Here is a 143,884-nt window from a genome sequence, read left to right as displayed (position 1 = left end):
AATCTTTGGTTGGTAAAGGCAAAGTTTTTCTGGTCATAAATCTGGAATAAACACTGTGTTTTGTTCAGGTACATTTCCAGATATTTAATGTATGTAAAAGGGCTTAGCACATTATGACTGAAGTATATTATCACCAATCCCATGCTGAGTTATGTTGCAGACATTTTTGGATTGATACAATTCGTTATGTATTTGGTGCCAAATGTAACCATTTCTGGTTACTCGGAAATTGATAGAAATGGTCAGAAAATCCCACCAAAATAGTACATTAAGACTCTAAGACCTAGAGAGAAAACTAGAGATTTCTGTCAAAATTGCAGTTGTTGGCAATTGGATTGGACTTTACAGCAGAAATAAACATGTTTACAGTTTCAAAAAACAGACTGTAAACATGACACATGACAACTGTACATAGGGTGAATTTCTTTTTTAACTCCCCCGTTAAAGTTATACATAATTAACAGCATGGCCACTTTGACTGACAGGTAGGTGTTGTTACAGTTGGCTTATTAGAGCACCCAGGTCCACTGATAATCCACGTCCGATATTGTGCAGATACTGTGCCGATACTGTGATACTGATGGCAAAAAGAACTAAAACTGTACAGGTTTATTTATTTATTTATTCATTTTTGTCATTTAGATATACATAGATAGGTACTTTCATTGGTTATTGTCCCATGCTTTCCGAGAACCCAAAAGCACCCAGTCCTTCACACATACACTTGTACAGTCATTAGCCCAGCACAAATGGAACAGTGCTTCTCTCTAGTTCATTTTCTCTCTCCTTTGCTCACATTTTAAATTGGTGCACTCTCTCTTACTGCCTCCCTCCTACTCTCTCTCTCTTACTGCCTCACACACACACACACACACACACACACACACACACAGAGGCACACCCTCGCAACGGCCCACAGCAGTTGCAGTGCTCCCTGGTGTGGACAGCTCCATCCATTGTGTGTGAATAATGTCCAAGGTCACTGTGTACTCAGAGGGTGATCATAAAAACCATACTGCTGCTAACCACAGGCCCAACCACTGAATTAGACAGATGCTGGGCGAGACAGGAGAGAAGAAAAAAGAGGTAAGGAGGAGGTCACTGCTGTGTGTGTGTGTGTGTGTGTGTGTGTGTGTGTGTGTGTGTGCCAGGCGGTGAGAGAAAGTGGAGAAATGGGAAGACGGAGGTGCTGGGGAGGAGGAGGGGGGTGGGGAGAGGAAAGAGGGGAATAGGTGAGTAGGGGTGGAGAGGGACAGGAGTGGGTGAGGCTGAGGTATAAAGGAATTCACAGCTGTCTCCGTCTCTGATCAGACAGATCACAGAGGGGGACAGCAGACCCTTGCGCTCCCTTCGTCACTCCTAATTTCACTCTCGCTGGCTGCTGGCCATCTTGAGTGAACTTGCGTGTCTGATTCTGTCATGGGCCACATCTGGGGACAAAATCTGGCCTTCACACCAGCTTAGCAGGGACGTCTTGTCAAACCAAAGACATGATGTGTGTCCCAAACTTCATTTCATTGAATTTCACTGTGCACAATGTAAGATGACATCTGTCTTAATTGGGGTTGCATTTAAGGTCAGGCTAAGCTCTCTGGGGATGAGTGGAAGTCACTGCGATGTTTGCCAAACTGTGTGTGTATCGTCTCAGTGGACACTAATGCAGATTCTGGTAACAGAGTAGTTCTAGTTTTCACATCCACATTATCCGTCTTAGATCGCCTTTTAAAGCTCTACATTCAAACAATTAACTAACCTGAAAACTGTTACTCCTCCAAAACAAAATTGTGCATTACAGCTATCATCCAGTAAAGAGTGGGGTTGAATGGATAGCCCACTTTGGCAGACAAACACTAATAACTCCTATGGGCCTCAGCAGGCTAAAATTCTGATTTTTCACTTCGGATAGCCACAGAACATTTTGTTTCTGTTGTCAGGCGACTGTATGAGTATAATATGTTAAAGGGAGAAACTCGACATTCTGGGAAATAAGCTTTTTGGTTGCTTTGCTTGTTGAGTTAGACATGAAGATCGTTACCACTCACATGTCTGTGCAGTAAATATAGGGCTCAAGCATGTGATCAGCAAAGGACACACAGCATCAGCATCTGTGTACACAACAGACATGACACGCAACAGCCTACAATGTATGTAGCAGCTAGTTTGATAGACGTTTTTTAACATGGGCTATACAATATGAATGACATAAAAGTACTAAGTATACACATTATTTGTATATAATACAGGGCAACATCCGTAGGATCAGTCTGCACTGCCTGGAAAAAGCACGCCTAGGTCCTCCACCATTGCCTGCAGCCCGTCTGACAAAGTACTTAACCCCTATGCCTCTCCCTGGGGTGGTGAGCCAAAAGGGCAGTGGCTCCATGGTGTTTCTTCTGGCTATGCCTAGGCGAGCAGAATGGACCACTGGATCATGCAGCATCAGCTATGGTCAAGAGCTTTGGGTACTGACCAAAACAATGAGATCGCCAATACAAGCAGCTGAAATGAATTGCTGGGTGCAGACTTTCGAAGTAGGGTGCGGAGCTTAGACATCTGGAGGGAGCTCAAAATAGAGCCATTGCTCCTTTGCGTCAAAAGGAGCCAGCTGAGGGAGTTTGGGCATCTGATCAGGATGCCTCCTGGGATCTCCCAGGAGGAGCTGGGATATGTTGCTGGGGAGAGAGACGTATGAAACGCCCTGTTTAACCTGCTGCCATCACGACCCGACCCCGGATAAGCAGAAGAAAATGAAATGGAAAATGGAATTATACAGCGAGCAATGAGACTGTGTTAGGTAAACAAACAAAACAAAAGAAAGTCACAGGCACCAGTTCATGTTAATATTTTAGCTTTAGATGTGTTAAAATTACATAAGCGTTACCATAGCAACCACACCAGACAGACTCAAATGGACTTGCGTCAGATCTCGATAGAATTTGCACAGAATATATTATATCGTGTTTATATGAACCTGTCACACTAAGTCAGCTGCTTACCTTCTTAACAGGTCAGTAGATCTGTCTCCTGGTGAAGGGGTGTCAGTGATGGGTCTCAGGTTGGGTCTCTGCCAGCTGGCAAGGATGCGCACAAACATACAGGCCTGCTTTTTACTCCCAGTGTGCACTGAGACATTCTGCGACCTTGGTAAGAGCAGCAAAATGTAGCTCTTACAAGAACACACACATACATACACACATACATACTGACAGCTGGTCAAAATGGCAGAGTTTTCTATGGAGGAAAGAGAGCATCAATCCATCACTTTGTGTTTCATCGATACTAGAAATACAACTGTAGCAAGAAACTCACTATCCTCATTCATTTTTCATGATACTACAGATTGCATCCAAGCTACAAAACAAACCTGAAAAGCAGGCAGTTAGCATGGTTGCTATGGAGACAATCTTGTCTAGTAGCATTGATGTAAACAGGCAGGTTTCAGAGCATTGCACACTGTTGCAAGTTTCAGCTCTCACCGTGAATCGTTGGTCTGAACTGAGCTTTAGAGGCGCTGTTAGGTGTTAGGAGTCAAGCTGCTGGCTGTAGCCTTATATTCACCACACACGAGTTGTAACAATCTTGTCTAACTCAGCACGAAACCCATTTCCCAAATTTTCTAACTTTTTCTTTTAACCAAGACAAGTAGTCATTTACTATTATTTGTTTTTTTTTACATTGTTGAGACGCACTGAAAAGGCAATACCAACACCAAAATTGCATTGCAAAACAGAATATTTGTGGTCCAATTTTTTTTAGGCTTTCAAATCTGTCTCAAATCAGCAAAATTATGCTGCTGACTTAATGGTCTCTGAGAAGAAAAGGCTGGAACAAAAAGCAAAACACTCAACGCACAGCTAAAAAGGCAAAACACAGTGCATCCAATCTGAAGTTCACACCTGCAGTCATTCAGTTTGAGAAACTGAAAACAAAACTGAAAATAAAGGGAACAGGCTCCTACAGGCAGTTTATGCTCTATATATTCCCTTTTTTACACCAAACCATAGCTTTTCATCCATAATGGACCTACTGTGAGAATCCTTGAAAAGAGAAAAATCTTTGTGTGTTGGCACAAAAGTTGATTCTAGACCTTGGAAATAATAGTTAGTGAGCAGACCTTGAGGTAAAAGGACCAGTGTGTAGGATTTAGTGGCATCTAGCTGTGTTGTTGAGTGCAGCCCCCTCACCTAACTCAATTCTTCCTAGCATGAGGGAGAAAAAAGGCTTTGTCAAGAGCCGGTGAATATAAAAGGGGTGATAGACCCACAGGTAATTATCACACAACTTTGCAGCTCATCTCCACATAGCTTTATAATGTCTTCCAGCTCACTGGTTTTTCGGCCTGCAGCTTTACTGCTGTCGTTCACTCTTACTGCCCTCACAGTGTCATTTTTGTCTGCAACAGCTGTTTTCACCTTAAAATCTCTGAAAAATCCACTTTGCACTACTTTCTCAGGACCAACCAGCTGTCAGCTAGCAAGTAACCGGTGAACATAGTGCAGCATTTAGCAGCAGAAGCTGTTTGGATATCTGAAAAACACTAGTGTCATGTTGGTTTCCATATTATGTGGCCAAAAAAAACAATTATTGCAGGTTTTAGGATGTTGGAGGTTTGAGGAACGTTGACTATGTTGGAAGATAGTTGATGCTTACTTTCAACATGACTCTGTAACCAGGTTTTTACTTCCATAGCTATTCCCATTATACATTCAGTGTTATTCCACATGGAGCGGGTCATCAACTCGGCGTGTGCCCTAAAACACAAATTTATACAGATTTTTGGAGTCACATGTTTTGTGCCACTGCATATTTTCACACAGGCAACGAGCCCACACAGCAACATGATTCAGTGGTAAACCGTGTTCCGGATGTGAAGTTTGTGTCAAAACAGAGAGTGTGAAGAATGCGAAATAATTAAAAGTTCAGTACATTTATTTGAGTTATTTTATTAAGTGAAGTCAAAGTGGAATTTCCAAAAGATTGCAGTTTCTTAATTGGCCACTTGAAGCTGGCTACAGAATATGTCAGTCTCCAATATTAAAACGCCAACCTTCACAGCAGAAATAAATGTTTACAGCCTGATAACAGTTTTGCTCCCAATAGACCATTCGTGACAACTTTCATACTACAGCTTTTATAAAACTCACCTGTTCAAATTATATTAAGGCTCAAAGTTATTCATATTCAAGATTGCTGCTTTGATTGACAGGTGGGTGCCATTACAGGTGGCTTGTTTAAGACGCCATTCATCCCACCTCAGCTCCACTCACACTCCATGTCTTTTCATAGTTTTAGATTGACTGCGACCTTCACAACGGCTCTTCAGAAACCTGTGGTCTCAGACCGTCCATGTCTTATACAGTCTATGCTATGACCCACTGTTTTATACTGCGAAGATATCTCTCAGCACTGTACATGTAACCAACAACAGCTTATCATCATGCCACATTCACTGGCCTTCAAAATGACAACCGAGAGTTGGGCTCCGATGATCAGTCCTATTCATGTGTATGCCAAAACGTCTGTGACAATCATACATCAGCACTTTTCGAAGTGCTCCATTTTTCCGTAATCACCATAAAGCGAGCAGGGTTTTCAGATTCACAGACTCCGGAGAGCGTTTCACAAAAGCTCTTTTGTAGTTTTGGAGAAGAAGAACTGCAGCTTAGTTTGGATGGATGAGCATAATAGAGAGAAACAGATGCCTATTGAAATGTATGAGCGTTATGCGCATTGTGTGTGCGTGTTTCATTTCACAATTTTTACTTATTTTGTTTGAAATAAATCTACATACATATATTTGGTTGGCTGTTTTTTATGTCACCTTTATTTTATTTATTTTTGGGGGGAAGTGACAGTGTGTGTGTGAGTGATTGTGCGTGAGTGTGAATGTGTGTGTGTGTCCTGCATCCCTTCAGTTTCACAGGCACCTACATAATTAGTGTGTTCTTGGTAATGTAGTCTAATGGCTTCACAGGAACACTCTGAAATGCTGATGAACATCTGTTTGGCAGAAAACTCAGCACACACTGTCTCTCCCTCTCTTGCTCCTCTCTCGCTCCATTCCCAAACAGAATCGCACACTTCAGTCTGCCGTCCAATCAACTGTGTGTATTTAAAGAATGTAAATGCTGCGTACCTAAAAGAATGACTCCAGCCCCCCAAAAAAACTTAAACACCTGTAATTACAGAAATATCTTTGCATAGCGTTCTGCTTCACGTAGAGGCGATAATTAGCATTTTAGACAGTTCTGTGACACACACACACACACACACACACACACCACACACACACACACACCACACAAAATGCTTCCAGTTGTTTATCTCTGCAGTGAAGACCAAAAGAGCCGACGCGGTTATACCCTGTTCTTTTTCCTTTTTAGTACGCCCAAAAACACACACAAATAAACCAACCTGCTGAATTTATAACAGGTCAGTGACAACGTGGAGTACCATTTAGATGAGAGCAGGTGGCTTGTTAGTGTGTGTGCGTTTCTGTGTGTGTGCTCTTGTTAGGGCTCTACACTTTGCTGCCCCTACCAAGGTCACAGAATGTCTCAGTGCACCCTGGGAGAAAAAAAGCAGGCTTGAATGTGTGTGTGTGTGTGTGTGTGTGTGTGTGTGTGTGTGTGTGTGCGCACACCCTCACCAACTGGCAGAGACCCAACCTGCTATCAGTGTCGCCCCCTCTCCTGGAGACTAGTTAAGAAGGTAAGCAGAGAATGTGACTCCTTCTCTCACTCTTACCTCTTCTCCTCCTTCTCCTCCACCACCACCTCCTCCTCCTCCTCTCTTCTTGTCTTCCTGTCTCTCTCAAATGTCAGAGGGAAACAGGAGTGAAAAGTGTGCGTGTCAGCTCTGCATGTTTGCATTCTGCTGCAATCAGCCAATGTCATGTCAAAAATCCAACAGTATGTAACCTGAGGCGTAGCTTCAGAGGCACCAAAACATACATTTACTGTGATTTTCCTTCACTACTCTCAGATTGTGGGGCGGCCAGATAAAGGGACGATTGGATGGAGTGATGAAGGGGAAGAGAGATGCCAAGAGAGGGAATCGTGTGACTACGGTGACTCAAAAAAGCTCTCTAATTGGGCACAAGAGGCCCCACAAGTTTGGTGATGGAACACTTCAAAAACACTTTTCTAATATAAACACATCCAGGAGAGCCACAGATAATTACACACGATTGCAAACACACACGCACACTTACAAATGCAAAGCAGAGAGGGATATGATGGAGTCATAAACTTGGATATAATGAATTCTGTCAGAAACACACAAATCAGCACACACGGGCCTTTTAACAAAGTTAAAAAGCAAAGCAGGGAGACGGAGGGTTTGTGTCTTCCAGTGACACGTGTAAACTTCCGAGCACACACACACACACACACACACACACATACGAGCTTAATATAATAGGAGTCCCTCAGATCTCAAAGCAGTTGCATTATTTAACAGCAGGACTAGGATAGCCTGCAGTGTGTGTATGTGTGTGACTCTCCTTTTCCAGCTATAAATACACCTGGATCTGAGAATCCCCCTGGTCTCTCCGTGTTTTCCTCCATCTCGTCTCTCTGTCTCTCTCCATCTGCACAGGAACTGTTGTACTCTACAGTGATTCATCTATCATCTTAAATATTTCCCGACTTCCATCTAAATGGTATCTGGCATGAAAGCAAAATTCAGTATTATAGGGTATTATAGGGAGGGGAAAGCCTTGTGTCACTGCCTGCTGCCATCAAAGTGAAACGTATGGTTTTCTCACGCAAGGAATGTGTGATTTCACCTTGGATGTCTGAAATGTTGTTATCTTAGCACTGTGAATTATCAAGCTTGTGTCTTTAAGAGGCAATACTGTGAACGTCATGAACAAAGACTGCAAAATGAACTGTCACACCCACAGTGTGATATCACTGCCACAGTGTCACGGCCAGAGAATGCAGGTGGCAGGAACAGGACCCAAATGCAGACAAAAGAAGCAAACAGGATTACTTTGATGATTTATTCACAAAAATGAGGCTAAAGGCTCAGAGAATTATGGTGCAGGTGAGGGTCAACACCAAGAAGGCAGTCTGAAAAGCCAAACAAATGTAGAGGTACACGGTAGGCAATAAATCCAAGTAAATCCAGAGCAGCTAGCAGGACTGAAACTGGTATGAGGCACATGGCAACTTAGACAAACTGGCAGACGAACGGCAGATCTCAGCCAGTATGTCTATGAGTGGCTGATGATGGTGCAGGTGGGGAGATCAGTGGGGAAGCTCAGGTGAGAGGACTGAGGTTATTGCAGGGCAGATGGGAGTGACACAATCTGGAATGAGAAGAGAAAAGTCTGGTGGACAGGTAGAGAATAACACTCAAGAAGAAAGTGGAGATGTGGTGAACGAGAAGCAGAATGAGCAGGAATGTCATACCTGAGGTGCGCATCGAGACACACGGGTGAATTTCTATGTGAACCAGTAATTCTTTTGCCAAAGTGAATTGTGATTCGCCCTGACACCTCCTAATTTAAGACATTAACACCATTTTATTTCTGAACATGACTCACAAGCTGTTCACATGTATAAACGTTGTCTTCTTTCTCACAAACCTGAAGGTTGCATTATTTAATTAAGCACGTCATTTACACATTTAGGTCTAATTGGACAGTTGTTTCCTCTTGCTATATACTGGTGCAACAAAGTGGTTTATTTCCTGAGTAATGTGTTTCCACACATTGGAAACAATTTAGCGGCAAGTTGCATCAGAACTAAATTCTCAGCTGCTAACAGCTGTGTTTCCTGAGGGAATCCAAGCAAGTGCCATGTGTTGTCTCCTGTTTTTTACTCCCACACATCACAAGTTTGCATACAGTTGAACCTTCTTTAACTTCTTCAGGTCGACTTGAGAGTCTTGAGTTGGGGGGACACGAGCCATGAGGCTGTTTGATGGATCAGATCAATTTCAGATCAGTTTCACTGCTGAAGGCACACCACGAAAAGTTACTCACCAGAAATGATTAGGATTCATCCTCTGGCCACCATGGATATCTCTCCGTGGCAACCCAACCAATAGTCAAGAAATTTCACTAAAAAAGCACTGGAGGAAAAGTCAGGGGATCACTAACGTCAGTCGACTTCATCATCTGAGAAGCATGAATGCATCATACAATATTTCATAATAATCCCTTCAATATTTTGAATATTTCCTCTATATACCTTTTTCCTTTATTCCCCATTGAATATGAATTATCATCAAAAGATACTCAAGCAGCTTCTCTTGCCAGTGGAAGATACTACAACTTAATTATACTATAATTATAGTAACCTACTGATGTCGATACTCTACTGAGTACAATACTGTTTAGTAAATATTTTTCAAATGAATTTGGATAAGCACTCTTCTCTATGATGGCAGGTCAACTACAGTTTGATTGGAGTACAGTCATCTTCAAACAAAATAGAGGGGAGTTGGTCATTAATGTCGAAGGTCTCACAGTTGTTTGAGGTTTTGAGGGGTTTAATGGGGAAACGTAGTTGACAAGCCATTTCTCTCCACTGTTAAAAGTAAAAAGATTGCGATACATATCCTTGAATTATTTTATTAATTACATGATTTCACACATTCAGTGAGGACACAAGCCCCAGAATGAGTCTTGGAGAGAGTCACTGTGAAGGTTTCCTAACCCTAACTGGCCTTTTTTTTCTGAACATTTCCATCTGCCAGTCACTTACCCACTTGCCATTTAGGCATCTGCCCAGTCTCGCCAGCAGTTGGCCTCCCGCTCCTCAGTCCTCAATTACCCTCTTAAGGCACCAGGAGGCTATACTTCATCAGAACTGCTTGCCGGATGGTCAAACAGCTTCAGAAACCCCTTCCCCAACACTCAGGACCACTTCACACAGTGATTGGCCAGGTGTATCAGGTGAGAAAGTAAGCAGAGCTTGAACTTCTCTCAAGCTCTCTTTTTCCATTCCATTCCTGTCACTTTTTCTGTTTACAACCGAGTGAAACACTGTGAATGCCTTCCAGGAGAGACATTCTGAGAAAATGTGTCGCTATCCCCAAATGATTATTGCATCCACCCACTTTCTATGACAGTCAGCTTTTCACACTGCCTTTTGAGTATAGCCACTCGGAATAACTATAAACACTTTTGCCTTCCGACATGGTTGGACAACATGTTGGATGAACTAGTATAACCCAAACCTTAGTATGTACAGCCAAATTCCACAAAATTGTACAACCATTCCAGCCATCACCTGTTTTCTGCCTGGCAGAAAAATGCAGACAGAGGTCAAAAGACCAAACAGGCAGTTCCCTTTAGACTTTAGACTCAGATCTGACTGCTTACCTGTTGGGGACCTTTGTTAGCCTCTTCAATTCAGTCAACCTCGAGAGCAATATAGTATTTTCTCTATCCATTTGTTTTATTTTAGACTGAAAGATTTAAAAAGGAAATGAACATAGTTCACTAACTGCTAAACGTTGGACTCTCAGAAACTTCAGGGAGTGACAGATGGGCTGCTTTTCCGAGATATGGACTCCAGCAGGTAAAGTTTAACTTTTTTCTTATTACTCCTGTTACCTGTAATTTCATAGAATTATGTTTAAAGTCTGTCAGTTTTGGTCCTTGCTTCTGCTGGATATCGGAGCTCCTCTGCCTGTTACCAAGAATGAGCCAAGACACCCAGAACTACCACTCAGAACTCAGAGGTGAGACATGGAGCCTAATTAACTTCTGGCTGAGCAATCTTCACAGAAACCATTCAGTATTGTGCATTATTTTGATACCAGACCATTTCATCTACAGATCACCAACCCTGTCTCCTAAAGATAATGTCTATTTAATGCTCATTTATTTAACCAAATACAGATTGAGGGAAACCTAATCTATAGAGGAGTTGTAGTGGATAGTACTAGTACAAAAAAATCATACTTTAATCCTGAAGACATACTACGAAGCAAGAGAGCTTTGGTTAAGGTTAGGGAAAGACTGTGACTTTAGTTAAATTTAAGTGAAGTAAAGATGGGCTGTCTTGGTGTACATCATCAGCAAAGGGCAGAGATGCAGTCCAAAAGCCACTAAACTGGATACGCCTGGAAGAAATTTGTGACAAAGCATAGCCTGTCAGCTGATTGGACCACAGCTTCAGCAAATCACTCTGGGTTCTTTGTCAACTAAGTACATGAAAATGAAACTAAATGGGCACATTGCGGCTACAGTCTACCCCTCATCAGATAGAAATGTCCTGCAGGATAATGTGTCATGAAGCACGCATCATCTCTAAATGGTTCCGGGAACACGACAGTTACTTCATTTTACTCTCCTAACCTGCACAGTTTTCAGACCATAACCAAATGTATATGATTTTTGAAACAAGGTGAAATGGGATGCTCACGGTGGGTTTTAAAAATCATCAAAATGAGACACTGTATGACTAACGGCAGTTACCAGCATCTTGTTGAATCTTTGCCTAGAAAGATTTCAGGCTGTTCTCGAAGGAAAAAAGGAGATGTACTGGGCATCAACATGATGTACCTGCTGAAATGGACATTGAGTGCACATGAATCGATGCTGATGGTACTGCTGAACATGATTCTCAAGTTGCAACATCCTTAAATCACCTCTTTCACAGTCGTACAAGTACAACCAGATTCACTGAGACAAAGGCCATCAGAACAAAATGCATTTAAGGAACTTGCTCGTATTGATTTTTGTTTTACTAGTAAAAAAATAAATAAAAGCACTCCCGAAGGTGGACCTATGGTCAAATCATTACATCCACTTTTATAGAAAACACGAAACACATGCACAAACACGTACGCATTTTCAGACTGAAAACATTGTTGCACTTACCGTAGATGAGCAGCGCACAGGTCCGGGGATTAATCAGATAACAAAACAGAAGACAAAAGCAAGTGAGGGGGAAGGAAAAGAAAAAAACAGAAATGACACAACATTCGAGAACAGGCCGTTTGATTGGGGAGCACAAATGCACTTAAGCTGTACAATCTTACAATCCAGCAGTGGAAAAAAAAAGAAAGCGATTAAGAAGAAAGAGGAAAGGGAAGGAGTTTCTCAGTTTATCTTTTTCTTATTTCATCTTTTGCACAGAGAGCGGCAGAGAGCAGATACGTGGTTGGATGTTCCACATAAATCTAATTTATTTTGCTGTCTCCTGCCACTAATTTGCCAAAGGAAGGATTCTTGTCAAAAGAGTGAGACGTGAAGCTCTTGCTCTGACATGAGCAACTGATGGCATTCACTTTTTGAGTCCAGCTATAAAAATAAGTGGGCCCACAGCAAGTCTGAGCTAATTGAGAGGAGGAAAACACATTGTATGTTTGTGTTTGAGCCATTTGAGAGCACCTAATTTGTACACTAATTCTAGATAGATTTCGAAATTCAGGCAAGTTATAGTTCTGAATAATGAGGAGTGTGTTTGTTGCATCTAGACACTCTGCTTCTTTCAGACCCAAGCTTGCAGTCTGTAGATAAGCACTTGATCTGAAAATCCCAAATTCCCTTAGTTTTCTTTCTTAGTTTATCTACCTCACCCTCCCATTATTGTTGTCTTACTCATCTAGCTAAAGGGTTAGTTGGATTTTTCTCGTGTTTAAAAGCTCATTCACCATTGCAGCTGTCTTGCATGAGCAGACAGACAAATGTGGGGGAGCAACAATAAAACATCAGCATCAAATAATAAAAAATAAAATGAAAAAAGTCAGAAAAGCTTTGCCCTTCTTGTCACATTTCTCATGTCTGTCTCTTTCTCTCGCTTTTCTTCGCTTCCAACTCTGACTCACTGAAATTTCAGTAGTTACAGGCTGCTTTTCACGGTGTCTGTAAAAAAAAAAAAAAAAAGAAGCAGCCTCTTTCCTTGCATATTTTTTCATGGGGAAAAAAAGATTCTTTGAGTTGTCTTCATATAGTCATAAATATCATATTTGTTCTCAGTTTAATAAGAACAGATCCAAAAGGTGAAAAATGTTTTTCTATTTATCTTGGATCTTATCTGTGGAGGCTCTTGCCAAGAGTTAGAATATTGATACTATTCTTATATCTGTCTGTCAAATATGTAGCCAGGAGGTTAATCTAACTAGATTTAAGATGACTAGCCTGGCTCAAGGTAAAAAAAAAAAAAAGCATTATGTTGCATTATATCACGGGCATGTGCAGTGACACTAGCTATTTACCCCTGCCTCCAGTCTTAACACTATGCCAAGCTATCCGGCTCCAGGTTTCAGCTTCATACTGATTTGAGAATGATATTGATCTTCTAATATAACTCCCAAATAGAAAGCAAATAAGCTCAAACTAAACTGCGAAATTCTAGATGTCGGTTCATACTTAAGTGCAAACTGAAAATATGCACATGTTTATTATATTTTATATCAGGACAGCTTAAAGTGCATTATCACATTTATACCATGGTCACAAGTTTTAATGGACACTTTCTGTGGATGTTGTCTCCAGAGTCAAAGTGTGTGTCTCTTTCAGGTTACTGGTTCCCAAACTGCCAAAATATCTAATGGGTAACCGGATAACATCAAGCAAGCTTTCATCTTGTCTGCACCTACACAGACATATAGGCTGCATGTATATGATCTGAATATTGCATCCACCCCACAGAGAGCCTGTGTTTTTTCCCAGTGCAGTTTGTTTGTTAGCAGACCCCCTTTGGAGTCTGGGTCACTGTGCTCTATTACTGCGCAGTATGCATGAAGTCAAACAAACACTCTGGCAATAGCCAAAGTGAACAGTAGCTCAGCACCCTGCTGCCATTTAAGGCACAGTATGTGGTCTGCGCTGTGTGTGTATATGTTTGATGGGATTGGGATAATGGAGGTTAGCACACAACATTTCCAGTAACTTGATGAGGTTGACAAACGTGTGTGTTTTTTAGTGTAACATATTGTGTAATATTGCGCCTGTGACTTTAAGAGCACGTCGGATGTTATGTGTGTGTAGGAGTGTGTGTTCCTGTGCATATTTGTACACATTGCAGATGTGCTGCGGCCAATGATTCATTGTCCTTCTGCAGCCGACTATCAGACTCTGTCCGCCAGCTCCATTGTGTCCCAATAACACCCTTGTCTCCTGCTGATAATTATCTGCACGGCTGCTCTCCTCTACTCTGCTCTCCTCGCGTCTGAATGGGAAAGACAAAGAGCAAGTTTGTAAAAGAGCCTGAAAACTTAGTTAGGGAGCGAGGAGGGGGAAAGAGACAGTGACAGTCGGCGAGGTGGGGTGGGGGCGTTCTGGGGGAGGGGCAGGCGGTGGAGCAGACAGACGAAAGGAGAGGAAGGAGAAATGACGATGATGAGTGTGGATAGGCAGGGAGAATTGAATCTTTTAATCTCCCAAAGTGGGAAGAAAGCGACCTGAGGCATTTGTGATTGGATTTCCTTTAAGTCCACAAGTAGGTCAATAGAGCTAGCATTGCTCATTAGCAAAGAGGGAGGGCGAAGGAAAAGTTTTGTGTCGATACAGTGAGCATCATTCATTTGCCCTTTCCTCAGAAGAGGCGGAGGAGATGGAGCAGAGGGAGTGTTATGAGAAAGTTGGCTATGTGGCTTTTTGTTGACTGTCTGAAAAGGGTGGAGGAGAGTTTGGAGCTGGCGGCATATATAATGAAGTAGAGAAGACTTGCAAAAGGGCATTCACACTAAATATCAACCATGTGTCTTGTCAAAGAAATAAAGATTTCTCGCTGTTGAAACTGAGAGGCCTTATCAAGCCAAATGAAAATTATCTGAGGTCACTTCCAGCCAAACAGAAAATAAATAAATAAAAACAAACGCCAACATCCGTAAAGTCTCATATTTATCAACCCTTGAAATGGCTGCCACCTACATTGTGGTGTGAATGAAAGCATTAGCCACCAATTTTGGCATTTGGCTGAATAATAAACAAGTGCTAAAAGCAGGGGGTAATTCTTCCAGCCGATTTCTTTCTGCACAATTACATCTTGCTCTTAAAGCACAATTAGCAATATGGTGCCAAAGGCAACTGGCGAGAGGATAGAGCGAGGTGGCAGAGCAATGGAGGGGCAATAAAAGGAAACAAAAAGGTTAAGCTGAGTGGAGCACAGTTTGTATGGAAATGTCAGGATGTGAACATGAACATTTATTGTGCTTGGGTGGGTTGTTTTGCAAATTGCAACGCCTTTATCCTACCGTCATTCTAAAATTGTTCAAATTAGCAGTTTAGCTTAAATTGAGGGTTAAAAAAAACACACTCTATATTACAATACACCTTTAATTAAAAATACACCTCACAATGAGAAATATGGCTTTCACACATGAATAACTGGAACTAATACAAGACTGGCAAATCCAGTGTTTTCTTTCCAAAAGTGAAACAGAACTATTGCCTATTGGAGTGAGGCCTAAAAGTGCCCTATCACATTGCATGCTGAGTATTTGATCTGGCATTGTTTTTGGCTTCTTGCCGGGAGTTAGATGAGAACATCGAAACCACTCCCACGATCATCCATTAAGTACAAAGCCAGGGCCAGTAGGCCATTAGCTTAGCTTAGCATATAAACTTAAAGCAGGGATAAAAAGCCAGTCTGGCTCTATCCAAAGGCACCTCTAAATTTTACTACTACACAGTATATATGATTTGTTTAATCCATATGCAAACAGGCCAGCTTCATGCTAAGCTACGCTAATCACCCTCTGGCTCCAGCGTCATACTTGATGTGTAAGCATTAGAGTGGTATTATTCCTCTCGCATAGCTCTCAGCAAGATAGCAAATGTCAGAATTGCTCCTTTTTGTCTCAACCAGATGGCAGGCTGCCAGAGTGCCAGTGTTACACCATAGGGAACTAAAGATGAAGTAAACAAACTTGCGTTGCAGCTACATGTCATGAGCAAACAGTGTGTTGTCCATGGTACTGAAGAGTTTAGGAACACACCAGCATCTAACCGGACCCAAGCGACATTTGCATAGTACGTTTACATGCTGTTTAATGCACTGCAGCTGAACAGCTAATTAGACGTCTAGCCTGCAAAATGATGTTAGTGGTGCACTTTTCCCCAGCAAACGTTTGTTTGGTCGCTCGTTCTACAAGCGAAGGTGCAGGACAAGACATGTTCATGTCGTGTTAGTTAGATAAGGAGGAGACTTTAGTAGGAAAGTCAATGCGGGTTGTTGTTCAGAGTTTGTAGCCCGTGTTGCTGTGTGGATCAGTGCGACCGCCTGCTCTGCCTGTGACAGAACGTTCTGACGTTACTGCTCTATGTAACATTTGATTGGCTGTACCTAATTAAGATTTCCATCTATGTAGATGGGTACAAGAACGAAGAATCGAATTCATGTACAGCAATGGGTTGCCATCATGAAACCAATAAATATAAATATCTCCCTCTTGGTTTTTCTGATTTTTTTTTTTTTTTTACCTCGAAGGACAACAGAGGACAAGTGATTTCTGCAGCAGATATATGCTGCAGCAGACTTAAAAAGGCAATTTATTTTCAGTTGGACTTTAAAAAAGAGGAAACTCTGAGCAGCAGACTGCTGAGTATAACATGGAATTAATGCCTGTGGAAATGTAGGCTACAGGTAATTTCACCCCCCTGTGGTTTTTTACCTTTATAGGTCAACTCATACATATAAGTGAGCTGTAACCACCATGCTACAGACTGGACCAGCTAAAGTACAGTGCAGTACAGCTAGGTGGTTATGATTTTGTCGGAATGATTAATATTCCTGAAGCCCTGCTGTTATCGATTTAAAGGTCTAGTGTGTTAGATTTAGAGGAGTCTATTTACAGAATGTGGCAAAAATGGAATATAAAATGCATCCCTATGTTATAATCAGTCTATCTGAAAATATCATGTTTTTGTTACATTAGAATGAGTATTTTATATCTATCAGACACCACAGGTCCTCTTCCATGGTGTCTTGCACCACCATATATCAAAAAAGACAAGCTAAACACTGGCTAGATTTAACCTGTTTTGCAGCCATCATAGTTTCTCCTTCACACTAGGAACAGGAGGGCAAGTGGAGAGTGTTGCAATGCACAACTACACCACTAGATGTCACTAGATTCCACACACTGGACCTTTAAGGGTCTTATTTACATCTAGTTTGTATTAGACTGAAAAGACTGAAATTTAAGTAAATTTCAATTAATGCATGCTGTTCCATGAAATACATTTAAATTGTGGTGTTGTGAAAGAGACAGATGATGGATAGTACCCATTGGTGAATACATAATTTCATTTGGTCCTTTCTGGTTTTCTTTGGATGGTCTGGATTCCTCATCACATGCAACTTCTAAACTGCTGAATGTGTCTGTCTGTCTCTACAGGATGTGCCATCAACCGGTGCTTTTCTGCAATTTGCTCAGTGCGTTCTGGGATAGGCTCCAACCTCCAGCGTGCATTTACTTTTGAATTTAAGTTTAAAAGTTGTGTATATGTCTGCATACAAAGATTAGATGCATGGCCACTTTATTTATGTGAATATTTATCGTATTTTGTGAAGATTGCATGCAGACTTTTTGTATGAAAATGTTTGCATATATACCTATATTTAATTTGTTAAAGATTTAATGTTCTTTTATTATTCATACTGGCTGTATATCTACGGCAGAAGAGAACTGTATGTCTGCTGAGGGGAGTATGAACTATGGACTGCAGTCTTGCACTCTAATTTGTACTGAACTGAAATTGAAGTACAAAAAAAAGCAGGCCAATCAAGCACACCACACATCTCCACACACAAACAAATATCCATAAACCTGCCTGTGAATGTGTGTGCGCACACACACACACAAACACACACACACACACACACACAATGTACAAGGAGCTGATGCTGATGAAGCAGTGGCAGCCTTTCGGCTGAGACAGATGATGGATGGAAGGCGGTTGATGACTGTGTTGGGTGGCTGCTCACTCCCTTTCATTTTCCCACTCACCCCTCCCCATACAGTATCTCTCTCTTTGTCTCTCTCTTCTTCTTACTCCCCTCTCTTTCTCTTCTCCTTCCTCCCTTCACATCCAGGTCCAAATCAACCCCCACCCCTCTTTTCTCAGGTGTTGAATGATGGAGGGTGGATCTGTCCTGCCTCCACTCTTCCTCCCTGCCATTCAGGGTGTCAGCATCTCCCACATCCTCCACTGTTTGGACTGCAATTTATAGAGCCACTGTGGGACAGATGGGGGTGAGGAGGGAGAAGACGGAGACACAAACAGACATGCAGGGAGGTAGATAAAGAGGGAGAAAGAGATGGGAATCTAGAGAGAGATGGTGGGACAGATAGAGACAGTGAGAGAAAGAGTGAGTAAGCTATAGACAGCAGAAATGATGAGACCGAAGACACCCTAAAGCTCCACTTAGACCATATCAGTGATCAGCGACAACGGGGGAATTTGTCTGGCATCTGTACAACTCATACCCAAGATTCTCAGAGTTATTATTCTCTGGATTATCTCTGAAGCCACCTAAAAATGCTCCTCATGAGCACAAACCCAACCTCATAGCCTCATGAGAGACTTCGTGTCAAACAACACCGACGTTGTGGTCGCACCAGAAAGTGAGAACCGATTAAACTGTGTGAGATGGTTATTAGGATTAGCACAGAGCAATTAAATGTTAATGATATAATGAATAATGAGCCCCCACTCGTTCTCATTAGCAAACAGTTGTTAATTGTATACGAGGTCACTAGCTGCTGAAGCAGGGAGGGAACGATGGGATATTGGAAAAGAGGAAAGTAGTGCAGGAGGGAAACGCAAAATAGGTGCAGAATTACTACTTCATTATGATTTCGAAATTGAAACACATGATGCACACCACAGACCAAAGTCCAAAGTCAAACAGCACCTGCCTCAGTACACTTCCTGACATTTTGTGTAGACCCGGGAGCAGGTTAAAGAACTCTGCAGCTGTTCAGGGAGCACAAAACCTCTCTCATTTCCTGAAAACGCCCAGAAATCTGAGACAGCACCGATAACAAAAGTAGTCTTCTCAAAAACAGGATTTTAATAGAGGGTTAAGGCCTGTTTCTTAGAAGCATGTACTATTTTTTTGGTGAATAACCCACTTATATATTTATTTCTCTTTTTCTTTTTTTTCTTTTATAGTCCCGAGGAAGCGTTTTTTTCAGCATAACCAGAGCGCCCCCATGAGGCACTAAGCTGGAACCGTCGACTGTCCAGAGGGATGAGCATCACTTCGGGGACCTGGCGGGCAGTGCACTGGAGTAGATTAAGAGGGAAAATTATTTATAAATTTCCCTTCAATTATTTATTGAGCAATTCCTCCCAGTGTTTACTCAGGGGTTATTAAATATTATGCTGCTAAGCAACTTAAAAGACAGAATCATCAGAGGACATCCCGGGATACCGGCACTCACAGAACTCAGTGCTTCCAGAACCAACGTTCAGAATGCAATTAAAGAAGCGGCTGCTCAATCAATTTTCTCACCATTTCACTTTTTTCTTCCCTCTTTTCATTTGTTTCCCCCTTCTCTTCTTTTCTATTTGTGTTCAGCATTTGCAGTCTCTGACTAAACACAGAGTAGGGAACTGTGTGTGTGTGTGTGTGTGTGTGTGCGCGCAGACAGTCGTGTATGCGTGGCTGAGAGGTAATGGAATAACTGCGACTCAGCTAATCCGATCTGTCTCTCTTTCTCCATCTCCAGCCCCTGTCTCCCTCTCTCTATCGCACTCCCTCAGTACATTGAGGGACAGACCTCTGTCTGCTGGCTCGGAGACCTTCAATAGTTTGTCCAGATAGTGGCAGCAGGCTCAGCCAGGGAGAGGAAATGTAGCCTTGGATTTTGTCCTTCTTGGCTCCCACAACAAGCCACCTAATAGGTTTTGGTAAGAGGGAAAGAGAGAGAGAGAGACAGAGAGAGGTAGCAAGAGGGGAAGACTACCTTTAGGCAGACTGTAGCTGAACATTACGCTGCTAAAGCAGTCTAAATCATCCTGGCTGACACTGATAACACACATATGGACACGTGCACACGCAGAGTCATCCTACCGGTGTCTCCTACAAATAGCCACTCATGCAAACACAAACACAAACAGACACACACACACACACACACACACACGGTGAGAGAAAACAACAGAGAGAGAGAAAAATCACATCCAAATAACCACACTTTCATTGCACATGGAGAAAAGCTCACAGGGAAGTGGGTGTTTGACATTTCTTCAGCCCCTTTAACTGCTTGTTGGCCCTTGTAGGGATTCATTCCATCTGCTCTGATCCCTCGCAAGCAAGAAAAAGCTGTGTGTGTGTGTGTGTCCTTTTGCTTTAGGTGGCTCGCTTTACCAAGAGAGAAAAAAAGAAAACACAAACCATAGCTATCATCCCTCTCCACTCTCACCCACACTCACAGTCTGACGTGCCTCTCCTCCCTCACTTTGCTTTGCTATCGCACGTGTGTGTGTGTGTGTGTGTTTCTGTGTGCGTGCGCGCGTGTGTCTGTGTGTGTGTGTTTGGCCAGAGGGTAGAACACATCACAGAGCAGAAAAAAAAGACCAATAAGTTGGAAAAGAGGAAGCAAGAGGAGGCAGTCAGTGTAAAGAAAAATGTGTCATCTCCTTGATAGTTGTAAAAATCAGAGCAGATTAGTGTGTCTGTGTGTGTGTATATATATATGTCTGTGTGTGGTATCACACACCCGTGCACACACATGCACACACACACATGCACACACGCACGCGCACACACATCTCAATCAAAACTCAGTCAAGAGGGCGGTTGGTCTCACACTCATGGAGCAACACTGACCCCTACTGTACTGAATGTAGCCATATTTAAAATGCATTGAGTCAGTATCAGTGTGATGTTCATAATCACAGTGTTTCATAGCACGTCTGTGAGAGTCTAGACTGAAGGAATAATAGGTTTTCATATATAACAGAAGTCATTCGCTTGAAAGAAATCTGCAGTTTTCCGAGTTCCGTGTAAACAATTGAGGATAATCGGGTTGACAGGTGATGTTCTTGCAAGTGCATCACTGTGACTCAACAATAACAATTAGAGGGTTTTAATGAACAACTACAGGAATGTCAGTGATTATCTTTAAAGACAGCTCCTGCACTCCCCTGTCTTTTCTGTTCTCTTCAGTTTTGCTCTTCTTTCTCTCACCAGACTCTTAAAGGCCACATTTATCATGTTTGGTTTCAGTGGTATAAACTTTTAATGACCTCCGTCCCTGCTCTCTTCAAAAGTAATGATTGTTCAGGAGCGTGAGCTGGTATATTTCTCGCACAGCGCTCAAGGAGCACTGACGACATTTTCAAATGGCAGTTTGGGGATTCAGCTGCAGTCTATCGGCTGATTGAACCTCTAATGTCAGTGTGTTTTTGATTTGTCTGCGTGAGCCCGAGTTGGACGGGAAGACAGGTTCGTTAAAATGCCAATAAAAATGAGCGGTGGATGGGGCCAAACCTACTTAGAATCTTTCAGTTTGACTTATAAAGATCTGATAATGTTTTATCTTTTTCATGTTTACCACGGAGAGTGCTGTGCTTTACTTTACTGACTTGACTGATGCCCAGTTCATACAAATATTGAGCAGTATATTAACTATAAGTAGAAATATACCTAAATGAATTAAGGCAGAGAGGTGGGTGACTGTTTCAGCCCTGAGCAGTGCCTGCATTCACACTCTGACTTCTAAACCTATAAGACGAAAGCACAGAATGAAAGGGCGCACAGTAATAACTGGAAAGTACGAGGACGATGTTTAGAGAGATTTTCAATTTCGAGTTTCAAATTCAACCTGAAATAATAAAAGTCACAGAGCGATGTTCCCACATTGTCAGCAGATATTATGTCCTGTGGTAGAGCACAACTAGAGCTGTGACACCGACCTCAACTTGAGCCTGCTTGAACCACAAAAATCTTGAGCGTTCAGTTAAAGGTCAAAAGAATGGTGTCCGTATTCCGGGAAGTTTGCGTCAGATAAATAACTGTTAATTCAATTAAATAAAATGTTATTTATATAGCGCTATATCATAACAAAAGTTATCTCATGACACTTTTCATACAGAGCAGGTCTAGACCGCACTCTTTATAATATTATTTACAGAGACCCAACGATTCCACCATGAGCAAGCACTTGGTGACAGTGGCGAGGAAAAACTAACAGGCAGAAACCTCGGGCAGACCCAAGCTCATTGGTAGACAGTCATCCACCGTGACCGGTTGAGTTGAAGGTAGAGAGGGGCAGATAGATAAATAGAGAGAAATAGAGAGACACAGATGCACAGCAGCAGCAAATCATTAACTAACTATAAACTGTAATGGAGATATGGTAACAATAATGACAGTAATAATATATGTAGTGGATGTCATGCAGGACCACAGCAGCAGCCATGGGAGAGAGAGAGGTTTTTGTATTTATTATAAATGTAGTATTGCTAGTAATTTTTCACAAAAGTGTGCCATAACATACAATGTTATAAACTGTTGTCATATTATTTGAGTTCCTGTTTTACATCATTTTTAAGTGAACAAATTCTAGGACCACACAGGAAAACATTTTACCATGATTGTATGTGTATGATTATCAGTTTAGTTAGCACCCAAAGACATTAAAATAATGTTTCTGGATAGAACAGTTACAGGTTCAATAAAAAAACACTTGAGTGAGTGTGAAAATATGCAAAAATATACTGTATGCACACTCCATCACTCCACGAGCAAAAAAAAGAGAAAAAAAGGCAAGAATTAAACAGTAAATATATTCAAAAATCACTTGACGCTGTGTAAATGCAGACTTACAAGTAGAATTTTCAGCTTTCTTGACAAGGAGACAGAGAAAGTAGTTAAACAGAACAATAAAACTGCCACCTGATGACAGTGGCGACAGGAGCCGCTGTCTTTTGGGAGCGTGGGTGAGTGTGTGCCTACAGCTAAACGAGAGGAAATGACAAGTCAGAATGGCATTTTTCAATGTTCTGGATCGTCGTAGTGCTGCCGCTATCAGCTCAACATGAGTAATCCTGGCTGAAAATGTTGCACCACAGGAAGAGTGTCTGCTTCTAAAGCTCTGTGACAATAAATGTATTGAACAATGCATCGATCAGTCCCTTTTCCATTTTCATGTTGTTCTTTTGTCACATGTTGTCCACACTTTCTATTCTATAACTTTTGATCTTTCATGTTTTTCTCTCCTCATGTCTATATGCCACCTACCTGATATGGAATTATGCGAGAGCTTGACGCTGATCAATGCATTTGTTGGGTGATGTGGGTGGTGGATGCAGAGGGCGTAATGAAAGGGGAGGGGAAAGGTCACATAGGTGAGAGGAAGAAAATGGATTGTATAAAACAAAAGAGGTGGGGCTGCGCAAATGAAGACGGAGAGAAAAACAAGAGCGGGAGAGAGATCAAGAGATGGAAAATGAAGGGTGGACAACAGGATGAAAGCACAGCATGAAAAGAGAGAAGAAACAGACTCACAATTACAAAAGGCACTGACATAGCCAAGTTATATTAAGTTGAACAGCTATGAAATTGTCAAACACCAGCAACCAGACTGAGGCAGTTTTCAAAGCAACATGAGACAGTTAAGTTCCAAAGAGCAAAAGTAGTCAATGCCCAAACTGCCAGGGGATTGATTGGTGAAACTGCATAATAATTCAGTATTGAGGGGGAACTTGCTCGCCTTTTCACATGTGCAAATACTGTGTCCATGACAACATGAAGAAATTGCACCAGGAAAGCAGTACAATCAGTCACAAAATGACAGCCTTGCAACTGCAGAATTGATCCAGAACCTCTCAGGCCACCCTGTACCCTGAAAAGTTGGAATGTCTTGCAGAGCTGCAAGTGGAAAACTACTCATATCTACACCAAATGCAAAAAGATGCACAAAGATATATGATGTTTGTACTTGCATTAAATACCATGAACTTCGTCTTATGGTAAATCTAAATTATCACACTCGTCAAAGATTACTTCAGTTCTACACCTTCTAATTCAGACGGGTCCTGCATTATTCATATTTATCTTGTCACTGTCCTGACCTGACCTGTGACCAAATGTAGTTTACAAGAACTGCTTTGGCACCTCAGAAGTAGCAGAATAAGCTAAAAAAAAAAATGCAACAATGTCACTTCATATAGTTGTTATGACAAACATGTCAGCAAATTTGCTTTCAGTACATCCAGCTTACATGAAGCAACATCATTATTCATTTGGAGACATGTCTCAAAAATGTAAGTATCCTTTTAGCTCTGTTTTGGTTTCCACCAACTCCTGACAAATATAATGTCAGGCTCTTTATGCTACACTGTGTTCACTAGCTAGTTGCTTAATTCATCTGTGTGCTGTCTCGTGCTGAGCAGGTTGGGTACTGTGGGCTCATTAGAGCTTTGAGAACTCCACAGCTGGAAACAAAGTTGATAATAAATCTGTGGGCCAGAAAAAAAATTGCTAAAATATGCCAAAACTCTCTCTAGAGCTTAAGGGGACTGCAGAGTAAGGCACTAATTATCTGTAAGGTTAACGTTACGAGTGACACCTTCCACATTACACAGAGTCATTTCATCCACTCATAACTTACAAATATGAAATAGTACAGCTTTAAAAGCTAAAATATTGACAACAAATCACATAAAAAAACAACCAATGTGTTAGTTGTTCCAACACTTTGTGTTGTCCCAAGTATGTCTGTGGCCCTCTGCCTCACCCTGAAACCCCACCGGGCACGTGGTGGCTGTGACACTGTTTTGGTTCGTCCTCGACGTGACCCCACCGGGAGTGTTTCAGAAGAGGAGCGTTGGCCCGCCAGACTTTGTTTGCTTGCTCAGATTTGGTCACTTTCCTTGGTTTATGTGCTTTTAAATATACTTCTAGGCTAGGTGTTTTATTTTGAAAATCAATCAAATTCTCTATGCCTCCCTGTGTCCGACTTTCAGCCAGCTTGAGTTGGTCTGTGGAGATTGACATAGGCTGTGTCCGTCAAAAGTAGAAAAGTAAATAGTGCATTAGTTGGCGACCATTTTTTAAATTGCAATTAACACACACTCATGCATGATGTAGGTGGAATTGGATGAAGGAATACATCAGTCCAGCAGTGTGACTTGTTTAATAGTTTTCATATAACAATGGAGCTCTGTTGCACAAAGGAATAAGCTATACAAGGCTTTCGGATTTGTTGGCAACACGAAAACACAGAACACCCACAGCCTTATCCGACCTCCGTTTTCTAAATTCCTCAGTTAATTAAATCGTCCCACACTAATTCACACAAGAAAGCATGGGGTCAGTCGTATTCAAGCGCAGGTGTTCTGGTTAGTTTCTGGGTGTGTGTTTAGAGGAGAGTATATATTTATTGCATGAAGGTGATTTGATGTTTTTGCTCCAGGGCCCCAATAACATGCCAAACTGGCCATGTAGCCTATAATGTACAGACTTTATACAATGCTTTTTAATATAATCTAAATTTTACTTACTTTATTATATTGCCTTACACATTCAAGGACAAAATGAAATCACATTTCTACTGAGAGAAACAGTGAGTGCAGGCCCTTGTTAACAAGGATCTGGCCTGACCCTGTGCTGCTCTGGTGGTTCTCTAAGGAAAAGTGTGTAATAAATCAGACATGTAAGGCTCTAAAAATTACTGGGACAATACATTTTTAGTCATTATGTGAGTATTTAGGCTTCAAGGTTTCCTCTTGTAAGAAAAGTAGATTTTTCTGTCAGTTTGTATGTTCACTGCAGGTGCACTTACACACACACAGCAAGACAGGTTATGTGGATTCAGAAGCTTCTGCCAGACTTGAAGGACAAACAAGCGTCAAACTGTGAAACTGGCAGGGGAAAGAGTCCAGCACAGCTATTATTACACACAACACATACACACACACACAATGATGAAAGATTGTGCATGGATGTCCACTGACAATGACAGTGTGAACCCCACTGGTATGTTTGACTCTTGTTCTCTGTCTTTGTTCTGTTCTTTCATACACACACACACACACACACACACACACACACACACATGCAGAGAGAAAGACCAATAGAAATATCTTCCCTTTTTTTGCAAAGAATGCCCAATGTCAACTGGCTGCCCTCAATCCTGTTCACTGAGTTCACAGAGATGTGTTTATTTATGTCCAGTGACCGTCACTCAGAGTGTATTTTATAGTACCACAAGTTCTCCTGAATGGTACTAAATGATACCAGCTAAGAGTTTCCTCTTGAAACATATTCAGGGAGCTACTGAAAGCAATATTAACTAAATTTGAGGAGAATACTAAAGCTGAAAGAAATCACACATTTGACCTTGTTGCTCCTTGTGCAACCTAAACTATCCAAGGAACCTAGAGTCATATACACAATGGCACCCTTTTAGGTTTACTGCCTTGCTTGCAATCTTACATGATAGTAAAAATGTCCGCTTTAACCAAGGATAAATCTGAAGAGGAATTTTTTTAAAAAGCTGTTTTGGAAGCATCATTGCTGATCCAGTCCAATCAATATCTGTTTTAGAATGTGTTATATTGAGGATATTCTCACCACATTACCTTGCCATCAGACTGCCCTTTCCCTTGGCGCTACATTGTCTCATCCCAACTGTTCACAGTGTATTATGCCACAGATCTGACGGCACAGTGCAGTAAAAAAAAAAACATGTTTTTTTGTTGACCCTGTCCACAGCAGTGCTTTGCTCTTCTTCCGTGCCAGGATTTTTCTGCCGCCTCACCAAACTGGGAGCATGCTGACCGCCGTCTACTGTAGGTAACACACTGACAATGCATTACCTCATACAACCCCACTTCAAAAAAATCAAACTATCCCTTTAAGCCTTAGTAAAGTGTGACAGAGCAGATCAGGACACTGAGAGAAACAAGCTGAAAGCCCTGCATCAATTTCCACAAGGATCATTTCAGTTTTCTACAAGCTAAGATTTGAGATGTACAAAAAGTCTACATAGTGGCTTTAAATTAATCACAACATTAAAGAGGAATTCCAACAAATCTGTTCCCAGGTCTTAGGGAGGCACTGCTGCATATGAGAAAAAAAGGTTGTGTAAAGCCTTTTGCGGCTCCGGAGAGAGCTGCACAAAGTCTGATAAATTCCCTCAAGTGATGTCGGTCACGTCTGAAGACTGCAAGTTAGAAATTGTAAGAAAGAAGTGAGCTTTCCAGACCTCCGTAGCCCGCTCCTCAGATTTAGCCACTGGTAGCATCTCCGAGTGAACTGTCAGTGGTCAAGTTACATTACGGGTAATGTAGACGGCAAGTTTTGACAAGAAGAAAGAATACATGAAATGAAAAAGATGAAATCTCTAGTTTGGTGCATTAGATTTGATAAGTGTCGGAGAATGTGGTAGATAAGTTTAAGAGTATGACACTAAATTGGTATTATTTTCTTAAATACATAAAGAATATGTACACTTTCTTATTGTGTTCTGCAAAGCTTGTTCAGGAACGTAACAAAGAGGGACATTCACAAAGGAACAAAAAAATTTAAAAAGTTAAAAAAAATTTAAAGTTACAATTCAACCTATGCAAACTGTACTGGGATACGTCTCCAGTCAAGTAGAGGTGCTGCATTCTATGAAATTGTAGGTGCTATGTGTAACATAAACCGAGGCTGAATTAAACACAATAAACAAAACAAAACCAGAAAAGCATCAGCCTCTCAGAAGTGAGAGGAAGCCATCTTGAAATCACCTAGCTCGTGCAGGTAACAACAATCCCTCAATGAGGTGGTAGGGGCCAAACAATCAGGAAGACCTGTAAGAGGCAAGTCAGCTCAACACCACCTTTAAGGCTATGGCCACATTAGAGCAGTGTTTGTTAGCTCATTTGGTAGACCATCTGCCCCATCTACGAAGGCTCAGTCCTTGCTGCAGCAGCCCAGGGTTCAAATTCAATCTGTGGCCCTTTGCTGCATGTCATTCCCCCATCTCTCTCTCCACATTCTTGTCACTTCTTCAGCTGTTTCTGTCAAATAAAAATTAAAAAAAGCTTTAAAAAGGCCAAAATATCTTGCCTTCACTGACCTGTCACCACATCTGAAAAACAGTCCATGTTCATAGTATCTTACTAGTAACAAACAGTGTCGACTTCATAGCCACACTTTCATACACAATAAGTAGAAGGTGAAGCTCAAGGACTTAAACCCCCCTCTTAATGGATTTAGTGGACTTACAACAAATGGGAATAAAAGTCAGAATGAAGAACACATCAAAGTTCAATTTCTTCTGCCTGAGCTGCTTTTATGAAATATGAAGGTGTTATGAATAAGGCACACTACCCTTGCAACACTTGGCATAAATCTTCCACAGTGCACTCTGTGGCCTGTTAAGCACTGAATTTAATATACGAGTGATTTGAAACAGAAGAGAAAAGACGAAGTTACCTTTAAAGTATAGCTATCAGTTCATGTCGGAAGAGATATTATTCTCCAGTCAAGCACTGCTAATACTATTGATTGCCTCGTAAATTTAACAAACAGGGTGTAAAGAGGGGGGAATTCTGTGTGATATCAGGGATTTGAGACGGAAATGATCAAGACACTGTAATTCTTTGTCTTTTTATTGAAAGTGGCATTATTCTTTAACACCTTCTGCCTGCTTTCTTGTCTTGTCTGCCCTTATTTTCATTTTCCTGTGTCTCTCCCACCTCGGGGAGACGTTAACAGTCTCAGTAATGAAAGGCAGTGGCTAAAAACCACTAGACAGTGCTGAGGAGCACGTTACCATTTTAAACATATTAAAAAACAGTGGGAGATCTGAAGGCAAAGCCAAAGCAAGTCTTGATTTTCAAGTAAGACAGTGTGTGTCTAACAAGTAGGTCATTTAGGGACTGTACCAAAAAATTTTAGCAATTTTTTTTTGTTTTTTTTTTCTTACCCCATATTTCTGTTTAATTTCATGGTAAATTATATGAAATAAAAAGAGATCAAATATTTACTTAAAAGATGTGCAGTGGATATGGGGTGGGCCCTTTAGCCCAGAGCTGCTTATCTGGCAATGACTGCTTATGTAGCAGCTCAAAAATAGAGACTAACTGTATTTTTCCGGCATGTCATCCAAATAAAATGACGAAATACGTTGTTTGAAGCCCTTTAAAGGGACGCATAAACACATTTTCTGATCTGACGCCCCTGTTGGCCGGATGACATGACATAAAAACCACACATAACGACAAAGTTATGGTTAATGTTTGCTTGGCTTTAAACAAAAACCAAACAACTTGATTACGCTGAGAAAAGGTTCATGGTTTGGGTTACTCTAAGCACTGAGGTTAGGGAGATATTGCACTATGGGTTAGATTAATATTTTCTTCAAGACAGGGGTCCACACCCCAAATTTTTTCTTATACTCACTCGGTTGAGGTAGCAGGTAAAGATTCAATAGTTTATTAAGAGTCATGGCTGCAGCTGATGTTAACTCTTAACTCACCTTTTAGCCTCCTTTGCCACATGCCCTACCATATAGCTAATTTGTACAAGCTTTTATGAACATCTTTAAGTGTTTCATGACTGTCCGGCTCCATTAACTCACTTCGTATTATCTCTTCCAGTATGTTTTCTTTTTTTTTTTAAACCAGAACCAGCTTAAGACCAGCTAAGCTTATAATACATCATGCCAAATGAAAACCAAACAGACCTACTCAGACCCAAAACGCACGTAAAGAGCGTTATTCCTTATAATACCCGCCAACGTGTGGCTTATGATTCACTGCAGTGCTGAAAGAGAGAGACCCCGTATGAAGAACAAGGAATGGGTAGACTAAGGTGAGGAGGAAGTTTGCTTTTGTCATTAAAGTAATTAAACATCTTCAGAAGAAATGCTTACATCGGTGGTCCAGTTATAGAAAAAAACACAGATTCACGTGAGCTCAACAGAGACTGTAGGTCACAGGTTTGAACTCTTCAGTTCGAAACACACAGACACACGTCGGCTAACATACAGGAATATATATGCTGTGCACTCCCACACATTCAACTGTGAACCAGCCGGTTGGTTTCACAATCCCTTCACACAGCAACCCCTATCTATTATGCTCACTGCAGATTCAGCTAAGTAGGTATTTCAATTGCTCTTCATAGATAACTTCTCTTGTTATTGGGTTCAAACATCAAAAAAAGATACCATCTAGAACAGAAGCATTGCTTTAATCCACATCTTCTCTCTCTCACACACACACACACACACACACACACACACACAGCAAGAGAGAGATAGAAAGAGTTTAGCTTGAGCTAGCTTTTACCTCACCTTGAAAATAAGATTAAAATGTTATCAGTTGTACCACCTGCACAGTGCTGCTCTGACTCCAACTACAGATACATCACATTAAGCTTAATCCTGAACATGAGATATGTAACACACACTTACACACACACACATACACACACATTGACTAAAACAGCCTGTACAGACACTTGTAATTATGATGTGTAACTCTAATGGAATGGTTTTCTTTAAGAGTACTCCTCTATTCCATTAATACATTAGCATCCAGACAAGAGGACGTATATCATGTTAAAATCTCTGCCGTGGGCCTGATACTGCACAGTTAGGTGAAAGGCTGACACCCAGTGGTCGATTAAAGCGACACAATATTGCTCTGAAACTTGACAGCGATGCTTTTTTGGGGGAGGGGGCTTTTTGGTGAAAGCTGCAATTTAACGGACAATTATTTACAAGAGTGAAGACCAGAAACTCAGTCATCACTCATGATACATGAGTAAGTGCTCAGTGTAAGTGCTTCAAATTATACGCTTTGTGACCTACTGTGAATTCTAGAGTCACATGATCTGGGCTTGTGTTTACCAAAGAGAATTACACTTGAGTGCCCTGAAGAGTCAATTTAGAACTAAAGTTCTCTACCGAGTGTGAATAATAAGACATTTGTCAACTTGCAGCTGAAATGTATGCTCAGAGCAGGAGAGTGGCAATCAAGGGGACTGTTTTCTTTGCTTATGAAAGGATGTAAGTCATATTTTATAACATCAGTTTTAAAAATACAAATACCAGTATGTGATAGTGTGTGCACCCCAAGGCTGAGTCCTCACTGCAGCGGTCTGGGCCCTTTGCTGCAGGTCGTATCCCCACCCCACCCTGCCACCCCTCTCTCTTTCACTGATATCCTGTCTGTCGTCAGCTGTTGCCATGGAAAAATAAAGGCATAAAAATCTCACAAAAATATAAAACAAACAAATGATAAAAACAGAGAGCCAATCAGTGACAAGGATTTACTTGACATCTGTCCCAGTCTTTAAAAAAATAAATAAATCTGCAATTTCAATTTTTTTTAAAAATGTACTTTATTTTTTACCCTTAAAAAAAATAGCAGCAATTAACATGTCAACTTAAACAACAATCTAATATATTCTAATGTATAAATACATAAATAGGGATGAAATATTATGAAATTGGTGGAAACAGAAACAAAGACACCCAAAACAGCAATAAAAATAAAAACTGAAAATGTGACGTCCTATGAAATGCTCGATTTAAATGTAAATGATAAATGATAAAATTGCATTAATCCTCATTCACACTTCCACTGACATATTATAAGATGATGAAAAGGTGTGTGCTCGCCTGTTTTTTGCCCTGCAGCCATCTGAGATCTACTCTGGCTCACATTTCTCTTTTGAGCAGGTTGGTCACATGTACGATGAGCACTTCTGTGCTCACAGGCATGGTGCAATCAATAGAATGGAAGTATTCACAGAATAAATAGTTATTTATTTTTATCAAAAGTGACAACTGACCTTTATCTGTGTGCGATACATTTCACAACACACTGCTTCACTACTTCTGACCTTTAATAACACCTTTACAACACCTCTGTAAGTTACTAGATTAACCTTCCTGAAATGCACAGAATATTTTGGGACAATCACTTCAAGAGACGAGTACACAAGAAGCATTTTTGCAATGCATCACAGCGACTGTATCACATTGCAAAGGGAACACCGTAGCATCTAAAACAAACAAACACACACACCAAACTTGTCTTATTCTCGCTGGCTGTCCGTCATCATACATCCAGATGAATCCTCTGGTGGCGTTTCAGGTTACATTTCTGGGTGAAGCGCTTGCCGCAGGCCAAGCAGCAGTACGGTCGCTCTCCAGTGTGGACCCGACGGTGGGCCTTGAGGTTGCTGAGCTTGGTGAAGCTGCGACCACAGAGAGAGCAGCAGAAAGGGCGCTCGCCTGTGTGAGTCTGCAAGTGGGCCTTCAGGTTGCTGGGGTGGGGAAAGCACTTCCCGCACTGGCCACATCGCAGGAGGTGCCTGGGACCGGCATGAGAGTCTGGATGGGGTAAGGGGTTGCTGTGATGTGAGTTTGTAGACTGAAGCTGGGCTTTGATGCTGACCCATGGTTCACCAGTTCTGTCAAGTGCCGCAGCGTGTTTGTCACCTAAGTGAACTCGCTGGACTGAGAGAGGAGGCGGGGGAACAGCTTTAGACGTGGAGGGAGTTCTGTTGAGGGGATTTAAGTTCACATCCTGAGAGTGGGCTAAAGACAGAGCGGCGGTGGCGGTACTGTTCGAGAGCGTGTGGGATGGTTTCTTCATCGGTCGGTGGAGGTGCTGTATAGCGGCTTGCAATCTGAGACCTGTGGCTACTTTAGAATGCAGCTTCATGACCTCCTGCACAGTGGCTTTATGGGAAATGTGGTTCTGCTTGAGTGATTCTGAACTCACCCTGTGCTTTTTTACTGAACATGAGACAGCTGCCATCCCAGACTTTGTCATTTTCTTTTCCTTATGCTCGCTTTCCACGGACCCGTCAGAATCGACAATAATCTCCTGCTTGATAGTCACACCCAACGCCTCGCTGTTGTTCAGTCTCGCCGTAGGGGACGTCGAGGATGAAATCTGATCTCTCCCTGGGGGAGACAGAACATTAACATCTGCTGTGACAGAGTTGGCCAGCTCATGCTCTGTTTGCTGGAGAGAACCTCTAGCTTTGGCTGGATCACAGTCCTTTTCTGTTGCGAGTCTGTGACACTGTAGCAATCCAGCTGTTGTCAGGCCTGCCCAACTATTGTCCACCTCTAAAGATGGATCTGTAGCCATGTGCGTTTCCTCCTGCTCTTCAGAAAACACATACGCAGTAGAGATCTGGGGGTCTTGCCTAATGACGTTCCTCAATAATTCCTCACTGCTGTCTGCAGTCTGTTTTGGTCTGGCTTCAGTCATCTCAGTAGAGCTGTGTGATTCAGGCACTGCTTCTCCTAGAAAATAAATGGAAACAGGAGTTATATTAATGAGTATGACTACGCTTTTTTCAATTGACTGTTTACATGGCTAATTACTGGTCCGAAAAGGTAATATTCCATCCATGGAAAACTTTTTACAACTACAAAGATCTGTGTGAGACAATCATGAACTAATTATATTTATAGCAAAAGGTAAAAGCCGTGTATTTACAAAAAAGGACTCTTGATAAAGACAAAATTCTCTAGGTGTAATAGGGCTGCTCGATTATGGAAAAAAATCAATATCACGATTATTTTGGTCAATATTGAAATCACGATTATTCAAACGATGAATTTTGAGTTTCACAATGCATTTATTCAGCATTTGTCTCTCTCTCAAAAAACACTTTGTTATTGATTCTTTATGCAAAATATTCAAATTGAAAATATATTTTGGCTACAAATATGTACGTTACAGCTGTTTTGCAATGCATAAAGCATTAAATCAATAAAATAAATATACTTTATGGAGCATTAAATAAGGCATAGAAAAACATAAATGTATGATATCCAAAATAAATAATGGATCCAGCTGCTCTGCAAATTCTCTGTATTTATAGAACAAAATAAAAAATAATAATAAGCATTAATAAGCAATAAGCATCTTCTTGAAACCCTCACTCTCGACTGTATTAATGGGTTGCATATCTTTAGCTAAGAAATATCCCATGGCAGCTGTTAGGCCCCGTTTACACGTACACGGGTATTTTAAAAAACTGAGAAGTTTTAGGCAGCTGATGCGCCAAAAGTGCGACCAAGGTTTACCTTTCGCTATGATGATGATCATGGAAGCAAGCCGCCCATAGGCTTAGCGTAGTTATGATGGCGCTCGATGGCGTATTTATGCGGGTTGATGTAAACGAAAACTTTTTTGAAAACGATGCTATGTGCACGATGTTATTTTGGAAAACGGAGGGAAGGAAATATTCGTTTCTCAACATACCCGGCTATGTGTAAACGTAGCCTGATGTCTTGTGCCTCTCCGAACTTGTCGGATAAGGAGTCGCATTAAACAATGTGTCTGTGATCGATGACTGAGTTTGCGTTGACGTCTTGCTGATTGTGGCACTGGCTTTGTCTTTTTGTTTCTTTATTAATTCGTCGTGAGTGACTTTGTGCTTTTGTTTGAGATGGTTGAATACATTTGTAGTGTTACCAAGAGGAGCAGCTTTTACCTTGTAGCAAATCTTGCACATTCTCGTCGGATTCTTCTCATTCGCTTTCAATCTCACTCACTGTTTTTGAACACCAAACGACACACCTCCTCACTCTTCAGCTGCGTGAGGGAGTATGGGCTCTCCTGTTAGTCAGCAGGGCCACGTGAAATGGAATGTAATGCGCATGCATATCTCTCAGAAATTGTGCAATGAAAAGTGGAAAATAAATCGTTTAAACTCGATTATATGATTTCTGAGATCATTTGACAACAAAATCGAAATTGTGATCAAAATTCGATTAATTGCACAGCCCTAAGGTGTAACATATGTTGACACACATGTTCTCAAATTTATAACGTTCCTACAACCCAAATTTGCGGGGGAAAAAAAAGTGATGATTTGTGAAACACTGAAACCTGCACAAAAAGGAAATTGCACAAAGACAACTTAGGAAATGTTGAAACTGAGAAACTTCGAGGTTTCTGGAAAATGTTATCATGTTGGCATCAAATTCCTCATCCAATGGAGCACTACTGACATTTGTGTTATTTATTTTTGTTATTGACAATACGTCAGTATTTGAAATTAAGAATTAGAGTCACTGTAGAATGTTGAAATTACTGCACATACTGTCATTTTCTACATGTTTAGTTTTCCCTACTGTACCGATATGGAACTACAAACCACTGTTACATATCCAAACGGAGAAAGACATCCTGGAGACCTGATAGCTGAGTCTCATTCCCAGATTTTCAGATATCAACAAACAAAGTGATTTGGAGTGAGCCACATAACACAACAGGTGGCATTCGTGCTGGGAGTGGCACTCAATGATCTTGAAGCCACCAAGCCAAGTTTTGGTATTTGACCACCTGGGAACAAGACTCAACATTTAACTATAATTAATCCATTATGACTGATCCCTCCTTTAATATGCAATGAAAACAACAGACCCACTGCAGGTGACACAGTACAATACTCACCGTCAAGGGAACCACTCCACCCTCCCAAATGCACGGATGAACATGACGGCGTAATGACTTCTTCTTCTTCTTTTACACCCATTGCTGACAACACATCTTCTTCCGCTGCCTAAATGGAGCACAGAGAGCACATCAGAGGATTCGGTGAATGCTTTCATTTTTGTGTGTGCATAACGCCTCTCAGAATAACACCGATCTAACGTCATTGAGAGCACTTCTGCTTTGAGATAGTCTCGTGACCCACCAGGGATTCAGGGCTGCGAGCGGCTGTAGGATTGTCTGCTGACTGTGCCGTCTGTGGTATGACTTCCTGCTGGCTTCTCGTCCAACTTTCCATGGAGTCGCTCTCTATTTTCACGCCGCAGTCCCTCAAAATGTCTGAAAAACAACACAATATTGACGTAGAATAACAGAATACACTGTTTTTAATCCTGAACAATCATCTTTCTGTGTGTTCATACCATCCTGCTGCTCTTCGTGCCTTTCCTCTGCGGTGTCTCCGGACAGCTCCACATCATCCTTGGCACAGTCCGCACACTTTCCAGTCTTTCCTCCATCTTCCCCCTCGTTTTCACTTAATTTCCTTCGGGCCCACTGCAGCTGAATCCTCAGGGACTCCACCTCCTGGTTCCTGCGCTTCACCTCTTCCAAGAAACCGTCCTCGACCAACCTGGTGACCTCATACATGGCTGTCTTCACCACAGTCTCCATCACATCTGAGAGCTGTGTCTGGAAAGTCACAATGAGGGTGTCCAGGTCCGACATGATGAGACACACAGCGAAAATCTGTGTTGTTGTGAAGAATAAAAGCGAGAGAGAAGGACTCCTCTTCTGTTGTTGTTGTTGTTGCTGTTGTTGTTGTTGATGCTACCACAGGTTGTTCAGGTTATTTACCATTATTAAAGAACTCTCTCCACTTGTTGCCGTGGGCTTTTAGGTAACGAGACATAAATCAATTTTAAATGTTAAAAGGTTTGACTTACGATACCCAGCCAGCTATTTACAGGAAATGCCTTCGTGTCAGCGCGAACTGTCAGCTAAGCCAGCTAACGTGACGGTGACGTTCGTACACAGCGTCAACTCGTGAACAAATCGTAGCGTTACGCACTTATGATTCACATAAACCATAGTCGAGTCTGGCGTGTTGGTTCGTTCACGCTGGAGTTTGTGTAGTCCGTGACTAACATCTGTTTAGCACTAACCAGGTAACCGCGCTAGCCTCTGAACGCTCGCTGGTGCTTCTTGTTTTCGCTCGTGACGTCCTTCGCAACGCAGTACGGTGGCCTCACCCGAAGAACGAAACGCGTTTTTAAAAAGTGAAACCCACAGGCTGCTCTAAGCAGACAATAACTCACTAAAGCTCATGGGTTTGCGATTATACTACACATTATGTCTGTTGTGACCGCTTTCTTTTACAGAGTTTTATTGGGAGGAAGCAAAATAAAAGAGAGATTGTATTTTTTACCCACTTCAGATATATAACATGCATGTGATTTATACAGAGTTTATTCTCTATCATTTCTGTTTTGGATGTTAAAATGATGTGATACTTCCATATCAAACTGGATCGTCACAGTCTGATATATATACAGCAATATATGTGTGTATACGTTAATTTTATTATCCTCACTGGGGGAAATTTATCAGATTTTACCTTATCAATAATTACATTGTTTAGTTTGTAAGGAATAATGACCACTGGTTGACATAAAACTAAAGATAAAGGCAGATTTATGCCTAGATCCGGTTTTTATTATCATTATTATTATTCATTGTTCTTGGCCAAATAGCAAAATAGTGTTTTAGCCTATGCTAAATATTTACGAGCAGCGTGGTGAACTCCAGTTCATAAGGTACCATGTTAGATATTTTGTAGAGACACCCAGACAGAAACTGCACTCTGGAATGTCATCTGGAGCACTCTTCTTTTTTTAAAAAAAAAAAGAACCCTACAAAGATTTCCCTTGACGCTAAGCAAACTCTTCATCATGCTACCCTGATGTGTCACATTCTTCATTTGCAATGACATGGCTCAGCACTGGGCTTACTTCTCAATAAATGTTGTCCCTCTCGTCTTAAGCTTGCAGTCATGTATAATTTTTCCCTATGTGCCCTTTGGCAGATAATATCAATTCAAGCTTAATGCATAGAAATATAGGGATAAATAAATACATGGGATTCACCTAACAGATTATGTAATTATATACGTGACCATGAAAGTAATTCTGTATAAATAAACACCCTTACTGTGTACTGCAATACTGTTTATTCAAAAATAAAGGTTGGGTCCTTATACCTTGAAAAAACCTTGAATACACTAAAAACTGTAATTTTCCAATTAAGTTTGTTCCACGAAAAGATCAAGTATTTTCAAGTGAGTTCACTGATTTAAAAAAAAAAATGAAAATGTTCAAACAACTTGTAATGAAAATGGAATTAACTGTAATGGCTTTGGTTTTAATTGTTCACTTCCAAGAAACAGTTTTTCAATCTTTAATGTAATCACAACGTTACTCAGCATTTTTGTTCAAGTTTACTTAAAGTGATTTTTTTTTTCAGTAACAAAATATGCAGCAATAAATCAAACTAAAGTTATGTTTGTCCTGTGATTTTCATACCAACAAAACATTTTTGGAAAAAAAAGAAAACAAAGAAGTTGGAATTGAAGAGAAGGAAAAAAAAAACATGACTTTAACTGATAAATGGCTCAGAAATAAAAGCATTATTTTTAAATCTCTTAATACAACAAATTCTCTGATGTTCCCTCACAAAACTTCCCTAGTTTTATAAATCTGTCATGTGTTTGCGTTGATGTGATTTGAGATGGTCCAGGCGCTTGAAGCTGAGGCCACAGACGGTGCAGCAGTATGGTCGTTCACCCGTGTGGGTACGCTGGTGAACCTTCAGTATGTCTGCCCGTGTAAAACTCTTATCACACATTGTGCACCGATGAGGTTTTTCCTGGGTGTGAATTCTCCGGTGCAACTTCAGATTCCAGAGACGACTGAACTTGTTCCCGCATACAGTGCAGCAGTAAGGTTTGTCACCCGTTTGGCCGCACTTGTGTGTCTTTAAGTCAGAGAAAGAAGAGAAACCTTTGCCGCAGTGGCTGCAGAGGTGGAGCCCTTGCCCCGAGTGAATCCTCTGATGGACTTTGAGGTTACAGGCTTGAGTGAAGGTCTTTCCGCACTGGTTGCAGGAGTATGGTGGCACCTGTCCGGTGCCTTTGTGCGTCTGCTTATGGGCCTTCAATGAGGCAGAGTCTGGAAAGGACATGGAGCACTGGTTGCAGGTTTGTCTCCTCCCTCCTCGCCCTCCTACCTGATGTTGCAACCTCTCACCCAGGTTTAAGGTGTCACTGTATGCATCTGATGGCCCATACATGTTTGCTGTGCCATCTGAAGTTGTGTCAATGCGAACGCCCTGGCTCCGGAGGTTTAACCTGCCACCTGATTCACCAGACACATGTTCAGGGTACAAGATACTCTGGTCCTGCAGATACCCTTCTTCATTGATCAGTAAACAGCTGAACTCTCCACTTACATCAATGTTAGTCCTTGAGGGTGAGCCTGCAGGTGAACCAACCGTGCCTCTTCTATTCCGTGGAGTGCCTGCTTGGTAAGCTTGATGTTCAGCTCCTTCTGGTGCTTCCACATCCCCCTCATAGTGTCCCATGTAACTCAAATCCTCACCCAGGTGGGATGGTGATCCTTGTAACCCATCCAAGTTAGGCATGTCTATCATACTGCCGTCTCCATAGCCAGGTTTGTCAAAGCCACCCAACTCTTCCATACCATACCTGCTCTGGAAAAGCTGTTCAGATGGGTCACCTGAATGTCCATCTTGGGCTGATTCTGGCCTCTGGTCAAAGCCAACATCCCAGTTCACGTTGCACTTTGGGATCTTCTGGTCACTGTAACGCTTACTGGGCCCCGGCAGACCTGATGCCTCCGGTTCTGACCAATGAGAGGAGAAAAAGATTTTCAAAGGCATGAATATATGACTGAAGGGAGTAAAATTACACAATTAGCATATAAACACTGAAATGGTTATTTGGTTGATAGTGTTTACCATCTGGTTTATACTTTCCCAAGAATCCAAAACTGTAGAAATGACTGTACACTTACATGTGTCTAAAAATGAACAAGATATTTATCTGTTACAGGGTCCCTTAAAAAAAAAAAAGTTTTTTAACGAATCTGTAGTGGAGAGACTGACCCTCCAAACTGACTCCCCATCTCTCTTGGGACTCATTAGTTTCTGGCGTGATCCGAAGACCTTCCTCCTTGAGCAGTCTGTCCAGCTTTTCACACTGGACACCTGGAGACTGGAAGACAAACAGAAAGACACCATTCAAAAACCATTTGGTTGACATTATACTACCAGGAAGGTCTGTTAAAGAATGTAAAACATACATAAAATACTGTAAAATATTAGAGACTACTTTATTCCATTGTCATTAGCAGCATTTGTGTTTTCATGCAGATTTTTATCATCACATTGTAAATGTATAAAAGTTACTGAAAGTAAAAAACAATGTAATTTTTTTTTTTGTTGTCAAAAAAAAAAAGAGTTAATATTCATTAAGATGGAAACACCTTCTCTGAATAAGTGCTGACATATTTGACAGCAAATATTTAACCACATGACTAATCAGCTGACACATTTTGAAGACAGATTTCAAACCTAAATAGTCGAAGCTCCAATAGTGTAATAAACTGTCCTCTACCTGTGGTGCAGTCATGGTACTGTGGCCCTCTGCCTCTTCATGAGTAGGTGTCTCTGCATCAGTGCACTGGGAGCTGTTTCTCTCTTCTTGCAGCGCACTTTCCTGTTTCAGATTTTTCTCTGTAGCAAAAGACAGTGACATTTTTGTGATCGCCGTTATTTCTTGCCATTTCTGTTTCTGTTTGAATCATTTAGAAAAGTTGAGGTGTGTTGTACTCAACCTAATAATAACTGAATGAATACTTGTAATGTGAAAGGAGTGGCTTGTGGTACTTAACCCAGAGAGAATGTGAACCTTTCAGCTCATTGTTTTTTATTTGGCCCATGACTTCACTGTTCTGTGTCACTGTCACCACTCTCAGAGCATAGTTTTTTTTAGCATACAGGTGGTTCAGAGCGTTTTTCTCTGAATGACCACATGCTGCTGAGAGCAGGGAAGGTGGACAGATGTAAGATGCTCTGTAGGGCACAGGTAGCAGAGGCAATCCTCTGTGTGTTTGTACACTTGCAACCCGTTCACATTATACAGTATATCAAAGTGGGTTTCATAATTGGAGCAGCTTCAAAGCTGCCGCAGAGCCATTTCTTTTATCATGTGTGATGTTTGTCTGTAACTCAAAAAGAGCTCATCCAGCTTACACAGCTGAGTTTGTAACGCAACGAAGCATTTAGTCACCCATGTAAGTGAACACGGGAATGAACAGTGGCTAAATATAGATGTCATACATTAGACAGACTGACCTGTCGCTCTGGGATCCTCCGCACTGGACACCCCGACTTTTCCACACTCCACACACCTCTCTCTCCGGTCTCCCTCTCTATCCTTACGCCGGCTTTCCGACCACTTGAGCCGCCTCTTCAGGGACTCGACCTGCTCCCTGCACCGCGTCACCTCCTCCAGAAAACTGTCCTCCACCAGCCTGGTGATCTCGTACATGGCAGCTTTGAAAACCGTTTCCATGACGCCGGAGAGTTGGGACTGAAAAGTTACTATAGTCTCTGCCATCATGCCCCCCTCAACAAAACAAAAAAAAAAAATTGCGACAACAGTCAGTGAAGTGAAGAAAAGGCAGCTTTGACCTGACACGCTCTCTCTTTAAACTGGATGTGCCACTTTGTTAGACTCGGTGTGGGCAGCGTTAAACAGGTCGTGCACGTATATGAGCTGGTCTACCGTCCACTGACGTCCACCACACCGAGCATGATGATAAACCAACAACACTGTGTCAACGTCAGCTAACTAGCTAGCATCGCTAGTTGTGAGTCAGAGTTAACGTCACTCACTCCAACCACGTCACAAGCTCCTAGCGGAAACACACATGTGTAAAACATATTTTAAGTGCATACAGTTGTCCATCTGTTCAGCGCGGCATTGTTTTTGTAGCCAGAGTAAATTAATCGCTTAGCTCCGTGGAGCTATCATCACTTCCTCCTGATTCCGTAAACAACGGCACTTCCGTGCTTTAAAGTACGGGCAGCGAGTTGGGACAATCTTAATCGTTTCAGCTGGATGAACGTCTGTGAAAACAAAGACGTCCTAGAGAGAGGGGTCTTTTATTTTTTGTTCCAATACATCAGGAGAACAACTTGATAGAGTTATTTTTTGATACCTTTTGTTCATGTTCTTTTATTTATTATCAGAATCATTTTTCCAAGCACCATAAAACATCAATAAACAGTAGATATGAAGTGCTCATAAAATACATCAAGCTATAGAGCCCCACCGCTGTTATTCAAGTTAATGGCACCTTTGAACGGGACATTAACTTTACACAGGTGATGGGTTGCACTGGATCAGGGGTCAAAATATATGATTTAAGTATTTAAAAATATTTTTAAAAGGATATTTAAAAAACAAAACAAAATGCAAGCTGAAATAGTCTAAATGAAAGATTGGGCAAACAAATCAAAAAATCAAAAAGTGTTTTATTTCTTGCTTGATGAAAAGCTCAGGTGGTGTCGATATATATTGATGAAGTGAAAAACTCAAAGATCAACAAGACAATACAATGTCTGTCAGAGTAAGATTGATGAGAAAACAGGACTTAGAGATCACATTAGAACAATCCAAGATAACAACTGTATAGATTATATGTTCTGCTGCTGAGAAACCAAGCTTAAAAACTCTCTCAGAATTGTGGAGCATTTAAAACATCACCAGTTAAGCTCATGTTGCCGTACAAGGAGCATTATTTATTCCTCATTTTGAGGTAGCAGCAAAAATAGAGAGTATCAGATCATTTTACAGCACACAGCTGAATTACTCACAGTATGGCACAACAGGGATGGAAGTCATTAAAACAACAATTTTATTTATTATTTTAATTGATATACACGTAGTATATTAATAGTAAGAAAAACAAAGCACTCAAATCTGAAGTTTATTACTTCAGTGTATAATAGAGAGATTATAGTCGTCAGCAGGCGGCGGTAGTGCAACTATAAGCTTGTTTGCCAGCCGCCATTAAAACTCAAGGAAGAAACTGAAGACGACGAAGAAGACGTGCGTCACACAAAGCAGCGTCAATGGGAAGAAGCCATGTTGAGCCTGCTCTCAATGCCATGAATTTATTAACGCTACAGTAAATGTAGTGTCAAAAGTGGATTCACACAGAAACCAGGACGAACGGTAAACCCGTATCAAAATGTCAGCGGACGACTTTCAGACTAAGTACGCCTCCGTCATGGAGAGCATGCTCAAGAGTGCTGTCGCAGAGACGACTAAACTTTTCGAAACTATGGTCGACGAGCTGAAGGCAGAAATATCCCGAATCAAGAAGGAGAACGAGGACCTGAAGTCCAGGTGCAGCCGGGTAGAGAGTGCGAGGAGCCGACCGACTGACAGTGCAGGAAGTGAGCCGCCTCCAGGGCCAAACGACGGCTCTGAGAAACGTGACACCGCGACTCAGTGCGGTGAGGAGTGATGCCTGATTATCTACCATGACCTAACTGACGTTTATATTTACTGATATAACTGTCTGATAATGACGTTTTACCCATAAATGACCAGTGTTGTCTTGTTATGTGCGACACACAACGTTAGCTTAACCTAACTCAGTCTAAATCCAAAACAGGAGGGAAACCATACCGTGCTATCTTGGCAAACAGTAGAGGTCAGTGACATACTGTGCTAAAGTGTTGATCATTATCATTTACAAGCAGTAACAAGAAGATAATTCATCACAATTTTGACTAATTGATTTAATCCTATGCCTCATTCAACTGCAATTTGTGAGTCATCAAGCTAAAAGTTTGGGCTTTGATCTAAAATATAAACATATTTCTTTGTTTACACTTTTTGTTCACCATATAATTCCATCTAATCTTATAGATAGATAGATAGATAGATAGATAGATAGATAGATAGATAAAAAAATCCTAAATCTCTAAACTTTTGACTGGTGCCAAAAAAAAATTCAATTGTGCTGGGTATGTTTGGGACTCAGCCTTGCCAAATAGTCCAATAACAATAAGTACACTCATCAGTGACGGAAAAGGAAGCGCGATGACAAATAAATATCAGCAAAGACGTGCATCACCGGCGGACCAGAGGTGGGTCGGATGATGCCTCTGTGTTCTAATAAGCCACTTGTAACGGCGCCTACCTGTCAATCAAGCAGTCACACTGTCAATTAGGCGCAACTTTGAGCCTTAATATCATCTAAACGGGTGAATAAAAAAAATAATTCGCCTCCCTCATAGTTGTCATGGATGGGGAAATTGGCTATAGAAACCAAAGCTGTCTACCTGGGAGCACATGTCACATCATTCCTGTTTACATGAAAATCAGTCCACAGGCTGTCAAATAAGCACAGTTAAATATTGTACAAATTATTTACTCTTTGGTAGTACTTTATAAATGCAAGATTTGCAATCAGCGCTGCATTACTGGCCTGATTAGAGGCTGCTGCTGTAGTTATCATCAATGGTTGGGATCAATAATTGTTTTCCCATCGCCAAGGCCAGGGGCACCCACACTGCTGGATGATGTGCTTGGCATGGGATCACACAAGCAGTTGAACACAGTACATTCGTCTGCTATCAAGTGTGTCCTATGCGTCACCGGATGCTTTATTACATCTGATGTGTCCCCCTCCTTTATATGCAATGGCTGAACATATTTCAGCTGCTGCGTTTTGATAAGCTCCAGTCTAGAGGAGATTCCCTCTGCGGGGCTGGGTGACAAAGTAATGAAGCACATTGAGTACTGGATGACATGTATAGCAAATTCTTGCTTAAAAATTAAATCACGCTCAGGCTCCGCAATAAATCTAAAAACAGTCCTGGAGGCATGAGTACTTGATTTGGACCTCAGTATTCATTCAATGTAAAGTCTACAAATTTCTGTTTCTATGTAGAAAAAAATTATTGATCAGTCACACATCACCTGATCTTTGCACTCAGATTGGACTTGACTGACCAGTTCTCCTGTTTTGTCTTTATGTTTACAGATCTTGTTCCTTTCCACATGATGCTGGTAGAACAATGTCAACCATTGAGACACTCATCATTGCACAACCAGAAGCAACTATCCAGTTATGAGGGGATGGAGTACATTTTGCAGGACCACAATTATGACACCCACGGAGAGGGAGATTCTCAAATGGGACTTCTACTTGTCAAACAAGAGGTGTGTATCGTGGCAGCAAACCATTTTATTTTTCCATTTATGTCTTTTAATGACTGTCATGGTGATTTTCTCTACAGTCTGTCTTGAAGGAAGAGGAAACTGAGTCTACTGTGGTCTCAGGGCAAGCCTTGAGTGATAAAGCAGGTGAGAAAGCGATTTTTATTTGTCAACTACATTTTGTTAGTTCAGAAGATTTAATCAAGTCCACACAATTTGGCAAGGTTTACTCATCGTCATTCTGACCTTTTTATGCTGTCTCTATCCCTGCTGTGCCTAGATTCACTGTGGGCTTCTGGAACTGACCATGAAGGGCCTTTAATTAACAAGGTATGTTCAACTAGAGAAATACCTTTGCCTCAAAGACATGGAGACACCCAACTGGCCCTGGAACCACGCCTTTTGGGAACATATAGTAGTTTACAAGGAGGCCAGAACCAGTCATCTGAACCAGAGCATTCATTTGTCATCTCACTTGCTGCAATAAAAGATGACCTAGAAGAAGAGTCTGATGTCATTCAAAAGACGTCAGAAGTTGGTTCTCGGGTAGAATCTGAAAAATACCAGATGGTCTTTGCTCAGCATCAATCAGAGGCTGGATTTCTTGAAAAAGAGAAACCATCAGTGGTCCACCAACAATGTCGAAGAGAGGGTAAAACATCAGAAAATGAACAGACTGATGGTATGCACTCTGCAGAAAAACTGTTGGCACAACCTGTACCACTCAACAAAGGAGAAGCATGTGATGAATTAAAAAATTGTGTTGCAGAAGTTGATTCTAGCTCCCAGCCAGACATGCCAGTACGACGTAAAAGAGGACGGCCACCGAAAAAAGCAAAACGTTTGCAACAGAATGAAATACTTAAATCACCATCTTCTGATGTTCCAATAGTGCAAGAAGTGCAGAAATCCTCTATGATAAGAGTGGAAGAGGTTGAGGTCTCATCTGCAAACGATACAGCTAAAATCACTTCACAAACATCCAGTCCAGTTCAGTCTAAGGAGTCTTCATCCATGATCACTTTCTCAGTCAAGGAGAGTAGAAGATGCTCCTTTAAAAAGGCAAAGCTATCTGAATCTCAACAACCTTCCCTGGATATCAAAGAAGGGGTAATTCGGGCTCCATCCACCAAAGTTTCCTCTGCAGTTGAAACACAATACACTGCACCAGCTGAGTCACCACAAGCACCATCAGTTCAACCCAGAGAACGCTGCACCTCTGTAACTCTTCAGGATGCAATGCTTTTAGTCGAAGCCATGAATCAGTCAATGGAAGAAAATACCCATGAAGCTGCAGGGAATCTACGCATACCCACCCCAACCAATGAAGCTCAGCCACACATTAATGTGGTCAGACCAAAACAACAGCATGCGGTCTCTCTGTCTAATACTACTACATCTTTCATTCCCCCATCAACTGCTCCAACTCAGACAAGTGTGCAGTCACTTCAGCAGCACCGTCCCCATTGTCTGATAACACCAGTAGCATCCAGTAGACAAAGTAACACAGTACCACATAGAATAATTTTGCTTCAAAGATCCTTATTAATGCCTCATAACACTGCATCACAGACTTCAGCCCAGCTTCCTACTGTTATGGCAACAGTTTCTGTAGAAAATAATAGTACACTTCCAGGCTCTACAGTTGCAGGCTTACCTCCTAAAACACCTTCCTCTGTACCACAGAATACAGCAGGCCTTACGCTGGCCTCTAAAGACCCGCAGTCATTGTCTCTACTATACCCAAAAGTAAAAATTATAATTCCAAGACACAAGTCACCTGTAACGGAAAAGAAAAATCAGTCACAGAACATTCATGTGAGAGCCCAAAAGAGTGACAATACATCTTGCTACAAGAAATCTCCCATACAAACTGCCTCTGTTTCTGAAACATTAAATGCACACACAGAAACCTGTCCCAGTTTAAGTATACCAGTTGGACTAGTGCCATCCTCAGTGTCTTCACAGACTTTTGAACAAAAACGCACTGTTGTAGTCAGATTAAACAAGCTCCGCTTTCCAATATCCATAAAAGAATCAGTCTTGGTCTCAGAGTGGCCTACAAATCGATCTTCTGACTGTCTGTCCATTTTGAAAGGAGGTAGCACACACGAGAAATCATCATCTGAGGTCATATCAAAACAGCCATCAGAGATCTGTCCCGATTTCAAAGAAACTTCTCTCTCTGTGTCTGTAAATACCTCTCAGATATCAGAAGAACCAAATGATGTTCAAAAGAAGACATCAGTATCCTTGGAAAACTGTACCACTTTGAGAGTGTCACCTACCAGTGGGTATGTGCTGACATCTGCACCATCCAAGGAGTTGGAACAAGTCTTTGAGAAATCAACAATAGCCATCCACATGACTGAGCCTTCAGCTGTATCTGGTATAGCTGGTGAGTGTACTTCAGATTTGGACAAAGAAATCAGGATTGCAGCGCAAGATTGTGCATTACCTAATGAAGGACCTATAGAAGAGAAACTGTCAGATGCCCTCTTACATCTAACCTCCATCACATCCAAGGACACATCTGACCCTCATTTCCAGATGACTAAAACCCAGTTCCTGGCACAGCTGGCAGTGGCCCCTGTTACACAAGACCAAGAACAGGTAATGCAGTAGTAAACGCTCATTTCATTCATATAAAACAATAATGTAAAATAACATTTGCGTTGGTTACAGACATCGGTTGTTATGTGTTTATATAAAGTTGTCATGGTAACAACAATGTAAATAGAGAACTATTGACAAGCCAACTGCTGGTGGCAGCAAGCAACAGCACATGATGTGAGATCACAGCACCATCTAAAACACAGAAGGTTTCTCTGTCTGGTACTACAGGCAAAGGTCATGTAGTCTCTGTCTGACCCATTTTGGAAACGCATGAATTAAAGTGCTCCTTTGTTACAACAGATTCCCGCCATTTAGAGCGCACAGGGGCCATTTATGAGATCAGTGTAGATCAATGTAGATAGTTGACTGACTGGCTCAGGGGCTGTCAACTCTCAGGCAATGACCAAGACTCACAAAATTAGCCCCTCTGACACATTGAGTCATTGGGTGTTAACAGTGAGTTACTATGATTACGGGATGCTCTGAAACTTTGTAATGATTCTCAGTAAGAAGTTTTTGGTTTGTATAAAGAAAAAATCATCGATATAGCCTGATTTGACCTCAGTGCTGAAATTTTGTATTATAACTAGTGCTGTCAGTCGATTAAAAAAATTAATCGAATTAATTACAGGATTTTGTAATTAATTAATCGAATTAATCGCATTTTAATGTCATATCTGCTAAAGGTCTCCTGATAAAGAATTTGAATTCTAGGATATTAAAAAATTGTACTGTATGACTAATCAATTGAATACAGTAAGAAGAGAAGATTTTAAATCCAATTTATTATTGGTGAACTGTGCCTCATGAGGCCAGGTGCATTATTTAAAAAAGTAAAACAAATACAGCAATATAGTTAAATAAAATAAAGCTGTCTTCAGAAATGTAAAACAAACAACAATAAAGTTAAATAAATAAAATCTCTGAAATCAAACACCCACAGGATCTAACAACAGACAACATTATGTCTTCTTCAGCCAGTTGCTCAGACAGACAAGCTTGTTTACATTGTCTGAATGTAAGGCTGCCCTCTTCTTTTGTATGATGTTACCTGCGAGTGAAAAGAGTCTCTCGCATGGCACTGACGTTGCAGGAGTAGCCAGGTACTTGCGAGCAAGAGAGGACAGTTGTCCATAGGCTCCTGCGTGAGCTGCCCACCACTCCAGTGGACACTCATGCATTCTAATGCACGGCTCAGCTTTGTAGCGGGCTAGAGGCCCCAGCTCCTCCTTGTCAGAGTCGGAGTCTGAAGAACACAGCAGGAGGAAGCTCTTCTTTGCTGCTGGCTCGTCCTCTGTGGGTTGAGGAGGAGCAAGTCCTGCTTCTGACTGTCGCAGCATCTCCTCAATCCAGGTCCACACCTTAACAGAGGAAAAATTAATTTGTTGCATAGGACTTTCTAAACAAAGCACTTGCAGAACACTGGTCTTCTCAGTCACACACATACCTCATCCCTTTCATTCTTGTGTAGGCTCTTCAAGTCCTTGAATCGTTGGTCAAGGGCTGTAGCCACCTTCAGCCATCTGATATTGATATTGGCTTTGCGTGCATCCAGGTCCTTCAAAAAGGCGGTTTTGAACTTTATCATGTAGCCCGGATCCTCATCAGTGGGCTCCATGACACGGTTGAGATGGCAGATTGCGGGGAGCACCACAGAGCATGACACATAGCTGTCACCTCCAAGAAGCTCAGTCACGTATCTGCAGTGGAACAAAAATATGGCAATGATGAACTCACTTTATTGGGCAAGTAGAAAGGTGTGATAGAGAGATGGAGGTTAGTGCATGAAAGGGGGAGAGAGAGGGGAAGTGTGTGTGTATGAGTGAGTGAGTGTGCTTGAGAGAGGGACATACTTGCAGGGTTCGAGAACAACCTCCAGCTTCTGGAGTTTTTCACACTCTAGGTTGGTCAGTGTGGCCAGGTTATGCCTCTGTTGGGCCAAAGTGGCATTCACAGCCTCCTGGTTCCGCAAGTACCGTGAGATCATTGAGAGCGTTGAATTCCATCTTTCAATGAAGTAAAACAAAAAAATAGCATTAGTTGTGCAGGCGGCTCTAAGTTTTGAGCAGTATGTTGTACATACAGTAGTTGCACTGAACCAAACACAAACACACACACACACACACACACACACACACAATAGGTAATCAACAGTCTCACCTTGTGGAAACGTCTTGAGCCAGGGGCTCTCTGGCTTGTCCGAGGGCAGTCTGCTGCTGGTGCAGTTCTTCCGTACTGGCGGGGCTGTGTTTGAAGTGCCCGACTATTTTTCGACACTTTGCCAGGGCGGTGTCAAAGCTGCTCTCCTCAAGAGAGACTGTGATCGTTCTTTGGAGTATATGTGCAGCACACGGGACGTGCTCGAAGGGCAGCTGGCGTGCTGCTGCGACCATATTTCTAGCACTATCGGTCCCGATGGTTGTCACTTTTTTTTCGATTTGCCATTCCTTGGTCACAGCATCGAACTGCTCAGCGCACGCATCGGCATAATGGCGGGTCACCGTTTTGCGCACAGTTAAAGCAAAAGACTTCAGTTTCCACTCACTATCTATTAGGTGTGCTGTGACTCCTAAGTAATTGTGATTGCTCACTGAAGTCCAGTGATCGCCAGTTAGGGCGACATGGCAGGACACTGCCAACAACTCTTCTTTATCTCTTCTTTCATCATCGTAGATGTGACTAACTTTTTTCATCACCGTAGCTCTCGAAGGTAGCTGAAAAGTTGGGTCTGACGCCGCTACCTGGAACGCCTCCTGTAGACCCTTATCTTCAACGATAGAAATTGGCCTGCAATCAGCAGCAACCCACTTTGCTATAGTATTTGTCAATTTCTCTGTTGTGGATTTACTCATTCGCTTGCCAAATTCAGGTAGCTTGGTTTGGCGGAGCGAGCTCCCGGTAGCCACACTCGCAACAGAGGAATTTGCCTGAACATGTTTTGCGTTCAGATGGTAAGTCAGGCTGGAGTTGCTCCGGTGGTAGGAGAACTCCTTTTTGCAAAAACTACATATTACTATGTTTTTATTTATTGTCCCGTCTCTGTTATTTTTGTATAAGAACTTGCCGTTCAGTGGCCCGACTGTCTCATCCTCCTGAGTCTTGTCCATGTCTGTTGTTTTTGACCACTGCTGCCTTGTTAATTTGCCAGCGCAGGTGATGTAGCACGGCCTACGGGTCCTTCAATGGGCCAAAATTCAAATGCGCAAGCATTGGCTCGCCACCGTTAATACGTCATAATTAATTGCGTTAATTTTTTTAACGCATTAAAATGCGGCGTAATTAATTAATCGAATTAACGCGTTAAAATGACAGCACTAATTATAACATATAGAGCAAATGTCAAACCTCAGAGCTTCACTCTGATTTTTAACAGTATGGTAGTGATGACAGAAAGGTGCAAACTCACCATCAGGCTGAAACTTGTCACAAGGCTGCAAAAGTTGCAATTATTGTCATTTAATCCTGGTGTTGTTTAATGCATTTTTTTGTTAAATTATGCTGAAATGAAGCTCACTGGAAACAACAAGAAGAACAATAAAACATGTGCTGAAAAGTTATATACATGGTTGATTAGCTTTGCATCCCATTTTGCAAAAATCCTCTTCCTGTAAAACACCCTTGGTAAAGTATTTCAACTTGATGGCTAGGTAAATAGATGCATGCATGTATTTTTTGCTAAATTAATTTTTCTTTTCCTTTTTGTTATAGGTCTCCTCCAATGACTGTGTAAATACCAGACCTTCTTGTGCAGAGACCAACATCAGTAACAAGAAAAGGTTACAGAAAACTTCCCTTCTGGCCCAACTCCGAAGTCATGTCCAAACACATTTACAAGCTAAAAGAACCGGAACAAACCCAGAACCTTGCACAGAAACGGAGACACAAACAGAAACCTGGACTTTAAGCTCTAAGAAACCTAGATTAGAGGGTGACCATCTATACAGTAAAAACGCAACTTGTGATGCTATTCTCCTGTGCCCAAACAACCCCGGAGCAGCTGAAGATGTTACATTTCTAAAAGAGACAACTAATGACCTTACTCCCATTAGTTCTAGGGGTTCCGAACTGTATGAAAATGATGTTAATCCCAGTAGGACTGTAAGTGAATCATCTGTCAGTTCAAGTATGTCTAAAGCTACTAGTGAATTCACTCATGTGAGTCCTAGGAGGTCTAACAGAGATGCTGCTGCTACCCTTAAAGTCACCACAAACTACTCTGTGCGTCCAAGGAGGACTAGTTCAACTAGAGATATTGCCAACTCAAAAATGACAAAAGCTGGTGGCAGTCCCAACAATACTAAAACCACCCCTTTGCGACCTAATAGGACTAGTCTGAGAAGAGAGAGTGCTAGTCCTAAAAAGACAAAATCTACTTCTGTTAGTCCTAGGCCATCTAGTTTAAGTAAAAATGGCACTAGCCCGAATGGTGACAGTTCTAGAAAGTCTAGGGAAACAACTTCTGTTAAGAAACATAGATTAAGTCAAGATGGTACCAGTTCTAAATTAAGAGTCGTAATTGCTAAGTTAGGTAAAACAGGGGCAGCCAAAACGATAGCAAAAAATAAAAATTCTAACCAATCAAAAGTGCAGAATGGAGCTAAAACAAGCCAGTTAGCAGAGAACCCTGCTAGTTGTGAGGCATTAAGAAAATGTACAGCTAAAGCTGTGTGGATTCCTCCCACACCAACCAATAAAACACCTCCAGCAGGGGGAAAGAGGTCAGGGCACTCACCGATAAAGACCGAGACAGTATCCCCAAAGTCCCCGGATGATACACTAGTTTACCCCCACAGTGTTTCTCTCCACCCCATACCTGTTAAAGCACCACCTGTTGTATCACCATTACAGCCTTTATCAGTTATTGGCAGGCGTCTACTGAAGAATCAGTGTGGGGAGTGTGGTCGTGTCCTCAGCAGCAGTGCTGCCCTGGAAAGCCATGTTAGGCTCCACGCAGGTTGGCGACCTTTCTCGTGCAAACTTTGCGGGAAGGGCTTCACAGACTCCAAGGGTCTTAAACGGCATGGCCGTGTGCACCGCAATGGTAGGATCCATATCTGTCAGCAATGCGGGAAAGGCTTTGTCTACCGATTTGGCCTCACCAAACACCTCCAGTCCGTGCACCGCAGGATTAAACCTTACGTCTGTCAGATCTGCAACAAAGGATTCTTCACAAAAATAGACGTAGAAGCCCACATACGAATGCACACCGGAGAGAAACCATTCCATTGCAACCTCTGTGACAAGAAATTCACAAGGAGGGTGGAACTAAATGTGCATTTAAGGTGGCATAATGGAGAGAAGAGACACTGGTGTCCATACTGTGGGAAAGGATTTTTAGACTTCAATAACATGAAAAGGCACAAGTACATCCACACAGGGGAGAAACCACATTCTTGCCCACACTGCCCAAAGCACTTTACACAGTCAGGCCACCTGAAAAAGCATGTTAAAAATGTACATAAAATTCTCTAAGTGATGGGCATCCAAGATGTGACCATGTTCTACTAAGAACAATAATGTTTTCTATAATGGCTTTAAAAGTATTGTAATATTTGCTGCAGATGGAATCAATTTGATTTTCATTGTTCTGTAGAGTGAATGCTAATGGAGAATTTTATGTTGTGTTCACCGGGAACAGGATCATTTCTTTTGATTGTATTTTTATAAATGCTTAAAGGAATAGTTTAATATTTTAGATGAGACAGTTTTTTTTTTTTTTTTTGCTGAGACATGAGAGGATCAAGCTTAATGTTAATGCTGTGTGCTAAGTAGGTGTACAGTTTAAACAAATTCGCTACAGTGTAGCTTTCGAGGTGCATTTTTCAGCTTTGAACTGAGCCAGGCTTGCTGATTTCCCCACTCCCTGCCTTTATGCTACGCTAAAATAACCGTCTCTGGGTTTCAGCTCCATATTACATGCACAGCTATGAGAGTGAAACCATGGCAAGTAAACAGATAAGCATAAGTACCAAAATGGCAAATTAATCTTGTAAAGCAATTTTCTTTAGGGCACTGTGCACACTTGACGTGGTGGAGCAAAGTTGACACATAAATTATGATGACAAACTTGGCATTTTTCTTTATGTGCTGAATCAGAGAAGAGGTTAGTAATTAATTCAGAATAAAAGCAGTGTTTGTTTATAACTTATGTGTACTATATGTTTATAAGTTCTAGTGTGTACACAGTTTCAAGATGTTGTAGATTTTGTAATGGTACTGGAAAATACTAGGGTTAAAGATCTATTAGAATAATTTTCATGCTGTGTTCACAAAAAAAATCACTCACACTCAAAAGTCACTTAGTTGAATTGGGTTTGCTCTGATTGATTTGAACAAAAACCTGCAGAATAGTTTGGACATGCCTGGTTTATATAAATAATTATATTGCTGTCACTTATGACATTGTTTTTCACTGCCGTTGTTGCAAAATGGCAATATGGGTTAATGTAAGGTACTGCTTGTGAAATAATTTACCTCCTTTAGAAAAAAGGTGTGTTCACACTGGACATAAATGGAATCTGAAAGCAACTTTCAAGGTTTTGACCATTGGAATGTCAGTCTGTGTTTAATCCCAGAAAAGCTGATGAATGTAGCCTTCCAGTTGTCATAATTTATTATATGCACAAATGTTTCACTTAAGTTAATCTGTTGTTATTTTGAGCAGACTCACCTTGACTTCAGTTGAAGTCACCTTGAACAAATCTACATCTATTCACCTTTTTTTACGACTTTACATTTGTGTTGCATTAGTAATTACTGGGGCGTAACTTTAGTCGTCGTCTGTGTTGGTGAAGAGCTGATAAGATTAGATAATGACTCAAACTGATATTCAGCCTTTTCTTATTTTGTTATTGTGTCTTACATTGTGCTGTATTGCAAAAGATAGTTTGAAGGCATGTCTTCCATATTCTCTGTTCTAATTACATTTTAGTAACTGATGACATTGATTCTTCTCTCCAAATCTTCAATTCTGAACTTCACTTAACAAATTGTGCATATTCTTTACATAAGAGGTATATTTTCTTGGTCCTGCCATTTGAGAAAGCAGGTAATAAATGTAAAGTTGTTAATCAACCCCCTTCTTTGCACTTTTTTTTTCTGAAAACATGGAATATAGAAATAGTTTTAATATTGGTTATTATTAGATTTAACTCAGGGTCCCGCTCTGACATTAGGCTCCCAAAGTCATTGACACCTTGCATCCAGTAAAAATGGAGGCTCTGCCTTTTATTTGTTGCCATGGTGAATTGTAGTCTCAGAATGAACATATCCAGAGTTGATTGAATTAACCCTCATAATGTCATCACGATTTGTCCTCTTGGGTAAAAAATGACCCCGCCTGGTTTGACTGTTATTTAAAGCATATAATATAAATTGTCAATCAATTCTATGTTGCACCTTTAGTCTTACTTCAGTCCAAACAGTTACCACAAATTATTTTGTTTTGGAATTTAAGGCCAATAAACCTTGTTTATATGAAAGTACAATATACCCTGTCTTTGAGTTAACCCCCATGTTGCCCTGGGCTCAGAATGACAGTTAAGTCTGATTATCTGCAGTGTTAATTTCGTCAGACGAGACGAGACGAAATATGTTCGCCAACGAGCCTTTTTACCTTGACAAAGACAAGACGATGACGAGACGACACAATGTTCTAAAAACAGTGACGAAAAATGTGCCAATGTGCGTTTTGTTGACTAATAAAAACGAGACGAAAATGTCATGCAAGAACAAAAACGTCCTCCTTGTTTTCGTCTACTATATAAGAAAAAAAGCAACATCCAGTCCTGCTGTCATGTGTTTGTGCCAGCACTTCTTTTACTGTAGGCAACGTCACGACCACACGTTTGATATCCTCTGGCTGCTCTAGCACCTGTGGCTTGAAAACAAACAGCATGCAGGAGAAACACGGTATACAGAAAGTGCAATCTAGAGCATGAAGCGGTCCTTAGAAGTCAGGCCCAACCCGGCCCAGGCCCGATACAATTCGACCCGAGCCCAGCCCGGCCCGTTTTGATTGACAGCTTCGTAGAGCCTGAACCCGTTTGCAGCCCAACGTTATTAAAATGTGCGCATATGGCATAACAGTCAAGAATGAAGAAACAAATTAAGTGTGTATTGAAACAACAGACAAGACGCTTAGCAAAGTTGCATTGAAGATGAATTCATTTAATTCAATTCAATCAAGACATTTATTCAATATGTTAGCTGTGGAACACAAGTGAACTGGAATTAATAAACAAAAAAAATATTCCTGAAATAAATAGAAAAATACTAAAATGTTTTGACTAAAACTGGACTAAAATACCCTGTGTTCATGTTTGACTAAATCTAGACAAAAATTTTGAGACTTTTAGTCGACTAAAATATGACTAACGAAAATGATTTGTGAAAGACTAAAAGTGGCTAAGACTAAGAATGAACTTTGAAACAAGACTAAGACTAAATTGAAAAATGGGTGACAAAATTAACACTGATTATCTGTTTAATCAGACTTCTCTGAACTGAGATTCCTATCTCAGTTCAGGTGAAGCCTTGGAGTTTGTTTAGGCTGCCGTCTGAATCAGGGCCCAGGCGTGCGGGCAATCAAAGTTTTATTTCAAACAAGATTGAACAAGCTAGAAAATGTAGATAACACATGTTTTTTCAGATCATGAATATTTATTTATACATTTGCCCATTATTTAATTAGTACTTACATTTTATTTAAGTAGGATACAATGAACAACTTTAGCCCTTTAAAACCTTGCTACAAAGGCAGATAACACCAGGCACAACCAAACTGGCAGCGACAGGGTCAAAGCAGGGCCAGCAGAACGTACAATGGAATGATAACACTTGCCCACATTCCCAGTTTTATCTACAGCTATCAGCTCAACAATCTGTGAGCAGCAGGAGGCTGTGTAGTTTGCACTAATGACTGGGTCATTCAAGGAAGTGTGTGTTAAGTTTCCATTGCCCTGATTCAGGGAAATTCTGGTTATCCCAGTGCCATTTCCATCAGTAAGGTTGGCTGAGAGCTCCCAACTGAAAGGTCCACACTGAGACACGTCTTGAGGGCAATCATCAGCCAGCACACCAACAACTTCACATGAAGGAGGAACAAAATCTGTAATCTGGACGGGGCAGGAATAGAAGAATGGGAAATGTATGCATGAATCACAGCGAAGGACAATTTAGATCTGTAGGATACTTGAATAACATTTGAAGAAATTAATCTGTAATAGCTGCGTTATGGTGATGTTCAAAAGCTTTTTGATGTATTTATTTCACTTTTTTCAAATCTATAATCCAGGATGTGTTTGGTTACCTTGGTAACAACAGAGAATCTCAAAACAACGTAATTGGAGTCAGCACCACTGGATGACTTGGCTTCCATAGTCAGAGTGACATCAGTGCCCGATGGTGTGTTGGCAGGTGGTGTAATGGTCAACGTAGCATTAGTATATTGTCCAGTTGTCAAGGTGATGCTGTCAAGACAAGAGACAAAGATACACTTTATGAATATCAACTATTGCTGTGAATAATCAATGCATTGTTTTTATTTTTAATATTGTCTTTAAACACAAAGTAGAACCAATGTCATAAACTAATTGTTTGGACAAATAAAAATTTTGATGATGATTGTGCTAGATAAAAACTTAAGGGATAAATGATACAATACAATACAGTTCATTCTGTAGAGGACAAGAATGTGTGTACCAAATTTCATGGAAATCCATATAATGTAACTTGGCCCTTAACTTAAGGCAACAGGAATGGGGTACTCAAAGATTGTGTAAAGTCAGAATAAATGTGAATAGAAAAATAATATGTGCTCTGAGTTTGTCAGTCTAAAGAAGAAAGTGTTATTCAGGACCCAGCCAAGTTTATGAAATTAGGCGTCAAGATTGTGTAAAAAATGAGCACCAGGACTTTGAGGGCATGTCCACTGAAGGCGCTGAAGCCACGACCACCCATGGGAGCAGTCAAGCAGCAATTTGTTTTCAGCAAATAGTTTCCAACATATTTAATGTATTTTGAAAAAATGCCTTAGAATTGCTATTACACAGACGTGTAAATATGGATTAGGATATTTAACAAAGGAATTGTTTTTAGTTGCTTCTCCTCACCTGTCTGGGAAGGTCATCTCGAAATTTCTGTCATTTTTAGCGCTAATTGTGTATTTACCACCAGAACCCTGGGTCATGACACTGAAGGGAAGCTTGAAGGTTTTTCCTGGCTCCACACTGCTATCTACCACAGCCTAGAGAAAAAAGGAAGAGAAGAAAAGTGAAAAAAAAGTTGTAAGGTGTATTATTTCATTTTACTTCAAATCAAATAAAATTTGAATGGGTACACAGGACAGGAAAGTTAAAAGACCAACCTGGATATTCACTTTGGACACAGACATCTGGGTGGTAGACTGCCTCTGAAATTGACTGTTTGATAGTTTGTCGGTTCCATTTAGGAGGACCACAAACTCTCCGCTAGGGATGGCATCAACAGTCACCAAGATCTCTCCATTTCCCATGTCAGTTGTTTTGCCATTGCTAACACTCTGAGAACCAGATACAGTTACCAGGCCAATCTCTCCAATAGCCATCGATGATGGACCTTTCCGACCCATTACTGAGACCATCAGGTTGGCTGGTTGGCCTGGGTTTCCAGAAGAAAGGAGAAAAGTCAAAGCATATTATTTAAGTTTATATGTTAGTATAATTACCTAATTGCCTTATCAGTAAAGTTAAACCTGTATTAACTGATGTTTTTAGCCACATGCTGGTAAAACAAGCTGCAATCATAACATCATTGCATCATAAAAGTGTTATAGCAAACATGTTAGCAAGTAGCTGCTAATTTACACATCTAGCAGACAAGGGGAAACATTTGCATTGATTCAGAGTCATATCCCTGGTAAATGATCGCTCTGTCAAAGGAAATATCCGTCTCTTTAGCTGCAAAATATCTGTCGTTTGCTGGTGGTTAATGTACGGTGGGTTTTATTAGAAGTTTTTTCTTGAAAGCAGCCTCCAAATTTCTTGTTTTGGCTCTCCCTGATATGACATCAGTAAGAGCCAAAATAAAAGCAAATCCAAAATGAAGCAGCTTTAAATTTACTTCTCTGTATGATGAGCCTGAGCTGTAAAATTACAAAAACAAAAGGACATGTTTATATTACTTATCTAGATTTATTGCTATTTAGTATATACTGTAATTATATTGAAATCATAAACCCAATGAATGATTGTGTATCTATATAATGTATGCTTATGCTGTGAACATTGCTTTATTGAATGTTGTTTACCTGCTTGTGGACGCCCACTGACTACTGCATAACCTGGGTGAGGTCCTCCGAAGCTTTCCACAAAATCATAAATAAAGGTAATCGTGCTCTGGCCTGGAAACACAAATACAGCCTTACTGTAAATATAGATATACATCAATAGAAGGACTTGATGAACTGCATGATGATGATAAAATATGCTACTGATTAAAAACCATATAACATGATAGGCGTCAGTGCGATTACTGGCATAGATTACATGAAAGGAGTCATTCATTCCATTCTCCTAATAGTTAATTTCTCGTTTAATCTAAAGACACAATTTCAACAATCTCTGACCTGTGATTTTAAGTGAGTATGGTTGTTTGGACATTATGTTTATCTTCCATGTTCCTGTTTGCTTGTCAGCGTTGAGACGAATTCTATACAGGTTGCCTACTGTCTGTATGGTACCCAGTTTACCACTGGCCTCGTTCTGGTTCTGGGTAGCACCTGGAATTTGGAAGTAGGCGTTAAAAGATATGTATCACAATGACACTCTCAGCGTCAAGAAAAGGTGACACTTAATAACAAGTCTCAAACCTTTTTTTATATCCTTAAAACAATGCATAAGGAATTGTGTATTACCTGCAGGGTTAGTCACTGTGAAAGTAACGGATGTTCCTGTGATGTAGATGGTGGTATTTTTCAGCGATTCGTCCAATACGAAGGGAAAGATCTCCTGTGCCCCACCATTCCTTGCTCGCTGAAGAACTGTCACCTGATGGAGAGGAGAGTAATAGGAGCAAAATGAATGATTTAGGTCTATGTCTCAAACTAGACCAAATATGATTATTACTTATATTTATGAACACTATAATCATTATTAGAACAATCAGAGCTTACCAGAGCAGAAGTAGACGTGTCAAGGATGACGTCTGTAGCCTGAGGCAACTGACTCTTAGACACCTGGATAGCCTGTCCTCCAGAGGCCAAAGCCAGGTCCTTGTAGTCTTGGAAGCTAGCTCTGAGGGAACGACGTTTCCTTCCTCCGGCCCCAGTCATGAAGAATGACACCTGTGGGGATCATTTAACGCTGAGATAAATAGCCATCTTTTCAAGATAAATGTACTTAAATAGTGAACAGGACATCATCAGTGTTTATCACTATTTACAGTTGATCTGGTGCTCCTGATGAGGGCAACAATAGTGTCCTTGAGGTAGATGTCTTTGGCTGTGGCATCAGTGAAAACATAGATGTGGGAGGAGGGAGGGGCACCGGTGAGAGCCACCTGGAGGAATAAAATAATGAATCTGGTCAGTTCCCTCTGGATCACCACAGATCTTATGAATATAAATTTCTGGATTTTTTTTCCTCAATCAATAAACATCCTTGTTTTGGTCTGACAATATCGTGTAGTTTTAGTACCTGAAGTCCTGACAGGCACATTTCAGGGTGATCACCACCACCTGTTGCACTGAGCTTAGAGATTTCTTTTTTCATCTTATCAGGGTCTGTTGTCCGGATCATAGGTCCAAAACCTACAGATAAATCACAGAAAATATATTGGTTCTCTTTAAATCACAATCCTTTCTGAACTACTGTGACTCTTCGCAGATTTACAGTTTGCACAGTTTGCTAAATCCGCTTATAATTCTTAAACTAGTATTACAATAATACAGCCAAGCATAACATATATATATATAACATTCTATGGTATTATCACACTCCGGTAGTCTAACACCACTAGCCTAATGAGTAAGACGAGAGAACTCATACTGGGGTCATTGAAGGGCACCAGGATGTACTCGGATGGCTCATCCTGTGTTCCCTTTTTGCTGTCAATGATTTCGTAAACAACGGCCCTGGCTTCTGCGATGTCATCTGACATACTGCCAGTGGTGTCAATAACAAAGCACACGACAGAGGAGCGGGCGATCCCCAGCATTCTGTGACAAAGAGTGATAAATTAAATGTCAGTTAAACATAATCATCTTACTCAGTCCGGACAGTGAAATGTTTGTTTCAATCGCAAAGTAAAACTTCATGATTCAAGATCAAATTGGGACTGAGATGTGTTTGCCATATCTGAATGCCGTACCTCAGAAAGTCATTGTTTCCAGCAGCTAACCGGATATCGTCCAGCAGCTGCAAGCTAGCAGCTGTGGCTGCATTCACAGCAGCATTGTGGAAGGCCAGGTTGTCGGATCGACGCTCATCCTTGCTGATGCCTCCGCGAGGAACTGTTGTGCTAGTTTGGTCACCTGCACCGCCATGGCTGCATTTACCTGGTGCAGGACAGAAGGGACAGATCGAACTGGGAAATCGAATAGCTATTAATGGTGGACATACCTGCCAGTATTGAATCATGTTTGTTTTGTACTCCAGGTAGAATAAACATGTTCTATGAATAACTGGCATATGAATTAAGTTGCATATAGGAAATAGGAAATATAGAATCTCATAGGACAGTTACTGAAGTGATGTAGTTGTTATTAGTTGAGCATGACAGCATGAACCCTCCAAGGTAAAGGAATAATTTGACATTTTAGTATATAGGCTTTTTTGCTTAGGAGTTGGATGAAAAGATTCACAGTATTTATATCTGAAATATAAATATTAAGATAAAGCCAGCAGCTGGTTAACTTAGACAAGAAACAGGGGTAAAGAACTAGCCTGGCCCTTTCCAAAGGTGACAAAATCGACCTAACACCACTTATAAAGCTCACTGCTCACTGTAAAATGTTTCGTGGGCAGCTATGGGTGGCTGTGGCTCAGGAGGTAGAGCAGGTCGTCCACTAATCAGATAATCGGATTTTGATCCCCAGATCAGTGTAAATGTGTATGAATGGTTACCTCCCAAAAACTTATGATTAGTTGGCCAGTTGGGACCTTGCATGGTAGCCAATGTCATCAGTGTATGAAGGTGTGTGTGGATGGGTCAACGACATATGTAGTGGTAACGCAATTTGAATGGTTGAAAGACTAGATAGGCGCTATATCCATTTACCATTAGGTTATGTGTGGGACATGTCATGATGATTTTACCTGATTATTTGTGACAGTTAAACTTAACTTCTTGGCGAAGAGTAGTCACTTCCTGGAGCTTCTACAGTCTCAAGTCACAATCTTTGCAGCAAAGCAAATAAGTATATTTCCCAAGATGTCAAACTGTTCCTTCAAGGTGTAGGCCTGGGCTGATCCTTTTGCTGTTTATCAGATAAATTAATGACTAAATTCTAAATGAAGCCTCCTAAATAAATCAGTTCTATAAAAAAATATATATAGTATATTATATATTATTATCTTCAATTATGTGAGTAAGTGAGTAGTTGAAATATCTTCTTGTTTTGTCTGTCTCTTTCTATCATGAAGGGCTTGTCAAATCATGGCCTCATATAGAAATGTTTCCATATTTTGACAGAAATTAAATCCACTGACTACATAATTTGTGGACAGAAGTGAAGCCTAAGAGGAAGTGTCATAAGCCTGCATTCTTTCTAATGACCTACAGGATTACTTATTTTTCAGCTAGAACAAATGGGTCCGATGACACTGAGCCCTATGAGAAATGACCCTGCTACTTCACTTGATTTATTGCCTCAGTAAACAGTTTTTTTTATGAATCTATGATCTCAGTCACCAGTGTCAAGTATTTATACAGTATGATCTTAATTTTGTTTTGGTCCCTTTTAGAGTAAGTAGATGAGAAAGCCGGCACAACGCGATTGTCATTCTCAGTGAGTCCTTCCAGTGCAACACACTGGGCTCACCAAACTTAGATCAAACTGTCAAACTTAGTCAAATACGAATCACGATTCTGTCACTGCATTGCCAATTTCATGCCTTCACTGTTTTTAGAAAGATATTTAATTACTGTTTAGTATATTTTGTACTAAACTACCAGTTCTACTCCTCAGAGAAAAATCCAGAATAGTTGTCCACAAACCAATGAGTGACAGTGGATTAAAAGAGTAGATTAGATTATTGATTAAAACACTGTCCATTGGCTCTAGTGTTAACAATAGGCCTTTCAGTTGGTTCACCTCCTTGTGACTGTGAATAGATATGTCTCTATGTATTTAAATATAGTTTGAAAATATGTTTGTCACTGATGCTAATACCTTTTGGTTTGTTGGCAGAGGAGATTCCCATGTAGCCTGATGTGAGTTTCTTCTTTTTCAGGATGTTGGAGAGGATGGGATTGGGACATGTTCCACTGGCACAGTCATTGCAGGTGGCAGTGTTGACATCTACACAAGTAAAAGACACATGGGACGCATAATGAATAAAGAATACAGTAAATAAGCATCACTTCAGTTAATTTGGTTGACTTCTGTTCTATGTTATATGTTAGAGCACTGATAGAAGTGTTATATCAGAGCCTTACAGTCATCTGAAAATAATACACACCCAAAAGCCAATCAGAATATTACAGACAAAAAGACACACTCTGCTCTTTGGTTTATAGATATGCTCCCAGACAGGGTTTTTACCCAACCTACAGTTATATGATCTCGTTTATGACATTTTAATTAATGAAATATAGACGTAGTCCTTGTAAACAAACACACACCTGCCAGGTTTTCCAGAGGAAGGTCTGGGCGTAATAGGTTGGTGTATGGCTCTGTGTATCCCAGCTCCACCCAGTTACTGTGGCTGTAGAAGTCCTGGCAGTGCATGGAAGGAGACACATTAATACTTTTATGCATACATTTTCTCTTTTTAGTAAATTATCTCCTTATGATTCATCATGACCAATCCCTCATTCAATATGTGTTTGGTTGTTACCTGTAGCGTATGAAGGACTCTGCCCAGTGTTTCCCTGGCAGCCTTGAAGTTCTCCTTGCCGATATTAGCCTTAATGGCCACCACACCCTCCGTGATCAGGCCACGTCCTTCCAGAAAGGCCTCTGAATTGAAGTGGTGTGGAGCACTGAAGGGATTTTTCACAAGCAATAACTTGATATGTGTAAAAGCAAATCATATTTAAACACACACAGCTCAATTATTTCATTGCTTTGGTTGTTTTGTTTTACATTATCTTACCTATTGACAAAGTCACGGTCAATCAGTCCATTCTGGGTGTAGATTTCTTGAAGAGCAGAGTGAAACTTGGCACCAGACACTTCTCCTGTGGCTGTGGGGCCCAGACAGGCCTGGACCAGCTCTTCAGGAGATGGACCCTGTCGTCAGAGGTCAAAGGTTAGAGTTACAGTTCCATTAAAATTCAAAATAAAAAAGCCATTGCATGATGAAGTATAAATTCTCTCAAACTACTTATATTACAAACAACACAACAGCTTGTAGAATGATGGATGGATGGACAGTTGGTTATGAACCTGTGGTTCACACAGCAGTAGGAATAATACACATACAAAACATATTTACATATTTACATCTACAGCCTGATCTGAGGGAATCTGTACACCATTTTACACATGGGTGGCTCAGCTGCCATGTGAAATGGAATAATACAGATAATTTACTGCCTCCACTTGCAATAAATATTAGTTGTATTAGCTATTTGCGAGTGAAAGTTTCTTTGTGTGTGTGTTTCCTCGTGTTGTGTGTAATTGTGCTCTCTTGCACATTTTCATCTTCCATCCTACCGTGGGTTCGAACTCATGCCCAGCTGCCTCAGCCACTGCCCGACATGTCTCTGTCACTTTTTGCAATAGGGCCGTTCCTGTGATGCTGATATGAGTGGATGCACGACCCCCGATGGGGACAAAGGCCACAGTGGGCCCTGATAGGGCCAAAGCCAGCAGAGCTATGCCCAGAAGTAAAGTCATGATCAGTCTACAAGGAGAGAAAAATGAACAGGTTGGTTATATAATACTAGACAGAAAAACACTGTTGATTCAGCTAAGATCTATCAGAAAACACGAATCAGAGAATTTATGTCCTATACCAGCCACATTTGATCATTTTTATAAGCCAAATCCAAATAAAGATAAATGAATAAATAAATAAATATATTTGGCATTCATACAAATACCCTTCTCTCACAGAAAATAAGTATTTCTATTAAAAGCCCAGCCAAATAGTCAATGCAATAGGCAGAGTGTCGTGAAGAATGTGCTGACAGGTTGCTCCCCATCAAACTTTGCACGTTTTGCCTTTATTGACTCACATTTCTCAGTGATTGTGTAAGTTGTGAAGTGAACTGTGAGCACAAATTCACCTATTACTACATGTCTTTGGACTGCGAGAAGAAACAGAGAAAACCCACACAGCCATGTGGAGAACATGCAATCGCTACACAGAAAGGCCTTTGCCGGATGCAAACCAGGAAACAGTGCTAACCACTGCACCGCCAAACTTCCCCAAGTGTAAAAAGAAATAAAAATAGTTCAAAAATTAATATATAACATATTTACAAAAAATAAAGTATAAATAGTAGTTTACAACAATGGAGATGACGTACAGGTTGATAAATAAAAAAAAAATAAAGCTTTAACTGAATAAAACACTTATTCATTTCTCTATAAAGAAATACACTATTTTATAATACATAACTTATTCTACACTTGCAGTTATTGTGTTGTGATCCTCTCGTCCTTCTTAAAAGTTTTAATATTGCAGTTACATTGATTTAAAAAAAAAACTAAAAATATCTAAAGCAGTGTGGAAAAACTGCCGTATCTTGTTGGAAAAATAAACAAAACTGAACTCTGAAATACAATCATACCTCAGTGTTTCTCAGCCGTGATGACACAAATGAACCTTGAAGAAGTGCAGCCCCACCTGCCCTCTACAACTGAATATATGCAGTACCAGGCTTTGGTATGTTATTCTTATCAAAAATAAGAACAGAGAAAAGTATAACATTTAACTATGTACCTGGATATTTTTTTTGTGTTTTTAGTGTATTCTGTGATGTGACGGTGCACAGCAAACTGTGTGTGTATCCCGGGGACAGTCATTACATTTGTATATCATTACGCAACTTGAAAAGCTGTAGGGCAGGACATTAATAAATGACGCATGAAATATTCTAGCACAAAGTCTTTATTGCTTATTTTACTGTAGTGTCAAAAAAATCCAAAAATGTAATTTCAGTATCCTCTGCAACAAAGTAGATTTGTTATTGCACAATACAGATTAACAAGCCAGATGACGAACCTTGTTGTTAGTCAGCTAGTTACTCAGTTATTGTACAGACAGAATTTTGTGGAAATTTATCAACTTTCTACAGGCAAAGGCAAGTCTACTGCTCCCCACAGCAGACAAGAACATTAATCAGAAAGATCATTTAGTTTTCAAACAAAAATAAGCATGTGTGCACGAATAACTTTTTATTATCTGAATACTCCACCATGGTTCTACAGTACTAAACAAACTAAACACGACCAACTCCGTTTCCCTACATGCCTGGAAAACTTGGTGCTTGTTACACCACATGCAGCAGCATGTCAGTGCATTTGTTGTTGTGACTTGATCATTTTTAATTAAGTGGAAGTGAACGTGGTTAAGAGAAGTTCCTATTTCACTGAATGTCAAGCTCTACACACAATTTAGGTATTTCTGAAACTGTTACTTTCCAACACTGGTTTCACATTTATTCTTAGAACAAGAAGACTTCGCTAGCAGATGGAAAAAGCCTAGTGCCATGCCTTAAGACTAACTTTGACAGGTACAGTCACCAGGCAACACCTGAATCACCATCACATCTCCTCACAGATCTGCAGGTCTAAAGAGCAAAGAGGTGGAAAGAACAGGATAAAGGGAGCTGAGATATATAGGTACTAAACAACTTAAGATAGCACCCACCAGAATATAATGTGTTAAAACAGCTCCACCTCCATCAACACCTTTAGTGCATTATAACAAAGCAGTGGGCATCAGTGATTTTATCATATGATTTATTAAATTCAGTTAATTCTGATTTTAGAATCGCTTGTTTTGTTACCTTAGAATGAACTTTTTTTTATTTCTAGGAATAGTCCGGCATGGTTCTACAGCAGCCCAGGACAGCCAAACTAAACACTTGCACCAGATAGTCCATTTACATGCCTTTCACGGCCAACTCAGTTTTCCCCACATGCATAGAGGAGGAGGGTGAGGTGAGCTGGTTGCAATCTGCACGTCACCACTAGATGTCACTAAATCTTCCACACTGGACCTTTCGATGGCGCTGATATGTAAATCAATAAACATTGCACTATCCAATGTGCAATACCATGAGCTACAATAAGAACTGGACTTTTACTATGATGTAATGAATGAGCAAAGAAATACATCAAATCTAATTAGAGCCATATTTTATTGTGGCATGTAGCTCTGTCCTGGGGTTTGTGGCTGATTTTGCCTTTGGCCAATATCTTATCCCAAATTTGCGCCAGTATTCCACGTATAAACTTCCCTTATTTTAAATAATGTTGTATTTCAGATATTGTTGTTGCTTTTGTTTAGCATTTTATCTCTCAACATATTTGATCTCCTTCATGCACAACAATCATATTGTTAACTTAAAGTTGTTTTGAGTTGATTTCCCCAGCAGATGGGGATGAAGAATTTTGTAACGAAGCAAAATTGTTTTTTTTTCCTCACAGTTTGCTCTAAAAAATTACTGTGAGCTGCCCAATGACGTGTTAATATGGAACTAGTATAACAACAGCACTGTGTAAAGTGTCAGGGGGATTGTTCACACAAGTCCAGACCTGGCATGTAGGACAACAATGACATATCACACATATCATATGTCAGTATCATATTTCACTTTCCACCTCTCTCCTCACATACCTCTCTGAAATGAAACTTTAGGCAAATGTAAATCAATGTTCACCACTGCTCCATTTATTAGGAATCGTAGACATAGGGTGGAGCAAGGTGAGGTATGTTTGTGTGTGGGCGCGTAGATAACAGGAGAGCTTCAGAAAAATGACAGAAACTTGGCCGATGGTGTCGTATGACAGAAGACAAAGGGAAGACAGAACAAGAAATGAATGATAGACTGTGACTTTCTCCTCTGTGTGGAAAGTGACCTAACATCCAGGTGATGTTACAAGCTAACAAATTCATTGCTCAATGATGATTGTATGTAGCCTGGCCACATTAGAATAAGGATTGCTTTGTTTAATCAGTCAAATTACCTTTACAGTTGTTCGTGTTTAATGTAGACATTATTATCTCTAACTTTTTCAGCTCTTTGCTTGGTTAACAGTTTGTGTTGCTTTGTTGTTCAGTTTTAACAATATTCAGTTTATTTTTCATTTCACGCGTGCTAGCAGGGTTATCAGTTTATATTAATCACACAGCTCTATTACACAAACCGCTCTTGTTTCTGAGATTTACAGACTAGTACAACATCACTTGTATGGAAGTTTTACAGTTCATAAAAGCCCTGCGATAAATCATACTTCATTAAGGTTATATTGTTTAGTGCTCTGTTAAAACTCTCTACGGTAGGTCACCCTACGTTGTAGAGGCTGTTTTTCATGGTGATATTGAACCTAACGAGAGGTGTCTCTACGGTTTTGTCTACCTTTTATATCCAGTGAGCTATAAATATGCAAGGTGTGCCTAATAAAAAGCCAAATGATTGTTTATATTAAACACTAAAAGTAGAGCAGCCAATGTCAATTTTAATAACAGCTCATACATCAAAGTGCTCCAGTACAAATGTTTACATGACAGTCGGACAGGGCACTAAAGTCGCGCAACTGACCATAATGCACAACTCTGTTCTCCTGGAAACTTAATAAAAATAATGAAGTATTACTGTAATTAAATCTTGTCTCTCTTTCAATTCATTATTTTAAAGGCCCATTCACAACCCAGAATTGTTCACCCGTTTAGATCTGACACCTATTACATGATTTACACTTGACGGGGAAAGGAGTCACGTCATTGTTGTGTCATGGTAAGTTGATTATAAGTCTCCGTCGTGTGCAGACATGTACTGTGTTCACCTCATCACCAGTTAGGATAAAGGGGTATGACTAGTATGTTACAAAGCTGTAGAATACAGTGGTAAAATTTAGTAGTCCAATTTTTATTGTAAAATATTTTGTGATAATTAGAGAGAGAGAAATTCTCCAATTTCTTTACAGTATGTTTAATTCTTAAGCGGGCATCTTGGTTTTATTGTTCAGTTTTCGCTGATCATCCCGGTGACCTCCCACTTAGCTAGTGCTGCCAGTCATGATCCCAGATTACAGGTTTTCACCCTATTACAACATGTGTAAGTTCCTGTAGTTCGATGACTGCATTGCCATTGCATGAGGCTGCAAATTTCCTTTAAGATGATAAGAATCTATGTCTACATATTTGTGAAAAACATCCTGGCATGACTGATAGAGTGATCTAGAGATAGAGCTAATATGTTGAAGGGCTTGTATCAGGTCTGGAAAGAGCAAATATGGTTTGTATGTAACGTATGTATCTGGTAGTTTCAAGATAAACAATACGTGTTGTACAAAAAAAGATACAAACATAGAGAGAAACACTCCTTGTCAAGCCTTGTTGCCGTATTGGCTGAGGTATGTGGTTAGAAAGCCCAGAAAAATAAAAATAGTTCAAAAATTAATATATAACATATTTACAAAAAAATAAAGTATAAATAGTAGTTTACAACAATGGAGATGACATACAGGTTGATAAATTAAAAAAAATAAAGCTTTAACTGAATAAAAAGAAAACTTTCTTTTTCAAAACACTTATTCATTTCTCTATAAAGAAATAAACTATTTTATAATACATAGCTTATTCTACACTTGCAGTTATTGTGTTGTGATCCTCTCATCCTTCTTAAAAGTTTTAATATTGCAGATACATTATTTAAAAAAAAAAACTCAAAATATCTAAAGCAGTGTGGAAAAACTGCCGTATCTTGTTGGTAAAATGAACAAAACTCAACTTTGAAATACAATCATACCTCAGTGTTTCTCAGCCGTGATGACACCAATGAACCTTCAAGAAGTGCAGCCCCACCTGCCCTCTACAACTGAATATATGCAGTAATTAGAAGGGTGGAGACTTGCACATATAAAATCAACTGGGTGCGTACCTAGTTTGAGGGGGAGGGGCTGTGTTTGAGGGGGTGTTATCTTCATGCCATTATCGCTTGACTGACTATGGCCGATGTAATCTGGTTGAACACAAGAGTTTCCACTCACAAACCTGGTGTAAACAGTAAAAAAGGCTGTAAACACTGTCATAATTTCAGTCACAACTTGAAGAACATACTCACTTTACTGTAACTGAGTACAATGATACATTATTAATAAATTTATATATATACCACAATGTGTTATTACCACATTTTTTACTGCTTGCAAAAGTTAAAGGCGAGGCAAGTTAAAGTGTTACTTACTGATATATTCTTTGCACTTCACAAATTAGAAGTGGAGGATTAGAGATTAATAATTCCAACAGCATGGTGTAGACTTGAGTACAGTAATACTGTATTCACTTGTTTTCAGGTTAGGTGACAAGAGAACTGTTTTAAATTTGGTTTTGGTTTATGTATCCCTGCATGCATGTAAACACATTAGCTGTATTTTAATTTCATTCCTGTATCCAGGATATACAGGACTCAGTCAAAGTCATATAATGGCATATAAGATATTTAAAAATCACATCAACATAGGGGGCAACAAAATTGGGCAGCCTGTTATGGAATTTTCTATCCTTAGGTTACACAGGGTCACATGTGGGCCTCGAGGTCCTCAGCAGTATTAGTTGTTTGGCTTTGGTTAAGAACAGTAGGTGCCAGTCTATCTCAACACTGTGGTGGCCAGGGTCGAAGAGACCTATTGTTGCCTTCCTAGACATAATAGATAGCTTGTTGTTGACATTTCAATCTGCGTAAACAGACATCTGTGTCTCCAGACTAGAATATGTTGACAATAACACCTCCAAGGGAAAAAACATTCTCTTTGACTAATTCTGGGTGTATACTATTTGTGGTGTTATCTTGGGGTTTAAAGTCTATCCACCAGGATGAGCTGGGCAAAATGTGAGACCGACTCAAGCGCTTCTGATGCACCATGAGAGTGTCTCTAATTCTCTTTGGCCAAGCGTCAATAAATAATACAGCATAAGACATCAGAGGCTCCTGAACACTGACCTTTGACTTCAGCTATTTCTCCACAACACAGACCAGTAACTCACTTCACTTTACTGTATTTCACTTGCTAAAACATATTCCAGTTAGCACATTAACTCATCATGCTATCTTTCCAGATTATGACAATTACTTTTTATCATTTTACTGTAAAGTCATCTGTGGTCATCCAGTAAATGTATGTGAGGCTGATTCAAAAGAACGGAGGCCAAGTGTTATAAATGTAGTATGATGGTATGATGTACTATGATCATGCAAAGTATTATTCATTAATATGTTGAAGCACAACCGGATTAATCTCAGCCTCAATTAATCAGAATAATCAACTAATTATATTACTGATTAAGCTCAACAGTTTCCATACTTTATCAGTTAGTACAGAGTAATGTTCATTGAAAACACAAATCTTATCGTTTGAGAAAGTATGAGTCAAATTTCATTCATCAAATGACTGACTGGTTCCTCCATATACATATAAATGTGTGTTTCTTCTTGAAAATATTGGAAATTCTAAGTATAGAACAGGAAGAGTTCCTTACAACATTCCTGGAAAAAGCCTAGTGCCCTGCCTTGAGAAATAACTTTGACATGTACAGTCACCAGGCAAACAGCTGAATCACCATCACATCTCCTCACAGATCTGCAGGTCCAAAGAGCAAAAGGGGTGGAAAGAACAGGCAGGGAGGGAGCTGAGATGGGCTCCCCTACAGTTATCTGACAGCTATATAGGTACTAAGCAAATTAAGATAGCACCCACCAGTATATAATGTGGTTAAAACAGCTCCACCTCCACCAACACTTTAGTGCATTATAACAAAGCAGTAATACACTCACAGGGCCATCAGTGATTTTATCATATGTTTTTATTAAATTCAGTTATTACCTTAGAATGAACTTTTTATATCTAGGAATACTCCACCATGGTTCTACAGTACTAAACAAACTAAACACGACCAACTCAGTTTTCCCTACATGCCTGGAAAACTATGGTGCTTTGTTACACCACATGCAGCAGCATGTCAGTGCATTTGTTGTTGTGACTTGATCATTTTTAAATTAAGTGGAAGTGAACGTGGTTAAGAAAGTTCCTATTTCACTGAATGTCAAAGCTCTAACACAATTTAGGTATTTCTGAAACTGTTACTTTCCAACACTGGTTTCACATTTATTCTTAAGAACAAGAAGACTTCAGCTAGGCAGATGGAAAAAGCCTAGTGCCATGCCTTAAGAACTAACTTTGACAGGTACAGTCACCAGGCAAACACCTGAATCACCATCACATCTCCTCACAGATCTGCAGGTCTAAAGAGCAAAAGAGGTGGAAAGAACAGGCATAAAGGGAGCTGAGATATATAGGTACTAAACAACTTAAGATAGCACCCACCAGAATATAATGTAGTTAAAACAGCTCCACCTCCATCAACACTTTAGTGCATTATAACAAAGCAGTGGGCATCAGTGATTTTATCATATGATTTTATTAAATTCAGTTAATTCTGATTTTAAGAATCGCTGTTTTTGTTACCTTAGAATGAACTTTTTTTTTATTTCTAGGAATAGTCCGGCATGGTTCTACAGCAGCCCAGGACAGCCAAACTAAACACTTGCACCAGATAAGTCCATTTACATGCCTTTCACGGCCAACTCAGTTTTCCCCACATGCATAGAGGAGGAGGGTGAGGTGAGCTGGTTGCAATCTGCAACGTCACCACTAGATGTCACTAAATCTTCCACACTGGACCTTTCGATGGGCGCTGATATGTAAATCAATAAACCATTGCACTATCCAATGTGCAATACCATGAGCTACAATAAGAAACTGGACTTTTCTAATGATGTAATGAATGAGCACAGAAATACATCAAATCTAATTAGAGCCATATTTTAATTGTGCATGTAGCTCTGTCCTGGGGTTTGTGGCTGATTTTGCCTTTGGCCAATATCTTATCCCAAATTTGCCCAGTATGTCCACGTAATAAACTTCCCTTTTAATTTTAAATAAATGTTGTATTTCAGATATTGTTGTTGCTTTTGTTTAGCACTTTATCTCTCAACATATTTGATCTCCTTCATGCACAACAATCATATTGTTAACTTAAAGTTGTTTTGAGTTGATTTCCCCAGCAGATGGTGATGAAGAATTTTGTAACGAAGCAAAATTGTTTTTTCCTCACAGTTTGCTCTAAAAATTACTGTGAGCTGCCAAATGACGTGTTAATATGGAAACTAGTATAACAACAGCACTGTGTAAAGTGTCAGGGGGATTAGTTCACACAAGTCCAGACCTGGCATGTAGGACAAACAATGACATATCACACATATCATATGTCAGTATCATATTTCACTTTCCACCTCTCTCCTCACATACCTCTCTGAAATGAAACTTTAGACAAATGTAAATCAATGTTCACACACTGCTCCATTTATTAGAAATCGTAGCACATAGGGTGGAGCAAGGTGAGGTATGTTTGTGTGTGGGCGTGTAGATAACAGGAGAGCTTCAGAAAATGACAGAACTTGGCCGATGGGTGTCTATGACAGGAAGACAAAGAGGAAGACAGAACAAGAAATGTGAATGATAGACTGTGACTTTCTCCCTCTGCTGTGAAAGTGACCTAACATCCAGGTGAGTGTTACAAGACTAACAAATTCATTGCTCAATGATGATTGTATGTAGCCGTGGCCACATTAGAATAAGGATCATGGCTTTTGTTTTAATCAGTCAATAATTTTTTACCTTTATTATTAGTTGTTTGTGTTTAATGTAGACATTTTATTATACTCTACCATTTTTACACAGCTCCTATTGCTGTTAACAGGTTTTGTTGTTGCTTTTGTTGTTCAGTTTTAACAAATATTCACAGTTTATTTTCATTTCACGCGTGCTAGCAGGGTTATCAGTTTATATAATCACACAGCTCTATTACACAAACCGCTCCTTGTTTCTGAGATTTACAGACTAGTACAACATCACTTTGTATGGAATGTTTACAGTTCAATAAAAGCCCTGCGATAAATCATACATTCATTAAGGTTATATTGTTTAGTGCTCTGTTAAAACTCTCTACGGTAGGTCACCCTACGTTGTAGAGGCTGTTTTTCATCGTGATATTGAACCTGCCGAGAGGTGTCTCTAAAGTTTTGTCTACCTGATTTATATCAGTGAGATATAAATATTAGCAAGGTGTGCCTAATAAAATGCCAAATGATTGTTTATATTAAACACTAAAAGTAGAGCAGCCAATGTCAATTTTAATATCAGCTCATACATCAAAGTGCTCCAGTACAAATGTTTACATTGACAGCTCGACAGGCACTAAAGTCAGCACACTGAGCCATAATGCACAACTCTGTTCTCATGGAAACTTAATAAAAATAATGAAGTATTACTGTAATTAAAATCTTGTCTCTCTTTTCAATTCATTATTTTAAAGGCCATTCACAACCCAGAATTTGTTCACACGTTTAGATCTGACACCATATACATGATTTACACTTGACGGGGAAAGGAGTCACGTCATTGTTGTGTCATGGATAAGTTTACTTATAAGTCTGCAGTCGTGTGCAGACATGATACTGTGTTCACCTCATCAAGCCAGTTAGGATAAGGGGATATGACTAAGTATGTTACAAAAGCTGTAGAATACAGTGGTAAAAATTTAGGTAGTCCAATTTTTATTGTAAAATATTTTGTGATAATTAGAGAGAGAGAAATTCTCCAATTTCTTTACAGTATGTTTAATTCTTAAGCGGGCATCTTGGTTTTATTGTTCAGTTTGCGCTGATCATCCCGGTGACCTCCCACCTTAGCTAGTGCTGCCAGCTCCATGATCCCAGATTACAGGTTTTAACCCCTATTACAACATGTGTAAGTTCCTGTAGTTCGATGACTGCATTGCCATTGCATGAGGCTGCAAATTTCCTTTAAAGACTGATAAAGAATCTATGTACATATTTGTGAAAACATCCTGGCATGACTGATAGAGTGATCTAGAGATAGAGCTAATAATGTTGAAGGGCCTTGTATCAGGTCTGGAAAGAGCAAATATGGTTTGTATGTAACGTATGTATCCTGGTAGTTTCAAGATAAACAATACGTGTTGTACAAAAAAAGATACAACACATAGAGAGAAACACTCCTTGTCAAGCACTTGTTGCCTGTATTGGCTGCAGGTATGTGGTTAGACCACCCGGCTTTGGTATGTTATTCTTATCAAAATAAGAACAGAAAAGTATAACATTAACTGTGTACTGATTTTTTTGTGTGTTTTTGTGTATTCTGTGATGTGATGGTGCACAGCAAACTGTGTGTGTATCCCGGGGACAGTCATTACATTTGTATATCATTACGCAACTTGAAAAGCTGTAGGGCAGGACATGAATAAATGACACATGAAATATTCTAGCACAAAGTCTTTACTGCTTATTTTACTGTAGAGTCAAAAAATCCAAAAATGTAATTTCAGTATCCTCTGCAGCAAAGTAGATTTGTTATTGCACAATAAAAATTAACAAGCCAGATGATGAACCTTGTTAGTCAGCTAGTTACTCAGTTATTGTACATACAGAGTTTTGTGGAAATGTATCAACTTTCTACAGGCAAAGGCAAGTCTACTGCTCCCCACAGCAGACTAGAACATAATCAATCAGAAGATCATTTAGTTTTCAAACAAAAATAAGCATGTGTGCACCAGTGCCTCCACAAACAATCTGATTTTAATCAGTTCTTACTATTACAGTCTTCTTTTCTTTCAGAGCACTGATGTTCAACACAACCTACAACCAAGAAGCCAGTGAGCTGATCTGTCCCTTGCTACCGACATGAAGAATCACACCTCAACAGAACCTAAATGCCAATATGGTGGTGTTTTCTTCCACGGCCTGGTCTCCTGCCTGGGATTTTGGAGAATGCCCTGATCCTGTGGGTGGTGGGCTACCGCCTACGGCGACGCACTGTGGCATCTGTCTGGGTGCTTAATCTGGCCCTGTCTGACTTCTGATTCCTGCATTGGGTTGGCTGTGGGCAGTAATTATACATTACCTTACTTTCTGTTTCGCTCAGTGCTGTGAGAATGATGATAGGAATCTATGCTATCATATTTTGTATCCATGTATTCATCTCGGACACTCTGGAGAGAGATTGCAAAGTAAGGCAGGCAGGAACAGCCATCTCCCAATTGCTGCTAGCCCCTGTTCCCCCTGGTAGTGATTGCCGGAGCTACCTGCAGAAGTGCCCCTGAATTTACAATTAAGATACAATGTGTAGGTAGATCACACTCACATCACACATGCACCCGTTACCCTATTAAAATGACCATGATGCCCATTTTATAACATTCGTTAACATCCCCTAAACTAAGCCTAACATACTACAATTATTTAAAAAGCTATATCACATGTAGCTTACAAAATGCCATGTCAATGTATATTAGAAGTTGTTTAAGTTAGCATAAGTGTACAGTAATAAAACATTCCACAGTCAGGACGTCTGTGTGAATCTGCACTTGTCGTGTTGCAAACACAACCAGACTGGTTGCCTATGGGTGAAATTAGTTGCATGACATGATGTCAATTCTAATAGTTGCTAATTTAGCAAAACTAAATACGACCTATCTAGAGTCATCTTCTGTGGCTAATAGCAACATATGGCAAGAGGCTATCTTTGGCCCGTTTCTCCTCTTCTTCTTTCCTTCGTTTTCTAAACTGGGCACCTGATGCTTCTTTGTCCATGATGAAGACTTGCATTATCAACCACTTACCTTTACCAACACCGTCGGTTCGCCGTCAATCAACCGGAGTCACGTGGGACACGTAGATGACTGAACAGATTATTATTATTTTTTCATTTTTCACATAACCCAATTAATTACATGTAGGTATGGGTCTATGTTAATTCTATGAATGAAATACAATTTATTTGAAACAGTTTGTGTTGTGTGGCCTGCCGCCTGGGATCAGTCTATCCCCTCCCCCCTCCCCTGTGGCTCTTCTGACACACCACAACCTGTATGACTCTCACGAAAGTTGACGTGACAATGAAGGGCGCCCACTCCACTAACTTAAAGGGGAAATGAGCGAATAGAAAACTGGCAAGTTTTTTTTTTTTTTTTCAGGGCACTTATGCACCCTCACATAGATTGCGCCCTGGGCGGTTGCCCACATTGCCCATAGCAAAAAGCGGCCCTGATACCCTGCATCCAGTAAAAATGGAGGCTCTGCCTTTTATTTGTTGCCATGGTGAATTGTAGTCTCAGAGTGAACATATCCAGAGTTGACTGAATTAACCCTCATAATGTCATCACGATTTGTCCTGTTGGGTAAAAAATGACCCCGCCTGGTTTGACTGTTATTTAAAGCATATAGTTAAATGTCAATCAATTCTATGTTGCACCTTTAGTCTTATTTCAGTCCAAACAGTTACCACAAATTCTTCTCTTTTGTATTGGAATTTAGGGCCAATAGACCTTGTTTATATGAAAGTACAATATACCCTGTTTTTGAGTTAACCCCCATGTTGTCCTGGGGTCAGAATGACAGTTATCTAAGTCTGATTATCTGCAGTGTTAATTTCGTCAGACGAGACGAGACGAAATATGTTCGTTAACGAGCCTTTTTCCCTTGACGAAGACAAGACGATGACGAGACGACACAATGTTCTAAAACAGTGACGAAAAATGTCCAATGTGCGTTTTGTTGACGAATAAAACAAGACGAAAATGTCATGCAAGAACAAAAACGTCCTCCTTGTTTTCGTCTACTATTAGAAAAAAAAGCAACATCCAGTCCTGCTGTCATGTGTTTGTGCCAGCCCTTCTTTTACTGTAGGCAACGTCACGGCCGCACGTTTGATATCCTCTGGCTGCTCTAGCACCTGTGGCCTGAAAACCAACCGCATGCAGGAGAAAACGGTGTACCGAAAGTGCAATCTAGAGCCATGAAGCGGGCCTTAGAGTCAGGCCCAACCCGGCCCGGGCCCGATAGAATTCAGCCCGGTCCATTTGGTTGACAGCTTCGTAGAGCCTGAACCCGTTTGCAGCCCAACGTTTTTAAAATGTGCGCATATGGCATAACAGTCAAGAATGGTCTAGCCTCCCCATTTGTGTTAAAAACTAACAGTGATGGATTAAAAAATGAAAATTAAGTGTGTATTGAAACAACAGACAAGACGCTTAGCACAGTTGCATTGAAATGAATTCATTCAATTCAGTTCATCAAGACATTTATATTGTTAGCTGTGGAACACAAGTGAACTGGAATTAATAAACAAAAAATATTCCTGAAATAATAGAAAAATACTAAAATGTTTTGACTAAACTGGACTAAAATACCCTGTGTTCACGTTTGACTAAATCTAGAATAATTTTGAGACTTTAGTCGACTAAAATTGACTAATAAAAATGATTTGTGAAAGACTAAGTGACTAAGACTAAGAAGAACTTTGAACAAGACTAAGACTAAATTGAAAAATGGGTGACAAATTAACACTGATTATCTGTTTAATCAGACTTCTCTGAACTGAGATTCCTATCTCAGTGAAGCCTTGGAGTTTGTTTAGGCTGCCGTCTGAATCAGGGCCCAGGCGTGCGGGCAACCAAAGTTTTATTCCAAACAAGATTGAACAAGCTAGAAATGTACAACAAATGTTTTTCAGATCATGAATATTTATTTATACATTCGCCCATCATTTAATTAGTACTTACATTTATTTAAGTGGATACAATGAACAACTTTAGCCCTTTAAAACTTGCTACAAAGGCAGATAACACCCGGCACAACCAAACTGGCAGCGACAGGTAAAGCAGGGCCCGCAGAACGTACAATGGAATGATAAACACTTGCCCACATTCCCAGCTTTATCTACAGCTATCAGCTCAACAATCTGTGAGCAGAGGAGGCTGTGTAGTTTGCACTAGACTGGGTCATTCAAGGAAGTGTGTGTTAAGTTTCCATTGCCCTGATTCAGGGAAATTTCTGGTTATCCCAGTGCCATTTCCATCAGTAAGGTTGGCTGAGAGCTCCCAACTGAAAGGTCCACACTGAGACACGTCTTGAGGGCAATCATCAGCCAGCACACCAACCACTTCACATGAGGAGGAACAAAATCTGTAATCTGGACGGAGCAGGAATAGAAGAATGGGAAATGTATGCTGAATCACAGCGAAGGACATTTAGATCTGTAGGATACTTGAATACATTTGAAGAAATTAATCTGTAATAGCTGTGTTATGGTTATGTTCAAAAGCTTTTGATGTATTTACACTTTTTTCAAATCTTAATCCAGGGGTGTGTTGGTTCCTTAGTAACAACAGAGAATCTCAAAACAACGTAATTGGAGTCAGCACCACTTGTGACTTGGCTTCCATAGTCAGAGTGACATCAGTGCCCGATGGTGTGTTGGCAGGTGGTGTAATGGTCAACGGCATTAGTATATTGTCCAGTGTTCAAGGTGATGCTGTCAAGACAAGAGACAAAGATATACTTTATGAATATCAACTATTGCTGTGAATAATCAATGCATTGTTTTATTTTTAATATTGTCTTTAAACACAAAGTAGAACCAATGTCATAAACTAATTGTTTGGACAAATAAAAATTTTGATGCAATGATTGTGCTAGATAAAAACTTAAGGGATAAATGATACAATACAATACAGTTCATTCTGTAGAGGACAAGAATGTGTGTACCAAATTTCATGGAAATCCATATAATGTAACTTGGCCCTTAACTTAAGGCAACAGGATGGGGTACTCAAAGACTGTGTAAAGTCAGAATAAATGTGAATAGAAAATAATTGTGCTCTGAGTTTGTCAGTCTAAAGAAGAAGTGTTATTCAGGACCCAGCCAAGCTATGAAATTAGGCGTCAAGATTGTGTAAAAAATGAGCACCGGACTTTGAGGGCATGTCCACTGAAGGCGCTGAAGCCACGACCACCCATGGGAGCAGTCAGCAGCCAATTTGTTTTCAGCAAATACTTTCCAACATATTTAATGTATTTTGAAAAAATGCCTTAGAATTGCTATTCACAGACGTGTCAATATGGATTAGGATATTTAACAAAGGAATTGTGTTTTAGTTGCTTCTCCCTCACCTGTCTGGGAAGGTATCTCGAAATTTCTGTCATTTTTAGCGCTAATTGTGTATTTACCACCAGAACCCTGGGTCATGACACTGAAGGCAAGATTGAAGGTTTTTCCTGGCTCCACACTGCTATCTACCACAGCCTAGAGAAAAATGGAAGAGAAGAAAAGTGAAAAAAAAGTTGTAAGGTGTATTATTTCATTTTACTTCAAATCAAATAAAATTTGAATGGGTACACAGGACGTGACGAGAAAGTTAAAAGACCAACCTGGATATTCACTTTGGACACAGACATCTGGGTGGTAGACTGCCTCTGAAATTGACTGTTTGATAGTTTGTCGGTTCCATTTAGGAGGACCACAAACTCTCCGCTAGGGACGGCATCAACAGTCACCAAGATCTCTCCATTTCCCATGTCAGTTGTTTTGCCATTGCTAACACTCTGAGAACCAGATACCAGTTACCAGGCCAATCTCTCCAATAGCCATCGATGATGGACCTTTCCGACCCATTACTGAGACCATCAGTTGGCTGGTTGGCCTGGGTTTCCAGAGAAAGGAGAAAAGTCAAAGCATTTATTTAAGTTTATATGTTAGTATAATTACCTCAATTGCCTTATCAGTAAGTTAACCTGTATTAACTGATGTTTTTAGCCACATGCTGGTAAAACAAGCTGCAATCACAACATCATTGCATCATAAAAGTGTTATAGCAAACATGTTAGCAAGTAGCTGCTAATTTACACATCTAGCAGACAAGGAGCAACATTTGCATTGATTCAGAGTCATATCCCTGGTAAATGAGCGCTCTGTCAAAGGAATACTGTCTCTTTAGCTGCAAATATCTGCCGTTTGCTGGTGGTTAATGTACAGTGGGTTTTATTAGAAGTTTTTTCTTGAAAGCAGCCTCCAAATTTCTTGTTTTGGCTCTCCCTGATATGACATCAGTAAGAGCCAAAATAAAAGCAAATCCAAAATGAAGCAGCTTTAAATTTACTTCTCTGTATGATGAGCCTGAGCTGTAAAATTACAAAAACAAAAGGACATGTTTATTACTTATCTAGATTTATGCTATTTAGTATATACTGTAGTAATTAAAATCATAAACCCTATGAATGATTGTGTATCTATATAATGTATGCTTATGCTGTGAAAATTGCTTTATTGAATGTTGTTTACCTGCTTGTGGACGCCCACTGACTACGCATAACTGGGTGAGGTCCTCCGAAGCTTTCCACAAAAATCATAAATAAAGGTAATCGTGCTCTGGCCTGGAAACACAATACAGCCTTACTGTAAATATAGATATACATCAATAGAAGGATTTGATGAACTGCATGATGATAATAAATATGCTACTGATTAAAAACCATATAACATGATGGCTCAGTGCGATTACTGGCATAGATTACATGAAAGGAGTCATTCATTCCATTCTCCTAATAGTTAATTGCTCGTTAATCTAAAGACACAATTCTTCACAATCTCTGACCTGTGATTTAAGTGAGTATGGTTGGTTGGACATTATGTTTATCTTCCATGTTCCTGTTTGCTTGTCAGCATTGAGAGACTTCTATACAGGTTGCCTACTGTCTGTATGGTACCCAGTTTACCACTGGCCTCGTTCTGGTTCTGGGTAGCACTGGAATTTAGAAGTAGGCGTTTAGACATGTATCACAATGACACTCTAAGCGTCAAGAAAAGGTGACACTTAATAACAATTCTCAAACCTTTTTTTATATCCTTAAAACAATGCATTAGAATCGTGTTTACCTGCAGGGTTAGTCACTGTGAAAGTAACGGATGTTCTGTGATGTAGATGGTGGTATTTTTCAGAGTTCGTCCATCGAAGGGAAAGATCTCCTGTGCCCCCACCATTCCTTGCTCGCTGAAGAACTGTCACCTGATGGAGAGGAGAGTAATAGGAGCAAATTAATGATTTAGTCTCTATGTCTCAAACTAGACCAAATATGATTATACTTATATTATTGAACACTATATCATTATTAGAACAATCAGAGCTTACCAGAGCAGAAGTAGACGTGTCAAGGATGACGCTGTGGCCTGATGCAACTGACTCTTAGACACCTGTATAGCCTGTCCCTCCAGAGGCCAAAGCCAGGTCCTTGTGCCTTGGAAGCTAGCTCTGAGGGAACGACGTTTCCTTCCTCCGCTTTCAGTCTCGAAAAATGACACCTGTGGGGATCATTTAACGCTGAGATAAATAGCCATCTTTTCAAGATAAATGTACTTAATAAGTGAACAGGACTCATCAGTGTTTATCACTATTTACCGTTGATTTGGTGCTCCTGATGAGGGCATCAATAGTGTCCTTGAGGTACATGTCTTTGGGTTTCATCAGTGAAAACATAGATCTGGGAGGAGGGAGGGGCACCGGTGAGAGCCACACTGGAGGAATAAAATAATGAATCTGGTCAGTTCCCTTTGGATCACACAGATCTTATGAATATAAATATCTGGAATTTTTTTCCTCAATCAATAAACATCCTTGTTTTGGTCTGACAATATCGTGTATGTTTGAGTACCTCAAGTCCAGATAGAGCACATTTCAGGGGCATCACCACCACCTGTTGCTCTGAGCTCAGAGAGTTCTTTTTTCATCTTATCAGGGTCTGTTGTCCGGATCATAGGTCCAAACCTACAGATAAAGCACAAAAATATATTGGTTCTCTTTAAATCACAATACTTTCTGAACTACTGGACTCTTCGCAGATTTACAGTTTGCACAGTTGCTAAATCCGCTTAATTCTTAAACTAGTATTACAATAATACAGCCAGCTAACATATATATAACATTCTATGGTAGTCTAACACCACTAGCCTAATGGAACTCATATGGGGTCATTGAAGGGAACCAGGATGTACTCGATGGCTCATCCTGTGTTCCTTTTTGCTGTCAATGATTTCGTAACACGTCCAACGCTTCTGCGATGTCATCTGACATACTGCCAGTGGTGTCAATAACAAAGCACACGACAGAGAGCGGGCGATCCCAGCATTCTGTGACAAAGAGCGATAAATAAAAAATATCAGTTAAAACATATCATCTTACTCAGTCCGGACAGTGAAATGTTTGTTTCAATCGCAAAGTAAAACTTCATGATTCAGATCAAATTGGGACTGATCTTTGTTTGCCATATCTGAATGCCGTACTCAGAAAGTCTTGTTTCCAGCAGCTAACCGGATATCGTCCAGCAGCTGCAAGCTAGCAGCTGTGCTGCATTCACTGCGCAGCATTGTGGAAGGCCTGTTGTCGGATCGACGCTCATCCTTGCTGATCCTCCGCGAGGAACCGTGTGCTAGTTCGGTCACCTGCACCGCCATGGCTGCATTTACCTGGTGCAGGACAGAAGGGACAGATCGAACTGGGAAATCGAATAGTATTAATGGTGGACATACCTGCCAGTATTGAATCATGTTTGTTTGTACTCCAGGTAGAAAAACATGTTCTATGAATAACTGGCATATGAATTATGTTGCATATAGGAATAGGAAATATAGAATCTCATAAGACAGTTACTGACGTGATGTAGTTGTTATTAGTTGAGCATGACAGCATGATCCCTCCAAGGTAAAGGAGTAATTTGACATTTTAGTATATAGGATTTTTTGCTTAGGAGTTGGATGAAAAGATTCACAGTATTTATATCTGAAATATAAATATTAAGATAAAGCCAGCAGCTGGTTAACTTAGACAAGAAACGGGGTAAAGAACTAGCCTGGCCCTTTCCAAAGGTGACAAAATCGACCTAACACCACTTATAAAGCTCACTGCTCACTGTAAAATGTTTCGTGGGAAGCTATGGGTGGCTGTGGCTCAGGAGGTAGAGCAGGTCGTCCACTAATCAGATAATCGGATTTTGATCCCCAGATCAGTGTAAATGTGTATGAATGGTTACCTCCCAAAAACTGATGATTAGTTGGCCAGTTGGGACCTTGCATGGTAGCCAATGTCATCAGTGTATGAAGGTGTGTGTGGATGGGTCAACGACATATGTAGTGGTAACGCAATTTGAATGGTTGAAAAAGCGCTATATCCATTTACCATTAGGTTATGTGTGGGACATGTCATGATGATTTTACCTGATTATTTGTGACAGTTAAACTTAACTTCTTGGCGAAGAGTAGTCACTTCCTGGAGCTTCTACAGTCTCATGATAACAACAAGACTCCAGGAAGTGAAGTGCTACATATTCAAACTGACAGTGAGAGTGGAATCTGCCATCATCCATCTTGGCAGCAAGCAAATAAGTATATTCCCAAGATGTCAAACTGTTCCTTCAAGGTGTAGGCCTGGCTGATCCTTTTGCTGTTTATCAGATAAATTATGACTAATTCTAAATGAAGCCTCCTAAATAAATCAGTTCTATAAAAAAATATATATATATTATATATTATTATCTTCAATTATGTGAGTAAGTGAGTAGTTTGAAATATCTTCTTGTTTTGTCTGTCTCTTTCTATCATGAAGGGCTTGTCAAGTCATGGCCTCATATAGAAATGTTTCCATATCTTGACAGAAATTAAATCCATGACTACATAATTTGTGGACAGAAGTGAAGCCTAAGAGGAAGTGTCATAAGCCTGCATTCTTTCTAATGACCTACAGGATACTTATTTTTCAGCTAGAACAAATGGGTCCGATGACCACTGAGCCCTATGAGAAATGACCCTGCTACTTTCACTTGATTATTGCCTCAGTAAAAACAGTTTTTTTTATGAATCTATGATCTCAGTCACCAGTGTCAAGTATTTATACAGTATGATCTTATTGTTTTGGTCCCTTTTTAGAGTAAGTAGATGAGAAAGCCGGCACAACGCGATTGTCATTCTCAGATGAGTCCTTCCAGTGCAAACACCTGGGCTTCACCAAACTTAGATCAAACTGTCAAACTAGTCAATACAATCACGATTCTGGTCACTGCATTGCCATTCATGCCTCACTGTTTTATGAAAGATATTTAATTACTGTTTAGTATATTTTGTACTAAACTACCAGTTCTACTCCTCAGGAAAAAATCCAGAATATTTGTCCACAACCAATGAGTGACAGGGATTAAAAGAGTAGATAGATTATGATTAAAACACTGTCCATGGCTCTAGTGTTACAATAGGCCTTTCAGTGGTTCACCTCCTTGTGACTGTGAATAGATATGTCTCTATGTATTTAAATATAGTTTGAAAATATTTTGTCACTGATGCTAATACCTTTTGGTTTGTTGGCAGAGGAGATTCCCATGTAGCCTGATGTGAGTTCTTCTTTTTCAGGAGTTGGAGAGGGGATTGGGACATGTTCCACTGGCACAGTCATTGCAGGTGGCAGTGTGACATCTACACAAGTAAAAGACACATGGGACGCATAATGAATAAAGAATACAGTAAAAGCATCACTTCAGTTAATTGGTTGACTTCTGGTCTATGTATATTGGTAGAGCACTGATAGAAGTGTTAATCAGAGCCTTACAGTCATCTGAAAATAATACACACCAAAGCCAACGAATATAAACAAAAGCACACTCGCTTTGGTTTATAGATATGCTCCCCAGACGGGTTTTTACCCAACCTACAGTTATATGATCTTCGTTATGACATTTTAATTAATGAAATAGAGACGTATCCTTGTAAACAAACCACAACCTGCCAGGTTTCCAGAGGAAGGTCTGGGCGTAATAGGTTGGGGTAGGCTCTGTGTATCCCAGCTCCACCCAGTTACTGTGGCTGTAGAATCCTGGCAGTGCATGGAGGAGCACACATTAATACTTTATGCATACATTTTCCTCTTTTTAGTAAATTATCTCCTTATGAATTCATCATGACCAATCCCTATTCAATATGTGTTTGGTTGTTACCTGTAGCGTATGAAGGACTCTGCCCAGTGTTTCCCTGGCAGCCTTGAAGTTCCTTGCCGATATTAGCCTTAATGGCCACCACACCCTCCGTGATCAGCCACGTCCTCCAGAAAGGCCTCTGAATTGAAGTGGTGGAGCACTGAAGGGATTTTTCACAAGCATAACTTGATATGTGTAAAAGCAAATCAATTTTAAACACACACAGCTCAATATTTCATTGTTTGGTTGTTTTGTTTTACATTATCTTACCTATTGCAAAGTCACGGTCATCAGTCCATTCTGGGTGTAGATTTCTTGAAGAGCAAGGGAAACTTGGCACCAAGACAACTTCTCCTGTGGCTGGTGGGGCCAGAACAGGCCTGGCACCAGCTCTTTCAGGAGATGGACCCTGTCGTCAAGAGGTCAAAGTTAGAAGTTACAGTTCCATTAAAATTCAAAATAAAAAGCCATTGCATGATGAAGTATAATTCTCTCAAACTACTTATATACTAAACAACACAACACGCTTGGATGATGGATGGGACCTGTGTTGGTTTGAACCTGTGTGTCAACAGCAGTAGGACAATACACATACAAAACATATTTACATATTTACATCTACAGCCTGATCTGAGGGAATCTGTTACACTTTACACATGGGTGGCTCAGCTGCCATTGTGAAATGGAATTAATCAGATAATTTACTGCCTCCACTTGCCATAAATATTAGTTGTATTAGCTATTTGCGAGTGAAGTTTCTTTGTGGTGTGTTTCTTCGTTTTTTGTGTAATTGTGCTCTCTTGCCACATTTTCATCTTCATCCTACGTGGGTTCGAACTCATGCCCAGCTGCCCAGCCACGCCCACATGTCTCTGTGCACTTTTTGGCAATAGGGCCGTTCCTGTGATGCTGATATGAGTGGATGCACGACCCCGATGGGGACAAAGGCCACAGTGGGCCCCTGATAGGCCAAAGCCAGCAGAGCTATGCCCAGAAGTAAAGTCATGATCAGTCCTACAAGGAGAGAAAAATGAAACAGGTTGGTTATATAATACTAGACAGAAAAACACTGTGTGATTCAGCTAAGATCTATCAGAAAACAACGAATCAGAGAATTTATGTCCTATACAGCCCATTTGATCATTTTTATAAGCCAAACCAAATAAAGATAAAGAATAAATAAATAATATTTGGCATCATACAAATAACCTTCTCTCCAGAAAATAAGTATTCTATTAAGCCCGCAATAGTCAATGCAATGGCAGAGTGTCGTGGAAGAATGTGCTGACAGGTCGCTCCCATCAAACTTGCACGTTTGCCTTTATTCTTTTATGACTCACACTTTCCATGTATTGTGTAAGTTGTGAAGTGAACTTGAGCACAAATTACCTATTACTAATGTCTGGACTGCGAGAAGAAACAAAGAAAACCCACACAGCCATGTGGAGAACATGCATCGCTACACAGAAAGGCTTTTGCCGGATGCAAACCGGAAACAGTGCTAACCACTGCACCGCCAAACTTCCCCAGTGTAAAAAGAAATAAAAATAAGTTTCAAAATTATATATACATATTTACAAAATAAAGTAAAATAGTAGTTTAACAACAATGGAGATGACTAACAGGTTGATAAATAAAAAACCATAAAAGCTGCATGAATAAACAAACACTTATTCATTTCTCTATAAAGAAATAACTATTTTATAATACATAGCTTATTCTACACGTGCAGTTATTGTGTTGTGATCCTCTCGATCCTTCTTAAAGTTTTAATATGCAGTACATTATTTAAAAAAAAAAACTAAAATATCTAAAGCCAGTGTGGAAAATGCCCGATCTTGTTGGTAAATAACAAAACTAACTTGAAATACAATCATACCTCAGTGTTTCTCAGCCGTGATGACACCAATGAAACCTTAAGAAGTGCGCCCCACCTGCCCTCTACAATGAATATATGCAGTCCAGGCTTTGGTATGTTATCTATCAAAAATAGAACAAGAAAAGTAAATTAAAATTTATTAGTATATTTTTTATGTTTAGTACATTTAACTTGTGTCCTGGTATTTTTTTTGTTTTTTGTGTATTCTGTGATGGACAGTGCACAGCAAACTGTGTGTGTATCCCGGGGACAGTCATTACATTTGATATCATTACGCAACTTGAAAAGCTGTAGTGGCAGGACATGAGTAAATGACGCATGAAATTTCTAGCACAAAGTCTTTACTGCTTATTTTACGTAAAGTCAAAAAATCCAAAAATGTAATTTCAGTATCCTCTGCCAAGCAAAGTAGATTTGTTTTTGCACAATAGAAATTAAAAGCCAGATGAAACCTTGTTGTTAGTCAGCTAGTTACTCAGTATATGTACAGACAGATTTTGTGGAAATTTATCGACTTTCTACAGGCAAAGGCAAGTCTACTGCTCCCCACAGCAGACAGAACATTAATCAGAAGATCATTTAGTTTTCCAACAAAAAATAAGCAGTGTGCACCAGTGCCTCCACAAACAATCTGATTTTAATCAGTTCTTACTATTACAGTCTTCTTTTCTTTCAGAGCACTGATGTCAAACACAACCTACAACCAAGAAGCCAGTGAGCTGATCTGTCCCTTGCTACTGAGCATGAAGAATCACAGCCTCAACAGATACCCAATGCCATATGTTGGTGGTTTGGCCTCCGCAGGCCTGCGTGTCAGAATCATCGGTCAGTGGCAGGAGCGTGGAAAGTTTGTGCATTGGTTGGCTGTGGGCAGTAATTAATACATTACCTTACTTTCTGTTTTTGCTCAGTGACTGTGAGAAATGATAATAGGACTCTATGCTATCATAATTTTGCCATGTATTCATCTCGAGACACTCTGGAGAGAGATTGCAAAGTAAGGCAGGCAGGAACAGCTATCTCCAAATTGCTGCTAGCATTCCTGTTCCCCCTGGTAGTGATTGCAGGGAGCTACATCAAAATTGGTCTCAGTCTGAAGAATAGGAACAGGAGGAGAATGCAGAGTGCAAGGTGCCCTGATGCACTTATTGTGTCAAGTAACACCTCTCCACCACAAAAAAACACAAATTCATTCTCAAGCCTCTTGACCACTGATGCATCTTTATCCCAAACACGTACTACCATGTCTGATTCTCTCTAATCAGACCAGTCAAAATCAGCTGTCCAGAGCTTCACCAAGATGGTGACATTTCTGATCACAGCATTCGTACTGTGCTGGGTTCCTTATCACATCTTCTGCATAATCGAAGTGACAACCCAGTATGGGATGCCATATCTTAAACTGGTGGAGGTGGGGCTGCCCAGAGCCACAACCTTTGCGTTCTTGAATCCAGTGTTGAACCCCATTCTGTACGCCTTCAGCTGTCCAAAGTTCGTGTGAAAATACGACAGAGTCTGGGAGCAGTGTTTGTCGGTCTAGTGGAGGAAGGAGGGGGCTTAAAAGCACATATGAAGCGTAAAAGCAGTCGAGATGCAGGCATTACATCATCAAGGTCACCAAAGGCTTTATGTGCAAGTCCCTTCCCAAGACAAGAATCAAAAACTGAGGCAGAACATGGCTTTTAGATCATATCGGATTTTTGGCTTCATGTTTAATTCAGTGGAATGCATGTAGCCTACCTTCCCATAGGCCCACCACCCATGGGAGAGGTCTCAGGGGGCAGGTGCAAGAGAGATGGGCGGCAGTCGGAGGTGGGGACCCTGGCGTCCAACCCCCGGTTGCAGAAGCTGGCTCTGGGGCTGGAACGTCACTCTCTGGCGGGGAAGGAGCCTGAGCTGGTGCGCGAGGTTGAGAGGTACCGGCTAGATATAGTCTGGCTTGCCTCGACGGAACCAGTTTCCTTGAGAGGGGTTGGACGCCCCACCACTCTGGTGTTGCCCCTGGCGAGAGGCGCAGAGCGGGGGTAGGAATGCTTGTTTCCCCCCGGCTCGGCGCCTGTATGTTGGGGTTCACCCCGGTGGACGAGAGGGTAGCCTCCCTTCGCCTTCGGGTGGGGGGACGGGTCCTGACTGTCATCTGTGTCTATGCACCGAATGGCAGTTCAAAGTACCCACCCTTTTTGGAGTCCTTAAAGGAGGTGCTGGAGAGCGCTCCCTCGGAGGGCTCCCTCGTCCTCCTGGGGGACTTCAATGCTCACGTGGGCAGCGACAGTGAGACCTGGAGGGCGTGACTGGGAGGAACGGCCCCCCTGATCTGAACCCGAGTGGTGTTCTGTTATTGGACTTCTGTGCTCGTCATGGATTGTCCATAACGAACACCATGTTCAAGCATAAGGTGTCCATATGTGCACTTGGCACCAGGACGCCGTCGGCTGCAGTTCGATGATCGACTTTGTGGTCGTGTCGTCGGACTTGCGGCCACATGTTTTGGACCCTCGGGTGAAGAGAGGGGCGAGCTGTCAACTGATCACCACCTGGTGGTGAGTTGGCTCCGATGGTGGGGGAGGATGGCGGTCAGACCTGGCAGGCCCAAACGTTCTGTGCGGGTTTGTTGGGAATGTCTGGTGGAATCTCCTGTCTGAGCTTCAACTCCCACCTCCGGGAGAGCTTCGCTCATGTCCCGGGGGAGGCGGGGGACATTGAGTCCGAGTGGACCTTGTTCCATTCCTCCATTATCGAGGCGGCTGACCAGAGCTGTGGCCGTAAGGTGGTCGGTGCCTGTCGCGGCGGCGACCCCCGAACCAGCTGGTGGACACCGGCGGTGAGGGATGCCGTCAAGCTGAAGCTGACGGGTATTGACGCACCAAGCAGAATGCGGCCTCGGCAGTTGCAGAGGCAAAAACTCGGGCGTGGGAGGAGTTCGGTGAGGCCATGAAGAGTGACTTTCGAATGGCTTCGAGGAGGTTCTGGACCACCATCCGGGGGCTCAGGTGGGGGAAGCAGTGCACTGTCAACACTGTGTTCAGTGGGGGCGGGGTGCTGCTGACCTCGACTGGGAACGTTTTGGGTCGGTGGAGGGAATACTTCGAAGACCAATCAATCCCTCAATCCCACCAGCACGTCTTCCTTTGAGGAGGCAGAGTCAGGGGACCCCGTGGTGGTCTCGCCCATTTCTGGGGCTGAGGTTGCTGAAGTAGTCGAAAAGCTCCTCGGTGGCAGGGCCCCGGGGGTGGATGAGGTCCGCCCGGAGTTCCTCAAAGCTCTGGATGTTGTGGGGCTGTCTTGGTTGACACGTCTCTGCAACATCGCGTGGACATCGGGTCCGGTTCTGTTCATAACCTATGGACAGAATTCTAGGCGCGCCCGGGGTTGAGGGGCTGCGTTCGGTCGGCTTAGGATTGGGTCGCTGCTTTTTGTGGACGATCTGGTCCTGTTGGCTTCCATCGGAGCGTGACCTTCAGCTCTCTCTGGAACGTTTGCAGCCGAGTGCGAAGCGGCTGGGATGAGAATCAGCACCACCAAATCCGAGGCCATGGTTTTCAGCCAGAAAAGGGCAGAGTGCAGTCTCCAGGTCGGGGACGAGATCCTGCCTCAAGCGGAGGAGTTTAAGTATCTCGGGGTCTTGTTCACGAGTGAGGGAAGGATGGAACGGGAGATCGACTGGCGGATCGGTGCGGCTTCTGCAGTGATGCGGACTTTGCACCGGTCCGTCATGGTGAAGAAGGAGCTGAGCCAAAAGGCGAAGCTCTCGATTTACCGTCGATCTCGTTCCTACCCTCACCTATGGTCACGAGCTTTGGGTAGTGACCGAAAGAATGAGATTGCGAATACAAGCGCCGAAATGAGCTTCCTTCGCGGGTGGCTGGGCTCTCCCTAGAGATGGGTGAGAAGCTCGGCCATCCGCGAGAGCTCCGTAGAACCGCTGCTCCTCCACATCGAGAGGAACCAGTTAAGGTGGCTCGGGCATCTCGTGAGGATGCCTCCTGGACGTCTCCCTGGTGAGATGTCCCTCCGGGAGGGGCCGGGGAAGACCCAGGACACGCTGGAGGGACTATGTCTCCGGCTGGCCTGGAACGCCTTGGTGTCCCCTGGGAGAGCTAGAAGAAGTGGCTGGGGAGAGGGGTCTGGGCTCCCTGCTGAAGCTGCTGCCCCGCGACCCATACCGGAAAGTGGTAGAAGACGAAACGAACGCATGTAGCCTACAGTGCTTAACAAATTATTAGACCATCACCCGATATAAAGTTTATGCCAAAAATTTAAAAATAGTGAAGCACATTATTATTTCTTGATTAAGATGTCATTTAGTATTAACCGAAGAATTCGCTTTAGTGGTTAAATGTTATGCTTGATTCATTTCTGACTGAAGCCCAGTGAGCTGCTCAAATTTGGGTAAAAAAGTGAATTCAGTTTGAAACTTCTCATTCTTGTTCAAAATGGTAAAACATCGAGACCTCACTGAAAATAAAAGCACTTCACGCACATCATGAGCTTGATGGTTCTGACAATGGTCTTATATATTTGTTAGCACTGTATGTGTAGGATTAATTTCATAGATGCCCTTTGACCAATCACTAGTGGGCAGAGGTTGGAATTACTGACTTTCCTTTAATGTCACTATGAGGTTGGCATTTTTATTTTTGAGTGAAATAAAAAAATACATTTGGATTTATTTTGGTACAGATGTTTATCTTCCCCAGAGGATGATTGTAATAACTGTGTGATCCCTAACTTTCCATCATTTGCCATCATCAGGTCATATTTTGTCAAATTTGACAAAATACGTGCAATTGAACAAACTCAGTTTCATGTGTACTTTGTGTTTGGGACAAATTAACGAATGTTGACATACAAACTCGCAAAACTAGTATTCAATGCAGAGAAATACTACAATTCCATCTAATTTAAGGGAACCATCAAAGGTTTTTGCTTAAATGGTGAAAGCTGAATTTGTGTTAAAAGGGTTAGGTCAGTTTAATTTGAAAAACACTTAGTGTTTTATGTAAAATGTTTATTTGTTCAAATGCAGTGAAGTAAAAAGCACAATATTTCTACTAATATGTAGAAATTAGCATACAAAGTTTCAATTTGTATAAGTTTGTAGAATTACCTTTTGTATACCGAATTGTAACTGTACTTAGTTTACATTCCACCAGTGATAATGTATATAGAAAAACTCCCACAGTGTTATGACTGTGGTCATTTTTTTGTGTCTTAGTCGTGTGTTTTTTGTGTGCCTTGTTTTTCTGTCCATTTCACATGCAACAGGGATGTGCCATCCCAGGAGGTGATGGTGGAGTAATTTCCAGCCTAGCCCGGATTGTTCTGTAGCTGAAAACAACTGAGATATAAGGAGCCAAGTGGCGGTCATCCAGGGGGCACAGCAGCATTTCTGCATCCTCCTCCTCCCAACCAGCCACATGTCCTGTTGTGAAGTGCCTCTGTTTGCGATTCAAAAGTTTTTCTTTTGTTTGTTTGAAGAGTAGGGGGGACTGCCCTTTGAGTTAATCGTATTTTCTCCTGTTTTTGTTATTAGGAAGGTAAGTTTATTGTAATTTGGTTTTTCTGAGGTAAGAGATTATTTTCTAGATAGAGTTGTTTGGTTGTTGTTTTGGCCTTGGTCCACCCTAGATGATTCCTTAGTTATTTGTTGATCTTTGAGTTTTGTAAATAAACCATTTTCTTTTGTACATAACATTGTTGTAAGTGGCTATGGGACTCGGGGAAGATGGGGACACCTTTTTCTTGTTATGGCTCTAGGCCCCTAGACTGGGGCATAACAACAGTTGGCATTTTGTTGTATTAAATACATTTAATGTATATATATAAATATTTTGCCAGCATAAATGGCGTCACTGCCATGAGTACATTTGCCTTTGTTTCTGTGTATTACATTGGTATTAAAGTGTTTAACATGTCATATTTGATTCTTGTGCCCTGAAATTCCTCAGCTTTCACTTCTCACGGAAACTGTGAATATGAACAGGAAAGGAACTGCACTCTTAAGGGTGTTACTTTTATCTTAAATCTCAGAGATTTATAAGAAAATGGGAGGGGTCATGGGTGCCATGCACCCCAAATAGCTTTAGTATTTCTAACATAACCGATTTATCCAAATTAAACGTCTTCAACAGCAAATTGCAAAAGCTTGTAAGGGCTCACACGCCAATATTTTGTTGCAGTAGTCATGCTATGCAGATTTTCTCCACCCAGAGAGCACTATTGCAATGATTACATAAACATTGTGTCGTGAAATTAATATTATGTTTTCAGGTCCTGTAATCCAGAGGCACTTTAAATCTGGACTGCAAAAGTCTGACCACCTTTCTTTTTTTATATAACTTTTTTTATTGAAAAAGAAAATTAGGAAAATTCCAGTCACAGAATTACAATTTACATTTTTATGTTAAACACCATAAACCAGTATATGCACATGTACATACAATATACCACTATATATATACATAATACAATACATACTTACATACACATGAAACCTTCAATTATATAAAAAAAAAACAAACAAAAGACAATGAACAAAAACACTACCCCCCCCCCCCCCCCCCCCACGGCTCGTTACCGAGTGCATTCCAGGTACAACAAACAGACACACTCAGTTGGGCAGTACCTCCAGTTAGTGACATATGAAATAAAGGGTTGTTGCCATTTGTGAAAAAACTTGTCCGTACATCCTCTCAATGTATTACTTAATTTCTCCAGTTTTTAGGAAACATGGTGTCTTTAAGCACACCGGAAAATGGAAGGTATTTAAGCAGATTTCCAATGCAACAGTATGAACGTCTTGCTCGTAAGGATGTTAAGGCAATAATATCCTTTTGTATAGAATTCAGTGCAAGTGGGCATCGGAAATCCCAAAAATGGCAATCAACGGGCAAGCCTGCAGATTTACACCAAGAACAGTGGGACATAATGAAAAATAGCCTGTCCCAAAACTATTCAGCTCAGGGCAAGAAAAAACACATATGGCTGAGGTGACAGGGAGAGCCATGGCACTTATCACTGTATCTTCTACTTCTGGATACATTTCAGAAAGTCTTGACTTGGAAAATGGACCCTGTGTAAAACTTTGAATTGGATAAGTCCAAGACACAAGAAGTGGTAGACTTTCCTACCTACAGCGCGTTTCCCAGACCTCTCCAGTAATTGAGTTCCCCGTTCCCTTTCCCATGCATCTTCTTTTGTCCTTTGGGACTGTTTAATGCCAGAATGAAGTTATATATATTTGAAATCATTCCTCTCTGATGTGGAGAACGTGAGAGCAGCTTTCCCAGGTTGCTCTGGAGGTACAGAGGGGAAAGTTAGGGAACACTTAGAAACAAAATTACGAATTTGAAAATATCGAAACAAATGAGTAGCAGGGAGTCTATAATTAGATGACAAGTTGGCAAACTATCGAAAAACGCAATCTACATATAAGTGTTTAAATTGTTGATACCCTGTCATCCACCCTGGAATGTTGAGTCTAGAGTGATGAAGGAAATAAGTGGTTGTTGTTTAAAGGACCCAAAGAAGACTGTGAATTTAAAGTGTCGTCTAAATTGATACCAGATTTAGTGTATTAAGAACCACTTGGTTATCAGTGTATAAAGAGAGTTTTGTAGGTAAGGAAGAATAGAGTAAGCGGCTATGGAGGATCCCCTACAAGATGGTAGTTCTAATTTAACACCAGCAGGTTCCAGGAGATTGTAACCAGTAGCAAAGTTTTGAATGTGAGCAGCCCAGTAATAAGATTGAACACTGGGTAATGCAAGTCCACCACTAAGTCTGCATCTCTGCCAATAAAGATTTACGAACCCTTGGTGATTCCCAGCCCATATAAAAGAAGAAATTATCTTTCCAGGGAGTCGAAAAAGTTTTTTGGCAGAAAAAGAGGAATGACCACCTGACCACCTTTCTAAGTGATTGGGTTCATCATATCTGATAACCATTTTGATTGACTGTCATTCACAGCCGTTACAATCATCTCCATTCCATCACTCTCAATTGGACACACCTGCTTGTGTGCACAGGCTGAGGTTGTAATGTAGGCCACGCAGTGTGGGTTACCGTGGAGGTAGTTGTTAATTTGGACAAGAATATCAGAGAGTGAAGATTCAAAATTAAGACAGAGCAGGATTAAACCTAACGGTCAGACTGACATACAAGCTCCACTTTCCTCTCAGCCATTCAGTTCCAGCAGATTATCTTCTCTCTCCCTCCCTCCCTTTGGGACTATCTCTGTCCTGTTCTCCCTCTGTTTTCATCTTTTCTCTCTTTATGTATTTTGGCGTTGCGTTTTCTCTTTAAAGTGATGAACATAAAGACATTTGCAGTGAACTTAACGTGTCTGAGATACAAGAAAGACAAAAGAGGAAGGAGGAGAGAATAAAGGTTGTGTCACATAGGTCAGAAGCATTCTGTCATGTGATTTTAAACCATCTTTCCAAACAATCATCCACTTTCACAATAAAGAAAAAAAACCATTCAGTGTGTCAAAGTTACAGTAGCTCATTTCAGTTCAGTATGAGGCATTCGTCCAGTTCACTCATTTTGGTGGCAGCCATACATTTCATTTAGTTCATTTAAATAAGTGACTACTATTTTACAATTTGTTTGACAGTGCAAATTTTATGTGCACTGTGGTAGATATTTGAAATTCTACTACTGTTCAAGCAACATTTTTACCTTCTATACCTATCATAGATAAAAAATAAAATTTAAATCACGTTGATTTGGTAGTTAGGTGAACGGTGTCTCTCTTGTTCCCACTCTGCACCTGTTTCTGCACCTGTAACTCTGTGCTCTGGAAATGATCCCCCATGGGAACTACATAATGCTTTACAGTCACACACCACCAACTAATTCACTGATTTTGGTGAAAGTGGATCTATTTTATGGACATATGTTTACTGGTTTTTTCCTTGATGTAATCTGGCTCTTCCTCTTCAACACTCAGTTATGGACAGAGTTTTCTGACTGATACGGTCAATGCAACCAGGCTCAGCACACTCTATGATGATGATGGAGGAAGTTGGGAAGAGAAAAAGAAAAAGTGACTAAGCAAGGATCGGGATGAGGACAACAAACCTATGTGAGTCAACTGAATAGCAGAAATAACCCTACACACACTGATTCAACATCACTTAAAGCATGAGAACAAAATGAACTGTTCATATTAGACTTACCCCATGGGCTCAAAGGTAGGACCAGGATTTGGTTTGGTTTCAGGTTTGAATAAAATTCTGTCCGATTATAAAGGTGAAGAAAGCTCCAGAGGAAGTCAAACTCTTCTCATTTACTTTTCCTTTTTTATAAAATATCTATACAATATGTGTAACAATCCTTGGGAAACTATGGTGCTTTGTTACACCACATGCAGCAGCATGTCAGTGCATTTGTTGTTGTGATTTGATCATTTTTAAATTAAGTGGAAGAGAACTTGGTTAGCAAAGTTCCTATTTCACTGAATGTCAAAGCTCTTACGCAATTTAGGTTTTCCTGAAACTGTTACTTTCGATCACTGGTTTCACACTTACTCTTAAGAACAAATGTTTTAACCATGGCTTTCCTGAAAAGGAGTAGACATGAAGCTCACACAGACTTCAGCTAGGCAGATGGAAAAAGCCTAGTGCCATGCCTTAAGAACTAACTTTGACAGGTACTGTATAGTCACCAGGCAAACAGCTGAATCACCATCACATCTCCTCACAGATCTGCAGGTCTAAAGAGCAAAAGAGGTGGAAAGAACAGGCAGGAAGGGAGCTGAGATATATAGGTACTAAACAACTTAAGATAGCACCCACCAGGATATAATGTGGTTAAAAGCTCCACCTCCACCAACACTTTAGTGCATTATAACAAAGCAGTGGCCATCAGTGATTTTATCATATGATTTTATTAAATTCAGTTTAGGGGATTTTAAGAATCGTTGTTTTTGTTTCCTTAGAATGAACTTTTTATTTTTAGGAATAGTCCGCTATGGTCCTACAGTAGCCCAGAACAGCCAAACTAAACACTTCGAACTGAACAGTCTGGATAAGTCCACTTACATTGCCTTTCATGGCCAACTCAGTTTTCCCTTCATGTTCGAAAGAGGAGGGTGAGGTGAGCTGGTTGCAATCTGCAACTTCACCACTAGATATCACTAATCCTCCACACTGGACCTTTCAATGGCCACTGACATGTAACTCAATAAACCTTTGCACTATCCAATGTGCAATACCATGAGCTACAATAAAAAATGCCACAAAGAAAACCTAAGGATCTTGAAAAACAGATGAATAACCTACAGCTTTTGTAATGATGCAATCAATAAGCACAGAAATACATCAAATCTAATTAGAGCCATATTTTAATTGTGCATGTAGCTCTGTCCTGGTGCTTGTGGCTGATTTTGCCTTTGGCCAATATCTTATCCCAAATTTGCCCAGTATGCCCACGTAATAAACTTCCCTTTTAATTTTAAATAAATGTTGTATTTCAGATATTGTTGTTGCTTTTGTTTAGTATGTTATCTCTCAGCATATTTGACCTCCTTCATGCACAATAATCATATTGTTAACTTAAAGTTGTTTTGAGTTGATTTCCCCAGCAGATGGTGATGAAGACTTTTGTAACCAAGCAAAATAGTTTTTTCCTCACAGTTTCCTCTAAAAAGTATAACAACAGCACTGTGTGAAGTGTCAGGGGGATTAGTTCACACAAGTCTAGACCTGGCATGTAGGACAAACAATGACATATCACACATATCATATGTCAGTATCATATTTCACTTTCCACCCTCTCCTCACACACCTCTCTGAAATGAAAATTTAGGCAAATGTAAATCAATATTCACACACTGCTCCATTCATTAGAAATTGTAGCACATAGGGTGGAGCAAGGTGAGGTATGTTTGTGTGTGGGCGTGTAGATAACAGGAGAGCTTCAGAAAGTGACAGAACTTGGTCGATGGGTGTCTATGACAGGAAGACAAAGAGGAAGACAGAACAGGAAATTTGAATGATAGACTGTGACTTTCTCCCTCTGCTGTGAAAGTGACCTAACATCCAGGTGAGTGTTACAAAGACTAACAAATTAATTGCTCAATGATGATAAGGATCATGGCTTTTGTTTTAATCAGTCAATATTTTTTTTCCTTTATTAAGCAGTTGTCCGTGTTTAATGTAGACATTTTATTATACTCTACCATTTTTACACAGCTCCTATTGCTGTTAACAGGTTTTGTTGTTGCTGTTGTTGTTCAGTTTTAACAAATATTCACTTTATTTTATCCAGGCTTGGGACCAGCACACTAGCTTGTGCCCTCTTGTGGCTACATTAAAATGCAAACTGATTGTTTATATTAAACACTAAAAGTAGAGCAGCCAATGTCAATTTTAATATCAGCTCATACATCAAAGTGCTCCAGTACAAATGTTTACATTGACAGCTCGCCAGGCACTAAAGTCAGCACACACTGAGCCATAATGCACAACTCTGTTCTCATGGAAACTTAATGAAAATAATGAAGTATTACTGTAATTAAAATCTTGCTGCTTTGGTCACATTCACCTTTATTGTACGGCATGTTTCGTATTCCTAATAACCATTATTCAAGTTCTCAAATCATTATTTTAAAGGCCAAGACTATATTCTACAGCTGTTATAACTACATACTTAGTCATATCCCCTTATCCTAACTGGCTTTATGAGGTGAACACAGTATCATGTCTGCACACGACTGCAGACTTATGAGTCAACTTATCCATGACACAACAATGACATGTCTCCTTTCCCTGTCAAGTGTAAATCATGTATATGGTGTCAGATCTGAGCATGTGAACAAATTCTGTGGTAAAAATTTAGGTAGTCCAATTTTTATTGTAAAATATTTTGTGATTATTAGAGAGAGAGAAATTCTCCAATTTCTTTACAGTATGTTTAATTCTTTAGCGGGCATCTTGGTTTTATTGTTCAGTTTGCGCTGATCATCCCTGTGACCTCCCACCTTAGCTAGTGCTGCCAGCTCCATGATCCCAGATTACAGGTTTTAACCCCTATTACAACATGTGTAAGTTCCTGTAGTTCGATGACTGCACTGCCATTGCATGAGGTTGCAAATTTCCTTTAAATATATTTACATATTTGTGAAAACATCCTGGCATGACTGATAGAGTGATCTAGAGATAGAGCTAATAATGTTGAAGGGCCTTGTATCAGGTCTGGAAAGAGCAAATACCGTTTGTATGTAACGTATGTATCCTGGTAGTTTCAAGATAAACAATACGTGTTGTACAAAAAAAGATACAACACATAGAGAGAAACACTCCTTGTCAAGCACTTGTTGCCTGTATTGGTTGCAGGTATGTGGTTAGAAAGCCAGAACAGGCTTTGGCATGTTATTCTTATCAAAGATAAGAACAAAGACAATTAAGACATATAACTGTGTGCCTGGAAATGTTTGTGTTTTTAGTGTCTTTAGTGACAGTGCACAGCAGTTTCTAAACTGTATGTATACCCCGGGGACAGTCATTACATTTGTATATCATTACGCAACTTGAAAAGCTGTACAGAGTTTTGTGGAAATGTATCAACTTTCTACAGGCAAAGGCAAGTCTACTGCTCCCCACAGCAGACTACAACATTTATCAGAAAGATCATTTAGTTTTCAAACAAAAATAAGCATGTGTGCATCGGTGCCTCCACAAACAATCTGATTTTAATCAGTTCTTACTATTACAGTCTTCTTTTCTTTCAGAGCACTGATGTCAAACACAACCTACAACCAAGAAGCCAGTGAGCTGATCTGTCCCTTGCTACTGAACATGAAGAATCACAGCCTCAACATACACCCAAATGCCAATATGGTGATGGTTTGCTTCCTCGGCCTGGTCTCCTGCCTGGGGATTTTGGAGAATGCCCTGATCCTGTGGGTGGTGGGCTACCGCCTACGGCGACGCACTGTGGCATCTGTCTGGGTGCTTAATCTGGCCATGTCTGACTTCCTGACGACTCTAACACTGCCCCTCTTCACCTTTTACCTTGGCTCCTCGCATAGCTGGGAACTTGGCAACCCACTTTGCAAAATACAGGCTTCCATTTTCTTCTTGAACATGTTTGTGTCAGCATTCCTTCTGGCAGCAATTTCACTGGACCGCTACCTTCTGGTGGCCAAGCCAGTGTGGAGTCAGAATCATCGGTCAGTGGCAGGAGCGTGGAAAGTTTGTGCATTGGGTTGGCTGTGGGCAGTAATTAATACATTACCTTACTTTCTGTTTCGCTCAGTGACTGTGAGAAATGATAATAGGACTCTATGCTATCATAATTTTGCCATGTATTCATCTCGAGACACTCTGGAGAGAGATTGCAAAGTAAGGCAAGCAGGAACAGCCATCTCCAAATTGCTGCTAGCATTCCTGTTCCCCCTGGTAGTGATTGCAGGGAGCTACATCAAAATTGGTCTCAGTCTGAAGAATAGGAACAGGAGGAGAATGCAGAGTGCAAGGTGCCCTGATGCACTTATTGTGTCAAGTAACACCTCTCCAACCACAAAAAACACAAATATCATTCTCAAGCCTTTGACCACTGATGCATCTTTATCCCAAACACGTACTACCATGTCTGATTCTATCTCTAATCAGACCAGTCAAAATCAGCTGTCCCAGAGCTTCACCAAGATGGTGACATTTCTGATCACAGCATTCGTACTGTGCTGGGCTCCTTATCACATCTTCTGCATAATCGAAGTGACAACCCAGTATGGGATGCCATATCTTAAACTGGTGGAGGTGGGGCTGCACAGAGCCACAACTTTTGTGTTCTTGAATCCAGTGTTGAACCCCATTCTGTACGCCTTCAGCTGTCCAAAGTTCTGTGTGAAAATACGACAGAGTCTGGGAGCAGTGTTTGTCGGTCTGGTGGAGGAAGGAGGGGGCTTAAAAGCACATATGAAGCGTAAAAGCAGTCGAGATGCAGGCATTGCATCATCAAAGTCACCAAAGGCTTTATGTGCAAGTCCCTTCCCAAGACAAGAATCAAAAACTGAGGCAGAACATGGCTTTTAGATCATATCGGATTTTTGGCTTCATGTTTAATTCAGTGGGACGCATGTAGCCTACAGTGCTTAACAAATGTATTAGACCATCACCCAATATAAAGTTTATGCCAAAGCTGCCCAAAATTAACAGCATTAGTAATTACCGAAATAATCTTTATGTTTCTGTAATGGTTAATACACTAGTATGTAAAAGCTCTTTGACCAAAATAATATTTTTAATGCTGAAATATAATCGTTGTTGTTTTCTATGAATTTTCAAATTTACTGTTTTAATAAAAAAAACATTTAAAAAATAGTGAAACACATTATTATTTATTGATTAAGATGTCATATTAGTATTAACAGAAGAATTCACTTTAGTGGTTAAATGTTATGCTTGATTCATTTCTGACTGAAGCCCAGTGAGCTGGCTCAAATTTGGGTAAAAAAGTGAATTCAGTTTGAAACTTCTCATTCTTGTGAGAGAAGAAATGGTAAAACATAGAGACCTCACTGAAAATGAAAGCACTTCACACGTGTCATGATACTTGATGGTCTCTAAAAGGTGGTCTGATACATTTGTTAAGCACTGTATGTGTAGGATTATTTTCATAGATGCCCTTTGACCAATCACTAGTGGGCAGAGGTTGGATCTTACTGACTTTCCTTTAATGTCACTATGAGGTTGGCATTTTTATTTTTTGAGTGAAATAAAAAAAAAATATATTGGATTAATTTTGGTACAGATGTTTATCTTCCCCAGAGGATGATTGTAATAACTTTGTGATCCCTTAACTTTCCATTTATAGCCATCATCAGGTCATATTTTGTCAAATTTGACAAAATACGTGCAATTAAACAAACTCAGTTTCATATGTACTTTGTGTTTGGGACAAATTAACGAATGTTGACATGCAAACTCGCAAAACTAGTATTCAATGCAGAGAAATGTCCTCTGTGACTGATATACTACAATTCCATTTAATTTAAGGGAACCATCAAAGCTTTTTGCTTAAACGGTGAAAGCTGAATTTGTATTAAAACTGTTAGGTCAGTTTAATTTGAAAAACACTTAGTGTTTTATGTAAAATGTTTATTTGTTCAAATGCAGTGAAGTAAAAAGCACAATATTTCTACTAATATGTAGAAATTAGCATACAAAGTTTCAAATTTGTATAAGTTTGTAGAAATTAAATTTTTGTATACCGATATTGTAACTGTACTTAGTTACATTCCACCAGTGATAATGTATATAGAAAACTACCACAGTGTTATGACTGTGGTCATTTTCTTTGTGTCTTAGTCTGTGTGTTTTTTGTGTGCCTTGTGTTGTCTGTCAATTTCACATGCAAACAGGGATGTGCCATCCCCAGGAGGAGATTGGTGGAGTAATTTCCAGCCTAGCCCGTGATTGGCTGTAGCTGAAAACACCTGAGATATAAGGAGCCAAGATGGCAGTCATCAGGAGAATAACAGCATTTCTGCATCCTCCTCCTCTCCCAACCAGCCACATGTCCTGTTGTGAAGTCCTCTGTTTGCGATTCAAAAGTTTTTCTTTTGTTTGTTTGAAGAGTAGGGGTGGACTGCCATTTGAGTTAATCGTATTTTCTCCTGTTTTCCGTTAGTTAGGAAGGTAAGTTTATTGTAATTTAGTTTTTTTCTGAGGTAAGAGATTTATTTTCTAGATAGAGTTGTTTGGTTGTTGTTTTGGCCTTGGTCCACCCTGAAGATGATTCCTTAGTTATAGTTGTTTGATCTTTTGAGTTTTGTAAATAAACCATTTTCTTTTGTACATAACACTTGTTGTAAGTGGCTACTTGGGACTCGGGGAAGATTGGGACACCTTTTTCTTGTTATGCTCTAGGCCCCTAGACTGGGGCATAACAACAGTATTTGCATTTTGTTGTATTAAATACAATTAAATGTATATAATATAAATATTTTGCACAGCATAAATGGCGTCACTGCCATAAGTTACATTTGCCTTTGTTTCTGTGTATTACATTGGTATTAAAGTGTATTAACATGTCATCATTTGATTCTTGTGCCCTGAAATTCCTCAGCTTTCACGTTCTCACGGGAAACTGTAAATATGAACAGGAAATGAACTGCACTCTTAAGGGTGTTACTTTTATCTATAAATATCTCAGAGATTTATAAGAAAATGGGAGGGGTCATGAGTGGCCATGCACCCCAAATAGCTTTAGTATTTCGAACATAACAGATTTATCCAAATTAAACGTCTATCAACAGCAAATTGCAAAAGCTATGTAAGGGCTCACAAGCCAATAACTTGTTGCAGTAGATCATGCTATGCAGATTTTCTCCACCAGAGAGCACTATTGCAATGATTTCATAAACATTGTGTCGTGAAATTATATATTATGCTTTTCAGGTCCTGTAATCCAGAGGCACTTTAAATCTGAACTGCAAAATGTCTGACCACCTTTCTAAGTGATTGGGTTTCATCATATCTGATAACCATTTTGATTGACTGTCAATTCACAGCCGTCACAATCGTCTCATTCCATCACTCTCAATTGGACACACCTGCTTGTGTGCACAGGCTGAGGTGTAATGTAGGCCACAGCAGTGTGGGATTACCGTGGAGGTGGTTGTAATTTGGACAGAATATCAGAGAGTGAAGATTCAGAATATAAAGACAGAGCAGGATTAAACCTAACGGGTCAGACTGACATACAAAGCTCCACTTTCCTCTCAGCCATTCAGTTCCAGCAGATTATCTTTCTCTCTCCCGCCCTCCCTTTGGGACTATCTCTGTCATGTTCTCCCTCTGTTTTCATCTTTTTCTCTCTTTATGTATTTTTGGCGTTGCGTTTTCTCTTTAAAGTGATGAACAATAAAGACACTTTACAGTGAACTTAACGTGACTGAGATACAAGAAAGACAAAAGAGGAAGGAGGAGAGAATAAAGGAAGTGTCACGATAGGTTGAAAAGCATTCTGTCATGTGATTTTAAATCATCTTTCCAAACAATCATCTCCACTTTCACAAAAAAGAAAAAAAAAAAACATTCAGTGTGTCAAAGTTACAGTAGCTCATTTCAGTTCAGTATGAGGCATTCGTCCAGTTCACTTATTTTGGTGGCAGCAATAACATTTCATTTAGTTCATTTAAATAAGTGACTACTATTTTTACAATTTTGTTTGACAATTGCAAATTTGAATGTGCACTGTGGTGGATATTTAAAAAATGTACTACTGTTCAAGCAATATTGTTTACCTTCTATACCATATCATAAGATAAAAATAAACATTTAAATCACGTTGATTTGTAGTTAGGTGAACGGTGTCTTTCTTGTTCCCACTCTGCACCTGTTTCTGCACCTGTAACTCTGTGCTCTGGAAATGATCACTCGTGGGAACTACATAATGCTTTACAGTCACACACCACCAACTAATTCACTGATTTTGGTGAAACTGGATAATATTTTATGGACATAATGTTTACTGGTTTTCCCTCTGATGTAATCTGGCTCTTCCTCTTCAACACTCAGTTATGGATAGAGTTTTCTGACTGATACGGTCAATGTAACCAGGCTCAGCACACTTTATGATGATGATGGAGCAAGTTGGGGAGAGAAAAAGAAAAAGTGACTAAGCAAGGATCAGGAACGAGACCAACAAACCTATGTGAGTCAACTGAATAGTCTTCAAGTTATTCAAAGACTCACGCATGAGTGGAATGATATAGATGTAGTAAGATTAGCGGTATCCTGAGTCTCATCTACAGAAAAGATGAAAACACACAGATAAGGATAAAAAAAATGATGAAACAGCAGGAGAACAGTGAGGACACTGACATGGTAAGATACTGAAAACGATAGAGGCAAAGAGATTATATAAAGTGCTGTGAAAACCATGAGAGATAAAGAAAGAAGGACGGGTGGTAAGTATTGCTTTCAAAGGGTTTAATGCACTGCTGCAGTACTTATAGTTGACAGATGCTGACTAGAAAATTAAGGCGCATTGCATGTCAGTGAACATCACACACTGAAATGTACACTGATGCATACATACACAGAGAGAAGATGAACTGGAATGGTATGAATTTTTCTATTTTGAATGCAAGTATTTGCTTGCTTTATATCTTACTCTTGCTGGTTACTAACAGTAATAATTAATTAATAATTATTAATAACCATTAATAAATGCATGAATGTGGGATGACACTGTACTTACACACTGTGGGTCTTTTGTAATTGATATGATTATATGACTCATGAGTGACTGAGATAGACAGACTAGCAGAAATAACCCTACACACACTGATTCAACATCACTTAAAGCATGAGAACAAAATGAACTGTTCATATTAGACTTACCCCGTGGGCTCAAAGGTAGGACCAGGATTTGGTTTGGCTTCAGGTTTGAATAGAATTCTGTCAGATTATGAAGGTGAAGAAAGCTCCAGAGGAAGTCAAACTCTTCTCATTTACTTTTCTCCTTTTTTATATAAAATATAAGTAGCATGTTTAACAATCCTTGGGAAACTATGCCGCTTTGTTACACCACATGCAGCAGCATGTCAGTGCATTTGTTGTTGTGACTGTTTTAGATTAAGTGGGAGTGAACTTGGTTAGCAAAGTTCCTATTTGACTAAATGTCAACTCTCTTACACAATTTAGGTATTTCTGAATCTGGGACTTTCCATCACTGGTTTCACACTTACTCTTAAGAACAAATGTTTTAACCATGGCTTTCCTAAGAAGGAGTAGAAATAATCACCAGAGTAGATTTTATGTACTGATTATTGACTATGAATTAAAGACAATTGTGTAACTTTTAAACCTTGAACAAATTTTAAAACATTTTAATGCTACATTGACCCTACATTCTAATCAGCTGAATGGTAACTCTGTGGTAACTTTGTGCTTTCGGTATGATCAGCCCAAGCGGCAGCCTCCAAAGCTGGGAAATGAAGCCAATGAGGAGGTGCCAAAAACTATTAACTCCTCAAAGTGCTGCTTGAGGCTGGCTACAGAACATTTCAACCATCATAAGTGCCTGTTATTAAAACTTCACAACAGAAAAAACATATGTACAGCCTGATACAAAAAACAAGAATGGCCGCTTTGATTGACAGGTAAGTAATGTAATTTTGTGCTCCGCGTTTACACTCATCCTCAAGGAATAAAGCGTTTTACAGCACTAAGTCACACACCAACAAATGTTTCACAGATTTTGGTGAAACTGGATCATATTTTATAAATGTTTTCTGCTTTTTGCTGTGATGTCCTCTGGCTGCTAGGCCAAAAAAATGGGTATAATTATAGAATTCCTGAGAAGATAAATGTGTTTAACACTAAGATCAAGGAATGCTAAATACTATTGTGGTAGAGTTAAATCCTGGCCTGTCCTAATCTCTGGGTCGACAGCTTGTCTACAGTCCTCCAGGATATGCCTGATATATGACACACCACCAAAACAGTCATTGTTTGTTTTTGTTTTTTTACACAGCAAAGCAACAGCAGAAAAAACATCTTGGTTTGGGTTTAAACAAGTATGTTAATCAGTAGCAGAGTGAATAATACCCGTCTCTCATGCCAGAGTGTCACACAACTCATATGGAAGATAGAGCTCCTTGCTAACAAAACATTCTTATACTAAAACTCGTTGGTACTATTATTTCTTGATGTGAAAAAATAAGCCCATGTTAATTTAACTGAATAGCATATACTATATAGCAATACTTTCCTAAGCCCTAAACATCTGGTTATCTAACGTTTGCTCTGCTTGTAATAGTCAGTCAAAATGTTATTCATTTTCCACACCTTCATATATCAGACTTGCAAGGCTGGTTGTTTGTTGTGTTACAGTTCATATTATCTAAAGTGTGTTTATAGTTTATAGTTAAAGTGCAGATCATTAATGTTAATACTTCATAACTTAGCATTCCCATATGTTATATTATACTGCAGTTTACTGCATTCTGCTCATCAGCAGTTCACTGTAATGATGTAACTGTAACTGATAATAAAATTGAATCTAATCTCATTTGCATTTCAGAAATAATTGCATTCTATATTATACATGTACAGAATAATGGTTTCAGACACTCCCTTCTCTCATCAGATGTGCTGTTGAGATATCTGAATCCCACCCAGTCACCAGATATCTTTACTTCAGCAACATTAAGTGATCCTCCTTTCTCCCCCACCTCTTGTTTACAGTTTTTATTTTGTGGGCAGTTAAATCATATACTCTGTGTGAGCTATATATTGTATTCAGTTTCTTGTGTGTTTGTATGTAAATTAGCAGTGCTGTGATGCAAGGGGGGCACCACCTTAAATCTTACCTAGGGCGCTAAAATTGGTTAGGACCGGGACTGGCTCAGTTTATGCGTTACTAATGAAACACTTAACAAGGGATGGTATATCAGATCTGTCCAGAACATTGCTATGTTCGTGCAGCCATGTTTGTAAGCCTCTTCCAGGTCTTTATCCATGAGCTGCTTTTACAAATGATTCTACCTTAGTGCCTGCATTAGTTACCAAAAGACAGTAGAGATTTTGACCTCAGGCCCATTGTGAAAAATCATGTCAGGCCTGACAAAGTGACACAATATTCAAAAAGTCCCACAATCAATGCATTAATCTTGCTTGCAAACAAGCTAATAGACACTACACTAATATCATGAGGACATTTTCTTTTAAAATTCTTTTACAAGAACACACATTTACTCTCACCAAACAGCATGGAGCTACATCAGAAACATCAAATAATCAATTTTACATCAGACAAACATTTGATCGTACTCTAGCAGAAATAGGTCCGGTGTGTGGTTACTGCAATAAACATGAAAGGAGTCTGGACACTTTGCTTTTAGTTTCACTTAGACATTATTCAAACATCCAGACATATTTAATGCACTGCCAAACACAACACCCTTGCAGAGTCAGAGGTAAGTTTAAACAGAAAACAATATCCTTGATGATGTAGCTAATTGCTCTATAATAACGTATATTGAAGGTGGGATTTTCTGTATTCCCATTTCAAATTGTGGCTTCCCCTCTCTGTTATTGTTGTTTAAATAACACAGATGTCATGTAAAATGTTAGTGTTAATGAAAATGTATATAGCACCTTTTAAAACACACAGTTACAAAGTGTGTGACACACACACACATACAGAGTAAAACAAGATATACAAAAGAAAAATAAACATGGTGGAGAAGGGGGAGACTCAACAAACTAGTTATGGAGAGGAAGTTGAGACGGACTGTCTGCAGGCTGCGACAGAAAAGACGATGCTGCCCAAATGTTCCACTGAGTGATTGAGAAGATCAGTCCTGAGGGAGACTGGACTTATCATTACGTACATTTGACAAAATGCAAGACATGTTTTTAAATGTATATCTTCGTTACTGTCATTTTGGACAAGTTACAGTAATTTACACACTGTATGCATGCAGATAAAGGCTATACCTTTCTACTTGTAACTCTTATGTTAGTACTTATGTGTTTTTGATTTGTTTGTTTTTTTGCACTATTCTTTGTACCATGTGGTTCATTCATGTATTACTGTTGTGACACGATGATTTATCTCCAGGCAGGGACGGACTGGCAATCTGGCATACCGTGCATTTGCCCGGTGGGCCGACAATACCCGATTTATATTATATATATTATATATATTTAACGAGTAGATCACACACCCCAAACACACTCTCGGGCTTAGCGATGAGCAATCTGGGCCGCGCAGGAGCGGGGGGGGGCTGGTTCGGCTAGGGCGCACGGCGCATCTATGGCGCTATGGCGCACGAGAAAAAAGTTCGCCCCGGGGGGGCTGCTCTGGTCCAAAATGCCAGGGCCGATTTTTTGTCCCAGTCCGCCCATGTCTCCAGGGGATTAACGAATTAAGTGTTCATCCAGGAAGTTTGGCTTTTCTGGAAGAGACAAGCCTCACGCCTCACCTGTGCAAGCCTGTTCCCAGGATGTCAGTGCCAGACACCTTATTATACAGAGGCACTCCTCATATGTGAAGCCGAGTTACGTGCAGTAGATCTTGTATGTACAGGTCATGAAAATCTTCTCTTATGTTCCAGATCACTGCTTTTTGTTTTTTTATGATTCAAAACACCGCCCAAAACCTGATGGTTCTGATCTATACTTTTGCCCCAGGTGTGTAAGTCAGAGGCTAAGACTAAGACTTTAACGAGATTGTGGGTGTGGGTGGGTGTGTATGCATGGTTCTACCAAAAGAAATGAATAACATGGTCCAACATATATATACATATAAACATATATATAGCCGCATATTTTCAGCTAAAGAAGCCTATTCTTCAGCCATATGCATTTTAGTTTAGCATTTAAATTTTAGGTGCAGTCTAACAAAGTATGGTAACGAAGATTGCTAACTGAGTTAAACCACCATTTTATTTAGTTTGCAAGAGTTATCAAATAATACACATCCACAGGCCTGTTGAAAGATTTTGAACCACATTAACCATGTTCTTATTCATCCTTTTTCTTCATAGTAATCTGTCAGCTCTTGTTCAGCTGAGCCCTTCCCTCCTTTTTCCCATGATCCTGTTTGTGGATTTCAGTTCCACTTTTTACGCCGTCATCCTGGCTCTTTGGCAAGACTCTCAGCTGAGTGTGTATGACCTGCAGGTGGACCACAGACATCTTGTCTGACAGGAGGTAGTACGTGAAGCTGGGGAAACACAGACTCCCGGACCATCAGCACCAGTTCCTTTTAAGGCTATATCGTTTCCGCTTTACTCTTCTCCCTCTACATGCACAGCTGCACCTCCAGTCATCAGTACATCAAGAGTCAAGATCTAGTGACGTGGTGTGGTAAGAACAACTTGGAACTCAAGTCTCCAAAGACGGCCCTACCTGCCCCTATGCATGACTTTGCACTTGACAATGTGGAGTCCTTCTGCTTCCTGGTATACCAATATTGCCCAGGACATCAACAGAGAACTGTCACAATCCGTGAGTCCATCCATCTGTCACCACCTGGTAGGCTGCTAATACTACCAAGGACCTTCAGGACCTTAAGAAAGATTGTGACTGAACCCTTCGACCGTGGACACAAAACTTTTTGAAACAATCTTCTCCGGCAAAAGGCAGCATAGCCCATCAAGACCAAAACCACATGCCACAAGAATTGTTTCTTTTTGACTGTAGCTGTAGGCCTCATCAATAAGGACACAATCATGGGCACTACATTTTACATTAAAGTCTCTTTTGGAAGAGTAATGCAATTTTATATGAAATCAAATCAAGCAAAACCTCCTCGGAGTGACATCCTGAGTGTTTAGCACTGTTGGCCATAGCACTGTGCATGTAGGATGAGTGCTGCGTGTGTGCTTGTTAATGCACTACACAGGCCCATATGGCAAATGTAATAAACAATGGGAAGCAGTAGAAAGTGCTGAGGATTGAGGACAAGCCTACATCAACAGACGTGGTCAGAGAGACATGGAGAGGAAATAATTAAGGGATTATTGGAGATGTAACATACATCGACAGAAAAAAAAAAAGTCAGGCTCAAAAAACTGTCACATCTACAAAATATCAGATTTTGTTTGTGGAAATAGTTGGAGCTTTTTTTCATTTGTGGGTCACCAAACAACAAGAAAATACCACAAGTTAAAGAGGACAAACATTTCCTCTTGTGTTTAAATTTGTGTCTGAATGAATTAGCCTCTGTGCATGTCAGCGTGATATTTACAGAGGGTGAAACTAAGAGGAGAGGTAGATAGAAGCAGGCAGATGAAAAAAATGAGTGATGGATGTAGATACATGCGGAGGGATGATGAAAGAGGGATGAGAGAAGGAGGAGCGACAATAGTAGGAGATGTGCCTCAGATTATCAACCAGTGTCAGATGCTCTAGAGACAGATAAAGAGGAGGAGTGGACGAGAGCGTGACAGAAGGAGAGGCAGAGAGAAAGAGGACATCTCTGTGGATGCAAGCTGGGCTGCAAAGATGACCGACATGAAGAGCGTATCATCCCTGGAGGTGACAGAGGGGAAGTTAATGAAAAAGGTCAGTGGATGCATGAATATGAGTTTTGCTGTGTTCTAAATCCTGACATTGGTGCTCTTATAAGCCCCACGTGATATACTGTGGTGAACGGAGGCCTGGCTGACATGGACACAATATTTACTTTATTTCTTCAGAACTTTTAAACTGAATTATTGTTTTCGTTTTATTTATTTAAGCACAATACCATTTAAAGAAATGTGTGCAAGAAAGTAAACCTGACGATTTCCATCAATGTTTCTGAGACTGTCAATCAGATCCTACCAATGCAGGAACTTCTCTGAGCTCATAGATTAAAAATGTTATATTATAAATGCTTAAGTGTTCTGATTCCTTTCTTTCTAGGAATTTGTGTGCATTTAATCTTGAAGTGCGCAATGCAAAGTGTGCATAAATAGTTCTGTTTTTTCATTCATACAGAATATCTGCTGCATGAATAATCAGCTCTCTCTCAGTTCTTTTGCCCTTCATTCATTTTTCTGTCTACTATATGTGCAACAACATTGCCATCCTCTTTGTTGGTCCTCCAGGGTTCCATCAAGAAGAAGATTGAGTCGTTTAGGCGATGGAGTTCAGCTAGTCTAAAGAGACCTCCAAAGCCTAAGGCCAAGAACTTGAGTCTGTCTTCCCCTGTGGGAGACCCTGAGGATCTCTGGCTGCAAGAGGGAGACAGAAGGAAGCTGCGACCTATTGTTGACTCAGTCTTTGGACAGGTAGGATACTGAATTGTGCATTACATGCACTGCTGCTGTCTTTTGTGTAAGTGCACTTCTAAAAATGGCATGTCTGGCTAACACAAGCACACTATGTCAAAAATGGCACTATCCTCTCGGATGCTATTTGACGAATACTGTATATATCTAAGAAACTTAGCTAGACAACTGCTCGTCAATTCATGAAGGAGCAAACAAACATCCTAGCTTGTTGCTATTGTGTGTTTTGCAATGAGTGCATAGAGAGTAAGAACCGCTGCTTGGCTTGTGAGCAAAACTTTGCAAACTATCAAACTATTACTTGATTCAAAGGTATCCTGTGGAGTTGCTGACCACTCGTAATGATATGTAGTAATGTTTTGATAAGTGAATCCCTTTTTTTTTTGTATCTCATGGGCACAGACGGAGATCGACAAGCACATGTGATTCTATACAGTCCTGCAAGAGTGCAAGCTAACACGGATGTTAACAATGCAGACTTCAAAAAAGAAGCTTTGTAAATGAAGGGAACACAGCAAACATGACTGTTAGGTGTCAAGAATTCACTTTTTCTTCTGTTGCATCAAATCAATTTCGTGCTGGCTAAATCTTGTGTTGGTTATTTTCAACTTAGATAACAAAAAATAATGAGATACTTAAGAGTATGTGCTCCATGCACCAGCACAGACGGTGGACAGCGATAACATGCCCTGAGAGTTAGGGAGCCCAGCTTGGCGTCTTTCTTTCAGCCTTTTATTCACAAAGCTCTTGGCAATGACTAAAAGTCAGTCAGATTTACTTTTGTCCGGTGGCTTCTTGCCCGGTCACTCTCTCCTTTTCTCTTATTAGCTTTTTTGTTTTTAACGTCCACGTCAGCCTCTTAGCCTCTGCCATTATGTCCATAGAGGTTGCTGAGCCCGGTCACTGGGTACATTGCCTACTTGCCTCCGGTTCTGACTCCACGCACCGTTAGCATTCGCCCGCATGCCGGGGGGGCTTCCTCGCTGTGGTGGTCCAAAAACACCTGTGGTACAAAACAGAAACATTCCCCCTGTGCTCTGAGCTCACAGTCCATGCAGCCTGGCTAACAAACTGAGCTAACATTGCAGCAGCAGCTCTAGTTCTCAGCAGTTTAAACTATGTAAATCACCAAGAGTTGATTCACAGCTGTTAGCAGACATCAGGGGGAAAACCAGAAATCATTTTCTCCAGTTTCACTAAAATCAGTGAAATAGTTGGTAATGTGTGACTTAGAGCTATAAAGTGTTGTGTACTTCTCGCACACAATTGTACCTGGAGCTCAAAGTTACATCATCTCTCTGTGAGAATGAGTTTAGCATCAAAATTATTTCAAATCTGTTATGGTTGAAAAATTGCACAATGTTACTTTAACTGGTTAATCCAAAGTGATTTACAAAAAACAAACAACAGCACAATAACATGCAAACAGCAATGAGGAGTGCAGAGATATGGACTATTCTTTTAGTGTGATCATGTAGAGAGAAAAGAACATGATGGGCAAGATTATTTTCTTATTTCTCGTTTTAAGTCACGATACATATAGATAGATAGAGATGGATCAGAGACAAGAGGAAAACATGAAGACTTAAGATAATGGAAAATCAGTAAAATACAGTGTACAGCTCAGAAAGTCAAGTCAGATAACTGAGTTGTTGTGAGACACAAGGAAAGACTTCATACCATACCTCCCATGAGGTACATGTACACACTCGTTGTCTGTGGGAACATTGTGCACTCCAAAAGTTTAATTCACACAGCCAAAGCTAGCTTTTGTCTACTTCTGTCATAAACCATTGTGTGTGTGTGTGTGTGTGTGTGTGTGTGTGTGTGTGTGTGTGTGTGTGTGTGTGTGTGTGTGTGTGTGATCTGGCATTGTGAACTGTAAACTGAATGTGCCCTGTGCAAACAGAAAGCTTAACCTGGCACAGGGCTTAGCAAACAGTCAATTCAGGTCATATTAGTTTTTTAAATAACAATTTTGGTCATTCATTTACATTTAAAATACATTCATGAAGAGTCCACAGAGAAGAAAGGGGAGTCCTGCTGTGTTTTCTCTGTTCTTTTTTCCCCTCTCTCTAGCTCTCATCATTCAGATGAGTCATCCATACACTCAGCAACAGATGGAGTGAATGATGAGAAACTGAAGGGAGGGAGGGCTGGGATGAGGACTACAGTGAAGAATGACTGGATGTCATAAATAAAGAGTCAAGGGATTGATTGCAACATAAAGGGAGATTAGAGTTTAAATGAGTAAGAGGACATGACACACATCACTCATACTGCATCACTCAAGCTACAGAGAGTACATTTAAGACACAGGAATCGTTTCTGCGCTGCTTTACTTTGCAGTCAGATCTGCAGCATAGTAAGCCATGTGCAACACTGTCAGGCTTAGGCGTAGGAATATATAAGTTCTACAGTTGAGACGATGTAGCGCCAATGGGAAGGGTAGTCTGGCAACAAAGTACGTTTTTTAAGTGGGCCTTGCCAGCCCTTTCCAAACTGGAGAATTGAATAAAAAACCCGGCTATGCCTTGAACTCCGACCAATTTGTTAGGCAGATGCAGCACATCAGACTGTAAATGAATGTTTCAGTCAGAATCAGTGAGAGATTTAATCAGTTTTAAAGACTCACACTGCTAATCCACGTTCTACACAAGTTTAATTACTCTGCTTAATTTCTCCCTAACAAATGTGAAACATGGCTTATAAATCAGCTTATTCACAGAGGTTAGTTACTACCGAGTGAGCAAATTAAATGTCCCTTTGCTTTGTAAGATAATTTGGTGAGATTAAGTGATCAAATCAATCATTTTAGGACGAGTGTGAACAAAATTTGATGCATGCATGAAATTAACATGCTGTTACTGTTAACTTTTGATTTGCCATAATGTAAACTACATCTTCTTTTCTCTCCATTTATATCTGCAACTTCTCTTTCTCAGTGTGTACTCACCTTGTTTTGTTATTTCAAAAACACACACACATGCACACACACACCTTGATATCTTCATATAGTTGTAAAACTTCATGAATACATATACTCATACATGTGTCTTTGCATTTGGTCATTGTATTAACAAAATAATCCAACAAAATAACAACAAACACGAACAGTTTCTAGCTAATAGCTTCTGTTTCAAAATAAAAGCCTTCCAGTGTTCATGTGGATAGAACCCTTTCATTTAAACAACAGGCTTTTATATTCAGCTTGAACTGACTGTAGCAACAGTGCATTGAATAAAGTGATGAGCCTTGACTGTGACATATTTCAGAATGTATTTGATGCAGAACAATAACCAAACAGAAGATCCGATAAACTGTACAAATAGTAAATGCAGCGTACTTTTGTGATGCAAGACAAGGCCGTTTAGCAAAGAGTGAAGGCTCTGTGAATATAACTTATGTTCAGGTCCTCACCTTGCCCTTGTCATGTCAGATATTTTATTAAACTTTCTTAAATCATAATCTAAACCTTAAAAGTAACCATTTTATTTTGTTTTTGAGAACTTCTCTTCCCTTTAAAGACTCCTCTGAACTTCAGCCCTCAGTCCCACATAATCCAGTTCATACTGGTAAATGTGTTTAATGACACATGGGAGGTTCTTGGGAATTAATAATGTCAGTCACTCGTCATTACTTTATTTACATTATAGAAAAGGTTTTTCTAGTCAGTAAACACAGGATGATAGAAGGCACACATTGTTCATAGCTGGGTGTTACAGATAAACTGAGCTGTTGGCCTGCCTGTCAAGCAAATAAAGGGAGCAACAAGTCCTTCAAAAGAAATGACAAAAGACTTTATGAAAAGTGGTCCCATGTTAAAGCAACACTGACTCGTTGTTTTTTACTTCAGATATATCCTGTAGTAAGTTTGTGATTATTTGGGAATACTTTGGGAAGTATTTCAAATGTATGTGTTATGACACACAAAATTAAATTGCAAATTAATATAAGGCATTATCTGGCAGCAAGAAAAACCTCCAATCCCATTTGTCCACCTCTCCACTTACTTAAAGGTATGATGCTACCATTCTTCTTAGGAGGACAGCCTGTATTTGATGAAGTTTGTTGGTTGGGTGTATTTTTACTGCAGAGACAATGAAATGCAATCCAAGAAGTCCAGTCTCAGAGACAAATCTAAGAGTAGGCTTATATGATGCCAAGACACTGCATATCGGTTTATACGCAGGAAAATCACTCCAGCTGGAGCTCCTCATGCAAGAAGGTTCCATTCTTTTCAGAGCCAAAGTCTGAATGCAGTCTTATATTCTGCTCCTGAAGAAGTGCTATTTTAATTTAACTGTGTATTCAATGTTGACAATAAAACAAAAAAAGATTGTTTCTATTGCCACTCAGCATTTGTCAGTTTACTGAAAAAATTGACATTGTAGCAGAAAATACATTTTTGTTTATTAAAATTGAGAAAAATGTTAAATACCTGCAATTGATTTGGTCTGAAATCAATTTCATGTTATTTCAATTCAATTTTATTATTTAGGTTTGTCATACAAAATAGTAGAAGTAGAAGTACTTTATTCTCTGAACTATAATGTTACATTGAAATGAGTCCTTCGCATTTTAAAAAATTTCATTCTCAACAATTGAACATGAACATCTGCTCTCTGCAGGCTTAAAACATCACATCAAGTTACATCATTTCATGTCAGAATTTGCAGACAGCGCATACAAAGCAATGAGAAAGAAAAAAAAACAGAAAAAAAACAAGAACAGCTTTAGTAGACAGATTTAAAAAATGGGTTAGTTGATGCACCATTACCACTGGGGCACTCTTAGCACCAACAGTTTTGGCTGGAGAAAAAAAGACTGTGACTTTCTGTCCCTTCATCCTGTTTTTCACAGAGAATCTCTAATCCATAGGACCTCCAGGACCCCATTTCCAATTTAACTTTTAGGTCAAATAAAAATGCATAAACGTAAATCTGGGCAGGTTCAAAAGGCATTATTCTCCTTTTGGGAATGGGTAAGTGGTCAAGAATTAGAGTGGGGAATGAGGGACAATCCAAACAGCCATATGTGGCTGCAGTCTGTAAATTGATGTTGGCTTAATTTAAAATAATCCACTGACTTCACAGGCACTTCTTCCTTATATGAACTAATGCTGTTGGCACAGTTAGTCCACAGCCCAGGTCTGATAAAGGTTTATGAAGTAACACTTAATACATCCATCCATTATCTCTAAGCGCTTATCCTTACACTTAATATTAATTTTATTTTAATTTTTTATTTTTTTATTTTTTTTTATCTCACTCTCTAAAAATGTTTTTGGACCTGCCAGCACTTCTCCTGGGTTTCTCCTGTCCCCTGCAGTTTTGTTAATTGTCCTATAAAAGCACCTGTGATTTGCAGTGTCCACAAACTTTTTAATTGTTATAACACAAATGGGCCAGCTGACAAAATGTTAGTTGTTACTTTAATACACTGCACACAGAAAGACTGTTGGCTGTTTTGATGTCAAACGTCAACTTGTATCATGTATCATGTAACATTTGTCCATGTTCCACTTGTGTTTGGATTTAAAGCTGCATTAATGCATTTTTGTCCACTTGGGGGCAGCAGAACAAGTTGTAAACACAGCATTGTCATACAAAATGCTGCATAGCCTGCCCAATCAAGTCAGGTTTTTTTTTTTTTTTTGAGTGACCCTTTTTCACGTTACACTTTATAATTTATTCCATTATTGATATAAATAATGGACCTGTGCATCCTTAAGATAAGGTGCATTTAGCATTGTGATATCTTGAGGCTCTTGTATACAGAGCTAAGACCTGGATTTATCAAACGTTTTGTTCAATTCAGCACAAATAAGTGGTTGTGCTCATGTACAAAGGCCTGACATTTAGAATGGAAGATGCATTTGTCTTTTTGGTCATCATGTAAACTGTTGCCAGCAGTGTCGTGTTTTGCTTTCACTTGATCCTCCTTCCTACTTCTTACAGATGTCTTAGCGGATATGTTGTACAGATTCACTCGAGAGATCAGCACATTTTCAAGGTCAGAATGCGGTCTCCGATGTGTATGGGTGCTGCAGAGTCTATTGACAAAGACCGAATGAAGGAATAAGAACGGAGAGCTCTGACTTCAAACTGTCTTAGTCAAGTGTTATTACCAGTCTTTAATGCACTGGGGTTGTGGGAAATGCAGGCTTTACCGGTTTGATGACACTGATACACTGATATTTATACATGCTGTAAGTGGTGTTTATTCCCAGTATGATGATGGCTGCACAACTGCCCTCATACCTTTTGCCGGGACATGTTTATCTCATATCAACTGATTAACAGCATTTGCGATAACTGTGTGCATGTGTAAGCATCCAAATATGCATGGACACACCCCGTCTCAGCCAAAATGTTTGACCTGACCCACAGTGAAGCTGTTAGCATAGTGTGGCATGGCAAAACCCCAACAGTTGGAACGCGTCCATGTTGTTGTTTACTGCTGCAGAACTGGGTTTTCTGTTGGCCTGTCTTCCATCCTTTTCTTTTAGGCATCTGGTGTGCTTCCTGCTCTCAAGGGATAGAGCATGAATTCTCACCCAACTGCTCTGCTTTGGGTTTTCATGGCTCTAAAGGCTTGTGTTTACACACAAAGGACTGATGATTTAGTGTTTAGTGTTCCCTGTTTTTAGCCATTGAACAAGACAAAAACTATTCCTGCACTTTGCGTGTGTGTGTACTCTGATATGTGTAACCCTTTGTACTTGTGTTGCGGTTAGACAAAGCACAGTAAAAATGCAGCTGAAGCATTGTGTGCATGTCTGTGAAATGTATGATATTCAGGAATGCAGTAAAAAAACCCACTGCAGGACTGAGGCTTCCATTTGTTAATCTGGTGGGTGTCCAGCTGGATCAGTGGGCTAAGGCACATACTATTATATAACTGAGACACTGTGGATTCAAATCCTTTGTCACAAGTCATCTCGTTACTCTCTGTTCTCTCTACTTAATAGATTTCTAGTGGATTTTTTTAATTCCCCCAAGTCCACAGAAAGGTCAGATTGCAGGGTCAAGTGGAGAATCTTGTCTTCTTGTAGCGATTCAGTTCTTGAAATCAGATCAGGCTTTTCAGCATCTCCTCAATCACTACTCTATGCTGCTGTATCTCTCCACTTTCTTTCTGCTGCAACAGACGATGAACACCTCGATAGCAAGGCATGAGGCTGGCATCTAGTGGTAGTGTTTAAATATTACACCCAAGCACAAATTTATCTTTTTGTTAGCACAGAGTGGAGCTTTGCTGCACTCTTCTGGTGGTACATTGACAATGTCCTAAAGTAAAGCTGCTCATGGAGCACACTGTCCTGATTTCACAAGCTTAGTTGATAGTATGCAACTGTTATCTATGAAACCAGAAGGAAGGAACCTGAATCAGACCAGGAGTGTGGAGAGACATGCACCAAAAAAGAAGATGAGATGAGATGAGATGAGAGATGCCAAAACTGTGTAAATTATCCACAGAGGATTAGGGCTGCAGGTGCTCAGCATTGGATTTACACATACTGTGCTAATCTCTGGTGCACACAGCACCACATGACCAACACTATACAGCAGTGTGATGTGTGAAGGTTTTCCTAGACAGACTTAATACATTGTATATTAATACTAACAGCCACAGTCGCTGGAGTGACTGCAAAATAGCTGAACAGTAATGAAAAATACAGCATTGAGGTGGCAGGTTTATATATATAAATCATAGATGCAATGAACAATGCAGTGGCTTAGGAGATAGAGCAGATCATCCATTCAGAAGATCGGATTGATCCTTAGCTGCTCCGTTGTGGAAGCCAATGACTGTGTATATGAATGGGATATATAATGTAAAAATGCCTTCAGTGTTCTGACCATTACTACTACTCAGCCAACCTTTCCTGCAATAGAGCAGAAACCCAGCAAGAACAATAAAACATAAAATGTCTCATTCAATTGTTAAGCAATACAGTGACTCCAATCACAACAACTACTACAACAACTACTATGAGCTAAAGAAATATTTCATAATTCTACAGTTCCCTTCTGTGGTACCATCTAGTGATTTTATCAATCCCAACACTGGGGTACACAGTAATCCAAACTGCTTCCCACTACACGACTACACCTAATGAATGAGCTAAAAGCAACATACAGTACGGCACCAGTTGTCACCAGTACAGATATGAGATAAATGTATTGCAGTATTAAAAGTAGAACACTGTCCCTTAGAACTATCAATGAGAATATATCCGGATATTTTTCTAGTTATTCCCAATTATTTACAGTAAAGTTAACCAAGAGGGCCAGACCTCCTATACAGCTGCTGGGTTAAGGAGTGAAACAATGTGGTAGCAAGCAAGAATCAAGCAGACTTGTAGCCATAGCTACCAGTCAGAACATCAGTGCCTTGTGTTTGGTTGTATTTCTGGAAATTGGACTAATTATAACAACTGGAAGATCAGTTTGCATTATACAATCACACACGTACCTGCACATGTTGATTTTTTTTTATGGTTTATTTAAATATTTTTGAGACTTACAACCAAAAAAACCTTTCCTTGTAATCTAAGAGGGGATGGGTGATATAAATACTCTTCCTCTATTTCTCCCACTTCAATCCTGTACTCCCATGGTCTGTCAACATAACTCTTCCTCTCTAATCTGAAATGCCAGGGATTAAAGAGGCAGCCAATTCTACATCCATAATTCGACCTCCCCCTCCCCCTGCACTTTTCGCTCTCTCTCGCTCTCTCGCTCTCTCTCTCTCTCTCTCTCTCTCTCTCTCTCTCTCTCTCTCTCTCTCTCTCACACACACACACACACACACACACACACACACACACACACACATGCAGACTTCTTCTGCTAGACTAGTCATTTTGAGACCATAAGTATGATGTTTGAGGCACAGAGATGGAAGGTGGGTTGGATGGATGGATTAAAGTAAATTGGTCCAAATTCAAGAAATCACTTGTGGCAAGAGGGGTGGGGTGGGATAGAAAGTAGAAAAAAAATAGTGTGTTTGTGTGGGAGAGAGAGAGAGGGATAGAAAGGGAGAGAGAAAATGGTCGAGTCATGTAATCAGAGCCAGAGTCTGGCAGCAGCAGGTTGTTTCAACCCAGATATGACCCGGCTCTCCCAACCCCACCCTGTCGATCTCCAAGCACCGTGCCGCTATTCCAATATATCACACTACACGTCTCAAAGCTCATCATGACAACCTCCAACAAGCTATAGGAGTTTAGGATTTAATGTGACATCATATGCGTACCTTCTCACTGGACCAATAGGATCCTGGATTGTAGCACGTGCACTCCTCAGTCGCTTTCAGCAGTAGTGGTGCAAGTGAAAACATTTGCCTTCTTCGCCTCACAGGATGTGAGAGGCATTGCCCCGTGGACTGCTCTGGAGTTATGATGGACTTTGGACCTTTTGTGTGACTAGTTGTACACAGGGAGAGAGAAAAGAGGAAAAGGGGAAGGAAAATAGGTGTGGGCACACACAAGGAGAAAAGGGAGGGGGGAGGGCAGGGTGATGGGAAACATCAACAAAGCATCTAAAAAGAACAGTAAAAAGAAGACGGTAAGGATTTGTTTTATTGCTTTTAGCTGAGAGAAATTCATTTTTCAAACTGATTAAGATGTGGAGGATGAGGAAGTTTAATCATTTGTGAAAGTTTGTCATGTATCTGACAATTTCCAAGCTACATTTGAGCTGTAAACTACTTCCTATTGGACACAAATGTTGTTCAAATGGATTTTGTTTCTAAAAAACAATATAAGTATACCTATGTTTTAAAAACTGATTTATGGTTTCCATGGTTGCTGCGTAAATATACATGTGAGTGAGCCAGTTTCATTGCAGTCAATGAAATTTAAGTCAAAACGTTATCCTAATTCGGTTGGTTCCCCTCCTCTAAGGGGGAGTCGCCCATAGAACGAAGCAGCGCCCCATTATCCGCCGCCATGCTGGGGGGCCTGGGTGGCGCAGGGGAGGTGGACACGGATGAAGAGGAGGAAGGAGGGGGCGAGCAGGAATTCGATGAGCCCCTGTGCGCGCTGGTTAAGAACTGCAACGTGCTGCACAACTTAGTGGGGCCTGCTTGTATCTTCCTCAGACAGGGCTTCGCACAGAGCCAGCTTGTATGTATGACATTCACACACACACACACACACATACACATCATATTATAGGCATAAATCTCTTCATCCATCAATTTTCAGTGCCCTCACTGTCCAAGGAAGGTGAAGTTAAGGCCATCCTCAGATCAGATCATCTCAGCCTTCCTATCTCATCTCCACCAATGAGAATTTCACCCAGTGAGTTTCATCCCTCCAGCATTCATAAAAATGTATGTGATTGTGCTAGAGGAATTATGTTGCAGAATATTATTTGTCAAGAAATGGTGACAATCTGTTGTCTTGGAACAAAAGATTCTTCTGAAGAAGGACAGGAAGGAGTTGTGAGCTGTAAAAAGACTGACTGTCTGAGTACTGTACAGACTGTACAGACTGTACTGACCGAGTAACTGGCCTTCCAATTTGTCTAGATTGTCATTTAGATCATAAATTTAGCTGCTAATAGTGCTGGAGATATTACCCTATTTCAGATTAACGTCTTATGTATGAACGGGGGATATGGGAGAGATCAATAGAGTAATTTCCTTACTGCAACTAGCAGCGCTAATTGAAAAAAGCCATTAGGACAGTAGTCACTGATCACAGGTCCTTCACTGAGCTATAGGCTCCTGAGGAATTGGAAGACCTTGGGCTGAGTTTAGAGGAGAAATGTAATGATGTCATTTACAGACACTTTATGCTGTTTTACTCTAGTTTGTGGTTGTGTGTTTTTGGTGACTGAATAAATGTAATTCAATGAAAAATGTTAAAGGCAGTCTTATAAGCTTGTCTAAAGCCTAGGAGAATTAATAGTTTATTGACTGTGACACACTGATGAGATGCATGTGTGATAGTTTCAAGGCAAGGCAACAGAGAACACTGTTACCAACTTTATTTCAAAATGACGAAAATAAATAAAGCTGCTGTAATTATTATTATGTTGTATAAATGATGGGCAAAAAGACTACGTGTCATGTGATGGGGCTGATCGCAGAGATTTTCACACCTGACTGCTGTTTCCAGCAGATATATTAAATGTTTTTTGCATTTTTTACTGCTGAATCCAACCGGCAGTGAAACATGTTTTGTGTGTGGTGTCTCTGAAGCTGGTTGTGGCCATTCTAGTGACCTCATCAGAAATGGGAAGGTGATATGAAGACACCTGGAAAATGGACCAAAACAGGCGTTAAAGGACCAGTGTGTAGGATTTAGTGACACCTAGCAGTGTTGTTGCTGCATTGCAACCCTGTTACTCTACCATCTCCTTTCAAGAGTGAAGGAGAAACTATGACTATGATGTCCATGCATAATGGGAATGGGCCTATCTGGAGCCAATTGTCTGTAGATATAAAAGGCTAATTCTGAAGTGGCAAAAACATAATGATTCTTATTTCCGTGAAGTGATTATTCTCCAATGAAAAAGTAGTTATGAATATTATTTTCTATTTCTGCCATGTTCACACACACTAGGCCTTAACACTTTGGTTTAATTTTACGGCTAACAACTTGTCAAAATTATAAACCTTCATGAGCCACAAAAGATGAAATCATCTTCAGTCATCAGTAATTCTCATTTGTTCAGTAATCACATACCTACAATCCCATCAACCTCAGCTATACTTTGTGTTTAGCACTGATGAATAAATATCATAGCATGCTAACGCACTAAACAGGGCAATGGCCATAGTAAACACTGCTATCTGACAGGAATATTGTTCCAACTTAATCAAATCAGCATTCTATAATAGTTCTTGTTCTTGTGGTGACTCAGAATCTGACTCACCACAGTCCTGGAGGATAATTTCCTGTAATAAAGAAACAGCTGGCTGAAAGTCCTGCACACGCCTTTCCTTTCATTGTGCACACCAACATTCCTAATCGTATTTTTTCATACTTGGAGGTGGAATGTTTGGAAAAAGGACACAGATAGGGCTATTGAGGTGACAACTTGTTTTTCCTTCAAAAACTTTTGCTGACCCTGGGTCGCTGTTGTTTTTAAAAAAAATTTCTAAAGGAATCAGTGGCAGCCTCTTAGTAGTTGTGGTACCAGCAGTTTAAGTATGAAAGCAAAAAATAAAATGGGAGCTTTACAGGCAGGATCTGAAAAAAGACAAATAGCAAATGTGGTGTGTGTGTGTGTGTGTGTGTGTGTGTGTGTGTGTGTGAGTGTGTGTGTGCTGCATGTTCAGCCTGTGAAGGTGTGTTAATGTATGTTAATCAAGTGCTGGCTGAACCACAGATGCAGATTTTAAAAAATCTGTAGCAGATAGAGAAATGAAAAACAGATAAGCCTTTATGATTTGTAATACAATTTACAGCTGTAATCTCCCTGCTACTGTTCTCTGTCCTGCACCCTCTAATCCAGGCCTGTATTATTCGGTGCAGCTTCCTGTCGTGAACTAACGTAGCCTGGCATCCTCTTTTGTCTACGCTACCATACGCTGAAGCCAATCTGAATAAAGTGTAACTGTAATTTTTTGTGTATGACTGTAGCTAAAAGTGATACGACATTTCTGACTCCAACACCCTTTTGTTGTGATAATAATATCTCAAAGTGCCATTTAATTGTATTTTTCACCAGTGTACTCAATACACGTTGGTTTTTCAGCATACAAAACATTTCATCAGCTATTTTGCAAATGTGTGTGTGCATACAGATGCGTGTGCCTTCTTTATGTGTGTTTGGGTAAAGGCCAAAGGAGTGTGCTTGATTTGTCATTGTGCATTTTTAAAATAAATTTCAAACGCTTGTTGTGGAGCATATGCACAGCCGACCTGCAAAGCTTCTCCACCAGCCAAAGCTTTTCCACCAGCCAAAGCAAAATGAGATTGGACATGAAATTATGTAGCAGATCAACTAAAAAGGTTATTAGGGTCAGTCAGATCAAAAAACAAATAATCCTGTAACAGAATCTATGCTGAGGCAGTTGAACATAGAGCAAAAATGCTGTACGGGAGTGAAGGAACCAGCTGAGGGACTAAAATGTTCCCTCATGTGACTGTGTGTTGGTGTGAAACAGATGAAGATACACAGAATGATACTGGAAATATGTGTGTGTAACCTAACTTGTCTTCTATTCGTACCCCCGCAGGACAGAGATCTACGACCAGAGGAAATGGAAGGTACAGAGATATTAAAAGCCTAATCCAAATCCTCACTCCATTCCTCGCTCCCTCAATCATTGCCCTGTCTTCTTCCTGAACCGCCTTCTTTTCAAGCCTCAAACCTTCTGTTTGACTGTGAAAAACTGTGCTTCACTGTATATAGCAGAATTAAAAAAAGACTGTCCTGACTTTGCCTTCTCATTGAATGTCAGCTATGTAAACCAGCAGATCTTTTCTTATTTGAACTCTGGAGGATCAAAGTGGAAAAGGATAAAGAAGATTATTTTCACATCACAATTTAGGCACTGTTCAACCATATTCTAAAGGATTGGCTCACACTTTCACACTCCACATTCACAGTAAATAGTCAGGTAGAAACTCAGTACATTTTGAACAGTGACCAAAACAAATCATGGTACCATTTTCAAATAAGGCACCTTTTATGAAGGACTTACACTGACAGGTAATACATACTAACACTTGTGAGGACTCACTCACTAGTGTTAGGAATAATAGCTCTCAGAAGATCAAAATTGATGCAGCAGAACCAGACAATCTTCTTTGTTGTCAGAACATTGCGCCTACATTGCCTACAGTGCAACTCGACTGCTGTCAGTTCAGTCAGAGATTCAGGTGTGTTATTCTAGAGTAGCAATGTAGCCTTGGGTTGCTAGCCTCAGGAAGAGATGCAAAGGAGACAGGTTACAGCTTTATTTCTAACTCCACACCTGCAGATTTAGGTGGTTTATAAGCTATAACTGATACAGTAGGGTCTTAACATAAGATTGATAGAGTATACACTTAAAACAGCAATATCTCTATATCTATCTTTTTTTCTTGCAGAATTGCGTGAGGCATTCAGGGAATTTGACAAAGACAAGGATGGCTTTATCAGCTGTAAGGACCTAGGTGAATGCATGAGGACAATGGGATACATGCCGACAGAGATGGAACTGATTGAACTCAGTCAGCAGATCTGTGAGTCCTACATGCCAACATCTGTATATATACTGTATATGTAAAGAGAGACACACACGAAACACATAGCTGTAATTTTATAAAATATTTTACCCAGAAGCACAGAACTTTTCTGTTTCCCTCATACATATACATACGTACATACATACATACAAACAATTGCACACGTGGGCTCATTCAAAGTGGTCTGGTGGAGGATAACGTGTGGGTTATACAGTACATGTGATTATTCTCCAATGAAAAAGTAGTATAATAAATATTATTTTCTATTTCTGATATGTTCTGTACACACACACACGCACACGCACACACACACACACACACACACACACACACTAGGCCTTTAATGCTTTGGGCGAGGAACTTGTACTGTAACTAATACAGGAACACCAACATTTTTAGGATACAGTGTGGGTTATACATGTTTTTTATGAAATATGTAATATGTATCATGGATTAAATAGACTGTTATGAATTAATAAAGCACGTATCACTAAAAGCTTGTATACTGAATGTATTTTTGAACCACAAAAATATGATCCTGTGTCATTGTGTGTAACTTTAACTGTTGCTTGACAAAATCTGGAATTGGTTTAGAGTTAGGAATGATTTAGCCAATACAGTCATCTGTTAGCTTCCTCCAGGAAGGTGGATGTCAGCAGGCTATACGGAGGACATCCCCATTGTTTATGTTATTGTACAGCTTGGTGGTATTTACATAGGACTGATGGTATGAGCGCATGCCACAATGCAGAGCTCAAACTATGTACTCTGCATTAGTAAAAAGCTTCATGTATCACTGATCAATCTTTTTTTAAATGTCTTGCTTAAAGACAATCAAGATCAGTTAAATCAGTAAAAATATCTCCTGTTGCCTCTAGGTGGTGGCAGAGTGGACTTTGAGGACTTTGTGGAACTGATGGGTCCGAAAATGCTTGCTGAGACTGCAGACATGATTGGTGTCAAGGAGCTGAGGGACGCCTTCAAAGAGGTCTGCAATACAATTTATTAACTTATAGCCTAATGGACATTTTTTAGTTTCAGGGGTTCCCTAAGTAGATTAACTTGCCTCTAATACATTTGTTTGTTTATGTGCGTTTAAATTTTTTTTTTTTTTTGCTCCACTATATCAATTCTGTTTCCCAGTTTGACTCTGATGGCGATGGTCAGATCAGCCTTGGGGAGCTGAGGGAAGCCATGAAGAAGCTAATGGGAGAGCAGCTCAACCACCGCGAGATCGACGAGATCCTTCGAGATGTAGACCTCAATGGAGACGGACAGGTGGACTTTGAGGGTAAGTGATACATACTTTTGGTAAAGAAACTGAGGGTCATTTTCTTCTACAAATCAATGGGAGATATGCATGCATCCAATACTGGTAAGAAAAGTGATGTGGATGTTCGTGCTACAAAAAAAAGGAAAAGGAGATTGTAGTGAGAAGTCGTTTAATTTAGGTGATACTGTTATTTTACTTAATCAGCAATAACGACAAATATTTTCTTTCCACAGAGTTCGTGCGAATGATGTCTCGCTGACTCTCACTCTACTGCACTAAACATAACATGGACCAGACTGCACACTGTTAATGTTCGTGTAATTCTTCTTGATGTACAAAGACTTCTTGGTGTCTGTATTTTTTTTTTTCAGTTACGTCCATCATCTCTCAAATATATGAGAATCTTGTGTCATGTGTTACTGTTGTATGACTCCAATATGTATTTAACATGTAATGAGATGAGATGAGTAATGACTCAGCAAAGACATGTTTTCACCAAAGCTGTGGTTTATTTAGAAGTAAATTTAAAATTTAATAACTGAAAAACACATACCAGCAATATTGAGTTTCATAAAAAGTATATACACACACACATTAACACAATTTAATTCATAGTAAATTACATGAGTAACTTAATGGGTCAGTTTAAAAAAATTCAAAATAAAGTAGTATCTAGTAGTAAGTAGTATCTATCTCTTAGGGTTATGGTTACATACATGGTTAAATTAACCCTAACATTAGTTTAGGAGTTTAATCGCTCCATGTCTGAGATTTATTTTTTCATAATTTTGGTGAACTGACCCTTTTAATATGCAATTAAATAGTACATTACCTGACCTCAGCTGTTATGACTGTGACTGTATGATATTATTGTTCAGTAGCTAGCAAAAGTGAGTGCTTTGTTAATTATAGAGCAAGTAAATGAGATTATACATAAATGTTTTTGTACATACCACATTCATATACATATCAGTTACTTTTAGCATTATCTCCAGCGGTGCACTTTTATATAATTAAACTGATGCAGAAAATTATTGCAGATGCTGTAATTTTAATTAATGTCAAATATCTTTTTGATAAAGATTTGATAACACTTACATGATGATTCGGGATATTCTGTGTTGGGTTACACTTCTGTATACATTACTGTATGTCCATACCTCTGTTTTGCTGTTTAGGAGGAAATTAATTGACAGCTTGTCTCAAAGTACATTATTTTATGAAATCATATACAGTACATGTTTAATATTTCATTTGTACAGTGTTAAACAGATCAGATCTTTAAAAAATATACATTGTAAATAAAATAGTGAATAAAAAAATAAACTAACTTTTGCTGATGACACTCAAATCTGCTCTATTATTATTCTGCGTCCCCTTTCCTGTGTTCACATCAGTTTCCTGTGGCTTCATTTCTCATAAAGCCTTCCAGAAACTTTCCACCCTCCTGGTAAAATGTGTCAGATCACCCCTATTCTTGCACCTTTTGAGGTCTCCTATTAGTTGCTTTTTCAAAGCATGAGCAGTTTCACTGTACTCAACACTGAAATGAGCCATTGGTGGAGTCCCATCCCAAAGTGGAGGAATGTCCCTGCTGCAAGTGTCTGGATCAAACTCCATCACATCAGAGATCTTGGTGACGTTGGCCTTCTTCATCCTAGTGTCCTTCTGGATCATTTGATTGAGCTCTTCCATCAAGTCTTGACCAGTTCTCCTTCCTCCAGTCCTTTCCATGTCAGACATGTTACTATGCACAAAATGACACAGTGGCTTTGTTCCCACATCCTTTAATCTTGTGAAAGCATGAAGCACCTTCTCTAAGATGTCTTGCTTACTTGAGGTGTCCTTGAAAATGCTGACGATTGTGGCGTCACTTAATGCCACAGCGAGGCTTGCTACTTCCCTATCACGTTCATGGCTGTGATCATCTTGAACCAACTGATCCAACTTCAGTCCCTCTGTGTCAATGATTATGATGCAGTCACACCCCAATTCCTCGCTGATGTCTTTGTTGACAGTGATCACCTGGATGAATGCCCCTCTGGTGCATCTTCCTTTGCTGACGGCAAACCTGACCCCAAACATGGTGTTGAGCAGAGTCGATTTTCCTGAGTTTTCAGCTCCAATGATTGTTATGACCTTGAGCTTACTGTTAGACTGCAAAATGTAGTGAAGCTGAGTAAGCACCTCTGTGATCCATTTCATCGGGATGTTTGCTACATCTCCATCGACAAGCTCAAGAGGGAAACCATCCAGCAGCATTTGAGCACACAGTGCAGGTAGTTGTTGTATGTTTTTTCTCTGACTGCTGTGTTCTGGTAGGCAATCTACACATTCGTACAGTTGCCCACATTCTCGAAAAAAGTGATCCAGGCATAAAGAATGAACAGATATTTGCTTGTCAATCTCCGCAATTTTTTCGCAGTCTTGGGGAAATGTCTGGCTTAGCTCTTTGTATCGATCCTTCAGAACTGACAGTTCTTCCCGGGACAGATTGTCCAGATCCATTTCCAACCATTTAAGGAAATAGTAGCGTTGCACTTCTGAGCTGACCCCATGAAAGAAGCTTGATATTGCAGCTGTCATCTCAAATTGTTGCTGGCTTCTTCTATGACCCCTTTCTTTTCTCATCAAATATGTGCGGTAGTCTTCAGTGTTTCGGTTGCCAGCTCTTCGCAGTCTCCAGCACTCAGTTTCCAGCCACGAAATCACTTTCCAGATGTGTCCCTGGTAAATCAGTTGTTTTTCTTTGAATTCGGAGGTGTTACGAACATGTTTAGTGATAGCATTTGCATTCTCCCGCGCACTCTTGCAATAATCACTATTTTCATCAACGAGAAACCCATACAGGCAAGCTGTGTCAACCAGATTTTCCAGTGACACTTTGGATGGGCAGTTTTCTAGCATCCTTGAGATTGATTCATTGAGAGCTTTTGTCAGCTCTGCATCAGTCTTTTTCTTTTGGGTTATATCAGTTATCTTTAACTGTGGTTCCATCGTCATCATTTTGAGTGTGAAGCTTTTCTCCTGGAAGCTGCTAATCAAAATGACATTTCCTTTCACATCTTTACTCTCCAGATGCTTGAAGTAGTCAGTTTCTGATTCATCACAGAATATGTAAATGACTGCAGAAGTCTGGCAGAGGAACTTGAATTGCTTGTCAAAGATCTGGATGTCTCCTCTGAGGTTGGCGACAGCCAGTGGTTCATTGAATTTATCAACGTTACTCTTCCCACATGGGAGGTACCAGCTGATTTCGACTAGCCCGTTTGAAATCTTCCTGGCGACATTACCACACACCATGTTACGGTGATGAAATGTATCAGTGTTACTGAACAGTTTGTTCAGTATCTGAGATTTGGATAAGACTGCCTTCCCCAGCCTGACAAACGACACCAGAGGAATATTAGAGAACACAATTCTTTCTTCACATCTCAACCTTCTTGCCTGGTTTGACGGTGTGACGTTTCTGACAATTTCACGCATGGACCACAGCATCAATGTGACTTCTTTTGTTTCACAGTTGGGCAGTAAGAGCGGGACAGCAAACTGGCAGAGTGCCATTTTAGAAACAATGTTCTGCTGAAGAAAGCTGTCTGAACAAAGAATCAATGCAGTTATCAGGTCCATGGGATTGATGGTCTTGTTCTTGTGTGTGTATTCATCGCAAGGCACACATCTGACATTTCTAGCATTTGCATTCAGCATCATAAGTTTCTTCAAAAATGCCTCAGAATGAGAAGTTTCGAGTTTGTTCTCTGATGTATCATTTTGATTTATCTTCATAACAGTGCTGAGTGTGAGCTTGTCATACTGGTCTTGAAGTCCTATCATTGACAGCATCTCCCTGAGAAGTGACTCTGTGAATCAACATGAAGAGATCAATGAATGTACAGCATGTAACATTTAGCTCTTTTTCTATTACTTACCAAAAGTACTTATAAAGAACAGTTCACTTATCACAGGCAGCACTACTCAGTCTCAGTCTGTTAAAACTAACAGTGTAGTATATGACATAATGTTTTCTGTGGCTTTGAGAGCCTTTGTCAAGTCTGAGAAAATAACTTCTGATAAAGTCATCTTGGATTGGGCTTGGAGACGTCATATTTTGAACAAAATGCTCATGGTACAAATTGGAGTGTGGAGTTTGAAAGACACAGACGATGACCAATTTACTAGAATTGGAGGGGCTAATAAATAGGGGAATAATGGAAGGGCCTACTGGGCACAGGGCCAGGGGACCAAGGGTTCAGAGGCTTGAAGCCAGAGACTGTGTTGGAAGTGACAACTCTGTGAGATTAGATGACTCTGCGGATGGCAATGTCATTCTGTGAGTCAATCTGTCTGTCAGTCTGCCTTTTGGTGGGTACAACAAGTTGGGCAAGACTGAAATATCTCTTAACCATTGGTGGGATTGATGCAGATGAATCCTGATCACTTTGGTGATCCCTTGACTTTTCCTCTAGCGCTATCACAAGGTCAAAGTTTTCATTTATTCTGTGAGGTATCTGAACATCTAGGCCAACATTCAAATGCAACATAATAATCAGCACATATTAGCATGCTAGCATGCTAAGCTAGAAAGGTGATTCTGGCAAACATAAAGGTGGCAGCAATAATTAGGACTGCTTGTCACATGATCAAGGTAAATATATGATAACAAGTTACCAGTTAGGTTTCTGCCAGTATTTCAGTTTACCTGCAACTACAGTGACATTATAGTCAATATAATGCCTCACCTGTGTTTATAGTTGCTGAGACTGCCTCACTGTACTGATCGTTCAGCATTGTTGACACATAGAACCTGTACTTTGTGTCTGGCTGTAAATCAGGGAATATCTTTTGGCAGTCTTCAGTGTACATTGGTGGCTGTTTTGCCCCTGGATGTTCAACTGTTATAAGAAACTTATGTGGAATTTCCTCCATGTTTTCTCCTTTTCTCCATTTCAAGGACACTGTTGTGCCCTCTAAAGATTCTGCTGTTAAGTTCTGAGGTGCTGGTACCACTGCAAGAGATTTGAAAATAAAAAAATAAGATTTGAAATAAAAATGTTTAATTTCATCAACAAAATATAAACATGCTGCTGTGAAAAAGCAACTTGCATTAGTCTTACCTGTGGAAACAGATGCTGTGACCCTTTCACTTGAATTGCCATCCTCGTCTTCTGTGGTCACGCTGAATTGATACTTTTGTCCAGGTTTAAGCTTGCTTATTGTAACGGTACAAACATCTTTGATGACTAAATAATCATCCACCTCTGTAGAGGAGCTCCACTTCTTCCTAGAGGCACTCCATTCAACTCTGAAGCTCGTAGGGCCTGTCAGACCCTTTGGGCATTCCCAGCTTAGGACCACAGAGTTTGGTTCTGTTGACAGGAACTTGATTTTACCAGGAGGGGGCATCACTGGCAAACATAAAACAGCACAAGAATTCATTTGTGCCACTTGAAAATTATTGATTTAAGCATCCATCTACAGTAAAACTACAGTATTACATATTTATACATTACAGTAAATGATATAACTGACAGAAAGTCTGCCAAAACTAACAATGTAGTATATAAAATATGAACACACTGCAGTGAAAAAAGAAACAGGTCATAGCATGTTCTGTCTTACCTGTGAAAACAGATGCTGTGACCTTTTCACTTAAACTGCCATCCTCGTCTTCTGTGGCCACACTGAAGCAATACTTTTGTCCAGGTTTCAGTTTGGTTATTGTAGCGTGACAAACATCTTTGATGACTACATGATCTTCCATGTCTGTAGAGGAGCTCCACTCAATTCTGAAGCTCTTAGATCTCTTCTTCAGTCCCTTTGGGCATTCCCAGCTTAGGGTCACAGAGTTTTGCTCCACTGACAGGAACTTGATTTCACCAGGAGGGGGAACCTTAGGAGGGGTCATCCCTGGAAGAGGCCCCTCTGGAGGAGGAATCTCTGGAGGGGCCACCACAGGCAAATGATAAAACTGACAATGGATCATTAGCCATTAAAAGTACTTTTAGTAACAGGTTCTGGAGATGTAGAAATATGTTATACTTTAGATACAATTTATGTGTTATTAACACATGCTATGGTTTTTACCTTTGCCCCATGACATCAGATAAAATGCTTGAGCATAACTTTAGAACAAAGTCTGTCTCTTTCCAGCATGTCATAAAAACATTAGTGGCTGACTTTATTGTGTCCTCACTGGCCCTTTCAAAGATTGTTTAGTAATGTCTTCTCTTCATTTATGTAAATAAAGTGATAGAAAACTTTCCACAAGACATACATAAAACTCTTTTTCTGATGCAGTATATGATTTTTGAAGTGGAACTTTTCTGTATTTCATTAACTGTTACCCAACTAGATTGCTTATTTCTATGTCCAGATAACTGTTATTGAAGTGTCAATATTGTATACTATAAACCAGTATAAATTGTATCAATGTTCCTGTAATTAGGGACCACTTATCTGTACATCTAAAGTACTGTATTTACTCACCTGTCTCAGGCCATTCAGGGTTCTGGTAATCATCACTACCAGACACCTGTAAAAGAATAGTATTCATTATAACAAAAGCAAGTCACTATTACAAGATATTTTCACATTATGTAGACGTTTTCAGATTTTCACCTGACTTGGAGCATATTTTGTCTTCTGTGAGATGATGTCATGACCTTTGTGAATTCCCTTTACACAAGTTCTGCAGATTGGCATGCGATCAGTCCTGCAGAAGTACCTTAGAGACCTGTCATGCTGACAGCGTTTCCTCTCCACTTCCTCAGACACATCTATGAATTTGTGTCTACTCAGAGCTTTTACTTTGTAGTGCGGCCTGAAATGCTTTTCGCAGTAGGAAGCGTTGCAGGTCAGACAGGTCTTCATTGCAGTCTTCTTGCCACAAATGTCACACTGCACTGTTCCTCCTCTATTTTCAAGAAGAAAAACAAAATGCAGCTATTATTTATTACAGAAGGCAGTAATAGAAATGTATGATATATGTGTTTTTGATAGAAGGAATAGCCAAGTGTTTCTGTTAGCTAAAGAAGGGCTAATACTTGTGATACATTTGTACTGAGAGTTCTTAATGAAGACAAGCTTTGGTTATGTATGTGGCTATTGTTTTAATCCATACAATCAGGTTCGAATTAGGCATGAGCTTGTGCATAAGACTGTTTTTGTTTTTACCAAAAGTGATATACTAATACTAATTACATCAGGCATTAACAAGGAGCATCCCACCCATTTGACACATAAAGATCAATTTACTTCCTTATTATAATTATAGTAAGAACTACTGATAATGTCAAACAAAACCATGTGTTACAAACCTGAAACATTATAGAGATTAAAAGATGAAGGAGTTTAGCAATCCCTCGCTGAAAGAAGGTTATAAGCCAAAAATAATCTCTAAACTCTTCAAGACAAGACAAGGTCTTATCTACCAAAGAATATTCCATCCATTCACTATTTCTGTTTTTTCAAAGTTTCTAGTGTGTTGACAAGTGTACAGAATATGCTTCAGGAGTTAAATCCTTTGGTAACTTGTGTCAACCAGACACAGACTCCTCTTTCTAAAAGTACTACAAGATTTTAAATTCCTGCAGTTTGTAAGTTATTTAAAGACAAATAACTGAAACAAAAGGAGTATGGTGTCAATGAGTAAAAAAGCCTATCTTACTGTACAAAACCGATGCCCTGTGGTGACTTCGACCGGTAGGAAAAATAGTCATCATTTGCAGTCTCCCGCCTGAAAGAAGGACAACATCAGATGACTGCTCACTAAACCAATCAGGGAAAAACAGCTGTAGATCCAAAATATTTTCACATCTTACTCAACTAAACCAAAGTTGGTGATTTTATTAGATATTGGAATAGTGAAAAGATGTATTGCAATGTACACTGTACCTAACTATTTTGCTGTTGACTGATTTGGAGGCAGTTGGCGTATATGGTGTCAGGTTTCATCACCAACTGCCCAAACTCTTTGTGCCCTTGTATAAAGCCATGTTTCCCAACACTAGGCTGTGGCCTGCTACGTAGCTATACTGACACTCCCAGATAGACACACAGAGATGTAACCTCGCTGAGTTGCTATCTTAGCTAACATTACATCACATTTACCACAAGGAGATTTTCGCAAGTGGCTATGAATGCAGTGCAAGGTGCAATGCAAGATCACACTGAGCGATGGTCAGTCTGTCACTGTGGTAGCCATCACCTTCCACATTACAGACAAGCGGCAACCTCTGTGACTGCGAAGTGAGACCAATTGCCAAAAACTGCAGTTCCTAAAACGCACATATTTTATACTGTCAACGGTAACACACTTCGTAGCCATGAGGCCATGCCAGCTCTATGATTGTCATTACATTTTAAAGGTAAAGATGCAGAAGTGATTATGAAAGAATCAGTTTTCAATTTCTGTTTTTTCAATGTTCCAAGAAGTCCAATGTGTTGACAAGTGTGCCAAATATAAGGTTACTGTAAATCCTTTGGCAACTTCTCTGTGTAATAACCAGACACTGATGTCCTCTTTCTAAAAGTATTATAAGATCTTTAAACCCTTGCAATGTAAGTTTTCCATACAGTTATTATAAACAAATAACTGAGAAACAAACAGTGTCAGTGAGCAAAAGCTGTCACAAGTCTGTCTTACTGTCCGTCGTCCTTTGAAGATAAGCCTGTCACACCGGAAAGAGAGTCATCAAAACCTTCTATCTCCGATCTGGAAAGAAAGTCATCAAAACCTCGTATCTCCGATCTGAAAGAACGACAACATTGATATACTGTTCACAAAACCCCTCAGCAAGAACAGCAATAGCTTTGCAACCATATATAGGCAGATCAGGTCTGTCAAACCTTGGATTGGATACCATTAAGGGGTTTGCAGCTGCTTAACATTTAAAGGTTAGATTTGTCAGATTTGGTGGCTCTATTTACAGAATGTATGAGAAATTAAATATAGTAACTGTATTTCCATTAGTATATCACCAAATCAAATCTGTAACAGCCAGTCCTGTCCCTTAGAAATTCTGTTTAAACACAAAGCATTTGTGCTAACCCCCTAATAGAAACCTCATAATGAATGTATGTTATCTTACCGTTCGCCTGTGAAAAGTAATGGGTTTTCAAGGGACTGGCCAGACTTGATGCTCAAATGTTCGCTGGGCTGTGACCTCCGTTTCTTCAATCTGAAATTCATTTAGCAGTTTTAAAAAATGTTTTAATAGTTACACTTTATGTTTGAGGGACAAAACACATATGACTATCCAACTTGACTGGGATTTATTTATCTTACAATATTTTTGAGTATCTTACAATATGAGCGTTACATAAGAATATAAATGAAGGAGCCATCATAATATCTTACTTTTCTTTTTTTAAATCAAGAGGGAAGATCAGTGATGACTCTTTTGCCTCCTCTGAGTCTGGTGTGTCCACACTGGAACAATGCAAAGCTTTCTTTAAACTGATATGAAAGTGCAGTTTGTAAATCTCTTATATTATTTCATACAAGAAATTTACAAAACACAAAACACATGCTCAACTTATCTTAAACTGATACACTTTTACTACACATGTATTTTATAAAAAGAGTAAGACAACAAACGGACATTGTTTTTGTTTATCTTACATTATGAGCGTTACGTAAGAATGTAAATGAATGAGCCATCGTTATATCTTACTTTTCTTTTTTCAAATCAAGAGGGAAGATCAGTGATGACTCTTTTGCCTCCTCTGAGTCTGGTGTGTCCACACTGGAACAATGCAAAGCTTTCTTTAAACTGATATGAAAGTGCAGTTTGTAAATCTGTTATATGAAAGAAAAAATCAAAGTGCAGTGAGGCTCCATTTGAGTGAGGCTGTGAATGTATGTTATCTTACTGTCTGCCTTTTAAAAGTAATGGGTTTTCAATGGACTGGTTAGACTTCGTGCTCCAAGATCTGGGCCGAGACTCTCCTTTCTTCAATCTGAAATTCATTTTGCAATTGTAGAGAATGTTTTAATAGTAACACTTTGTTTTGACATGCACATTAGGTCACATAACTCAAACTTTCATAGCTTATTTTATACAAGCTCCTTATCAGTGCACTACAAGAGATGTACAACTGGACCCCTGTCCATAAGCAGATTATAACAAATAGTAATCATGCTTTTCTATAGAAGACCACATCATTAGTTTTTCATTCATTATCAACTTTCACTTTAAAGTAAAAGTGCTTGAAATATCATTTGAAATATGCAGAAAGAACCTCTCACCTTGTGATGTCATGCTTTTGCCTTGACAATTCACTGAAGTAAGTTATGAGCTTTTCCACATCCGCACTGAAAAGAATTCAAACAGTCAAATGATTCTTCTGATCTGATAATGTACTTTCTGTGTATGTGATGCTGATTGCCTGAGTACACAGCAGAAGTGTAAATCTCATTCTTGATCATGATTCAGTGCAGTTGGCTTTAAGATGATTTAAATCAGGTCTATACAACCACTTAAAAAATTAATAAAATTAAACATGAATCTTGACCGGTCAGTTATTATTAAAAGAAGTTATGGGGTCTTACCATGCATTGTCCTCCTTCAAATTATCCATCACTTTGACTGAGGAGTCACCTTACCTACTCTTTCATCTTAAAGCTCCTTCCACCTTTGGACCATACAGCCACTGGGCCATCAGAGATAAGTATCAAATAAGTTTATGTTTGCATGCCACTTATCAAGTATCAAAACCTACTATCAGTACTGTAGCTTACAAATACACTTGAACATTGAACATTAACATACACCCACGCTTCATACTAGGACAGTAATTACAGTAATCTCTGTATCACATTCATACAATTATGAGTTTTCTTGGAAATATTCCACAACCTCGTGGTTTGTAATACCAAATGTTTTCAACAATAGTAAATAGTAGCAGTAGTAGTAGTAGTAGTAGTAATAGTTGGCCATGCACAGCAGCTCCACACTCTGAAGGCTGAGATGAAAATAAAACAAAACACACATACAACAATGCTGTAAATGTGACTGACCATAATAACGCTGCCACTATCAATAAGTACAGAGTCTGCTGGACAGGAATCATGCAGGTTATGGATTATTGCTTGTAGGCCAAGCTGGGTGTAGATAATGACATTACCTAAATCTCAGAAACACAAATGGAGGAGTGGATGAAAAAAATATTCAAATCCTTTATTTACTGTCACTAAAAGTGTTCTTACAGAATTACTCCACCACAAGTCAAAGTAATAATAAAAGACATGTAATAAATATTATTAAAGATATTAGTGTCATCAGTGTAGTAGGCAGGAAATTATTTTTATCATTCCGCATCTGCTGCACAGTTAGATATGAACCCCAAATTATAGGAACTCAAGGACTTTACCGTACTCAACCAATTTGTTGAACCTCACTTATTTACCAGAACATCAGCCATGAAGTTCTGGGAACTCGAGGACTTTACCAGCCAATCCGTTGTCAGATTTATCTTGGCTCACCTCATCATGTACTAAATTTATCCACCACAATTCATGCCAAAGGTCTGCATGTTATATCATGAACAATATATTCTGTTTAATCCTTCATTTTAAGGGCCATGTTTATGGGTATGAAGGGTCCTCCCATCACACCCATAAACACAGCCCTTGTTGCTGGACTAGCTTCTTCTACGGCTTGAAAACCTGTATGCACATTTGAGACACACATATACAAACACATAAACTCCCCATGTTCCAGAGTGGAGTTCCTTAGCAGAGCAATTTGCAGACTAATTACTAATCTGCAAAAGAAAATACATTTGAAAAAGCATGCTGCCCAACACAGACGCACATACTGCATACCGTATGTGTAATATAAAAAGACAGAAATATCCTACCTGAAAGAGTGTCCTGGTGAATCAGTGCTCTGAGGACTCTAGAACCGTTGAATGCGTTGAGCTGGAGGGTGGAGTGTTCTTATGGACAAAGCAATTGACCTTGCACTTGTTTGTGTAATATGTAACTAGTTCACATGTCAGCGGAAGGCTGTATGCTTCAAACAAGATCTACCAATATAGAATGTATTCATCTCAGTTATATATTTTACACAGATTATTCATGTGATTATTTTTTCAAAACTATTTATTTATTCATTTAATATTCAGCTCTTGTTGTGTTCTGTTTGAAATCCAATATGTGCGTGTATGTTTAAGGTCAAGTTCCACAGATGATAAAATGACATACAGTTATGGGAAATGAATAAAATGATTCACGATGAGCCATTTATTTGTCTTGTTACGTCATTTTTAATAATATCTAATGACCTGCATAAAGAAATCTCATCGTTTTGGTCTGCAGACTGCTTTCACTACTGTTTGGCAGGTGAAGAACTGAATCAAGTCAGCAGTTTGAAACATTAGAACCAGTAACTTACAAACTAAAACTGGATTGCTGTTCTTAAATATATGTTTTATTTTACTGAAATATCACAAGACACTGCATACTGATTTAGACAAAGTGAAGTATAAGCCCGTAGAACAGATCAAAATGTGAATGCTGTGTGTTCACCCCATTATGACTCAACGACAGCACTGTCTGTCCATCGGCGTGCCAATGTGTCATTTATACTGTACATGTATTTCTGAGTACAAATAAAAAACATCTCCATTGTGTTGTGTTTCGGCATTACAGCCAAGGTAGCATGGTTTATTACAAAATTCCCTTCTGTGAAAGGGCCCTTTTGATTACAAGCAATAGGCAATTTGATGGGTGATGCCAGCCCCCTTGTTAGCAAAATGATCAAAGTGCATCCCCCTTGTTAACCTTCCATCCCCGCTCTCCACCCCTTAGTAGTAGAGATAGTGTGGGAGCATGTTAGTCCTTTGTACAAGTCAGAATCTCTGCACCCAACCATAGCTCTGAAAAATTAGGCTAACTGTGCTGTGTATTGATAAATTGATAGTCCTAAACATGGTGCTGAAGTAGCCTTTTTTCTCATGGTCCTATTCCTTTCTGTCAATTTCATAAAATTATTTAAACTATATACAAGAAACACTACATTCTATACTATACTGTAGTCTATATATTCCACAGAGTAGCATCACTTTCATGATCAAAGTGACAAGTAGCAGCATGTGGTTGCAAAAGACTCAGTAGAGTCTGTGCTGCTGAAAAGACCGAGCTATTTCAGGGAAGACGTGGCTACAGAGTAGTTTTTACTGATAGGTTTAGAGGTTGAGGACATCCTCCTTATTAAAAAAATCAAAGACTAGTGACAAGTGCATGTTGCATGAACATAATATGATAAAGGTATATCTTAATGAAGAGCTTTAACAGATCAAAAACACTCTGAACACAGATGGACCTGAATGAATGATATAGATTTTCAGCTGATGTCAGAAGAGTCGACTTTATGGGATTTAAATGAACAAACATTAATGTGTTTCTGATTACTGACTCAATATAGGGTGCATGTGTTTATGTGGGAAAACAGGGCACATATAAGTGATTGACCACAGTCTATGTGTGCTAAGATTATTAGAAGTATGTGAGGCAGAGACTTTTTATTTTACCTCTCTGAGGAAAGGTGTCATTGTACGTGGATCTGCTCCCACACAGTATTATGGCCAAATGAAGAACACACTACCTACCTGTTTGAGTGGGTGGAGTAGTACAGATTCAGATAGACAGACAGATGAATATACACACAGATAGGGATGGGGTGTCAGCTGTGGATGGCCGTCAGTGTCTTTTCGAGTCCATCTAAGAGGATCAAATCTCACAAAAAGTATTTCACTGTTTGAGGAAAAGTATTTTCTTTTGAAATAAGGGCTCAGTCCTTTTTTCAGTTAATAATGAATAAGGTATAAAAATGGCACCAATTCAATTTTCAACTATTCAATTCAGTTTTCATCATTGATGAGTCAGTGACCTAAAAGATCTGCATGGTAAACTAGAAAAGGACTGCATTCATATAGCACATTAACCCAAAGCATATTGCAGTTTGCCTCTCATTCATCAGTTAATAACACACACACTCACACACCGATGTCAGCGAGCTACCATGCAAGACACTGCCACATACACCGCTTCACTCAATGATGGATGAATGGAGACCGGAAGTCAATTCTTCCTTTGGAGGATGAATGACACAAACAGACTAGTGCTCCCTTACAGCAATTGAATTTTTTTGGCAACAACATTGGATCACCAGTGTAATGGGAAATATTATTTGGACAAAATAAAACTAATTTTGTTTATTAAAGGTTTAATTATATTTCTCACTTGCTGATGATGGTTATATAGTTTTAATTATAGTTTTTTCAGTCACATTAACACTGGATCATTTCAGTGTACATATGTTTTGGATTTTGCTCCAATAACTGTCTGATGTTAGATCATAAGAATACATGATACCAGTGTACGGCAAGTAATGGGCTTTCCTTCATGTTGTTTTAGTGGTTCAGTAGAATTTTGTAAAGCAACTCTGCTGTGTTGCTTCAAGGGCAGGGATTGCGTGAAAAAAAAAAAAAACAACATTGGCAGAACAAGTTGTATGTGTGGCCTAAGAGCCAGCTGGTACTGATTTGACATTTTGAACTGTAACATGACGGTACACTTTAAATGTGTTGAGAAATATTTTTATACCTGTCCAAGGAATTTTAAGTAAAAGATACTAATTTTAACATCAACATATATATCTATTTCCACAATAAATCTACACAGTAAATGTAAAAAAACTAATGTTTGCATGTCTCTTTAAAAGTTGTAGTTAAATATTTATAGAATTTTTTTCCCCCTCAAAAGTCATAAACCATATTTCTCCCAGCTTGTGTTGTACAATTACCATAGACATGCAGGTTAAAAATGGAATAATTCTCCCGTCCAACACCAGCACCTGCAGCTTGCCAATGAGCACCACAATAATTACCAGAAAAAGTCACAGAACAGATGGAGATCAGCAGCCACAGATGACGCATGTGTAAGTTTAAAATGAAGGAATGACAGCAAGCAACAAATTATACAGACAAACAGTTTGTGAGCTCATTTAATTAACTTAATTAAATGCATTCCTGTTTTAAATTAACCTTAGGTAACAATTAATTAATCAAAATGTAGTTCAGTCAGGAGTGCTTCATTTGGAAATAGCAAATATATTTATTGATGTGAAAATTCTTTGATGATTATCCAATTGTGATTTATGTTTAGAAGGATTGGTGAGTCTGGATGCTGGTGGTGGTGGTGAAGGGATGACAATGCTGATCTTCTGTTTTGAACAGTGGATTCATCCTGTGCACCGGACATGATGAACTGAATGTGAATGGGGTGGAAGAAGCATGTGTTATAAATATCAAACAGAGTAACCAAGAACATGAGGAATAGAACCCAAACACGGACCACAGAGGCAGAACTGTGCTGAACAATGGTTTAATAGCAAATACAGATTAACAAAGGCTTGGTTAGGCAGGAAAGTGGTTAATACCAGAGAGCAGTCCAAGAAAGACAAACAAATCCAAGAGGCAAGCAAAGTCCAAAAACCATAAAACTGGGAAGGTCCAAGAAAACAACACTATAGTCAAAAAACACAAAGAATTTCTCGGGAACACCTGACATACAGACGGACTGACACAGAAACTAAGGAAGAGGACAGGACGACAAGATACAGGTGAAAAATAATCAGACTGGACAATCTAAACTGGCGGAGAAAACAACTATGGGAGGCAGGCAGTAAAGTTACAAACAAAGCAGGGAACAGGAGAATTACAAAATAAAACAGGAAACACTAAAGAAGAAACCCAAAACAATGACACTGTAGACAGAATCACCTGGAAACTGAAACGGTCAATATTAAATATGGCTGTATTACTGATTATAATTAACTATGTCAATATGGGGTTGAAAGGAGGACAGAAAGTATGAACACAAACCAATGAGGTAAACATTGTTTTCAAAGAAACATTGCTTGAAGGGTTACCTCCGTGATTAATTATTGCACTTCCAAAAAATTAGGGGACTAAAAAGGGGCATATTTGAAAATGGTAGAAATTGAGGCTGACTTTCAGTCTCTACTATTAGTCAAGATCCTAAAAACATTCATTTGTCATTAAACTTTCCCTGCATCCAAAATACCCATTTCTTTCTTCTTCAAAACTTCTCAAACCCATACCATGTTGTGTAAAATCAGTGGCCTTTTAATAGATAATAGCACATTTATTTCTAATCTCACGTCCCTCACGGTAGATGGTGTCC

General features: G+C 40.0%; 8 protein-coding genes and 2 long non-coding RNA genes across 17 annotated transcripts; 3 read left to right on the top strand and 7 right to left on the bottom strand.

Moving 5' to 3' along the window:
• Window positions 1–31,677: 31,677 nt before the first annotated feature.
• Window positions 31,678–36,648, bottom strand: si:ch73-109d9.3 (zinc finger protein 574). The gene is made up of 4 exons (XM_010741808.3): window positions 35,821–36,648; window positions 35,604–35,737; window positions 35,360–35,468; window positions 31,678–33,195 (listed from the first exon to the last, which is right to left on the bottom strand). Exons 1-4 carry the CDS (start codon window positions 36,122–36,124, stop codon window positions 31,994–31,996), a joined length of 1,749 nt encoding a protein of 582 aa, XP_010740110.3. The 5' UTR covers window positions 36,125–36,648; the 3' UTR covers window positions 31,678–31,993.
• A 765-nt stretch (window positions 36,649–37,413) lies between these two features.
• si:ch73-109d9.2 (zinc finger protein 696) lies at window positions 37,414–41,562 on the bottom strand. The gene is made up of 4 exons (XM_010741809.3): window positions 40,829–41,562; window positions 40,089–40,207; window positions 39,578–39,686; window positions 37,414–39,315 (listed from the first exon to the last, which is right to left on the bottom strand). The coding sequence occupies exons 1-4, from the start codon at window positions 41,094–41,096 to the stop codon at window positions 38,144–38,146; spliced, it is 1,668 nt and encodes a 555-aa protein (XP_010740111.1). The 5' UTR covers window positions 41,097–41,562; the 3' UTR covers window positions 37,414–38,143.
• A 988-nt stretch (window positions 41,563–42,550) lies between these two features.
• On the top strand, window positions 42,551–54,404 carry LOC109141099 (Zinc finger protein 112). Of its 2 annotated transcripts, XM_027283121.1 has the most exons (6): window positions 42,553–43,000; window positions 44,539–44,717; window positions 44,795–44,861; window positions 44,995–45,044; window positions 46,923–47,327; window positions 51,039–54,404. In XM_027283121.1, exons 1-6 carry the CDS (start codon window positions 42,733–42,735, stop codon window positions 52,800–52,802), a joined length of 2,733 nt encoding a protein of 910 aa, XP_027138922.1. In that variant the 5' UTR covers window positions 42,553–42,732; the 3' UTR covers window positions 52,803–54,404. The 2 variants fall into 2 exon arrangements, with proteins under 2 accessions (XP_019125853.2, XP_027138922.1); XM_019270308.2 differs by having other exon boundaries at window positions 42,551–43,000; window positions 44,995–47,327.
• On the bottom strand, window positions 48,098–51,025 carry LOC109141100 (zinc finger BED domain-containing protein 1-like). The gene is made up of 4 exons (XM_019270309.2): window positions 49,491–51,025; window positions 49,184–49,336; window positions 48,778–49,030; window positions 48,098–48,691 (listed from the first exon to the last, which is right to left on the bottom strand). Exons 1-4 carry the CDS (start codon window positions 50,435–50,437, stop codon window positions 48,293–48,295), a joined length of 1,752 nt encoding a protein of 583 aa, XP_019125854.2. The 5' UTR covers window positions 50,438–51,025; the 3' UTR covers window positions 48,098–48,292.
• A 1,567-nt stretch (window positions 54,405–55,971) lies between the features above and the next one.
• On the bottom strand, window positions 55,972–106,068 carry vwa11 (von Willebrand factor A domain containing 11). Of its 2 annotated transcripts, none has more exons than XM_027283032.1 (18): window positions 105,816–106,068; window positions 64,189–64,378; window positions 63,626–63,762; window positions 63,368–63,512; window positions 63,153–63,246; window positions 62,701–62,829; window positions 60,678–60,864; window positions 60,356–60,525; window positions 60,005–60,117; window positions 59,751–59,867; window positions 59,482–59,652; window positions 59,224–59,356; window positions 58,936–59,088; window positions 58,618–58,710; window positions 57,697–57,968; window positions 57,443–57,576; window positions 56,641–56,800; window positions 55,972–56,446 (listed from the first exon to the last, which is right to left on the bottom strand). In XM_027283032.1, exons 2-18 carry the CDS (start codon window positions 64,369–64,371, stop codon window positions 56,069–56,071), a joined length of 2,769 nt encoding a protein of 922 aa, XP_027138833.1. In that variant the 5' UTR covers window positions 64,372–64,378; window positions 105,816–106,068; the 3' UTR covers window positions 55,972–56,068. The 2 variants fall into 2 exon arrangements, with proteins under 2 accessions (XP_027138833.1, XP_027138832.1); XM_027283031.1 differs by lacking the exon at window positions 105,816–106,068 and adding an exon at window positions 96,639–96,658.
• On the bottom strand, window positions 81,791–82,390 carry LOC113746623 (uncharacterized). Its single transcript, XR_003462998.1, has 3 exons — window positions 82,275–82,390; window positions 82,022–82,137; window positions 81,791–81,924 (listed from the first exon to the last, which is right to left on the bottom strand). It is a non-coding gene; the product is annotated as an uncharacterized LOC113746623 (long non-coding RNA).
• Window positions 97,833–105,149, top strand: LOC109141869 (prostaglandin D2 receptor 2). Of its 2 annotated transcripts, none has more exons than XM_019273825.2 (2): window positions 97,833–98,505; window positions 100,193–105,149. In XM_019273825.2, exon 2 carries the CDS (start codon window positions 100,200–100,202, stop codon window positions 101,496–101,498), a length of 1,299 nt encoding a protein of 432 aa, XP_019129370.2. In that variant the 5' UTR covers window positions 97,833–98,505; window positions 100,193–100,199; the 3' UTR covers window positions 101,499–105,149. The 2 variants fall into 2 exon arrangements, with proteins under 2 accessions (XP_019129370.2, XP_019129372.2); XM_019273827.2 differs by having other exon boundaries at window positions 100,177–105,149.
• Window positions 106,069–106,472: 404 nt separating the features above from the next.
• On the top strand, window positions 106,473–129,002 carry cabp2a (calcium binding protein 2a). Of its 5 annotated transcripts, XM_027283034.1 has the most exons (10): window positions 106,488–106,576; window positions 109,538–109,613; window positions 109,970–111,491; window positions 112,019–112,201; window positions 122,115–122,336; window positions 125,405–125,435; window positions 126,261–126,395; window positions 127,277–127,386; window positions 127,542–127,689; window positions 127,905–129,002. In XM_027283034.1, exons 3-10 carry the CDS (start codon window positions 111,432–111,434, stop codon window positions 127,928–127,930), a joined length of 915 nt encoding a protein of 304 aa, XP_027138835.1. In that variant the 5' UTR covers window positions 106,488–106,576; window positions 109,538–109,613; window positions 109,970–111,431; the 3' UTR covers window positions 127,931–129,002. The 5 variants fall into 5 exon arrangements, with proteins under 5 accessions (XP_019129349.1, XP_027138835.1, XP_027138834.1 ...); XM_019273804.2 differs by lacking the exon at window positions 109,538–109,613 and having other exon boundaries at window positions 106,473–106,576; XM_027283033.1 differs by having other exon boundaries at window positions 109,538–111,491.
• A 56-nt stretch (window positions 129,003–129,058) lies between these two features.
• LOC104927695 (up-regulator of cell proliferation) lies at window positions 129,059–132,568 on the bottom strand. The gene is made up of 2 exons (XM_010741832.3): window positions 132,411–132,568; window positions 129,059–131,531 (listed from the first exon to the last, which is right to left on the bottom strand). The coding sequence occupies exons 1-2, from the start codon at window positions 132,532–132,534 to the stop codon at window positions 129,088–129,090; spliced, it is 2,568 nt and encodes an 855-aa protein (XP_010740134.2). The 5' UTR covers window positions 132,535–132,568; the 3' UTR covers window positions 129,059–129,087.
• A 4,211-nt stretch (window positions 132,569–136,779) lies between these two features.
• LOC113746572 (uncharacterized) lies at window positions 136,780–137,417 on the bottom strand. Its single transcript, XR_003462962.1, has 3 exons — window positions 137,346–137,417; window positions 137,030–137,101; window positions 136,780–136,850 (listed from the first exon to the last, which is right to left on the bottom strand). It is a non-coding gene; the product is annotated as an uncharacterized LOC113746572 (long non-coding RNA).
• Between the last annotated feature and the right edge of the window lie 6,467 nt (window positions 137,418–143,884).

This window comes from Larimichthys crocea, chromosome X (genome assembly GCF_000972845.2).
Source record: "Larimichthys crocea isolate SSNF chromosome X, L_crocea_2.0, whole genome shotgun sequence".
Taxonomy (NCBI): Eukaryota; Metazoa; Chordata; class Actinopteri; family Sciaenidae; genus Larimichthys; species Larimichthys crocea.
The sequence above is the reverse complement of the archived record's forward strand: the minus strand, read 5'-3'. Positions and strand labels throughout refer to the sequence as shown.

What these genes read in the sequence shown, in the direction of transcription:
- si:ch73-109d9.3 (XM_010741808.3), bottom strand. Translation starts at nt 36,124, where the DNA reads ATGTCGGACCTGGACACCCTCATTGTGACTTTCCAGACACAGCTCTCA. An exon ending in GCACGAAGAGCAGCAGGATG is followed by an intron (nt 35,738 to 35,820) that starts GTATGAACACAC and finishes GTTGTTTTTCAG; the next exon opens with ACATTTTGAGGGACTGCGGC. An exon ending in CTCGCAGCCCTGAATCCCTG is followed by an intron (nt 35,469 to 35,603) that starts GTGGGTCACGAG and finishes TGCTCCATTTAG; the next exon opens with GCAGCGGAAGAAGATGTGTT.
- si:ch73-109d9.2 (XM_010741809.3), bottom strand. Translation starts at nt 41,096, where the DNA reads ATGATGGCAGAGACTATAGTAACTTTTCAGTCCCAACTCTCCGGCGTC. An exon ending in GGAGGATCCCAGAGCGACAG is followed by an intron (nt 40,208 to 40,828) that starts GTCAGTCTGTCT and finishes CTTTTGCTACAG; the next exon opens with AGAAAAATCTGAAACAGGAA. An exon ending in ATGGGGAGTCAGTTTGGAGG is followed by an intron (nt 39,316 to 39,577) that starts GTCAGTCTCTCC and finishes CTCATTGGTCAG; the next exon opens with AACCGGAGGCATCAGGTCTG.
- LOC109141099 (XM_019270308.2), top strand. Translation starts at nt 42,733, where the DNA reads ATGTCAGCGGACGACTTTCAGACTAAGTACGCCTCCGTCATGGAGAGC. An exon ending in TGACACCGCGACTCAGTGCG is followed by an intron (nt 43,001 to 44,538) that starts GTGAGGAGTGAT and finishes TTATGTTTACAG; the next exon opens with ATCTTGTTCCTTTCCACATG. An exon ending in AGCCTTGAGTGATAAAGCAG is followed by an intron (nt 44,862 to 44,994) that starts GTGAGAAAGCGA and finishes TGCTGTGCCTAG; the next exon opens with ATTCACTGTGGGCTTCTGGA.
- LOC109141100 (XM_019270309.2), bottom strand. Translation starts at nt 50,437, where the DNA reads ATGGACAAGACTCAGGAGGATGAGACAGTCGGGCCACTGAACGGCAAG. An exon ending in GTTGTTCTCGAACCCTGCAA is followed by an intron (nt 49,031 to 49,183) that starts GTATGTCCCTCT and finishes GTTCCACTGCAG; the next exon opens with ATACGTGACTGAGCTTCTTG. An exon ending in ACAAGAATGAAAGGGATGAG is followed by an intron (nt 48,692 to 48,777) that starts GTATGTGTGTGA and finishes TCCTCTGTTAAG; the next exon opens with GTGTGGACCTGGATTGAGGA.
- vwa11 (XM_027283031.1), bottom strand. An exon ending in TCCTCTGGAAAACCTGGCAG is followed by an intron (nt 62,830 to 63,152) that starts GTGTGTGTTTGT and finishes TTACTTGTGTAG; the next exon opens with ATGTCAACACTGCCACCTGC. An exon ending in ATACTCACTTAAAATCACAG is followed by an intron (nt 58,711 to 58,935) that starts GTCAGAGATTGT and finishes TTGTGTTTCCAG; the next exon opens with GCCAGAGCACGATTACCTTT.
- LOC109141869 (XM_019273825.2), top strand. Translation starts at nt 100,200, where the DNA reads ATGTCAAACACAACCTACAACCAAGAAGCCAGTGAGCTGATCTGTCCC.
- cabp2a (XM_019273804.2), top strand. Translation starts at nt 111,432, where the DNA reads ATGACCGACATGAAGAGCGTATCATCCCTGGAGGTGACAGAGGGGAAG. An exon ending in ACGACCAGAGGAAATGGAAG is followed by an intron (nt 125,436 to 126,260) that starts GTACAGAGATAT and finishes TTTTTCTTGCAG; the next exon opens with AATTGCGTGAGGCATTCAGG. An exon ending in TGAGGGACGCCTTCAAAGAG is followed by an intron (nt 127,387 to 127,541) that starts GTCTGCAATACA and finishes TCTGTTTCCCAG; the next exon opens with TTTGACTCTGATGGCGATGG.
- LOC104927695 (XM_010741832.3), bottom strand. Translation starts at nt 132,534, where the DNA reads ATGTACACTGAAGACTGCCAAAAGATATTCCCTGATTTACAGCCAGAC. An exon ending in CTCAGCAACTATAAACACAG is followed by an intron (nt 131,532 to 132,410) that starts GTGAGGCATTAT and finishes GTTGATTCACAG; the next exon opens with AGTCACTTCTCAGGGAGATG.